The sequence below is a fragment of the Sciurus vulgaris genome, assembly GCF_902686455.1.
Source record: "Sciurus vulgaris genome assembly, chromosome: 16".
In the NCBI taxonomy this organism is placed as follows: Eukaryota; Metazoa; Chordata; class Mammalia; order Rodentia; family Sciuridae; genus Sciurus; species Sciurus vulgaris.
The window spans coordinates 43,382,155-43,504,050 of NC_136477.1; the positions used below are offsets into that span (position 1 = coordinate 43,382,155).

The following is a 121,896-nucleotide window of genomic DNA, read 5'->3' on the forward strand; positions in this document are numbered from 1 at the left end:
CATGCTTTCTACAAAGCACAACTCTTTGTTTTCCCTCTCCCAAACTTATTGTGTGCATCCATCTCCCTCAGTAATTCTTACTCATCTCAGTAAAGTAGCCTACTTACTTGATCAGGCCAGACCCATAAGAGGCTTCCTTCTACTTGTCCTCAGCATCATCCCTATTCAATCCTTGTGCATGATTTTTTATCTGAGACTCTTCCAGTGGGCTTCACTGATAAACTCCTACCTTTGGCCCCTTTTAATCCATTCCTCACACAGTGAACCAGCCTGATGGTTTGGTTTAGTTTGACTTTATTCTCCCCTAGAGGATACCCAGGATTGAACCCAGAGCCTCACACATGCTAGCAAGCACTCTAACACTAAGCTGCATCCCCAGCCTTTTTTTTTTTTTTTTTCTTTTCTTTTCTCCAGTATTAGAGATTATGCATCATTTCTTTCCTCTCCTTGAACTTTGTAATTAAGATCTCTGTATTTTGCTATGTGAAGGAGACTGACATGGAACAGTCAGGAAGGTAAAAAGAAAACTAGGGGACTATAATGCCAAGAAAACAGAGACATGAAAGTTTTCAAGTAAAGAGGAATTTCCTACTTCTAAGCTACATCCCTTTCCCTTTTTATTTCATTTTGGTCCTGAGCCTCACTAAATTGTCCAGCCTGCCTTGAACATGGGATCCTCCTACCTCAGCCTCCCAAGTCACTAGAATTACAGGCATGCACCACTGATCTGTTTAAAGCTTATCATTTTACTTCCCTGCTTAATATTTAAGTGACTTCCTATCACACTTAGACTAAATTTCAAACTCATGGCTCTCAAGGCCCTATTATTATCTGGCTTCCCCATGTACATCTACTGTTCTCAGTGACTATGGTCTAGCCACATTGACCTGTTTTTTTCTAAAACACAAGCAACATCATGACTTTCATATTTGCTATTTCCACTGCTTTTTCTTCTTTCTGTTATTTCAGTGGCTAATCTTTTCCAGTCTTCATATTTTGGGTAAAGTTCACTTTGTCTTAAATTTAATTTTAATTACCGTCACCTCATTCTGGTATTTCCTTCATAGCACTTAGAACTATCTAAAATTATATATGGATCTTATTCTTTTCTTTTCCTCTCCCTACCACAGAATGTAAGCTTTAATAGGGTAGAATCTGATCATTTAGTTGGCCATAGTCTTAGCTACTAAAAGTATATGGCACCATAGTAAACTGTCAATAAGTGTATACTGTTGAATAATGAACACTTTGTTATAAATAACAGTTGTAACTGTTTTCCTTTCTTATAATGCATTAACAGAACCAGGAAATACATCCCTCTGGAATGGACTCCAATAGAGACGACAACACCTGTGATTTATTTGTGAAGTATTTACCGTTAGTATCAACTTTATTATTATGAGTATCAGTACCAGGGAAGATGTAATTCTATGAGCCATTTACAAAAAGAAATTTGTATTATATTGTCTGACATTTGGAGTCTTAATGCTCTCTCTACTGAGAATATATTTAAGAAAAGTTGATATGTTAAAATTCTGTTATTTAAGGGATGGGATTGTGGCTCAGTGGTAGCATGTGTGAAGCATTGCATATAAGTAAATGAATAAAATTTTAAAAAGTTCTATTATATATAGCCAAGTTAGAGTTTTCTTTTTCTTATATGTAGTTATGTCTAGGAATAGAGAAGCTTCACAAAAATTTTTAAACTATTTCCTTCAGTCGTGTTTTTCCCTGTTATCAGGTTTTTATTTTAAGAATATTTAAACCAATATTAAAATGACAATATTTTACCAGTCCTAAAAATAGTCTGGTTTAAGAAAAAAATAAAATACAATAAAATACCACATTTGCCATAGTTGTCACACTATCTCACTGATCCAATTGCTTTTTTTCATCAGATACCATATAGCCTCTTCCCCTTCTCTCGGATCAAGGATACTTTAAGCTTATGAATTATTGAGATTTAATCACATATAGTAAAATACAAAGATCTTAATTACATAATTCGATGAGTTTGACTATGGTATCCACTGTAAAAGATATCTATGGATGATGACAGAATGCAGCATTTTTGGCAGGTTCACATGTCATCAACAACCCCATTCCCCCGTTGTAAAAACCAAAAAATGATTTCAGCTATTGCCAAATATTCCCTGGAAGTATAACTTTTCCCAACTACTTCCACTGACAGCTCCCTTGTATCACTTTCAAGTCTGTCTCATTATGACCCATTGACTATTAATCATTAATAGTTTAGTTTTGATTTTTGGGGTTGTGTGTGTGAGTGTGTGTGTGTGTTGCTGGGGATCTAACCCAGGGCCTTAAGCAAAGTAAACCAGTGCTCTACCACTGAAATCCATCCCCGGCCATTAATAATTTTTAAATTGTTGAACTTTAAAATCTGACAAAATATGGTATAGACAAAAGTAAGATGAGATAATCAAATTTTTATAAGATTTCTAATGTAATTATTGGTTGCCAAAGCATCTAAACTTCTATTTAATTTCTCTACAAAGAATCAAGACAAAATTGCAATTAGAATGAAAAAAGGTTTTGAGCATAAAGAACATTTTTTTGTTTCGCGAACTGAAGTTTTAAATAAAATGAACAGTTTTAAATAACCGTAAGAGTTCAGTAATTGACGTCATAAAAACATACATTACCTCACACCTCATAGCTCTGCTAATGATAAAGCAGTCTTCTAAGTTGAGTGACCAAACTGCATCTTTAAAAACAAGTCAATTTGAATTGGCTTTTTCTTCAGTTAAATGAAATTAAATTATAGCATGTTTTCAGGCAGAGCTATCTAACTTGATGTTAGTTCTTCCAGTGGGAGTTGAATCTCAATCCTAACAAATCAGTCTTCATGTAATCAGCATAAACTTTTTTGATTTCCATTGATATAGAACAGATGCATTGATTTGTAATGGAATTATGAAGTAATACTAAAAGAAAAAAACCCTTATAATTTAGGAAAGTATTAAATTTGTTTCTGTTATGCAATTACTAAATAAATTTCCATTTTTTCATTGGTATTTTCTAAGGCAACTTCCTCTTGAAGAAACTGACCTTCCAGGACATGGAGAATCATTACAAATAGAAGGTAAAAATCTAAAAATATTAAGGGCAAGATCATTGAGAACAAGTAACATAATTAAATTTTTCACTTTTTTTTTACTTTTTAAATCTGTTTACCTGTTATTCTGTTCAAAACAAATGTTTACAGAGAATAGTACAGGTTTTAAGTACATCCATCCACTGTGCCAAATCTGTATTCAAAAACCTCGGCTATAACTATAACTGCAATTTACCAAGCCCTACTATGTGTTAAGCTCTATTAGACATTTTTATATACATTGTCTCAACCCTCAGAACAGCCTGGGAATATAGGTACAGTAGTGCCATTTTACACAGACTCAAATAAAACATCTCACAAGCAGTAATCCTGATGATGACAGGTAGGGTTTAAACTCAAAGCTAAACTCCAAAGCCATACCCTTCTTTCTTCTTTTAAGTTGCTGTGTCCCAGTTTTCAAATACCAATCCCCTCTACTTGTGCTAAGCTTTGAAGAAGGGGCAGTCCTTCTTCGCTTATAAATGTAGAATAAGATTCTTTCACAGATCAGATATAAGCTATTGATCATTGACAAGCAAGTAGATGGTGAAATTAAGTTTTCCAGATTTTTATTTACTTACATTAAATGTAGGAAAACTATAGAATGCCTCTTCATAAACTTAATTCTAAGATTTTTGACAAATTTTGAAAAATAAATGTTTTCTTTTTCTCACTTGTTTTTTAAATTCTCAGAGCAAATATCTACTATTCCTCAAGAAACACTGAGATGTGATTTTGATTCAGATGAAGCCAAATCTACTGATGATGTGTTACCTAGAACTGTGTCTCTCCGTCGCCATTTAAAGAAAGAGTTTAATGATCTAAGTCAGTTCAGTACTTTGAATGACTTTGAAACCAGTCATTTGGCAGGGCAGTCTTCTGAATTGGAAAGAATCAGATATGTAGACCCAGGAATAAACATGCACATACCTGAAAATATAGAACAAAATGTTTTTCATTGGAACAAGGACCAAATTAATTTATCACCAAAGCTTATTCACCCAGGAAAGTTTACTAAAACAAAAGAAGTTCCTTTGGAACCTAAATCTGAACAAACTAAAAGTAAGTATAAATATGCAAAAGGAAGAAAAAGAGAAGAGAAAAGCAAAGCTAACAGGAGAAAATCAAAACCTACATCAAAGCATAAAGGGAATAAAAATGAAACTAAAACAAATATTTCCAAGAGTAAATTGGATGGACCTGTCAGTTCCAGTGATGCTTACAATTTTAATTTGGAAGAGGGTGTTCATCTCACTCCTTTCCGACAGAAAATAAGTGCTGATTCTAATAGAGAAGAAAACAACCATAAGTCTGAAGAGAGCATCTGTGAATCAAGTGGTTCTGGAGATGATTCTGATGACCTCTATCTGCCCCCTGGCAAGTACACTCAAAATCTTGCCACCAGATCAGATGGGAGACCAGTCACCAGGCCTCGATCTAAAAGAACACTGCAGTATACAGATGAAAAAGAGAGAGAGGATTCTAAGCCAACACAAACTCCTCCAAGTAAGTGATCTACTTGTTTGCCTGCATTTTTAATGTTTATGATACATGATCACTCTTGATGCTTATGTACTATACTTGCCATCTGTGTCTCTGGGGGAGGTTACAGACTTACCATCTGTCTCTCTCTGAGGGAAGTAACAGTTGGATTGAATAGGGGGAGAAAGGGAGTAGAAATCACAGTTGTATTGCTCTGACCAACTACTTCAAGTAAAATTTAAATCTTTAACAACAAATATTACTTGTCATGAAGACAGCATTTTTACTTTCAGTGAATGAGGCCACCCAAAGAGGTGAAGGTGACTTTTTGTGGGATTTGAGTGAATGAAAAGATTTTTTATATACTCATGTGAAATATCCCCTTAGAAATAAAATCAAACTTGAATCTAGTGATTTGTCATCTTAATAATTTGGCTTAATATTTAATCCGACAGGAACCATGATTTAAAATAAATTTCTAGTTAGTGAAGATGGGCTAATGAGACCAAGAAACTTTTTTCTCAATTGACAGGCTTTGTATTCTTTTGTAAGACAACTGAAAAACTGGCTCAGAAAATCTTGCTTTTATTAACTCAAATGTAGGCATGGTTTAGATATTGGTATATACAGCCTGCATCTGACCACACATGCTCATCTGTGAATTTTATTGTGGTAAAACTGACATACATACTAGGGTTGTATCATTCTCAAAATATTGGCACATTGTTTCATTTGATTCTCAGAAGAACTGAGTTGCCATGTTTGTTTTGTTTATAAGGAAGCTAAAACCTAAAAAAGAATTAACTTTCCTAGCCAATTAGGCACTGGTAGCTTGTAAGTGTCTTTTAAAAATATGCTGTACTCTCTCGCCTTTTTCGCCCAGACTCACTTTCTTTCTCCTCCTCGCTTTCCACTCTCTAGCGTGCGCCCTTTCTCTCTTCCTCTCATTTTCTCTTACCCTGCAGGGAGACACTCTGTTTGCTTAATAAACTCCCTTATATGATTTCCCATGTCCCGCGTGGTTTCCATGGGATCCCTTACATTGGTGCTGTGACTTGGGATGGGTTCTTCCACTGTCTCTTAAGCAAGTGGAACCCCATCTGAGCCCCAGTGCCCCCCGGACACAGCCCCACCTTCCATTCTGCTCAGATGCTCTGCTCTGCATCCATCACCGGATTTCAGATTGAAGCACCCATCCCCAGATGCCTTTACAACCTGCTCTTCCCCAACCAGACTTCTACCATGGACCCCTCAATTAACCCAATTTCTAAAAAGGGAACTCCAAACTGCTTGCCCCACACTGCCCCCTTCCAGCTCGAAGAAGCCAGAACAGTCATCACCCCCCTTTCCCAACAGCAGTAAAGGAGTTAAGCCAGAATTGGGGACAGGCAGTTAGTGTAGAAATCAGGGATCAGTTAAGTCAAGGAAATGGAAGTCCATGAAAACCATCTGCCTCTGGAAGTCTGGAAGTTGAAGACTGCCCCTGGGAGAATGGACTTTTTACATCTCACCTGCAAAACCAGACCCAGTCACTTAGGCAGGAAGGAGAGAGAAGGCAAGAAGAACTGGAGAACAAAAGATTTTCTTATAAAAACAGAAACTGGGGAATGTAATACAAAGCTGTTCCCCCACCCTTTCCGTTGCAGTCATTTCCCCACCTCCCAACTACTGTCAGTCTGTGAACATCCTAGTTAGCTATTGGTTCATCAGTCAGCTTGCTAGTATCCTTCTCTGTTATTGGTCCCCTGTTAGCCCAATGGGATTCTTAAACATAGCTTCACCGCCATCTTTTTCTCTTGCTTTTCTCTCCCCTACTTTCTCCTCCTCGCTTTCCACTGTCTCTAGCACACGCCCTTTCTCTTTCCTTTCTCTTTTCCCCTCATTTTCTCTCTTACCCTGCAGGGAGACACTCTGTTTGCTTAATAAACTCCCTTATGTGAAAAATAAATAAATAAAATAAAAATATGCTGTAATGGGCTGAGGATATAGCTCAGTTGGTGGAGTGCTTGTCTCACAAACACAAGGCCCTGGGTTCAATCCCCAGCTCCACAAAAAGAAAAAACAAAATGCTGTAATGATAGAATAAATCAACCAGGCACATGGCACATACCAGTAATCCCAGCTATTCAGAGGCTGAGGCAGAAGAATTCTAAGTTAAAAGCCAGCCTGAGCAATTTAGCAAGACCCTGTCTCAAAATAAAAAGTCTTTGTATGTACCTCATAGATGGAGTGTTCTTGGGATCTATCCTTAGTAACACACACACACACAAAAATAGCTCACACGAGATTGGTAAAATGTTAATAACTATTAAAGCCGAGTAAGTTGGGGTTCATTATATTATTGTTGCCATCTTGGTGTACATTTGAAAATATAAATAATGTATTTTGAAAAGAAAAAAAAGGACACAAATTGTTTGGTCCCCAGACTACTAGCATCAGCATTGCCTGGAAACTTTAAAAATGCCAAATCATTCTGATGGACCATGTCTATAATCCACGCCACCCAGGAGGCTACGGCTGTAGGATCACATATATAAGGCACTTCAGCAAATTAGTAAGGCCTAAGCAGTTTAGTGAGATTCTGCCTCAAAATAAAAAGGGCTGGGGATGTGGCTCAATGGTAAAGCACCCCTGAGTTCAATTCCCCAGTATTAAAAGAAAAAAAATAGGCCATACCCCAAATTAGAATTTGCATGTCTTTAACAAGTTCCTCTGTGAATTCATAAATAAAGTTTGAAAAGCATTATATTCTAGAATAGAAAACTCATTAGATATTATTTCTTAGTTAATTTTTCAAACTGAAGGTCAGAGTGATTGATAATACAATGTTTATAGGTTGACAAAAAAAGTTTGAAACCCATAGAACCCTTCAGTATATGGCTGCTTGCTACAAAATCATTTTAGTCACAGTTTCATTGTTCTTGGGATACGGTTTGCTTTTTTTTTTGGTACTGGGGATTGAATGGAATACTTTACCACTGAGCCACATCCACAGCGCTTTTTTTATTTTGAGACAGGGTCTTACTAAATTGCTTAGGGCCTCAGTAATTTACTGAGGTTGGCCTCGAATTTGTGCTTCTCCTGTCTCAGCCTCCCAAGTCACTGGGAGATATGTCCAGCTCCAGTTTGCTTTTTGAAGTTATTTTAAAAGATTGTCTTGCAGTGCCCTCACTGTGTGCTGGGTACCTGCCTCCCAATTCCCAAGTAGAATAACTTGGGTATTTATGACAGAAACACTTTGGTAACTTTTTATTAGCTTTACTAGAGGGAACCTATTTTATCTTTAATTTCACAGAGGCTGTGATTTAGAATTCTCTTTATTCAATAGCATGAGTTTAAGTGACTTTATAGGAAGTTAGTTGATGATAAACTTTGGTACTGGGAAAGGCAAAGACTTTACTGATTCTAAATAGCAAGATGTGACTAAAATGAAGTTTCATAATTAAACTAACTCATTACAACTAAGATATCACAGAAAAATGTTGAATTTTAGTAAAATGTCCTATTATATCAATTCTTCATATCCACCGTATTTAACATTTCAACATTGTCTGGCTTGAAAGGAAAATAATGAAAAAGTTTTTAAAATTCCATATTATAAAACGCCAGATTTTGTGTACACTTAAGATATATAATTGAGTACAATTTTATTCCTGTGATTTTTTTTTTTTTTCTTGGAACTATTTTAACAGTTGTTCTTATAGGTGTGCCACCTGAGACTTACCCGTCACCTCACTCTGGCCTGAAGGATATCACCAATGCCCCCTTGACTCCTGTAGTGAAAATGAGGAGACTTTCTCTTTCTCCAAAAAAGAACACAGAAAGCACAGCAGTGTCTCTGTCACCTCGCTCTGGCCTGAAGGATATCACCAATGCCCCCTTGACTCCTGTAGTGAAAATGAGGAAACTTTCTCTTTCTCCAAAAAAGAACACAGAAAGTACAGCAGTGTCTCTGCCCAAACGTAGGTGCACAACCAGCATTAACTATAAGGAGCCAACACTTGCTTCGTAAGTATTGGTGGGAACCCATTTGTGGTGGTACACATGGGAGGAGTGAAGTTATGAATCTTTGGTTCAAGAATGAGTCTTATTTGAAATATAAAAATGTGATAAAAACTGAAGCAGGAACATTAAAATTGACATTTTTATAATAATTTTGTGCTGAAGATTAAGGGATACTTAAAATTATGCTTAAGATTTCTCTTTATCTTTATAGGAAACTAAGAAGAGGGGACCCTTTTACAGATTTGTATTTTTTGAATTCTCCTATTTTCAAGAAGAAGAAGGACGTGAGACGTTCAAAAAAAAGTATGAAGCAAATGCAATAAATCTCACACTTTTCTATTGTTCCAATAGAGAATCTGTTAACATTGTACACAAATGTATGCAATTATTCCCATAGAATATTCTCTTCATAGTACTCTAGATTATGATTTCAAAACTGCACTTCAGAATTTAGATTTCTTAAGTTACTTAAACCCCTTAATTTTATTCAAAATGTATCTTGCACCAACATTTTGAAATTAATGATTATTTTAATACTTTGGCATCTTTATTCTTCCCATAAGTGGGGAATTCTAAACACTTTTTTAAGGCAAGCAAGACCTTTTGAAAATCCTTATAAAAATTTTGGAGTTAAATAAATCCTTGACATTCACAGTAAAATAAACCCCAGGTTGTTCGTGGGTCCCTTATAACAGAGTTGTATTTAGTTCTTCAAATAAAATGTATATGGGTCATGATTAGAGAATGTGATTTTCAGTCTCAGGGATTAGGTGTCTGGTTGTGAACCCTAAGTGTGTGCTATTCAAAGTGATGCCTTAGGAAACTCAAATTATGTCAGAGACTTTCAGGAGTGCCCCCCCCCCTTGTGATTTAATCAAGAATCTCAAATGTGTGGATACCAAAGGCTTTTTTGATCAACCAGTGAGAGTTCAGAAAGTTTGACATCTACACTTGTGTATAAACTTTGAAATCATTGAAAGTAGTCCATTTTTAAAGAACAATAAAATTTGCATAAGATAGCACATGTGTTTTCCTTCTGTTCTTTAAATATCAGATAGATTAGCCATCTGGTTGTCTTCTTTCTAGCCTTCACTATTCTTATTCTTGGACATTTCCTCTTCTCTCCCACTCAGTATTCTCTAACAGTCAAACGTGACATTCTCTCCTCCACATTTTTATTGTGCTCAAAATTCTATTTGAGCTAGGGATGTAGCTCAGTGGTAGAGCACTTGCCTAGCATGTGTGAGGCCCTGGGTTCAATCCCAAACACTACCAAAAAAAAAAAAAATCTAATTTTACTAGATGACCCAATCTTCATCTCAAATTATTTTCTTGACTACATCTTCCTATCTTTGTGTATACCATATCAGTCACACTCAAAATACTCAACACCAACAGTATTTCTTTCCGTAAAGTCACTGATCTATACATCCCATTGACCCATCAGTCTTATTTTTCCAGTTTTGTCAACCACTCCTTTTGTATCTATTTAAATTCATGGAAACACTCTAGAGTTGTTAACTAAGAATAAATATAATTCAAATTCAGTTTCTCCGACTGGAGATGTATCTCAGTGGTAAGAGTGGTCAAGTGCTCATGGGTGAGATCCTGGGTTTAGTCCCCAACATGATGGAAAACAAAAAGTGCTAAAAATTCAGTTTCTCAGTCTCAGTTGCCACATGTAGTAATAGTTACAGTGCCATAGATTATGCAGATACAGAACATCTCCATCACCACAGGAAGTTTAATCAGACAGTGTTCTTCCAGGCCAACAATAGCTTCACTATGGTCTATGGGCCAAGTCCAGCATACTGCCTGTTTTTGGATAGTCTGGAAGCTAAGAATAGTTTTAATGCTTTAAAATAGCTGAAAAACTCTCATATTTGGAACCAATTTCAATGACAAGATACATTAACTTTAAAACCCAATAAGTCATCCACATAATAATCTCAAATTTTGCCTTTTGTCGTGCAGAGCCTAAAATTTACCTTAGTGACACTGATCAAGAGTTTGCCAATTCCTGCTGTGGACTCTAGGTGATCAACTGTCTTTAATTTTACTTCACACATCATTCTCTTCTGACACTTTGTAATTCTGATCCTTATCACACCCTCCCTTCATACCCCAAATCAGTGTTTATCCCAAAATGGTGTCATAGTTTTGTATTTTTTAATGTTTCTGTATTCTTTCTTGGCTGTTAGCATTTATCCATTGACTGCTTTGTTTTGTGTTTTAACATTTTACATGAACCATGTTGTACATATTGTACATATCTTTTTACAACTAGCTGTTAACACTATTCTTGAGACTTATCCATGGTGGTAGATGTAGATAATTTTCATCACTGTACAGAATTATATAAATAAACCAGACTTTTCAATTCCTCTTGGGAGAGTTTGTTACCACTTTTTCATTATTTATAAATTAGTGCTGCAGTGAATATTCTATAGCTCTCAGGCCAGGATCCTTGGTAAGATATTTCATGACCACATCCAACTTGATCCCCACAACACATCAACCTTCATTCCAGCCTCACATTCATCTTTTACCTCTGAATTCACTAGTGTTGTTTCTTCTCCAGTTGACACGTCCTCTCCAGTAGTGAATTTTAGTCTTAAAAGCTGGCATTTAATTGTCCTAGCTAGAGTGTTGAGAAGTAACTACTGTGCAAGAAGTTACATGTGATAATTTTTTTTAAAAAAAGAGGTATCTAAAACTTAATCCAGCTTCATATTTATAGGAAAGATGGAGAAATTGGGGATTGTTAGATGGATTCACAGACAGCTGCATGATCACTCAGGAGATTTTGATCTTTGGCATCTTGGAAATTGGAATCTTTAGCGTCATCTAGGAAAATTCCAGCCTTAGCCCTTCACTGTTAAGTTTTTTGTCAACAACATGAACAACAGCTGAGAGTGCAGCTTAATGATAAAGCATTTACCTTGCATGCATGAGACCCTGCATTAATAATAACATGGATATAAGAAGACATTTAAAACTTTAAATAAACATAGTTTATAAAACCTAGAAGGAATAGGCAATAGTCAATACTGAAATTGCCATCACGAAAGCTTCACAGGTCAATACAAGTAAGTATACAAGGAATTCCTTATTTAAAAGAAAAAATCCCATGTCTACATTGCAACCTGATAATTTCACTCTTTGGTATTTACACAAAAGCATGTTTACAGAAAGTCCTCCATGAAAATGATTGCAACAGCCTTATTTTAAGAGCTGAAAACTACCCAAATATCCACTGACGTTGAATGGAAAAGTAAATTGCATAGGAATGAAGCAATGATAACATGCCATCATGTGGATGAACCACACCCAAGAATACAAATAGTATGATTCCATTTACATGAAATCAAAGAACAGAACTACTCAAAGGTGATAGAAGTGGTTGCTTGGAATAGGAAAATTCACTGGTAAGAGGCATGAGGGAATTTTTCTTGGGTGATGGAAATATTCTTTTTTAGAGTAGTTGATATATTCTACAACTGTCACAGTCATCTAAACACCTAAGATCTGTGCATTTTGCTGCATATTAATTATGCCTATTTTAAAAATTAAAAATGCTGATTTTAAACTTAGAAAGGAGGTTGACTTGTGCCTAGAGTTTATAAATGCACAAGCGTGCTATGTTGTATTAGGGGTAGGAGCAGTGCTAGCACACTTAATACTGAAAAAAGATGGAATACAACTTGGTCACAAACGGTATGAACTGCACCATCTTTAAAACAACTAAATTCAACCCAACTCAACAGTTTTAACACTTTGCCTATTCCATTGTTGGGCGGTCCTATTGCACAAAAAGGCAAATTCCCTATTCTTAGATGTATTTAAGCTGAAAGTAGATGTCCATGTGTCAAATGCAGAAGATGGGAGATTGACATCAAAGCTTAAACTGGGTTCACCCATGAACTTCAGAAGAGTCAAACCACAAGAACTGATATACAAGAATGTGAAAAGATGTGAACATGTTCATTAATTTGTAAAGGTCCTTAAACCTCCAACAAATCTTCCAAGATTTCTTTTAAAGAACTTGCAACCCTAGATAAGCTGAAACTGGTAAGCCTCAGTTCAACTCAAAATTTTATAAATATGCACATAAATTACTCGTTTCTCACCTTTTCCAGTTTACTCTGCCAAGGTAGCAAGGAGGAACTAAAACCTTAACTTTTGTTTGCTTTGTTGAAATTCTACTGTTTTAATATACCCAGACAAAATGGCCAGCTTTGTCCTTGTTAGTTTCCTTTTCCCACAATGCTGTCAAAGAAACCAAGGCATAAATATATATAAATTACGTTGAAGAAACCTTTTCATGATGCTTATGGTAGTTGTTCTCTCATCTCCTTTGAGCATCTGCTATGTACTTTACTGAAGCTCTTCCTCCAAAGTATACAAGGAAAGTTTCTTCTTGCCATTTTTTTTTCACCCTCTTAAAGTCTATTTTCATTGTTCACCTAACTGGAACAGTAGTAACACTGTATTTGCCCTGATCTTCATCACAACTTACAGCACCATTGCATCCAAAGGAGAAAGTAAATACTAAAGACAACCTTAAAGACCAAGCCCGATTTCAGTCCCTGCCACAACCCTCCCTGCCCACCTTCCCCACCCTCTACACACACACTCACACACATACCTTTTCTGTTTGAAAAAAATCAAATAGAAATCAAAATGTTTCAAAATGAAAAAATGACATAATACTATCTCTTAAAAATTTGCATTATTATGACCTTTGATATTCCTTAGTGAAATGATCTTTTCAGCATTTTTACTTTATTAAAAAGGGTAGCTAAGGACTAATAGCTCAGAACAATATGGAAAAGGTCAAAGACTGCCACCAGTAAACTTGTGCAACACTTAGAATTTCTTAATCACTGAAGGCCAGGTGGTGCCCTCCCTGTCATCCCAGAGACTCAGGAAGATGAAGCAGAAGGATCAAAAAGTTCAAGGCCAGCCTCAGCAACTTAGTGAGATTCTGTCTCAAAATATAAAATCAAAAGGACTGGGGATGTAGTTCAGTGTTAAGAGTGCCCCTGGTACCTAAGTAAAAATAAACATTGAGAGCTAATCTGAAGAACATGAGCTTAAGAATGACAAAATACTAACCTGCTCACAGTCCCTCAATGTAATCTTTTGTTTCTACTTCTAAGTCACCATTAATTATAAATTTTACTTCTGGATAAAACAAAAACATCACAGTCCCCCTTTTATCATTTGCTTCTAATATATATGACCATTTTCAAAGTACTGGTTAAATAATCTAAAAAATATTTTAGAGTTTTAGATTTTACAGAAGATGTCATTTGCAGAAGTTTCATTTGCATGTAGGACATCCATCTTCTGGTTTCCTGCTGCCCCATCATTCATTCCTTACCTGAGACTCACCCTAATTATGTATTAAGCAATAACACACTTATCAAAGTTCTGAACATAGATTCTAAGTCCTGCTCTGACCTGTGCTGCTTTGCAGGTAGCCTGCCTTCAGAGAGCACAACTGCTCTTGGCCATACACTGAGTTAACTAATAGTTAAAGCCCTGCCCATGAACGCAGACGCTGCAGTGGTACAAAACTGAAGATGACAGAGAAGTCAATCACATTCTAGGGTTTTCCTGTTGCAAAAATCATTTTCCTCAGATAAGGAGTAACATTCTCCAGTATTCTTTTTGTTAGTAATAAAAGTGATATTTTGGCCAGTATATGATTTTTTTTTTTTTTTTAAACTTTCAGTAGGGAAGAGGAGGTCTTGTTTTTTATTGGGTCCTCTCAAACCCTAGAAGGATATATTACTTCCTATAGATAGTATTTTTTTGTTAACATTAGAAGCTCATTTTGGAGATGTTTAAAAATCTGTTGTACTTTTATCTCTCCTCATTCCTCTATTTCACAGATGGAAAGTAAAGTAATAAATAAAAACACCCCTTTTTTGGGGTGGGAGAGAGGGTTAGTGAGAACCCAACCCAGTGGCACTCTCACACTGAGCTACATCCCCAGTGTTCTTTTATTATTTTGAGGCAGGGTCTTACAAATGCTTAGGCTGACCTTGAACTTGAACCTTGACCTGGAACTTGCTTGGGATTACAGCTGTGCACCGTGTACCTGGCTAAAACATCTTTTAATTTATAAGGCAATAAGACTCTTCTGTGGATGGATCTCTTCCTGCTGTTTTTCAGTTAGTGACAAGTTTGCAAGATGTACTGGATGACACAAAAGACAGTGTCTCTCCTCTTGAAAATGCCTCACCAAAGAAATACGGGTTTTTAGTGAAATGTCCCACAAGTGCAGCAATTCCAAACACCTTCAGCAAAAGCTGAAGAGTTAAGGATTGAAGATACAGTCAATGGTCATACAAGATCAAACATTTCTCTTATTAACCTCAGGCTGCTAGAAGAAGAAAACACACCACCAGATTGGGAGCTTTTTAAAATATAATTTAAAACTATTTTGTACCAGTACAATATATTAATTTTACAAATGTAAAATTTTATCAGCTGTTAAAGCATTTTGCAAAAACCACACATTCTACTTCAGCTTTATTGCACAATATCTATAAGAAAATATTAATTTTTAAATTAGAAAACATAAAAATGCTTTCAATATAGAAGAGACAATCTGATTTTAAAGACAATACTCTATAAGAATGTCTACCCAGAAAATAACAAACTTTCACAGGATACCAAGCTGGACAGATGCTTCGGCAAATCCGGTACAAAGCTCTGCTTAAAACCAGTCCAAGATACTTAATCCAAACTCTATCGTCATTCTTCATTAAAAATCTAGACACCACTCAAGGTGGTTTCTTATACTTAAAAAAAGTTGAGGAATTTTTCAAATGTGAGCATTCTGAACATCTCTTACACATCAAAAACAATACTTCCAACTTAATAGCCATTTGCAGGATATTTTTTTTTCCTTCATGCAGATTATTTCTGACTGTTTTTAATGACTACTGATGACCCATTTTAATTTATGCTGATAGAAAACATAAGTTAAATACATTTTTAAAACCTCGTCCTTTACAAAATCAGTTTATAAATTTGCATCATAAAAATTAGTGTCGAAACCATCCAGATGGCCTTCATTTATATGGTTGTATATTAGTTGGTTTTCCCAGAGTTGGGGTGGCAGATGTCCCACTTTTCTATGTAGTGTAATCAGTAAATAAAACCGAGCACTAAGCTGGAATCCCAAGACAGGTTAGTTAGTAAGACTGTGTGATGGATTTTAGTGGGCTAGAACCCTGGACCTATACAGCAATGTGGCTGTTAAAATACTGACAGCAAACTTTGGTGTGAACTTAATTCACCTCAAAAAATAAACATAATCTGAAGATCCAAAAGGACAATGATTCACATATTCATTATTTTATGGGACTGTGTGTGTCACAAATGAGGAAAAAATTCTCATTTATTGGAGCAAGGACTCACCAAATAGATGTATCAACTACACATCTTTTCCTATTAAAGCACATTGATTTGATCTCAAGTGTTTTTCAAGTGTATGCTTTTGTGGCCTAGGAAATTACCTTTTGGAACTTATGGCCTGCATAAGCTAAGTCAAACATGATGTTACATTTTTATGTAGAGAAAAGAATTATTAAAATAGTGGTTATGCACTCACAAATTTGTTGTAGGTACACAATTATCAAAACCCCAGATGCTTATAAAAAGTTTGCATTATTTAGAATTTGTTCCTTAGGAATCAAAGCAGTTTGCTTTTGTGAAACTGCATTTTTCAGAACTGCTCAAAGCACCTCATCTAGATGAGTGTTTTAAAAATATATATATAAAAAGTCTTCGACGAGACTTCAAACATCACATATTTCACCTTTTACGGGCTCTTTATCATGTATCCCTTCCTTAAAGTCCTTCAGAATAAAATAAAAATAAACTCTCACATTCCATTAGAAAAAAATGGAAACATTCACGGTCTGAAAATTTTCTAGATTCCCCCAAATCTTGGTACTATGTGCAATTTCCTCACATACAGGTTTTGAGGAAACCCCTGATCATCTATCATGGAATAGTTGGCTAATGGACATGCCATAGAAAATTTACATAATAGTAGTAAAACAGATTAAAATCTATTCCACAAAATAAAAATGTTCTATGACTTCAATTTAAATACATATCTGAAAGCTAAAAGGAGGTTTTCTTGTTTTTCAAAAGTGCTAATTATTACATTTACAAGTCTCTTCAACACATCATCCAATTCTTTAAAAAACTAAACCACCTTGCTTTAGGCACACTGCTCAATGAGTTTCTAAGAAGCAGAGGGAAAAGAAATCACTTGTCAATTAATCCAGCTTCCTTAATTTTACTGAAGAAGAATTTCTCCAGGATATTGGCACATTTGTAGTATTCACTCTCAGGGGGGTTGTACTCTTTGCAATTGGTAAAGACTCGCTGTAAGTCTGCCATGAATAATTTCTTAGACACGTAGTACCTATTCTTGAGGCGTTCACTCATGGTTTTCAGATCTGCACAAGAAAAAAAAAATATTAGCAATCTTTGACTCCTTTTAAACACCACCTGATAAAAGTGACACTGGGAAGGAAATCTTGTTGGTTCAATTACATTTTTATCGTCCTAACACCTTTGTTTGAGAGAAATTCTTATGATTAAGGAAAATAATTCTTAAATCTTATGATCATTCTTTTTTTAAATGTAAAATCACAGCCATTTTAACATTAAAGGAACCATTATCTGGTCCAATCCCCTACTGAGCACAAGGAAGCTAAGTAGATTAGCAACGATAAGTTTGATGAACTGAATACTGTTAGCTATTCATTCAGAATTAAACAGAAGAGGCTCTGTATACATGGCAGAGAGCAGGTGGAGCATTTGTACTGAATCATTTAATTACGTGAAACAATCAGACTGAGTTTGTTTCACTAAATTCACAGTTGTTTTGGTATCCTAAACAGTAGAAAAACTAATCATAAATATATCTGCAAATACACCAGTGACAGGCACATAAAATAGTAAAAAATGAATTTTGTTTCCTGAGTCGTGAATGAAATAAAAATGACAAACTTTACTTCGTAATCTATGTTTCTAAAGCAAGTAAGCCTTGCAAGACTTGTGAAAATATTTTCCCAATATATCTACTTGCTTTAAATTGTATTCATCTATAAGTGAGAACAGGATATAATCTGAATTTGCAAGACTACAATGCAGTTTCCTCAATCCTCGCTCTTGGGACCAATTTAAAGAACTCCATGCAAATTAGAAGATGCTAACATTTGTCTATTTATGGGCCCCTGGTTGTCTTAAAGTCTGGTTCTATCACTAAAAGTTATGATTATAGTAACTATACATGAAAAAAATAAGACAAAATGGTTTTTTAAAAAAATTTCTGACTACCAAAACCCCTAAGGTCCCACTATAATTATCGCATTTTCCAGAGGGAAAGAAATTTATAATCAAATACATTGGCATTATCATTTAATAAGGTGAGTTAATTGATGTACTGCATTCCAAAATGGAAAAAAAAATGATTGGCATTAAAATCCTAATTCTGCCACAAAACACCAAAGGAAAAAAAAGAAAATATCTGGTTCTGTTTATCTCTTGTGATTGAAGCCTATCTCAGAGTGTATGTCATCACTCTGTAAGTTCAACTTTCAATTTTCCTTTCTTGAACTGAAGTAGTTTGGAGAAAGAGAAAATCTGAAAGTGATAAGATAAACAAAGACTTCACAAATCCTCCACTAAATATCTCACCTAAGTGTGACTGAACAGATCAAGATGTTCCTTCACTTAAGGAAAAACAACTAAATGGTGCCTCTTTAAATAAAATTAGGTGTTTACATCCCTACCACCTCACTGCCTGCCACTTAAAATTATGCTGCCCAATATAATATTTTAGAAGGAAAAATCATGTAGCAAAAAAGAAAGAAAATAAAAGTACGCACTCTGGGGGTGGATGAAATTTGATACAAAGAAGCTGGTTCAAAAGCTTTCCAAACTTTTGTTATTGAAGGGGAGTGGGTAAGAAGAAATGGCAGAGCATAAAAGGTAAAAGAAACAAAGCTAGAATTTTAGAGGCTGGATCTTCCTGAATAATTATGGTGGATTTTGAATATTTCCTTTCTATATTTCCCTTCTATTCTAAGACAGCACTTTCTATCTCTAGCTTGCTTAGATTCTCTCAAATGACTAAATAGCATGGATTAAAAAAGAAAGTCACTAAATATAGGTGGTACCAAATATGGTTACACCAATAAATTTTTCTATTTTCATTCCCCTTCCTACCCAACCTGGTAATTGTAGGTAAACAGGAAAACCCCACCTACAGATCCACGGGTAAGAAGAACTCATGCTCAAGTCAGAATGCTGACACTGTCCAGTGTGCAACTTACCACGTGACAGGGGAGACTCCATCACAGGAGATAAAGGAGTTTTTAAAACAGGAGGGGAAAAAGAAGAAATGTTTTTAGAAAAATTCATGAAGGCCAGGTGTAGTGACATACACCTGTAATCCCAGCAACTCGGGAGGTTAACAGGAGGATCACAATTTTGAGACCAGCCCCAGAAAAGTTAACAAGAACCTCAGCAACTTAGAAAGATCCCGTCTCAAAATTTTAAAAATAAATAAATAAATGAAAAGGACTAGGCATGTAGATCAGGGAACAAAGAACCTCTGGGTTCAATCCCCAGTACCAACAAAACAAAATAAGAAAAATCCAAGAAGGAAATAATGGGGTAATGTAAAATTATTCATTCGTCAGTCTTATCTTCAAATACATGACCATCTTAGGGCAGGACTATACATTTTGTTCAGCATCTAAAGGCGTCTCAAGAAAAAAAGTATTACTGCTCCACTAAAGAGCACCATTTACTATTTGAATGAAATCTGCCTGGTCCACATCACATCCATTACTGGCATTGCTCTACAGGATCAATTTTCTCTTCATGAGCACTCAGCTGTGCATATAGGTGGCTCCAATTAGAGAAGCTCACACCTTTCTCAGAATAGAACAAGCAAGAAACTTCCACCCAACAGGCTGTAAGTTATGATAGATGGGAACTGCTAGACCTTCACACTGCATGTGGACGAGAGGAGAGGGAACTACTCCCCATACTCACACTCCCATGAGGGTTCAAAACCGGTTGAGGTGGGGCTAGAAGTATATCTCAGGTGCAGCAAAAAGGAAATTGATATGTCCCAGAGGATAAGGATGCAAAAAACAGTCAACTTAGGGTTGGAAATGGAAACTAAAGAATTCTAACACACTTTTCACATGGAGGAAAGTATTGCTTCCCAAATCACCCTACCATTTAGGGTTCTAGACTAAGCCAACCCTCCCTCTGGTTTTCTTATACTAAAATATATAGTTGCAAGGCAGAGATGAGGGACAGAAAAACACATAGATGTATAATAACTGTAAGTTACTGAAATCATTATAACTACAAATAACATTTATGTAAAAACTAATGCCAGGGCTGGGTCTGTGGCTCAGTGGAAGATCACTTGCCTAGCATGTGTAAGGCGTTGAGTTCGATCCTTAGCACCACATATATATAAATAAAATAAAGGTCTATCCACAACTAAAAAAATGTTTAAAAAAAAAAGTGATGCCATGGGAAACACCTGCAAATAACTCTCAGTCATGGAGGATCTAGGGGGTCCCTTTTCCGTCTTTCATATTTTGACACTTGGAATAGAGTACACAAAGAAAAGGAACTGCCTCTCACTTTAACTTGCTGTCATCTGCACAATGCCAAAATGATTTAAAATTGGAAGTTCTCAGCTGGGCATGGTGGTTCATGCCTGTAAACCCAGCTACTCCAGAGAGTAAAGCAGGAGGATCTCAAGTTGGAGGCTAGCTTCAGCAACTTAGCAAGGCCCTGTCTAAAAATAAAAAATTAAAATGGGTTGAGGACGTAGCTCAGACATAAAGCACCCCTGGGTTTTATCCCCAGTACTGACAAGAAAGAAAAACTGGGGGGGTTCTCAATCGATTCAATTTATCATTCCTTTTACCATAGTAGAAAGCACAACACCAAATTCTACAATTCTTGTTTCTAAGGGGTCTTTTTTTTTTTTTTTCTGCTTTTGGATGAAGCCGAAGCTTAAGATCAACAGTACATTTTGACATCAACAGTAACCATAAACATCATGGACAATCAAGAACTTCGTTATCTAGAGATTCGTGCTCTGAAAGTACAGTAGTCAATCAGTTTAATCTACCTTCTTTCAAATTACCTTGAAAAATTCTTATAAGGAATAGCCAATTATGAGAGACTCAAAGCATATCAAATGGACAAAATGTGCTATTTTTCCATTTGCAACCAAACAAGTAGAATATAACAAGGTTATGTCTAAGCAGCCAGCTTTCCTGTCTAGTACTACCGGCAGTTCAGTTCCCCATTTACATGGTCTGCATCTGGTGTGCTGAGTGTGCGTGGAATCTAGGAGACAGCTGCATACGGTCTCCACCAACAGAACCACTCACTTCTCCCTTGTCCTTCTGCTCTGACGTGACTTCCCCACAACAGGTACATGGAAACCCACCCCCGTCATATACTTCCTACTCCACCACAGAGGACTAAAATTCAATCTCAACCACACTTGTCCCCCACACCGCCATCCAGAGAGTTTTAAATCTATACTTAGAAAATTTTAATGGCATTACCCATGGGGAACCTTATAACTTCATAATATCCCGGAGCTTCTGTTCTCTTCACAGGTTCCATGAAGGGCCAAGCGCTTTGATGGCTCTTGAGTAAAGAAAAAAGTAAGGTATCTAATATGGAAATTCCATGTGGGAAATCATTTCAAAATGCTTGCATAAGGTGAATGAAGAGAACACCCACCTTCACCTGCTGGAGGATGCTCTTGAGTGTGCTGTACAGTTGGTCAGGGTCTTTGGGCTCTTTACTTGAAAGGAAAAGAATGAACAGCGAGGATTAGCTTCTAACCTCTTGCCAGCTGATTATTATTCAGCTCTATCTTATAGAAACCTAAAATTGGAACCATTCCAGAACATTTCATGAAAAGTGAAGCCCACCAACCATGATTCTACTGATTATCATCGGTTTTCCCATTTTCTCTAAATTGCTGGAAGGGGAAAAAAATTACTTTCATTAACATCCTCTGCCCATCTTACTTACCTTTTCTCTTTTCCACTTGGTTTCCAGCCTGTCTCTCCTAAATGTCAACAAAATCAAACACTAAATGAGAACTGCTTTTGGTCAAGAGAATAACATACTTTGTGTATCAAAAGCATAATAAATTATAACCATGCCTCAACAAAAGTCTATTTGGGGAAACAGAGAGAAATTAGCAGCATTTATTTACTTTCTTATATAGCTCATAACATAAAACATTTCCCAGTCTGACAACATCATCCCATGCATTAGTGTTTTTTAAACAACCTCTCATGGAAGAGCAGAAAAAACTACCCAGTACTGTATTTTTTGAACTGGAAGTCAAACAATTTGCTAATCACCATGTCAAAAGGTAAAGCTGTTATATTAGATCAGAACAAACCCTGCTCTGGTTTCTATTGTATTTGCCCAGGACCCTCCTTGTAATGTGCGATGGTTTACTGTAGACATCCTAGGGACCCATAGATCTGGATTTGATTTCCTGCTCTCTCCTTAAACATTCACTTACCCTAAATATGTTGCTTAATGTCTTGCCTCTTGAGTTTATCAAACTATAAATCAGAACTCTAAAAATCAGGAGAAGTTATCCCTTTTGAGATTAGCTGATATAAAAAAGGAAATATGGGCTAGGCTTGTGGCTCAGTGGTAGTGCTCTTGCCTAGCACACATGAGGCCCTGGGTCGATTCCTCAGCACCACATAAAAATAAAATAAAGGTATTATGTCCATCTACAACTAAAAAATTTAAGAAAAGGAAACAGAATTCTTGGAACAAATATGCATTCATGATATAAGTAGCTATTATGCATTAACAGGGGCAATAACAGGAAGTAGAATTTCTGGATTTAACAGTAAAAGTAAGATTTTTCTATAGGGTAGAAGTAATGAAGTAAACTTGCCCAAATACATCCTTAATTTTTCAGGAGCATTCTAGTGTATTTTACTTTATTTATCCCATCTTCAATATATTACATAAACATGGATTTGAACTAAGTAAGAATGCCAAATGATATTCAATAGCTTTTAATCTACAAAAAACCAATACAACTCATCTCTAACACACAGCCAAGAACCCTTAGGAAAACTAATGTAAAATAAGGGACTTGTAACCAATTATATGATTTCCATGACACATGGAAAATAATCTTAAACTTTGAGGAAACTAATGTAGTCAAGCACAGATCTATGCAGGTTTCAATTACCACAGCAATAAGACTTGGTGCAAACAGCAAGATGTCTGAAGGAGATCGGAACTGTCTTGTCTCTAATTCTGACCATCTGACTATGTGCCATTTAATGTTAAATGAAATAATTGTTCTAGGAGTCTGTTTCCTCATGTGTTAAGAGTAGAATTTCCTTCCTTCAATGGTGCATCTGCGTAGTGCCTAGCACTGTGCCACAAACAGCAGGCTCTCAACAAATGGTGGATATGAACGCCTCTAGCAAGAGGGCACTCTGGTTTCTTTGAATTAGGAGAGGAGAAAAGACATGAACAGGAAAGCTTTTGCTGCCTTCAAGGAGACAGAAGGGCAACAAAGTCTTTTCAAATTACTGCACTGTGAAATTCTTTCAAACAATTCATGGTGTTACCAAAAGATGTTGCTTTTAAAAAAGGTCTATACATACTAATTCCAGGAATGCTTTCTATAGGAATCTGTCGAACTCCATCTTTAAAACATGAAAGTCCAGGGTAGACTTTACGAATCTGGGCCTGTTTTCGTTCTATTAGCTTTTTAATTATCTGTAAAGCACAGGAAGAACATGTGGTTAGTGAAAGATGTCTGTGATAATACAGTTCAAGTCAATCAGCCTAAGGAAACATTTTCCTAACAAAGTATTTTTTTATGAAACAAAATGGTAGGAAAGGGTGAATGCTATTAGCAGGTAAGAAATGAAAACATGGTTTTATATCATGGTCCTTTGGTGACATTTACACAACCATCTTTGAATGACTTGTTCCTACCATCTAGAAAAGCCAATATTGAGAGAACATACCACCCTAAGGCCTACTTGTCATCTTTAGCATAACAGCCAATTATTTTGCCTGGCTTCTCTGAGGAGCTCTGTCAGAGTTACAGGAAAGCAGCCCTGGGCATTCACAACCCACTCGAGTGACAGGGCCTCTTCACATCCCTCAGCAAGGAACTACTCTTTTTAGACTGAAGGAGATGAACAGGCCTCAAAAAGTCCCCAAAGCCTGGAACAGTTATAGCTTTACTATTATTTAAACTTCTTGCGGTTGAACCCCAACTATACTGTCTGCTTCCAAAAGACAGCTATAAAATACTGTCTGTAACGCAACACAACCATGACATAAGCCACCATGGCTGATTCCAGAATTCTGAGACATTTTATCCTGTAAAACAATTCTTGACATCCTCAGGTAACTAATTCCAAGGCACTGCAGTCTTCTTTTAAAAAACAAAAACCTCAAAAATCATCACCCTGAACATATCACAAATGAATGTTGGAAAACAGAAAAACAAAACATTAAGAGTCACTAACTGAATTCACAAAGGAAAACAAAAATTCTAGTTTCTAATTGCTTTATTTCAAACATATGGCTGGTAATTACTTGCAGCATGAATATGTAATCTTAACGGTTAAACAAACAACTTCATAAAATGAATGGGGCTAGTAAAATTATATTCCTGGTAAATCAAGATCAGTACTGTCCAATAAGAAACATAATGTGACCAACCATTCCTGTCATTTAAAATCTTCTTGAAAGCCATTTTTAAAAAGGCAAAAAGAAACAAGTTAAAGAATCCAAGGGCACTCTCTTATAAGTGAACACCTTCAGAAAATACCTGGAGGATTATGGTTCAACTTGAAAAATTCTCTTTACTCAAAGAACTCTCAAAAGTAATCATCTACCAAGAGGTTTCCATACACCTCACATGGCACCTGAAAGATGGTGAACTCTTGAAGAGTGACTCTGTGGGAACAGGAGGCTTCTCAACCTCTCTCTGTGCCCCCAAGCAAAACTTAGGAGACAAGAGGCATTTCCCATGTATTCCAATGAAACAAATCCTATCCTATCTCAAATCCTATCTCAGTCCTGCAACCTATGGCTGTCAGTTTCACAACCACACCCAAAGAGAAAACTGGGGAGAGGGTTCCCATCTCTAATATATCACCAAGTCCTAATACGTCTTCCCACCAAAAAAAAAAAGTCATTAATTTTCCCTGTCCTTACTTCGGTTCCTCCAAACCCATTCTTTTGTAGTTTCGTATGTGGATTAAGATTTAAGAATTACCCACACACACCTGCCTGCACACACACACACACACACACACACACACACACACACAGGCCCAGGCACATGCACATGCACACTCCATTCTGCCCATTTACAGACTATTTTTCAAATAGTGCCTTTCTTCACCCACATATCTAATGATCCTTCCCAAGCAGATTGCCTATCAATCTACTGATGGGGAACCCTGAGCCTTTGCTCCTACTGACTCAATTACCAAGATGTCTACTTCAAAATGATCACCCACAAAGCTATCTCACATATGAAAAGAGGTTCCTGTGGATCCCAATTTGCCTTTGGGGTCAGCTCTAATGAAGTAGTACTTAACTCTCCACTCTGGTCCACCTGTCAACTCTGCTAGGTTTTTCTCTCCATCTCCACTAATGACTTCAACTTACTCTGCCCTTGTACTTTCAGAAGCAGCAAAGTTCTCAGCATATACAGTTTGTTTGCTACCACCACCATTTTCTCATAGTAAAAGTTTTGGACTTTAGATCATTTCCGATTTTGGATCTTCAGATTAGGAATGCTCAATGGGTAAAGTCAATGCATATATTCCAACATCTGAAAAAGTCTGAAATCTGAAGCACTTCTAGTCACAAAAATTTTGGATACAGGATAGCTCAATCTGTGTATGCATCCAAATGAATTATTTTATGATGATGACTTCAGATCTCTTTTAAAAGAACTAGGTTAACAGCTCTCAACCTCCAACATCCATTCAACGGTATGTGTGAGAAAAGACTAGAGGCAAAGAGGGGGAGAGAAGGGAGCCAAGAAGAGAGGAGAAAAAGAAGGGGAAGCAGCCTTGGCTTCTAAAAGCTTGAGTGCTTTCTTGGCCATCTAAAATAGCTCTGTGCAGCTGGCTGTCCCTAGGTGGGAAGGGCCAACAGATCATGTACAGTGTGAATGCACAGAAGCTGCCAAGGGAATCCTGCTCTCAGCTGACACTGGGGGGTGAACTGGTGCCACAGGGAAGAGAACTGAGGAAAGCGCAGCTGACAGTGCAGCAAGGGCTGGAGTTGGCCTGCAGCCTCTAAATGCGAACAAAGTGCTGCAGAATCCAGACCTGCTCATTAGGCCCTAAGAGAACAATGAGGAAAGCCAGCTCCTCAGAGGCAGGCGGGAGAGGAGCCTGCCGCACTTTATTAACTCCTCCAAGGGCGCTTTCTAGAAACCTCTATCAGACTGGCACATCTTCGACCAAGCAGCAAAAAATTGTCTTTATTTTCTAATTTTAAAAAAAAAAAAAAGCCTAAGAACAAGTTTGAGCCACCTTAAATAAAATGAGAGTATAATGAATAACTACTAGAATAAGGAACTCTACTGATGTGGGTAATGCCTGACATGTAAGATTTGGAAGTAAGGATGTTAGTAGAAACCTGAAAATGAAGACGGGTTTAAGACAGATGTCTTTGGTGATTTGTTAGAGAAGAGTGTACGCAGAATGGATAACAGAAGTATGGAGTGGAATTGATGTGGGATGACATAGTCACAGTCTCTGTTTTCTAAACTCCAACGAACTGAAGGGAGCAAGGACATGAGCTTAACATACAAAGTTCATACATTTAATAAATGGCCTTTGTGTACTCCCCAATTACACTCCTTTTATGTTGTTGTTGCTGTTTTCATTCTGCCTTAGAGAAACTGAAAATTATTATGTGCTCAAATCTATCAGTCCTTCTCTTTACTGTTCCATTTAATTCATAGAAGATGTCATTCCGATATCATATAACAAATCACTAAATACTTAGAAGGATACACCTTTCAGAACATGCAATGTTGAAGGAGCGTTTAATACAGGCTAAGATAAATGCCTTATGTAAGATGAATAATTAAAATCCAAATAGGTGGATCAAACCAGTGCTGGATAGGTTCAAAGGAGAAACTGGAACAGAAGCAGAAATGGCTTGCTGTATGTGGATGAAGGGCATGAGTGATGGAGGAAGACACCCAGCCAGAGAGCTAGAGTATCAGTAATGGCCTTGAGAGAATTCATCTGGGATGAAAGCAGAGAGTTAAGATTCAAAAGGATGACAGAGGGCAGAACTGACAAGGCTTTGGAAGACAAAATTAAAGTATGCCATCGTATTTTACACCAATTGAACCAGCACTGAGCCTCTCAGGAATGTGGCCTAAAAAGGAGACAAAGACCCATGGCAAGCTGAGATTACAGCATTACAGTACCCCCATACGCACAGAACCCAAGGAAAGGAACCCACCCCAAAGAAGGCTGGCTGGCTGGTTGGAAGGAATACAGTTCAGCCTACTTACCTCCTTCTGCTTTTTAATAATGACAGAAAATTCTGTGTATGGAATTCGGGGATTTAGTTCACATCCCATCAAAGTGGCACCTTCGTAATCCTTGATATAGCCCACATATTTGGTTTTAGGTATTTTAATTTCTTTGGAGAAACCCTACAAAGTAAATAAATTCGTTCATATGAACACTGTGCATTAAATATCTGGTAAGTGCTCACTATGTGCCATGCTCTGTACAAAGAACCAGGACAAGATCTCTTCAAGTTCCCATTGTCCTACCGTGAAGGGGTTTAGCTTGAAAACCACCCGTGAAGTTCAAAAGCATCAGAAACCAAACGGTGCAAATAGGAAGTTAGATAACATGAAAGTTATGGCCCTGATAATAAAACACACATCTAAAATTCTGAAATGAAAATGGGAATTAACTAAAAATTAGGTTTAATTTTGCATTGACTTACAGTATAAATACAACTGTAATAAATTACCCCCAAAGTAGTTGGGGGGGAGGCTAGAATTCTTAAAAAAAAAAAATCAGTAACTAATATTGATCTAAATTTGAAAAGGAAAATTTGTCAAAAACTACTGCAATTGGTGATGCCCACCTGTAATCCCAGCAGCTCAAGGAGCTGAGGCAGGAAAATCGAAAGTTCAAGGCCAGTCCCAGCAACTCTGCAAGGCCCCAAGTAATTTAGTGATACCCTGTCTCAAATAAAAAAGGGATGGGGATGTGGCTTGGTGGTAACTGACCCTGTGTTCAATCTCCAGTACCAAAAAACAAACAAAAGACAACAATTACAACTGGGAGTGTAGCTCAGTGGTAAAGCACCTGTCCAGCATGAGAGAGGTCCTGGGTTCAATCCCCAGCACCATTAAAGGGAAGAAAAAAAAAAAAAAAAAAAAAAGGCAATTAGAAGCTTGATATTAAAGAAATGAAACCTCTTCAGATAAAAAACTTTCAGACCACCACAATATATGGCTGATTCAGTGATATTCATGGTTTGCAATACATGCATTTATATAGTTTAGGCTGTAATAACAAGAGAACTAAGGGTATATATTGAATAGTATACATAATACCTCATAAAGTAAACATAATTTTCCTCAAAGTGTCTATTTTAATAATTTGCATAAAATAACTTGGACTTCAGAACTATCACCCACGATATTCCGTCTCACCTTTCGGCACAGACTTAATTCCAAGTAACTATTGTGATCATCCTCAAAGAGGGTCAAAGACAAGCCATTTTTTTATTTTTTGATACTGGGGATTGAACCCAGGAGCACTTCACCACTGAGCCACCACATCCCCAGCCCATTTTATTTTTTATTTTCAGATAAGATCTCTCTCAGTTGCTTAGGGCCTCACTGAGTTCTGAGGCTGGCTTTTAACTTGCAATCCTCCCACCTCCAGCCTCCTGAGATGGTGGGATTGCAGGTGTACACCACCCTGCTGTTCCCACAGACAAATCACTTAAGAATCATAACTGACTGCTAAGGGAAGCTGAGGCAGGACTGCTAGTTCAAGGCTGGCCTTGGCAACTTGTATGTAGCTCAGGGATAGAGTACCCATGGGTTCAAGCCCCAGTACAGGACAGGGGTTCTAAGATGACACATAAGCTCCTCACTTGCTCCATGCTGAAGAACCAAAACAGTCCTATAATAAATCTTAGGCCTTCCTCTCTGCTGTCACAAATGGAGGCACCTTCCTTAGATTTGAATCCATTTCCTTAATCATGGAAAACTCTACACACCCAGGACTAAGAGTGTCTCCTAGTCTGGGGATACCATACTCTAGAATATCAGGATACAATATGATGCTTCATTTACAGATGACATTTATTCATTCACTCAACAAGTAGTTATGTAGTTTTCTTTCTCTGTTGTACCTTCTAGTTCAGTCTGAAGCTTACTCGTGGCATATGGCTTACAAAATAAAAATCCTTATTATAAATAGGAAACACTGAAGGAAAAAAAAAAAACTTGCTTGGATGAATGTTACCTGAAGCACTTTAAGAAAATGAATGACAGAACAAAATGACAGAACAATATTGGGTAGTGAGAAACACACCTGTTTCTTGAAGTATCCGATTGCATATTCATCTGCATATGTGAGGAAGTTCAGGATGTCATGTTTTATATGATATTCTTTCAAATGATTCATCAGGTGTGTTCCATAGCCCTGTGTGGAAGTTAGTATACAGACAAATATGTTAGGTTCCAGAGAAAAGAAATTCCTACAAGTTTGTCAGGAAATGTTGGCAAATTTAGGAGTTCAAGTTTTGGTATATTTTACCAAATAGGACCTTTCCTTAAAGAAACATATGTTAATATTAATTCTTGCATTTATATACAACTTGGAACTATAAAACATAATTCAAAATTCTTGAGTTGAGATAAAAATCAGCATTTGAAAACACAACTTCTTGTTTTTTTTTAAATAACACACCGAGGGCTGGGGGTGTAGCTCAGTGGCAGACCATGTGCCTAGCATGATGTGTGAAGCCCTGGTATTCAACCCCCAGTATCGAGGGGGAAGGAAGGAGGAACGGGGGAAGGAAGGAAGGAAGGAAGGAAGGAAGGAAGGAAGGAGGGAAGGAGGGAGGGAGGGAGGGAGGGAGGGAGGAGGTAAAATAACACATCAAGGCTGCAAGCTGCTAGTTTATTTCTAAAAATTATTCGAGTAGTAATATAAAAATTTTTGGAATGTTATAAATTTTTGCCTACTCTTCAAAGTGCCTGAGAACCTGAGATGAAAAGAGGTTTATAAATGCAATGTGCTGATCTTCACTAGAATATTTATTAATCCAAGTATATGTAGTATACCATACATCACCAACTCATCTAAAAAATAGTATCATCAAATACACAGAATTTTCAACTTGATCTTATCAGACCTTTCCAAGCAAGTTCTAAGAAGCCCAGAATCTCTGAGTCAGCCAGAGTACATTAGGAAGTAACAAAAAACAGTGAACAATATTGAATAAATAAGTGGTTTAAGTATGAAAAATATAAGCAAGTACAAGTTAAATTTATTGGGATTGTTTTAAAACCTCCTTAAAAACGCTGAAAACATCCACAGATAAATGTCTTCACATGAAAGGACCCAAATGTGCTCACAGGTATAATCTCACAGAACCACAGCACTTCAAGGGCAGAAGGGTCTTTGGAAACCATGGAGTCTAATTCCCCTTCCCATATGAAACTAGAAGAAGGTAGGTAATCTGCTGGAATACCTTCAATGCAGAGATATGCTTTGGTTCTGAGATGGACCAACTTATTTTTAGGCATGAAGACCTTCCTAACATTTTCCTGGGATCTGGCCCCTGGTTATTTCTAATTGACCTTAGATCTTCTCTTTGAGTTACAAAGACTCATTTCTGCTTTAAACAACTAACTCTTCAAGCCCTTGAAGCATATACTCTCCCATTCATGCCAACCTCCATCTCCTGAGCCCCAAGAAAAGCATCATCAAAGTTACAATCATCATTCCTTACATGGCACAATTGAAGACCCCTCATCAACCTAATGACTTTTTCCAGGACTTTCTCCAACAGCAATGCCTTCCTAAAACATGAATCCTTGGGCCAAGCATAATGGTGATTCAGTGATGCTCTGTCCAGCAAACAGGAGGACAGTATCATCCCCCTCTTCTATCACTGATGTTATCCAAATACACTTGAGTTTTTCACAAACACATCACAGTACTAAAACACTATAAGTTTGAATTAAAAAAATGAATGCAACATCTCTGTTTAAGGAGAAGATAGTAAGATAAACATAAACACGTGATTACAGTAGATAGGTGCAATGTTCAATATGGAAGCAACCAGCCCTATGGAGTGATTTAAATGTGACTAATCCAAATTGAGATGCACTTGAAGTATAAAATACACAGGAAGAAAACTGTCATTATTAACACTTTGTTACATGCTGGCATGGCAATATTGGCATTTATGGCGGTTTAAATAGTATAAAAATAATTTTACCGTCTATTTTCACTCTTTATAACATAGCTACTAGAAATTTTAAAATTGTATATGTGACTTGTAGGAGTCTCAACATTATATACCTGTTGTGCAGCTCTGAAAAACGATGATGTACTTTATCTATAAAAGTAAAAAAAGACCATAAAATAATTAAGGGGATAAAGGGAGATGGGCTAGAAGGAGATAAGAGGTTTAAGTGAGGCTTTAAAAGATGTTGTCAAATAAAAGACATAGGAATAAGATAGATTTGAAATCTAATGTAAGGTAAAATACACCTTTACAAAAGTATTACAAAAATACATAGGATACAGCATTGTGGCACATGATAATCCCAGCTGCTTAGAAGACTGATGTTATTAGGATCAGAAGGTCAAATTCATATAGTTTAGACCCTAACTCAAAATAAAAAGGGCTGGGATGTAGAGTGCTTACCCAACATACACAAGATCCGGGTTCAATTCCCAACACACAAAACCATGCTGCTCAGTAGCAGACCATTTGCCTACCAAAGGCCTGGGCTCAATCCGTAGTTACTACAATAAAAGTGTGTGTGTGTGTGTGTGTGTGTGTGTGTGTGTGTGTGTGTGTGTGTGTTTATATGTGTATGAGAAGAAATTATATAACATCAGGGTATAAAAAGGCTTCTTAAAGAAAATATGAAATGCAGAAATATAAAGAAAAAGACTGATATTAAGTAGACTACTGCACATCTTTACACTTCGTTAAGATACCATAAGAAATTTAAGATACCATAAATGAAACACAAATGATAAGACTTAATAACAAGAATATAGAATTATCTTCTACAAGATCAATACAAAAAGCCAGGGGGAGTGCAGTCTAAATGAAACATTGTCAAAGGATAGGAATAAGTAACAAATATTACCAGTAAAGAAATAAATATGTCCAACAGCACAGAAATCAGAGCACTCCACCATAAAATGAAATATTTCAGCAACTGCATATAAATATCTTTAAGGTTGTCAGTAAGGATAAGGGGAAATGATATTCTCCAACATCACTGGTGAAAATGTAGATTCAAAGGCCCACTGAAAGGGCAATCTAGAAATAATTTAGATTGGCCATATTCATTCATACAGTAATTCAATTCTCCATGTCTATAAAGCATTTCAAATAGAGCACTGTTAGTGATAGAAAACTAATGTAAACATAAATGTCTTTAATAGGGAAATCATTACCTAAATTATGATGCATCTGCCTTATGAAATATTATACAGAAAGAATAAAATAGCTCTGTATCATCACTAGTAGAAATTTCTGCAATGATGGAAATGTTCTTTATGAGCTAGGGATGTGGCTCAGTGATAAAGTGCTTGCCTAACACGTATGAAGTCCTGATCTCAATGCCCAGTATGGAAAAAAAATTATTCAGCAAAGGTTCTTTATGCTATCCAATATGGTAGCCATTAGTCACAGGTGGCTACTTGTGTACTTGAGTGACTGAGGAATTAAACTGTAAATTTAACTTAATTAATCTAAGTATACATTTAAATAACCACATGTCTGCAATGAAATAGACCTCTACGATGTAATGTTAAGATTATTTTTTAAGTACAATAATATGTATGTACAGTATAAATTCCTTTTATGTGAACAACAAAACACTCATCTGATATGTGCAGGTACATTCCAATGTATGTAAATCAAAAAAGAAGTACTTGGAAGGATGAATATAAAGTTCACAATCGTGAGATGGGGGTAGGACTTTTGGTTTTATATAAAAATGTATTTTTACATGACATATAACAAAAATTATTATCATCATATTTTTTTGGTTTTGGGGTGGAACACAGGGGTACTTTACCACTTAGAACATCCCAGTCCTTTTCTTTTTGAGACAGGGTTTCACTAAGTTCCTAAGGATCTTCGTAAGTTGCTCTCGAACCTGCCTCAGCCTCCAGTGTCAACTGGGATTACAGGCACGTGCCACTGTGCCCAGCTAAAATTTATTTTTAAAGGTAAAAATTGGAGGAAAGGGAAGGGTTGTTTAGTCATAGGGAAACATGCATAGGTAAAGTAGTGTCTTGAAATTCATTAAAAAAGAAAATTTTGTCCCATGATGAAGCTCAGGTCATTGTAGAGGTAGGTGATGCAAGAGAGCTATGATTTTGTTATAGGTACCAGCTTGTAAAGAGTTTATAGAAGCTGGGTGCAGAATCAAACAACATTACCATATGTAAATTTATGATTATACAAATGGTATGCCTTTAACCCATGTACAAACAACATGTATCCCATTTGTTTACAATAAAAAAAAATTTAAAAAAAATAAATAAAAATAGCTTTCTTCCCACAAAAAAAAAAAAAAAAAAGAAGAAGAAGCAGCTGGGTGCAATGGTGAATGCCTGTAATTCCAGCAGCTTGGGAGGCTGAGGCAGGAGAATTGTGAATCCAAAGTCAGCCTCAGCAACTTAGAGAGGTCCTGTCTCTAAAGTATGAAAAATGGTTGGGGATATGGCTCAGTGGTAAAGCACCCCTAGATTCAATCCCTGGTACAAAAAAAAAGACTAACTAGAACTATAAATCTTCTCTTTACCCCAAAATTCAATTAATTTTACTCCAAAAGAACAATGATGGTTCTCTCGTAGCTTCTCACAACCTGCAAAGGATGTCTGTCATCAGTGTCAACTAGTTTGTCATCTCTACAAAGAAATTTTCTCCATTCCAAGTTGCTTGTGAGTAGGGGCCATGTTTTTTAATTTAAACCTCCTCTGCATCTAGTATCATGATTCACAGGTAAATATCACCTCCATTAGAGAAGACACTGAAAACAAAGCTATTATAAGCAAGTGTTCAGATATTAACCCCAAAACTATTTCCCTTGTTTGTATGCCTGTATTTTTAACTGTCATCAAAAGGATTCCTTTCCAAAATCAGTGCTTGTTTAAACGTATATTGTAGTAAACAATAGTATAAGTGATGCAATTTTTGAGTTACATATAAGAAATCCAAATGATTTTTTTCATGACAAGGTATTCTATACCAGGTGAGAAATTCCAAGTAAATTCTCAAATGTTACCTTGTGTGTGCTTTGGGCAAGATAAATTCACATACAAATGTTACTTACTGTATTCATGGGATTTGGCATATAAGCCTGATTCTCCAAAATGACTGAAGATGACGTTTAAAGTAACATTTTAGGGCTGGGGGAGATAGTTCAGTTGGTAGAGTGCTTGCTTTGCAAGCACAAGGCCCTGGATTCGATCCCCAGCACCACAAAAAAAAAAAAAAAAAAAAAAAAAAAAAAAAAAAAGTAACATTTTGCCAAGATTTTTAATATAGTAAATAAACATTTAAAACCTCAATTTATACAACCACACATGGTGGCACATACCTGTAATCCCAGCCACTTGGGAGGATCCCAAGTGCAAAGTCAATCTCAGTAAGCAAGGCCCTAGTCAACTTAGCAAGACGCTATGTAACTTAGTAACTCAAAATAAAAAATAAAAAGAACTGGGGATATGGCTCAGTAGTTAAGCACTGGGTTTAATCTCCAGTACCACGAGGAAAACAAAAAACAAAAAAAACCCTGTATTTACATATTTGCTGTTTTCACAGATATAGGTTGCTGCATACTGGGACCCCTGCAGTCTTAAGGACAGCACATGTCTCGGGGGTTGCTCAATAACCCATAACTAACAACACAGGACAGTGAAAAAACCAGAAAACGAATGAAACTGTCTCTCTCATTCCTATTCCAACCAAAGAGCAAGTAGTCTCTAATGTTTTTTCATACATATATGTTATATATATAACATATATGTATAAACTTATTTGTTCTAATTTTAAAGAAAACAAAAATTTTAATGAAAATTTTATTCATCCATTCTATTCATTTTTGAAAAACTGATCATTTTCTAAAACTGCACTTCTAAGTCACTTAAGTGGTTCCCCCCCCCACCCCCCACCCCGGTTCTTTCTACTGAGTTTGTGATGTCTGACTACCTTCCTTTAAGTCTTTAGAAAATTACATGGTTTGGGGAAAAAAAAATAAATTGCCCTTCTGGGAAGTAATAAGACAAAGTATCCAATTCACACTAAATACCTTCAGTTTCCCTCTGGTGTCTTCCTAAAAGCGTCCAAATCAACCTTAATCAACCTTTCCAAACAAGAAATAGCTATCTTTGAAGACAAAAATTATGCAATCTTTCTGAAATGGAAAACCAAAGGCATATTTTTCAAGTCTTATCGCTAATGAAAAGTCAGATTTTTCTTTTAAGTAAGGTCCTAAACTCTGGACATTTGGAAATATATGGATTTTTGGACATTTCTCACTTTGTCAAAAGGTAAAAATGATAAAGACAGTGGTAAGGCCATCTAAAGACATGCTGTCAGAATTCCTTGAAAAATCACCGGAGAACAATTTCCAGCACATTTGGGATTTCTCCTTCTCCAGTCAGAATGATGAATGTAAGACCACTGAATCACATTTGCCCTTTGAGGCTTGGTGCTAGGAGTCAAAGACTAAAGGCTCCACTTGAGATTGAATACATCACAAAAACTATAACTGCCACTGTGAGTTGATAGTACTGCTGTTAATAAAAGCAAAAGCACCAACAGCAGTGACTGTAGCCCTCAATCTGAGAATGATTCCTTCTAGTGATTCATTTTTGGTTTTTGCAAATGACATGTCCTTAGACCTGCAGCATCCAATATGTGGAACCCTTCCCCACATGTGCCTACTGAGCACCTGAAATGTGACTACTGAAATGTGACTAAGTCAACCTGAGAGGCATGTGAAACATACACTGGATTCCAAAGACTTAATTCAAGACAAAGAATGTAAATAGTCTCAACAATTATGATATTCAATACTGAGTAAAATAAATTTTAAAATTAATCTCACCTGTTTCCACTTGTATTTTTGTAAATGCAGTCACTAGAAAATCTTAAAGTGTATCTATGGCTTCTATCTGCAGGTTGCATTATGCTTTTGCAGGATAACATTATTGTAGACTTTCTAATAAGTTTTCTTGGCAATTATCTAATTCTGAGCTGCTTATCTTTCCACTATCCATGATATTTTTCCATGATATTCTTTAGGGCTTCCTAAATACCAAATAAATAATCTTCTAAGGATACATTTTCTGATTTCCTTTTCCTAAAAACAACAGAGCAGCAAATGACAGGGTCTAAAAGAGAGCTCTTTCTATCTGCCCAAAGGGAGTCTAATTTATTCCGACCAGACCAACTATGATACCAATAAAATACAGCCAGAGTTTCTAGGGAAGAGGGACCTATGCTCAGAACAATTGGGGAAAAAAACAAAAACAATGCAACACATTCCAAACCCTACACAAATAGGAATACTGTACTCAAATTTTTCATGACTTTCTGTATTAGAATTTCTTTAGTCCTTGTACCCTTTAGGGGAAAGGACATAAGAATTTTTCTCAAGTGTAAGCTGCTTAAATCATCTTTGTAATCCAGATCAACCACATCCTTTCCTGGTGTTTCAGCACTGACAGGTGTTTGTGTGCATGCACGCACATGCATGTGTGTGTTATGTGTAAGTTAATTATAAACACTGAGATTTGCATTCAAACACCTCTTCATTTGCTATAGGCTACACTTAAGTTGATACTGGGTTGTGAAGTGCATTTTGGCCCAAGGTCCAACAAAGCCTTGGATAACCCTACTTGTTGGTACATGGAACAGTTTACTCTCCTCACACATATACCCATACACATACACTCACAGTGAGAGGACTCTTCACAAAAGCCCTGAACTCCACTTTGAACCTTCTCTGGCCATGGCACAGAGAGCTCCTCCCAAGTTCCACAGCTTTAGTGAGAAGCCCCACATTCTGCTTTTCTTCTAAGACCTTGGGTTTCCCTTACCTTGACTTGCTCATTTGAGGTTACAGCACAGAAAACAATCTCTGTGAATCCTTGGGATGGGAACATACGGAAACAGATACCACCGATAACGCGGCCATCTTTAATTAAAGCAAGGGTTTTGTGTTTCCTGAAAGAATAAGATTATGTCAAAGTTTTACCTATCTTGGTAATAAATATACTTTTTGAGGTATTCTTTATTAACTAACCAAGAAGGGGGTTTGCCTGGGGTTTCTATGGAAACTTCCTTCATTTAGCCACTGTCTTCACTAGATCAACCTTTCATCTGGACTTTTTAGAGCAAGCTTGACTGCCCAAGACTTCATCAGAGCTGCTCTCAGAACCAGATGCAAGTCCCCTAAGAAGTGTGTGAGGTCTACAAATGAAAAACAGAGAATGTGTGGAGATGTTCTGAAACTGGTACACCTAATACCCAGGGGACTCACAGTGGAGGGTCAGGAGTCAGCACATGTCATGGCCAAACATGGCATATATTTCTGAAGAGTTTGTTCTTACTTAAAAATATCAGAAACATTCTGGAAAAGTACACAAAATCCACATGTACAATTGGCCAAAACCTGCATACAGAATTTTATCAGACCTTCTCTCTGTAAAGCATCACTCTTTTTTTGTTGTTTTTTATTTTTTTATTTCTTCAAATTTTTATTTTTACAGACTGCATTTTGATTCATTGTACACAAATGGGGAAGCATCCCTCTTAATTATCACATGCATGTATTATAGTCCATATGGATTATGGGGCTATATATACTAAAACACATCCAATTAGAGAAGTTTAATTTGTATTTGTGTGTGTGTGTGTGTGTGTGTGTGTGTGTGTGCGCGCGCGCGCTCTTGAGTGCTTTTAAGCAATGGATTTTCAAAGTTAATCTGTCTTCTATTCCAATAATTTTCCCAGTGTTTATACACTTTGGCAACAATGGAACACACTTAAATCACCAAAACCAAAATGATTGATGGTGAAAAAAGGAAGACGATCTTTTATTGCGTATATTCTCACTACTCTAATGAATGAAGCACAGGATAGTCACCAGCAATTTAAAATATAAAGCTTCATTATTATTAACATTTACATATTGTTGAAAAATTAATCACAGTGCTTTTTGATGTGAAGATTAACTTGATGGAGCCTACGTCCACAGTGTGACAGGCGACAAGAGGATTCAGTGGGTGGCTAGGGCTGACTTTCACTATCTAAGAGGAACTACTCTTTCATTTTAAAAGGAATTGAAGAAGGAGGAAGAGCAAAGCTCAACTTACGGGTCAAAGACGAGCCGTGTGATATATTCTTTTGGCATTCGGGGCAGCTGATGGGAGAACACGTTTTGTAAGCCAACCAGCCACATCAGGATCTTCTTGTTTGGTTTCTGGTTCAAGGAATTGCCAATCACGTGAAATTCAATTACACCCCTCCGTTCTTCCAGCCTTGCTGCCTCGTCCCTGGCTGAATGTGCCGACAGAAAATTGGTCTGGGATGCAAGAGACATGAAAAAAATAAATAACAGAGTTATTGTCATAAGACAGTGAAGCTGGAACATATCAGAGCTTGTCTTAGAACATATCTAAGCTGGGTGCAATGGTGCGCATCTGTAATCCCAGCTACTCGGAGGCCAAGGCAGGAAGATCCCAAGTTTGAGGCCTGATGGGGCAACTTAAAACAGGAAGAACTGGGGTTACACATTGAGTTATAACTCAGCAGGAAAGCACTTGGCTAGTATGTGGAAGGCCATGGTTTCAATCCCCAATACTACACAAAAAAAAAAAAAAAAAAAAAAACAGGGAGAGGGCTGTGTGCTGGGGATACAGCTCAGCTGGTAGAGTGCTTGCCTAGCAAGCAGGAGGGCCTGGGTTCAATCCCTAGCACCGCAAAAACAAACAAACAAAAGTTCCTCTTCTTCCTTCTATTAAGATACACATTTGTAGATTTTCAGGGTCCTAAACACATAAGCACACATACATGCACATGCACATACACACCACAAGTTATAAAGACAGAAAAGTTTGTTAAAGTATTGTATTATAAGAAAGCTGAGTACAAATGTGTACAAGGATGTTATTTGGTATAGAATTAGGTATCAGCAAACTTTTTCTATAAAGGGACATAGAGAAAATATTTTAGACATTCTGAGTTACAGGGTCTCTTCTGTCTTCACTACTCAACTGCTGTTGAAGTATAAAAGCAGGTATAGTTCCCAGGCCCCCCACCAAAAAAAAAAAAAAAAAAAAAAACCAGTTACAGAATATAAGAACAGGTGTAGTAGTGTGCCAATAAGGCTTTAAAAAAACAGATTAGATTTGGTCTCTGGGCTACAGTTTGCCAGTTCCGAAGGAATCTCACCCAGTTGAGCTTTAAAGACTCTCGAGATGACATATCTCAAATTCTCATTATAGGTCAAGCAGCAGTCACACTTATATCCTTGCATCCCTTTTGGGAGGACAGTTTTTCCCAGAGGAATGTTTTGAAACACACTAACCACAGCTGGCAGCACGGCCTCTGCCACACGTATGTTCCCATCTTATATAACCCACCTGATGACATGCACACAAACGTTCAACAAAAAGCTCTTCAGGGGGCTAGGGATATAGCTCAGTTGGTAGAGTGCTTGCCTCAAAAGCACAAAGTCCTGGGTTCAAATCCCCAGCACCACCAAAAAAAAAAAAAAAAAAAAAAAAGCTCTTCAGGGAAGAAAAGTTCTAACTGGCAGCACTTGCTTATTTCATTTGCCTATAGCTGGCTGTCCAGGTACACAGGTGCTACTACAGCTAATTTCAAGCTACTAAGATATTTAACAACCAGCTTACAAAACTCCTGAAAATTTAATAATTTTCTTATTCATGCCAGTATAAGCCAGCTCTGGTATATTACTAAACCCACACAACAAATTTTGAAATGGTTGACAGAATCCCCACTTCGCAGCTGAAAGAAGCTAAACTCAGCTAATCTATGAAGTTACTAAACCCCCAAAAGACAAGTGTAGAAAAGGAACCAGAGTTTTTAGTCCCCACAGACTGAATATCTAGAGGAAAATGGAAGGAGTAATTTTATGAGGAGATCTTTTTATTATGACATTCCAGTTTTCTGAATTATCCTCAACATCATAAAACAAATACCTTGGGAAATATAGCAAAGTAAAAATTAATACTTGAATCTAACAGAGCCACACTAAAAAGCCATAAAATTGTTTATAAAACAATGTCCAAACCATCTCTTCATTTCTTGGAAGCTGTAAAAAAATCTCTTAAGTCACCCTGCCCCTGGGTGCAAAGCAATGAGAAGACAGCAGTACTTTTACCAAAACGGCTCTGCTTGAATCAATCAAACCACTGGTTAACAATCAGACAAATCCAAACAGAGGGACATTATGCAAAGCAATTGACCAAGACTCATCAACAATGTCAACAATGCAAAAGACAAAAAGGCTGAAGAATTGTTTTAGATTAAAGGAAACTAAAGAATGAAGACATAACTAGATGCAATGCATAATCCCTAATTGATCCTGCAACAATAGCAGAATGAAATTTAGATGGATGGAGAACCGGGGTATGGGTTGTACCCTAGGCCAGGGGCCATAAACTTCTCAATAAAGGACTAGAAAATAAATATTTTATGTTCTGTAAGCCATATATCTAGTCCCTTTTTTAATTATTCGAATCTGTTGTATGGCAAAACAACCAAAGATTTTTCCAAAAAAATAAGTGGACCAGATCTGGCTCATAGGTTGTAGTTTACCAGTCCTATGTTAGCCTTATTCTTAGGAAATACAAGCAAAAAAAGTTAGGGGTCAAGTATTACAACATCAGTTTTTAAGTCTGGAGTGGTTCTAAATGATTCACAGAAGAAAGAAAGGGAGAGACAGGAAAGTCAAATGTGGTGTAATGTTAACAAACTCCTGGATCTAAACCAAGGGTTATGGATTTTTATTGCAAAATTTTTGCAACATTTATGGGGGTTTGAAATTCTTCAAGTCAAAACTTTCTCAACTATGTGAAATTATTGGTATGTGGCCCTGGGATATGATATTCATCAAGGAGAACTGAACACCTTTTGTTCAGCAGTTGCTGCCCTCCCCACCATGGCCACCAGCTGAATGCACATTAGGGGCATGTGAACTCTTAAGCACTGCCGCCCCACTTCTGAGAGCTGGAGTGGCCAGGAGATCATAGAAGGTCTATCAGCTGGCTGCCCGGTTTACCCTGCTGACCTCTGGTCCGAGCATTGCTGCAGGGTCTGTGATGGTAGACATGACCTCATTGATCAATTCCATAGGAATATCCCCCATAACTCGGGGTCTCTTGACCTCCTCCAGAATGTGAGAGTCATTCATTTTCCTCTTTTCTCCTATGATAATCAAAATAAAAGACAAACAATGGGTAATTTTAAACAGAAAACAGAAAATACATGCCAACTATCCAACCAATTTTCTAATAGCATTGATGGATATGGAGGTTGACTCTCACTTTATCAGGAGAAAGGGTGGCAGTAGAGGTAGGAAAGAAGGAAGCAGGTCACAATGATTTCCAACCCTGGATCCATTTGGAGTATTTCCTATTTGCTATGACAATTTTTAACTAGACAAATGAGTTATTAAAGCAAATTTTTCCTCATTTGGCAATGCAAAGGGTTGTTCTAGTTATTATTGGTTAGTAATTCTAATATAGTCTCTTCACAGTCAGAAGATATGGTCCATATGACACCAAAATGTCAAAAATGTTGACAGCCACTTTATGGCCTAAAATAAAACCAATTTTTTGAAAATAAATGTGCAGTATCTTTATGAAAAGAATATGCATTTTCCAATTCTGAGCAGTAATGATCTCTAAACTCTCAAGCATGTTAATTGTGTTTTTAGGACTTCTACATCTTTATCGATATACTTATCTCCTTGTTTGATAAATTACTCAGGGTTGTGTATTGAAACTTTAAACTATTATTTCTCCTTGTAGCTTGAGGAGAAATACATACACACATACTCAAGCCTACAAGTCTGTATATGTATGCACATATTATTTATATATATATATACACACATACATATATATATACACACACACATATATACATACATATCTGAAATATATTTGTGAATTGTTTTCTTCTGGATAAATAATTAAAATGATGAATTTAATTTTTCATTATAAAATGACTAACTTTATGATTAATTTTTTCCCAGGGCTTCAGTTTGGACCCAGGGTGGGGGTGGGGATTGTACCATTGAGCATTTTATCTTTTATTTCTTTTTTTTTATTTGAGACAAGGTCTCACTAAGTTACCCAGGCTAGCCTTGAACTTGTGATCCTCCTGCCTCAGACTCCTACATTGCTGGGATTACAGGTTGTGTCACCACACCTGGCTTTTTATTGGGAGGGAGGAGTAAAACAATACCTCAACAGTACCTCCCCTGACCTATGAAGTAAGTGCAATCAACATGCTAGGAATGGCATGAAAAAGCAGAGAGAACATTCTCCCACTTTCCATGAGACTACATAATGGCTATTTTCCTTTATTACGGTCATGTTTTGTTTTTCCAGGTTTTTACTTTCATAAAATATATTCAATTTTTTTTCAGTACTGGGGATCGAACTCAGGACCTTGTGCTTGCAAGGCAAGCACCCTACCAACTGAGCTATCTCTCCAGCCCCTATATTCAATTTTTAAAATTAATTTTTTTCAACTTTTAGATGTTTGAATTTCATTTATTCCTCAGGTGTAAACCCCATCAAGCACACTTTCACATAGCATTTTCACTATCTTTAGTTAAAAAGGAGCAGAGTGATTCCAAGTTCCTTGTCTACAAAAGATGCCTCCATAAATATTATATATTGCTTACTAAAAAGTTGTGTGTAACTCTTACGTTGCTGTTTTTTGGATATAAGTGAGAACATTTTCAGACAACTGACCAATAAATCTTCAAATTCCATGACTGACTCAGGGAAATGCTGCAAGCTATATATTTTTTAGATGAGGTTTATACCTGTCTTGGCTCAAACCTGAAGGACTAACAGTATTATAAGAAAGCACTTCAGCTACATTCTAACTCATTGGTAAAGAGAATGGCATACATGCTAAATATACTTCATATAAGGTCCTCTTCTTTCCCTTTTCCATAGCACTTATTTTATTTCAAAGTTTAAACCTATTCAAGATCTGTTTGATGTCCAGTCTGTGGTCAGAGGCAACCCTTAAAGCATTCTATGTGGCTGAGGATATAGCGCAACGGATATAGCATGCTAGGAAAGCATTAGAAGCCTGGGGTTCAACCCCCCAGTGCAACAAAAATATAGTAAGAATTCTATGATTATAAAATGCTTCCAGGATTAAAAAATGTGCCCATTTGGCAGATTACATTAATGACCAAATTCTTTACCCTGTTATCATCTACATGCTTTGCCATGCAACCGCAGTTTTTCCAACAAAAGAGCATAGGCAACATTTCTCCTTTTCTCTACCCCTTTGACTCTGAATTCAAACAAGTGACTTGCTTTGAATACAGAATGAGGCAGAAGTGATGGAGTAACAGTTCTCAGTCAAGGCTTCAAGAGACCGCATATTTCTGCTTGCTCTCTGGTGCTTCTGCCATTGTCACAAAAAGGACACTTCTGCATAGTCCAAGGTTCCAGGAAGATGACCAGAAATACATGGAACAGAGTTTCTTGCATATAATTGTTGTAGTCAAGTAAAGCCCAGAACACAGGCCCCAATCAATGGATAGACTTTTAAGTCCACCTAGCCAAGATCATGAGACTAGTTAAGCTCTGCCAACTACCAGACAATACAGCAAATGAGTGAGCTATGCTAATTAGTCATTACAGATCTTATGACTGTATTCTGGATTAGTTAGATACACAGCAATAACTAAACAGCACAGTCCAAAACCCAAGTGATTTTCCAGCCATTAAAATCTGGTCATGCACAATTTGTAATTGGTTTTACTTTACTTTTGGTGCTCTGCAGACATGGAGCTCCTAGGGCAAGTCACAGCCCTCTTATCCCCTCTGAAGAGCTTACCTGGGTTTGGCTCAAGCCCAGAAGAGGCTTTGCAAGCAGGACTGGTGCTCCCTCCATTTGGCTGCTCAAGGGAAGATGAGTTTGAATTGTACGAAACTGTCCCAGCCACAGGAGGTGGACTGATAACTGCTCCAACAAAAAGAAGATATTAAATGACTTTTTTTAAGGCAACAAGGAACCAAGACAATAAAAGACCATTCTATTATTACCCAATACCTCACAAAAAAAAGTCAATTTTAAAATAAAAAACATGGGCATCAAAATAATAAAGACAGTATTAGATTATAACTCATTGAATAAAAGTATCTGAATCCATATTGATAAAATAACATGTGAATGAATGAATAACAAGAAAGCAAAGCTCTTCCATACAAAATACCACCAAAAAATAAATAAGGAAAGACTAATGAAAGGTAGTTTAAAAAAAAAAATCACTATTTGGCAGCCATCATACAACAACTCATTCAGGAAAGATCATGTTTATAGACTAAAGTTCATGAGTATAATTTTGATGAAGATAGAATATTTGCATGGTGGTCTAAAGTACCTCACCACAAAAGTGCTTTTAGATTACAAAAGCAGTAATGCTATCATGGAGAAAGCCAGCAGACACTGCCTTCACCAAATGATCAAACCCAGTGCAAGCAACTACGGTACAAGCTGGTGATGAGCTCCTGAGGTGATGAGAAAGGTGCTACAGACTATATTATTGAGATAAAAAAGCGAGTCTATAGATTAGATGACAGTAAAGTAAATATAGCAAAATGTTAATAACTGGTGAATCCAGATTATCTTTATCCTATTCCTGTAACTCTTCTGTAAATCTGAAAGTATTTCTAAACATGTTTTGCTGTTGGTGTATGTTTGTTTCACCATTGTAAAAAGAGGATGCTCCTTTGCTAGTTGTGTTGCTTATCCATAGCTGAAGAGGTGAAAAATGATGAGGGGTAGAGACATTCTCAGTATAGAATGGCAGATCAGATACCCAGGATATTCACTCAACTTCTAACACAGCCCCAGCTCTATCTGCAGAGAACACAACACTCCCAGCAATCAAGGTGATGACAGAATAAGTAAATCAAGCAATAGTGAGCCACTGACACCCAGTACCTCTAACTGAATAGTAATTGATATGCAACAAATCAAAATAAAACCAGGTACAGTGGTATGCACCTGAAGTCCCAGCTACTGGGAAGTCTGAGGTAGGAAAATAGCTTGAGCCCAGGAGTTAGAGGCCAGACTAGGCAACACAAATAGACCCCCATCTCAAAAAAGAATCAGAATACACTGAAGTATCAGGATGTTACAGTTTAGATCTGAAATGTTCCCCAAAGGTTCATGTGGTAAAGGCTTGAGCCTCAATGCAGCAATGTTCCAAGGTGGTATATTTGGGAAGTGACTGGATAATGCAGGTTCTGATCTCATCAGTGGATTAATCCACTGATGGATTTATAATTGAATAAGCCATTGGAAGGTTGTAGAAACTGCAAGTTGAACCTGGTTGGAGGAGGTGGGTCTCTCTCCTCTCCTCTCCCTCTCTCTCTCTCTCTCTCTCTCTCTCTCTCTCTCTCTCTCTCCTCCCTCCTCCCTCCTCCCCCCACTTCTTCCTGGCTGCAGGAAGTGAGCATTATGCCCTTCTACCATAATGTTCTGCCTTGCCTCAGATCCAAAGCAATGGAGCCAGCTGATCATAGACTGAAACCTCTGAAATTGTGGACCAAAATAAATCTTTCCTTTTTTAAGTTGTTTTTCTCAGGTATTTTCTCACAGTAAAAGATTCACTGTGAGTGTTTTTCAGGCTATGTTTCTTCTTCCAGCATACAGGCCATCTGGATTTCAAAGTACACTGCAGTGATTCTAAACAAAGAGGAAGCTCTAATGATTCAGAAGACATCTGAGTGTCTTGCAAAACTTCAGAGCCATCATTACAAATGTCATTTATTATAGGTGCATCGATGTGCAGACATGCCAATTAAGTAAATGATTATACTCCTCTTTCCCCTGAAAAGAACACACTGCAATTACAGCAGTATGCTGCTGACAGCTTCAGGTAATGCTAAAGTGGGACTGTATACTAAAGGGTACTAAAGTGTGCAATCCCACTTAACTGGGGACAACCTCAGCCACAGAATTAAACACAACATTCTCACTGAATCAAAGAACCTCTGCTTTCTCCATCCGGTTCTATGACAGATAACATGTGGTCAGAACTTGAGCAGAATGGGAGAATTTGGGACAGACAAGGGTCAAAGGTACTTTCACAAATGGAAAATCCTCTTCAGAGACCCTTAAAAGAAAGCTAAGTTGATCCAGCTGAATAACTTTGGTGTCCCCCTGCCTAAAGGAGGAAACTACGCTCTTCACTCATTCCCTCTGCAAGCCTGAACTGCTCCGCTCCAGTGCACACCAAGGGAATGCAAAGGGCAGTGCAGAGCTCTGGTCCCTAAGGTAATGCAGGAGGTGAGCATTAGCCCCAGGTGTGAAACCCAGCTCCATCCCTTACAAGCTGTTGTTCCACTCTGAGCTTCCATGTCCTCAACCACGTGAAAGAGATAATAATTCCAGTGTCCCAGGGTCTGTGACAAGGCTTAAAGACATAAAGTAAGCCTCAAGTTTCACAGGCAAGCAATTAATAAAAGTATGATTATTATTATTATTGAAAAACTGGGTCTCTGATCATCAAAGAACTGCATTAGCAGAAGGGAAAAAATACACAGGAAAAAATGGGGTTAGGATTAACATGAGGTAGGTACATAAGACACAGTCGTTCTCAAATGCTGCACATTGGCATCATCAGCTTTTAAAAGTCCCAGTGCCCAGGTCACACACCCCGAGCCAATAATATCCCACCCTCTCTTGGTGTGGCACTCACAATTCAGAACATTTCAAATCTCCATGGGTGGTTTCACCATGCAGACATGTTTGAGAATCAAGAATAGGATATTTAAAAAAAAAAAAAGGATATAGTCAAGGTTCTGCAAAAGTCCAAAAGAAAGGCGATATGGTCCTGGCAAGGGCACCAGGGAGGAATTAGAAGAGTTTATAGGAGAGATGCCATCTAGAAACTAAGTAGGATCAAGACAAAAATAAAATGAGCTGGGTGCCTGCCATACAGTGACTCAGGAAGCTGAAGCAGGAGGAGGAGGAAGGAGTAGGGGGATAAGGAAGAGAAGGGGGAGGAAAAAAGATAAAATAAATAGCGCAGGTTCAGAGAGCAATGGCCAGTAACCACAGAGAAGGTATCCAGTAAACATGACAACTCAAGTCTCCAGAGAGTATGTAACATGAATGGGTAGGCCTTAGAGTACTGCAGGTTTTCAACCAAACATGAAATTATGACCTAAGATGAAACTAAAAGGTCACAAAGGTGTTTTTGACATGTTTTGGTAACAAGAGTTCAAAAAAAAAAAAAAAAAAAAGTTTTTGATCAGCCAGCCTCAGCAAATTGGCAAGACCCTGTCTCAAAATTTAAAAAATAAAATAAAAAGAACTAGGGATGAAGATCAGTAGTAGAGTACCCCTGGGTTCGATCCCCAGTATCCCACCCAAATAAATATTTTTTGAATTTAAATGTAGATTCACATTTAAATTTATATTTGCATTCATGCTTGGGTTCTAGATTTTTAAAAATTATAAATGACTCCTCAAATGCATTTTGCTAATTGGAAGTCATCAGACTCAAAAAAGCATAAAACTATATGATTCCTTCCAGATGACATTCTAGAAGAGGCAAAACTATAGGAACAAAAAAAAAAAACAGAGCAGTGGTTGCCAGGGCTGGAGTTATGACAACGAGTGGACTCTGAAGGTGCTCAAGGGCATCTGTCTGGAGTGATGTGATTTTTCCATCTTTTGATGATAATGATGGTTAACCAACAAAATGTGTTTGTCAAAACTGACAGTACAGTAAAACAGGTGAACATTGCTATATGCAAATTATACCTCAATTTTACCATATGTAAATGAGAACTTTTTTGGGGGGGAGAGGTACTAGGGATTGAATCTAGGAGTGTTTTACCACTGAGTTACATCCCCTATCCCTTTACTTTTTATGTTGAGACAGAATCTCCCTAAGTTGCCCAGGTTGGCCCTGAACTTGGATCCTACTGCCTCAACCTCTCAAGGAGCTAGGATTACAGCTACCATGCCCAGCCTTCTTGCATTTTTTTAAAGCAAGAATAAAATTACCTTTGCTGAAGGTAACACTCACAAGCGCCCATACTAACATGAGCTAGAGCTCATGGTGTGGAAATTCAGCATTGTCTGTCCCCATAGCCAGACAGAAACTGTTGCTTCAGCATTTTTTTTCCCCCAAGCTTCTCTGTCCGTCTTCCTACTGTCAAAAGCAGGAATTTGGATCATTTTTCTGGGATCACTGTGACTAGAAAACACATCTCTCTCCTCACAAAATGCTTACTGATGTCACCAGATGACCTAAGGAAACAGCAAGGATGCCCTGCCCTACTGAAAAAGTATTTCATATCCTGAGATAGATTATTACTCTCTTCCACTCACTAACTCACCATTATCCCTGGTAGTAAGTAGATGTATAAAATAGACACCAAAGAGTAAGAAGCCAGATTGAGACTTGATTCCTGGGCATATTTAGCCATTGACTGAGACTATAAGTACCTTTGAAATAAAGCGAGCATCTGACTACAGAGCTGAGCCATCTGGTATGTTACACCTCCCTTAAAATTGCAATGTGCAAGCGAAGGCTTCCTGCAGTTACTGTTGTTTTAACTACTTGGTGTGCACCTGCCCTCTTCATCAACACAGACACAGTTGCAAGGCTTTCGTTTGTACCTACTTTCTCCTCATTAACAAGATACAGATGCAAGATTTGCCAAAGTGTTTGCTTTCTGGCTGGCTTTAATCTTCAATTTCCTGATGAAAGGCAGAGTGAGCTACAAGGAACATTTCAAGTTGGGCTTCCTGATTGCTAATTTATGTAAAAAGAAATTTTACCTGTTTGGATTCCTAGCTGGCTGGTTCTGGAAGAAGCTGAGAGAAAATCCTGATCCCAGATGGGAGAGTTTTGACTATAAACTTCTTCCTCTAACATGGACAGAAACCTAAACACAAGAGTAACATCAATAGTAAGATAAAAAGAGTGAAAAAAAAAAAAATTAAAGTGTTACTAGAGGGACAAAAGTCCTAATCATCTATGGCAATCACCTTAATCTCTGGGTCTCACCTTCAACTCAGTAATACACTAGGGAATCGAGATTGAAATGACTTATTGGGGCAGCCCTAACATATTTAAATACAGAAAGACATTTCTACAAACTATGCTCTGTTGATCCTATACAGCTTCACACAACATAGAATACACAGAGCACTACACCATGGAAAAGCATTAGTCTTCTCCAATGAGATTCAAGCATACAATTTCAGCTCTCCACGTGGCTGTCACTGTCACTATCGTTAACACCAACGAAGTTGCGAATGTTGACTGAATGTTTGTTTTGGCCTGAACTGCTCCAGAAACTTTTCACTGAATCTTCATGGGACTTAAAAGTTACATTTTTTTATTTATCACACAGTTATATGTAGTTCCTACTATGTGAAAGGTAGTGTTATCAGTGGATGATGCTTCCTAATTCACTTGATTTCATATTGATACCATGAGACAGAATCCCTTTCTATATCTCCTTTACAGATGAAGAAAACTAAGGCACCAAGAGGTTAAATAACTGATTCAAATTCCCACAATTACAAAATGGCAAGCAGGACTGGAACCAGTGATTAATTACTATGCTAACTTCCCATGATGTTATAACCAAATGGATCTCAGGTTCTGGAAGCCTGTAGAAATCACCTGGAGTTTTCTAACATATGGAGAATAGAAATATCTTCTTAAAAAAAAAAAATAGAAATATCTAAAAGCACTAAAAGTAGTTCACCATTGTAAGGCCATGGGTGATCTTTTTCTTCTTTTTAGTTCTCTAAACCAAATTTTCTTCAACATGTGCATTTGTCACTTTTAGAATGAAATATAGATACTAAAATTAAAAAAAAAAACTTGCAAAAAATAGGAAATGAGGGGGAAAAAGGCACAAGTTAAAGCCCAGCAGCAAAAAAAGCAGCAAGTAAGGACAAAAAGATAAGGATATAAGCCCTGACCATGCATCTCAGAGCCAGAGACCTCAATAGGTGCTGGCAAACTGGTCCCAGCTTTCACTCTGAGACAGCCCAAGACTCAAAGAGCACCTCAGACCTCAACATGTGTTGATTCTGCTTCCAAAACTGTAGGTATGAATCCCCAACAGCCTCAAATGTTGTCATATTCAGTGAAAAGGGATTTAAATGCAGAAGTGGGTGGTAGTTTCACCCTACTATTAGTAACAGAGAAGAAAGCAGTGTTGATATTTTAACTCAATAGCATAAGCGTGCTAGAACTAAGGGTTGATGGAACAAAACACTATAATTAGCAAATATCTGCAAGCAGCAAAATGAATTTGCTATGGGGAAAAAAATTGTCACTATGCGAAGTAATTAAAATTTATCTTTTAGCATTTAACAGGTGTGTGTGTGCTGGGGGAGGGTGGTCCCTCTTTGTCCTTTGTCCCTTGGCTAGAGACAGAATGGCAACTATCATCATAAAATATAAGATGCCACTTATGTGGCAAATGTTATAGATAAATAAGTATGAACTGTTTCAATATCCAAGGAAAGTAGCTTAGACCAGTTAATAGGCAGCCACTGAAAGGCATGAGCATGCCCAGAAATTTTATAATCCATATGAGGGATAACATTCAAACTGCAGTTCTAGTGCCTCATCTCATATGCCGGTTTCCTGGTGAAAAATTAGTATGACAATCAGGATGCTAGGCTACATGTGCAAATATCTGGTGTTCAGCTGAAGTCCATCAGAATTATTCAGGACATCCTCCATCTAAGCTTTAGGATTTGGATTAAACTGCCAATGAATTTTCAATTTCTATCAGAGAAACAATTTAATCATTGTTGTTTGAACAAGACTTATTTTTAACAATTAAAACCATCTTTCCTGGGCTAGGGATATAGCTCAGTTGGTAAAGTGCTTGCCTCACAAGCACAAGGCCCTGGGTTCAATCCCCAGCACCAAAAAAAAAAAAAAAAAAAACTTTCCTGAGACACAAATTGGACAATCCAATAATATCTTAGTAATGAAAATCTAGTTCCTCAAAACAGATTTCAATTCAATTACCTTTGGTCAAAAAATAAAGTACCTCCTCTCACATTCTATTCTCTAAATCAGCAGTTCTCAATAGGGTGAGGGAAAAGGTTATATCATATCTAGACAGTCTTTTAAAATTACACCTTCTCCCTCCCTGATCAAGTGTGGATCTGGGTGGAATGACAACCACAAAGTGAACTGCTTCGTTCATGTCTTGCTATCCCTGCTCCACAGTCATCAATTGTGCCTTCTGTCCCTCTCACCAGCAACAAATCTCTCAACTTAAATTTCTGCTTCTTAGCACTGAAAATGCATTTCCAAGACCAATGGTGCAGCACCCCAATCTTCTATTGCTTTGACAACATTCCCTTCACTTAAAAATATTAAAAAGATGATGTACATTTGAGAGCTCTGGTACGGCAAGAGGCACATAAGGATGTATATTCTATAAGAAATTGAGTACAGAGGTACAAAGGTCATGCTGAAGGAGACCTCTCCTGGCCAGTCTTTTTTTTTTTTTTTTTTTTTTTTTTTTTAAAGACAGGGGATGAATGGAACCCAGGGGCACTATACCACTGAGCTACGTCTCTAGTCCTTTTTATTTTTTATTTTGAGGCAGCCTTAATAAGTTGTCCAGGCTAGTCTAGAACTTCTGATCCTCCTGCCTCTGCCTCTCAAGCAGCTGGGATTACAGGTATGTGCCACCACACCCAGTTCTGCTCTTGCAGTCTAGTTTCCAAAGAATGAAGGAGAGATATAGGCAGGTAATTCATCAGTACTTAGAAAGGGTTGGAGATTGGGGATGGAAAAACCAGTCACCTGAGTTCTCTGACACCTCCTGAGTTGATGGAACCTGAGCATATGCACCCTCCCCCACCATCCTTTAGCTTCAACAAAGTGTTTGTTCATAGTGAGAACCACAGACAATGGCCTAGATGGTGGAAGGTGAGGGGGACCTTTACAGGACCTTTACAGGACCATGGTTGCAGTTAACAAGCTAATACATAGGTAAAGACCAAGGGCCTTTCTTCCCTAGGATGCTGTTTATCATTCTCGATTTTGTTACTTATGCAGGCTTTGACATGTATTAGCAACCTTAAGTTCTGCAAGAGCAAGAGCTCTCTCTTACTTTGGGAAATGGGTGAGGATTAGAGTTCGTTTCTCAAGAGGCAGTTTGTCTTTTTCCTGTCTTGCTTGTTCCAGGAGCTGTCGCCTCATGACAGTGAAGACTGAGCGAAGCAATGTTCTCCCGAACACCTGGGTGGTTTCGTACCGAGGTAGACTGTCACAGAACTGTGGCACATTGCAGTAACACAGCCACCTGCAACAAGGAGACAAGCACCATTAGTATCCCATGTGAAATATCCAATTATGGTGGCTCTCGATACAATTACACCCTACCCCCAGAAGAAACTAAGCCTGCAATGATAAGCAACGGAACGACCAGCTAGAGGAACTTGGAAACTAGATTAGCTTGCCCTTACACCACTGTGTGGGTCCAGTTCTGTTAGAATCCTCCTATTCTGCCACATCATGTAATGAGTCATGGAGCCAAACAACCCTGGAATCAAATCCTTGCTTTGCCACATAATTGGCTACAGAACTTGGGAAATTTTATGTTATTCAGTCAATAGTGCCTTACCTATAAAATAGGGACAACAATTACAGCAAATTCATTCCATTCTTTGAATATCAAATGAATTAACATGAATTAATTCAAGTCTCTGGTACATAATAGTAGTTTAAATAAAAGAAAATAGTAAAAGAGAAGCCAAGGAAGTCCTGTTGATGAAAGAATCAGAATTCTATAGCCTAGTCCCAAGTGATGTTTAAGGTTTCTTTAAAATGCCCAAGCCAAACTCAGATATTACTCAATCAATGGTGGGAAGATAGGATCTTCAAAACTGTTTAAAACTCTCTCAGAGTACAGGAAGTAATAAGCTTCCACCATCTGTCACCTAGGTACACTTGACTCAAAGTTGAAAATGCACTTCAGCATTGCAAGAGGCTGCAGGAGAGCTCAGACCAAAGGGGATATCTGGGGTTTTCTTGAGATCTGACTGGAGTTCTAGGTATGCTGGCAATTTATGGTGTCTAATTTAGAAAGCCAGGCAATGAAAGACCTTCCAAAACTTTTTTTTTTTTTTTTTTCTTCCTTTTTGGTCTCCTAGAGATGCAAGGTTTGAAAATCCCAGGACCCAACAAAAGGCACAGAACAGTGGGAGTCAGAGGATGGCACCAAACCAGGGAAATCTCGTCAAAGACTGTCTTTTCATGGATCCTCACTTCTGGGTAGCAGATCCTAATCATCTTCTTCTAGGACAGGGCTGCTTTCCAAAAATTAAAAGCTCTCCTCCCAGAGTGCTTTTCCTGTTCCCCTTTAAATTGGGAGAAGCGGCTATCTTTTCTCCATTGAATATTTTTGGCCCCTTTGTCTACTATGAGAAAATTGTATTTATTTGGGTTTGTGTCCGTGTCCTCTGTTCTGTACCATTGATCTCCCTGTCTATTTTGGTACCAATACCATGCCGATTTTGTTACTATTGCTTTGTAGTAGAGTTGAAGATCTGGTATTGTGATACCCCCTGCTTCGCTCTTTCTACTGAGGATTGCTTTAGCTTTTCTGGGTTTTTTATTCTTCCAGATGAATTTCATAATTGCTTGCTCTATTTCTGTAAGGTACATCATTGGGATTTTAATTGGAATTGCATTGAATCTGTACAGCACTTTTGGTAGTATGGTCATTTTGACAATATTAATTCTGCCTATCCAAGAACATGGGAGATCTTTCCATCTTCTAAGGTTTTCTTTAATGGTGCTGGGAAAACCATATGCAACAGAATGAAATTAAATCCCTATCTCTCACCCTGTACAAAACTCAACTCAACAATGGATCAAGGACTTTGAAATCAGACCAGAGACCCTGCATCTTATAGAAGAAAAAGTAGGTCCAAACCTTCAACTTGTTGGCTTAGGTTCAGACTTCCTTAACAGGACTCCCATAGCACAAGAAATAAAAGCAATAATCAACCACTGGGATAGATTCAAACTAAATAGCTTTCTCTCAGAAAAGGAAACTATCAGTAATGTGAAGAGAGAGCCTACAGAGTGGGAGAATATCTTTGCCACTCACACTTCAGATAGAGTGCTAATTTCCAGAATCTATAAAGAACTCAAAAAACTCTACACCAAGAATACAAATAATCCAATCAACAAATGGTCTAAGGAAATGAACAGACACTTCACAGAAGATGTACAAGCAATCAACAGATATATGAAAAAATGTTCAACATCTCTAGTAATAAGAGAAAGGCAAATCAAAACTACACTAAGATTCCATCTCACCCCAATTAGAATGGCGATTATCAAGAACACAAGCAACAATAGGTGTTGGCGAGGATGTGGGGAAAAAGGTACACTCATACATTGCTGGTGGGGTTGCAAATTAGTGCAGCCACTCTGGAAAGCAGTATGGAGATTCCTCAGAAAGCTTGGAATGGAACCACCATTTGACCCAGCTATCCCACTCCTTGGCCTATACCCAAAGGACTTAAAATCAGCCTACTACAGAGATACAGCCATATCAATGTTCATAGCTGCTCAATTCACAATAGCCAGATCGTGGAACCAACCTAGATGCCCTTCAGTTGATGAATGGATAAAGAAACTGTGGCATATATATATACAATGGACTATTACTCCGCCATGAAGAATGATAAAATTATGGCATTTGCAGGCAAATGGATGAAATTGGAGAATATCATGCTAAGTGAGATAAGCCAATTTCAAAAAACTAAAGGATGAATGATCTCGCTGATAAGCGGATGAGGACATATAATGGGGGGTGGGAGGGGTTAGCGTTAGGGTTAGGTTTAGGTTTAGGGTTAGGGATAAGGAGGGTGGTAAGAATGGAGGAAGGAAGGACTGTATAGAGGGAAAAGAGGGGTGGGAGGGGTGGGGGGAAGGGAAAAAATAACAGAATGAATCAAACATTACCCTATGTAAATTTATGATTACACAAATGGTATGCCTGGACTCCATGTACAAATAAAGAAACAACATGTATCCCATTTGTTTACAATAAAAAATATATATATTTCTTGTTACAAAAGTCAGAAGAGACAAACCTATAGATATGTAGTTATCTATGTGCCCAAATTATATTGCCTTCTTTTCTCATGTTTTCATATTCATATTGAATATCACTTATCTGAAATGCTTGGGGCCAGAAATGTTTTGCATTTCATTTTTTTTTCTTTTTTGAGCTTTGGAATATTTATATATAAATAAATAATTAAATGTCTTGGGGAAGGGACCCAAATATAATCACAAAGCTTTTTATGTTTCACATACATCTTATACACATTGCCTGGAAGTGATTTTATACAATATTTTTAAAATTTTACAAATGAAACTAAGTTTTATGATGTGGGAAAAAAATAAAAATAAAAATAAATTGGGAGAAGCTTTCTAATGTGCCCAAACTGCCACAGGAAGTGCTCCATCAACCCCAAGCTCCTTAGAATGGAATATTATTGATTCACTCATGCCTATGACCTTATTTTATCTTTTTCTGCATATGATATATTTACCACATAAGTTGGTGATGGAGGTGGTAGTGTTGCAACTTTAGAGATGAAACTTTCATCAGTGTTAGTTCATCTGCCTAGATTCACGTTTAATCTTAAAGTGCTGCTATTTCTATTCTCTCAACTTTTCTCTCTATAATCCATACCCAAATGTCATTTTACAACACTGAAATGGGCTCCTGTGTGTTATGTGGTGTCATGTCAAATCTGAAACAGTGACTGTACGAGAAGAAAAAACTAAAAAGAACATTTATTTTGTAATTCATAAGATACTCCACAGAGAAATTCATCACCCTCAAAGCCAACCCTTACTGAATGTTAGTCTGTACACACTTGAAGTGAACAAAATATTTAGGGCAGAGGGGAGACCAGATCCCAAGTAACCAATTATGAAACTACAAAAGTAAGAGGTAAATAGTGACAAACTTAATAACCAGAAGTTCAACTTCATGAGACTTTTGTTAGTTACTCCAAGACTATTTTAAGACATACCAATATAACAAAATGTGTACCATCCTCTTCAATTTAGACTAGTGCTATTCAATAAAGCTTTCAACATGATGAAAATATTCTATATCTGTGCTAATACAGTAGCCACCCACAACTGGAACTATCAAGCATTTGAAATGCAGCCAGTGCAACCAAGGGGGTTAAATATTAATTTTATTTAATTGACTTCAATTTTATTTTTAAATAGAAACTGCAAAATATTTTTCACTAAACACAACTTTATTGTTTCAGTAAGACTGTTTTGCTTGAATTTTTTTTTAATTTAGTGACTGAATTTATATTGTTAAGGACAAAATATATGGCAGATTTATAAACCTTCGTATGAAGAAAGTAATGCATTCTTGATATTTTTCACACGATTACATGGATAGATGATAATATTTTTGATATATTGAGCAAAATGAAACATTAAAATCAATTTCCTGTATATTAATTATTTTTAATATAGCTACTGGGAAATGTAAAAATCACATGTGGCTTGCATTATCTATCTAATGGGCAAAGCTGAGTTAGAGACTCGCGTGCCCTGAGGCCTGTGGCTCAGTGGGAGGCTTGCCTGCCAATTACAAGGCTCTGGGTTCGATCCCAAGCACTGCCAAAAAAGAAAAAAAGAAAAAAACATCTAAGAGCTTTTCCATCTGTGGAGGAAACCTTGTGGCAGAAAGATTTGTCCTAACTCTAAGATTGATAGTATTTCTGCTACAGAGATGACAGGTCATAAATATTATCATAAAATTTTATCCCAAAGTGCTTAACAGGTCATTCAATCTTCCCAGGGTAAAGGAAGACTGTAGAGATTATTATTATCTGGTAAAATTTTTCAAATAATAGATGCCCATTCATTTCCTCCGAGAGTCATTTTGCAGACCTTGATTTATGCTTTCCAGTTTTGTTTTTTAATTCCAAAATTAATATTATTTTATAATCTGTAAAGTGCACAGTAGCCAAGACAAGGATGCTGGGTCAAAGCGTGTGGTGGTAGTGGTGGTGGTGGAAGGATCGATGGTGTTTTAATTAACTGACATGGTCACTGCATGCAGTGAGAAAGGAGGAAAGGGGTTTGCCTGGCCACAAGTCCTCCTTCAAAGACTCAACAGCAGGAAAAGATTTTACCTGAATGGCTGAAATCAGCTCTCCTAAGAAGTAGTAACATATTTCCTTCACTTTCTACACCTAACAGAGGGCATCTAAATACTGTGTACTCATTTTTCTAATAACTGTCAGACTTTTTACATCCTATTGATGCTTTACAACACTATTTTCTTTAAAATGCAAATGGAGGACTGGGGAGATAGCTCAGTTGGCAGAGTGCTTGCCTTGTAAGCACAAGGCCCTGGGTTCAAACCCCAGCACCGCAAAAAAATAATAATAACAGTAATGCAAATGGAATTGGAAAATTTGAACAGGGTGACCATTTTGTTCCAATGGTTGTTGTACTAAAAAAACCAGTTTTCAGGGATTAACTAAACTCGCCTCCTTCACTGGAAATAAAGACTAGTTACTACAGAGTAAGCATCCCAAATCCAAAATGTTTTGAAATCTGAACTTAACTTTCAGATTAAGGATGTTCAATCAGAAAAGTCTATGCAAATATTTCAAAACTTTTAAAATTCCAAAATCTGAAATACTTCTGGTTCCAAGAATTTTGGATAAGGGATACTGAATGTGAATTGCAGTCCAGACTAGGAGCTTAGATCTCCTGAGTTACTGCTCTTCTTACTAATAGTTCCTGTTCTAGATGTACAAGTCCAATCATGAATAGTCAGTATGCATGGTGCTGAGCTCTACTTCACAGAATAATGACGACATAAAACTATTTCCCAAAATCAAGTTAATTGTATCTAACCTGCTCTGTGGTTGGCTGGTTTGTTTGCAGTGCTAGGGATGGAACCCCGGGCCTCATGTATGCTCAGCAAGTGCTCTACCACTGAGCACATTCTAGCCCTAACTTGCTCTGTATTCTCATGAAACTTCTCCCCAATGTCTAACTTCTAGAATTTCTGTACAAATCAAAGTCTAACACCAATTATTTGCCACTTTCCTGTAGCAGATTCTGTTGGTCAGATGTATTTTAAGAAAACACATTCCCCTTACAGTTTCTATTCATGTTATTTCTTCATAGTGGAATTATAAGATTGTACCATCTTGAAATTCAGGCAACTTCAAAACAGTTGCTCAGAATTTTTTCTCTAAAACCACGATTTCTAGGAGTGTATATATTATAGTTGATTTACACTTAAAAAGTAAGATTTACTTGTTGCTTCATTTATAACAGACAGCAAATGATTTAAGCAGCTCTACTTTTCAACCTGCTTTTGATTTTTTAATGGATAAAGCTTGGCAGGTTAGTTCTGTAATGAAAGCAATCGTTTTCCAAGTCTAGTCTTTTCCACAGAGAATCCAATTTCACCCTATTTTCATGCTAATGTTGAGCTCCAGAAGTCTTCAGCCTCTTTGTTCTAATTGCTGTAAATTATAAGCCCCACCAGCATTGAGGTAGAGAGGTTCTCACACACAGAGATGAAACCCGCTGGTGCCTGCAACCTATGATATTACCCATTTCTGTGACGATTAGCATCAGTGAGACACCGTGCTGTGGTCTTGTGTGGGTCTTTAAATCCCCCAAATGTGGTCACAGCAGTGGGGTTTTTTTCTGAACCGCTGCCTGATTCCCTTCATTTTCACAAATTGTTCCTCTCAGTTTCCCTTTCTTCATCAACACCAAGCAACAGCGGGGAAGCTGGGGGAGGTGGGTACTGTCCACCTTCATTTCCTTGTTTATTGTGGGCATGGGCTTCTGGTCTACAATCCACCTACAAATCAGCAGGTTTCAGAACTCATGAGGGCATATTCATTTCAGCTTCTCCCAGCAGGTTTCTGTTCACCATTGTCTGACTCCACTCTTCCGTCTTCAGCTGCTGGCTTAGGAGGCTGCTATAAAGGGCTTTTCTCTGTCTTTCTATTCCCTATTATAAGTGATATGCAAACAATTATACTCTCATTCAACTGTCCATTTCAGGCTCTAGCTTCAGGGCCACATGTTGGCAGAGACTGAGTTTTAAAGAACAAGGTGTGTGGCAGCAAAATGATGACAAGCATCTTCACGGAACCTGTTCTGTGCCAGACACAATGTACAAACCTCCCATAGATGACTCACAACACTTGGGAGACTTGATGGAGGAAGAAACCGAAGGTCAGGGAGGTGAAGAGACTGATCTAAAGCTCACAGAGCAGGGACAGATGGAAGCACAAATGAAACACAGTGCTCCTTCAAACTCCAATTTCTAGTATTTATCAGTGCCACCAGTTTCTTGGTGATTCCCAAACACGATCTCGAGTTTTTATTGTTTTCTAAAATATAGTTATGTCTCCAGTGCTACTTCACATTTAATTCTGCTTTTTCTTGATATACTAATTATTTTCCATTAAGAGCTACAAACACATGTCCAGCATGACGGGGCACACCTGTAATCCCAGCAGCTCGGGAGGCTGAGGCAGGAGGTATACAAGTTCAAAGCTAGCCTCCGCAACTTAGTGAGGCCCTAAGCAATCTAATGAAACCCTGTCTCTAAATAAAAAAAAAAAGGGGCTGGAGACATGGCTCAGAGTCCTGGATTCAATCCCTGTTACCAACAATAACAAAACGAAACAAAAAAAACAAACAAACAAAAAAATAATTCAGCTTTGTCAATTGTTCACAGATGAGGTTGAAAGACATATTTTTGAGAGATTTACTATCTCAACTCTTGTTATAAACAATACTTACAAAAGTAAAGAACTACCATTAATGTAAAATTCTGAAACAGATGGTGCAGAAATGAAGATCTAATAAAAACTGATTTTGAAGAAATCTATAATTCCTATAAATATCAATTACTAAGGGGAAAATATTTAGAGTTCAAATTATATATATGGTAAAAGGAGGAAGAAGGTAAAATAAAATGAGTACTGCTAATTTAAAAAAAACAGGTCAGTGACGGACAGCAATACTTATTTTAAATCACATCCACTCCTCCAAGCTAGCTGCTATTACAGAAAATAACCAGGGTACAGGGAGTCTTGAAAAGCCTATCAGAAGACAGTGCCTACTTTAAATGAGGAAGAAAAAGATACACTGAAGCTCCACAATGGCCCCTGAAACATGCTTAATGTGCCTCTGAAATATAAACGTGGAAAAGTTGTAAAAAAGGCGAACAGACTGGATAATCAAGGTTACTTTTACTTAAATGAAAATAAATGTAAGTTATTATATTTTGAATCGTCCAAGTTTTAGACTGGTAAAGCCAATTCCGTCATCCTGCAGTTCATAAGCAGTAAAAATAAATTACCACTTTAGAAAGGTTTAATCCAAGAATATTTGCAAAATTGGAATGCCCGCCATAGAGAAACAGTTAGGTAAATTACGGTACATCAACTCAATAGGCTATAATGTAATTCATGAAAAGCTTGATATGATGCTAAGCAGGGGAGAAAAAAGGACATAAAATTCTGTATTTTCTTTCATTATAACTAACACATAATGTTTAAAGGAGTAAGTACTGGAGAATAATACCTATAATAATATTAGTTCCATTGTGGTGCTAGGATAAGAGTAATCTTTCCTCCTTTAAAAAACTCCTTTAACTTCATTATATTTGGGCTTTGAGTGAGGGTTCTATATAATTGCAGAGTTACAGTGCAGTTGTCTAATCATGATGTTCAACAGAATTCAAACATAAGCCATATATGTATTTTAAATTTGCTAACAGTCATTTTGAAAACGTCAAAAGAAACAGATGAAATCCTCTTTATTACTTTTATTTAATCCAATATATTCAAAATACTATCATTTCTGCATATTATCAATATTTAAAAAAAAAAAAAAAAAAAGACAACTATTGGGACTGGGGGTATAGCTCAGTGGTACAGTGCTTGCCTAGCATGTGTAAGGCCCTTGTTCAATCCCCAGGACTACCAAATAAACAAACCCAAGAAGGCCACATTTCAAGGGCTCAAAGGCTGCATGAGCTGGGGACTATTAAATTATCACGGGTCTAGATTCTTTGAATCCCTCACCCTCATTCTAAAGCACTGTGATGTTAATGAAAAGTAGAAGCTTGCAGAGGAAATTACAGTCGTTCTCTCGGAATTGATGGAGTCACCATAATAACTGGGCAACTGTATGCCTACAGAAACCAGCAGTAATTTTGTGTCTCTGACCAGCTCAGCGGGGCCCAAAGTGAGGAACTCTCATCTGATTACCTTGTGTAGTTCTCTTTGTAGCCAGAAATATCATCGTTGGGAGATCGCAGTCTTCGCTGAGATGGAGCCTCCAGATGCCAATAGTTGATGCGGTTTAGGAACATTTTGGCCAACTCAACAATTGTTTGTCTTTCTTTTGATGGTAGGTGACTAAATTTGTACTGTACAAAGTTATTCACACCCTTAAAAGGAGAGAAGAAGATTTATTCATGCGACTATGCGATCATACTAATTCTTCACACCCACACAACCAGCACTGTTGGTGATGAGCAAAGGAACAGACACATCTTGAGTCTCAAAGATCTCTTCCCTTTCTTTAAAAGAGCGGTGCCCACAGACAACCCTGCGACAGGTCACAGTGGATCAAAAGTGACAAGACAGGAGGGCTGAGAGCTGTTGCTCTATGCCTGTTTCAATCCTGAAGCATTAGAGAGAAAATCAAAAACATGGACCAAAAAGAACAAAACCCCTTGAATAGTAAAATATGACTGTTTTGCCAAATAATTCTGGCTTCACTATTACCAAACAAGCTCACATAAAATGTGGTTCTTGGATAAACATTGTTTTTCTCTGAAAAAACAATTTGGGCAGGGAGGGGAAGGTGGGGGGGAGGTACTAGGGATTGAACCCAGAGGCACTTAACCACCCAGCCGCATCCCCAGCCTTTTTTTTGTATTTTATTTAGAGATAGGGTCTTGCTGGGTTGCCTAGGGCCTCGCTAAATTGCTGAGGATGGGATTACAGGAGTTCACCACCACACCCAGCTCTGCAAAATTTTTAATTAAAGCACCTGCTAAAACTGAAATAAAATACACAATTCAGTAGCAAAACAAAAACAAAAAACTAGTACTAGCATATCTTCCATATTACTAAACATTACAGAATTTAAGTCTTCCACTGAACTAAATTATCAATTTTTTTTTTTAACTCGTTACTATCATTTTTTTGGCTTTAGCAAACTTATCAGGGGAAAAAAAAAAAACTTAGTCAAAATTATGTGCTTTTTCAAAAAGCTCTGCATTTAACCTTCCTGCATAACATTCCCATCTCATCTAATTTCAATAAAAGAACAATACATTCTTATTTAATGGTTTGGAATCAAAATATAACTTGTTCTCCTGAAAAAAAAAAAAAAAAACATTTGTAAGGTCTCTGGAATTCCATCTTCTGTAGTCAGATTCTCATCAAGAAATTCAGTCCAGAGAGTTTGAATTTGATATAGCCAAACGAAGAAGGGCTAAAAGGTGATGTCCATGAGAGACAATCTTGCAGAAAAAAAATCTATACATTTTAACTGTGTCTCTGAGTAAAACAGCTTCTTCCCAGAAATCATACTGTAGCCAGAAGTCAATTTCTGGATCTCAAATTCTCATTGCTGCTCTTCGCTTGACTTAACAATGTTTTTCACATTACAAGTGAATTCCCTTGCCTCAATAAGTAGGCTTTTCCAGACAGTGCCAATCAAAAGGACAAAGACTTAAGTTTAAAACATCAACAACAGGAAAAAAGTACATTCATGTGTCGGCAGTCCACCCCCCACCCCCCACCCCCGCACCTCCAGGGCACTGGGGGTTGGGTCAGTGCGGGGGCTTGGGGTTTAACCCAGGGTGCTTTACCACCAAGCCACATCTCTAGTCCTTTAGTCCTTTTATTTATTTTTTTTATTGTTATTTTTATTTTTTTTTTTTTTGAGACAGGGTCTCACTAAGTTGCTGGGGCTGGCCTCAAACTTACGATCCAGATAGTTTTTACAGACTTGATGAACATATCTGAGGCAGCGATGGAAGATGGAAGGAAGATGAGAATAGAGATGTGGAAGGGAGACTGAAAAGTGTCCTTGGGCTGAGGATGAAGTTCAGTGGTTTGTGCCAAGCATATATGTTCAAGGTCCCGGGTTCTATTCCCAGAACACCAAGGGAGAGGCAGGGGGGATTTTTTTTCAACCTTAAGCTACTGAACAAAGACCTTGTTTTTATTTTTTTTTACCTGCTCAATACTAGGTTTTTCAAATGGAGGCTTCTTTTCCAAAGAGCCTTCAACCACAGGTTTTCCTCTTTGTAAAATAGATTTTCTCAAGAGCTGCAAAGAAATCATTTAAAAAAATTTTTTAAATTTGTCTCTCTTACACACAGCCTTTAAGAGAAGTTACCATATTCTATTTAACAACATGTAAACAAATCCTTAAATCAAATAGGTAAACTATCAGGTAACAAAAATTTGCCTTCATCTCCATAACCAGGGCTATGAGAAACTACACACCTTTCATGTCTGAGCAGCCTAGACCACCCAGGAGTGACTACCAGACACCACTATCCCTCCCACCTTCTCCTCTCCAGTTCTGGCTACCTACACACCAAGAAGATGAACACTGCACATTCCAATTCAGGCCACTGGAGGTGTCCTGAAGCTCTGGAGCATCTTACTTAAATGCATGAAAGGCCAAGACTCATTCTGCACAAATGAGGTCAGGAAGCGGAGCTGTCTAAGAGGAGCCAGCTGGAGGTCCTATACACAGTCTAGGGCAAGTTCTTCGGGAAAGAATTCTGCAAGGCTCTCCACTGGCAACTTTCACTGTTGCGGTCTTCTTTCACTTCCCTGCCATCTGTAGAACGCAGGCCAAGGGTTCTGGCATCTCAATGCCCACAAAACAAAAATACTGCCCGTAATTCCTGCCTCTGGAATTGAAAACCCTCAAAGAGCAAACAGAGAGAAAAAAACAAAAGCACTTACCAAAAACAAAGTTGAAAATAAATTGAAATTTAAATTCTTTACCCTCAACCTTTGCTTTAATTTTCTGTAAACTTCACATGTGAGCTGAGTATGATATGGTCCTTCATTTATTTAAGTTACATCTTTCCCTCTTTTCTCCATTACTGCCTTTTCAATAGAAATAAAACTAGGCAACCATTCTCCCAGGAGTTACTGGAAATTCACAAACTTCTAAAGCTGAAGATAGCCATGTATCACCAAGGAGCTATATCTTACAAAGACCTCACCTCCTTTTAGGAGTGCCATATGTGTTGAGTATGGAGCATATGTTGATCCATTCAATACATTATGCCCATCTTTACAAAACTAAATTTCCAATACAGGTAAGCATTGTATGTGCTTCTAAGAATACATCAAGACTAATCATAAAATTTAAATACAAATAATTCTAGTTTCCTACTTTTTTTCTCCTTAGACAAAAAAAAGGCCATTTCAGATCTTGGTCCACTGGGGGTTTCCTTTTAGATGTAAACAAGTATTGAGCCTCAGTTTTGTCATTTACAAAGTGATGGGGCTGAGACAGGTAAGCATATAAAAAATTTTATTGGTGCCAGGGGGTGCAGTTGAGTGGCAGAGTGTTTCTCTAGCTAATCCAAGTTCCTGGGTTTGATCCTCAGCACCCAAAAAAAAAAAAAAAAAAAAAAAAAAAAAGTTATTAATACAGTAAGCATTTGCATTCTTCTTTTGCCAGAAACCCTATAGGTTGTTTGGTGTATGGTTTTTGAGACAGGTTTTTCCTTATTACCCAGGTTGGCTGGCCTTAAACTCCTGGAATAAAACAATCCTCCTGCCTCAGCCTCCAGGGTAGCTGAAATTACAGGCACATGCTACTACACTTGATTTCATACCTTTTAAGGCAGGTGCTACTATTATCTGTATTTGTAGATGAGAAAACCAAAGCAAAATAACCCCAAGGTTATTCTATTATTACACTGATAGAGGCAGGTTTTATTCCTGGTCCCCAGAACAACGTCTATGGGCATTAAGACATACTTCACTTGTAGGAAGCAGCTTTACATTGAGCTTATTTTCAGCATTACGACTGAAGTTTTTAAATGCTACAAGAATATGCAATATATTTTAATTGAATTATTGACACATGAAATACAGGAACTGTCTTTCAAAAGTTAAGGGATGGATCATTTCTCACTCCTCTGCCCAAAGGATGACTGGGTAGGGGTGAGGTGCTGATTATTTTGGATTAGATTTCTACAAGCAATTATAGGTGCACTGTTATTTAAAGATGAAGAAGGAAAGAAATGGGTAAAAAACATACTTCAAAGCAGAGCAATGCTTGCTGGCCCGTTCTGTTGGTTATAAACCAAGGAGGCTGACAGAATGGAACCCTGACACCACCTTCTCTTCCAGCAGGGCAGTAGGGAGCTGCCAGGGAGCTCCGTTCCAAGACAAATCCTAAGTACAGTCATGCAGACCTTGCTTTCCTTCAGCTAAGATCTTTTTCCAAAGAAGCTGTAAATACTAAGAACCTGCCAGGGTTCAATCTAGATGACTCAGGCCTCCTGATCATGTCAACAAACTGTCACCTGGAATGGCCGAGTGCCTGCTAAAGCTGTGGGAATTCAGTTCATTCTCTCTCTCACCTTTTTACAGTTAAATCCCAATAATACTCCAAAACCTTAAAATATATTTCTCCTGTCTCCTAACTAACCCCACCCAAAAAAAAAAAAAAAATCCATTAGTACAATAAAAAATTAAAAGTTAACATGAGACAGAAAATTATGGATCAAACAAATTCAAAGAAAAAAAGCTGTAAGAATTAGGTACAGAATTTGTACTGAGATTCCCAGCAGTTAAGGCAAAAGAAAATCATTAGAAAATTTAGTTATCCTTGTCATATAAAAATAGAGGGCTAGGGGCTGGGGATATAGCTCAGTTGGTAGAGTGTTTGCCTTGCAAGCAGAAGGCCCTGAGTTCAATTCCCAGCACCGGGAAAAAAAAAAAAAGAGGGCTGGAGATGAGGCTTACAGAGCTTGCCTGATAAATGGGAGGCTCTGGGTTTGAGTCCCAGCACCACAAAAATGAATAAACAAATAAATAAAGCACAAAGGCTTTTATTAAAGAGGCAAACTTTTCCTGGCTGTAAATTCTGGATGCCGTTTTGTTTTTTAACATTCTTCTAAGGGTGACACGATACCATCTAGTCTATAATGCCCTCAATAGCAGGTGTATTATTTTAATCATCCTTCTGACAACCTCTTTTATAAATCTATTTTTAGCACCCCGACCATTTTTTCTACCCATCTCAGCCACCAGTTTCCCTCCCACACCTGTAAGTCCTGACTGTAAGAAGCAGCCTGAGGAGACCTACATCTGTGGGATGGGAATGGATGTAACCCATGTGGAGCTGAGGCAGGACCATGAAGAGGCAACTATGGGGAGTGGCAGCTGTGACCGGTGACTAGCACCAGCAAGACACAGGTAATGGTGGGCAAGGTGCCAAGACACATTTGTAACGTCTTGATTCCTTCCATTGAAGCACAAGAAACAGGACTTGGAGCGGCCCCTCCCATCTCCCTCTGTTCCTCACACTGGCCCCCCTGCTGATCCGACATCACAACAAGCTCACCCAGGGCACAGACCAGATGTCTATTCTCCTTTCTGCCTGAGGGCTCTCCCTGCAGCCCTGGCATGGGTGGCTCCTCACTTCTCCATTTCGACTCAGATGCTATCTCCTCAGAGAGGCTTTCCTAACTGCCTTCCTCACTGGCTTGGCCCCTGCCCACCCCATTCTTGCCATTCTGATTTCACTTACCCTATACTCTGTTTCTCTTCACAGCACCTAGCACCACCTGCAAATATATTGTTTACTTATTGATAGTCTGCCTCATCTGCTGAAACCTCCATAAGGGGAAGGACCTGTCTCATCCACGGATCTATCCCTCATGCTACACTGGTGCCATGCACAGAGCAGGTGTGCAATCAGTATTTGTTGGGTGGACAGAAAGAAATCTATAAGCATAATTTTGCATACAAGCATGAGAAAGCTCAAGGAGAGTGATGCGTCCAAGGTATGGTCGGTCATTTGAGAGGATCAGTCATGAAGAAAGGCATACCTTGCAAGACCTGAGGGAAAAATGTACCATAAGCTGAGAGTCTTCACACCCACCACCCTGCACGTGGAGACTGAGCATGATGGAAAGGAGAGAGAGAAAAGAAAAGCCTTTTAAAATGTTGAAATCTCACCTTGAAGAGATAGAAATAAACTTGTTTGGTATCTGCATCTTCTTCCTTGTGGACGCAGGTAAAGAGATATTCCACATCCAACACTATTCCCAGGAGTCTGTTCATTTCTTCCTCTGACACATTCTCCAGGTGGGAAACATGAGCAGCTTAAGATGAGATCAAAGGAACGCATATGTGTAAGAAGTCAGTTGGAAATCACAAGCACTCCCCACTATAAAATAGAAGGTTCCCTCTCACAAACCTTCCCCTCGATCCATTAGGTTGCATAATGAATCCACAAAAGGAAATTTCTGAACTCCTATTAGGACTGATGTCTTCTCACAAAACCTAGTAAGTAGCCTTCCTATCCAACACTAAAAGTGGGCCAGGAGTTAATGTATTCAAATAATGTATATTTCAAGAACTGAAACTTTAAAAAAAAAAAAAAAAAAAACACGTTTGTAGCAACAAGTCTGGTCATGATAGGATCAAGTTCTTATGTTTCCATAAAAACAAATTTGGTTCAGAGGTACAGAAAACCAAGTTCCCTCAAGATTTAGTTCTGAGTCCTAAGTCCTATGAATGCTCTGTTGGCAGAGAACATCATTAACAGTTAAAGACTGAAGGCCCTTTCCCTCAGCCTTCCTGACTGAGACACACTAAAATCTCATTTCTGCAGCAGTCCCGAGCCTGCCTTTAACTCAAGATTCGATGTCCTCCATGATTAAGAAAAGTAAACATACTTTTCTACCTTTGTTCTGTTGTCTTACTACAATTTTAGGGAATTACCATTGACCTCACCCTCTCCCACAACCTTGTGATCTTCTCTACCCAAATTTGGTCCATCTTTCAAAATTATCACATTTAATCCTTGAAGAGTCCCATAAAAGTATCAATTAGTAATCCCATTTTAGAGTTAAGGAAACCAAGGCTTGGACAGATTGAATACTGTTTCATCAAACTTCACTCATCCAATAAGGCAGAGTCAATTTTCATTCTGAAAATCAAGAATGATTGACTCAAGTTTTAAAGCATCTACAATTTTTTTTTTTTTTTTTAATACTGGGGATTGAACCTGGGGCACTTAACCACTGAGTCACATCCCCAGCCCTTTTTATTTTGAGATAAAGTCTTGCTAATTTGCTTAGGGCCTCTCTAAGTTACTGATAGGTTAGACTGGAATTTGTGATCCTCCTGTCTTAGCCTCCCAAGTTGCTGGAATTACAGGTGTGCACCACCATGCCTGCTCCTCGCCTTTTTAGAGGGAGATGGAACTAAAGATTGTTTGCTTTGTTGTTTGATTTTTTTGTTGTTGTTGTTGTTTTGTTTTGTTTTTGGTACCAGGGATTAAACCCAGGAGGTTAGGGGGGCTTAACCACTGAGCCACACATCCCCAGCCCATTTTATTTTGAGACAGGGTCTTACTAATTTGCTTAGGAATTCACTAAGTTGCTGAGGCTGGCTCAACTTGAAATCCTTCTCCCTCAGCCTCCTGAGTCAAGTGATTATAGAAATGCACCACCATGCCCCATTGGAACTTAAGATTATTAAGGAATCTCTCCTAGGTGGTAGGCCTGGGTCAATCTATCCTGGAGAACATAGTGCTCTTGTCATCAAACCATGCTCAATAGGAATCCTGGAGTTCAGGGTGCTAATAGTAGCACCTGCATCCTCTATTTACCACAGCTCCTGGTTTTCAACTACCAGTGGCTCCATTTCTCTTCCTAAGGGCTTTTCCTGTCACTGTAACCTACTCTGCCATCTATGTATCCCTCACAAGGAGTCCTCAATTAAAGCCTGAGAAAGTAAGTATCCCCCCCCCCATATAATTAAGTGCCATTGCCCACTGTGAGATCTGGCTTAGTAATTAACCTTTACTGTACATCTTTTCCTCTGTCTTACTTTCCAACTCCTCTGCTTTCAGCTCAAATAAACTATCTGCACTCAAATCCTGTCTCAGAGTTGGCTTTTAAGGAACTCAACCTAAGATACCCAAACAAAATCATTTTCAGAGTTCAGCTACTGGGGCTGCTGAGGCAGGAGGATCGCAAGTCTGAGTCGAGCATGATCACCTTAATGAGAAACTCAGTCTCAAAATTTTTTGAACAGGGGGAACAGGGACCTCAGCTGTAGCTCAGTGATGGAGTGTTTGGCTAGCATGCTCAAGGCTCTGGGCTCAATCCCCAGCACAACATAAAAAGAAAAAAAGAAAAAAAAAAAAAAAGAATTCTCAGGGAAGTAAAAGATTAAATGCCAAAGGATGGGGAGCTTCCAAATGTGCTTGAAGAGCAGGGGTAGCTATACCCATATCCAAGTAGATTTTATAACAGAAACTACAAAAAAGAACCAAAAAGGCATTACATAATGATAAGAAGGGTTAATTCATCAGGATATAATAAGTATAAATATATGTGCACTCAACACTGGAGCATCTAAATATATAAAGCAAACAATAGATCTGAAGGGGTAGAGAGATTGCAGATCACAGCACAATAATAGGGGGTTTCAATACCACACTTTCAGTGATGAATAGATCATCTAGACAGAAAATCAATGAGGAAATACTGGACTTGAACTACATTTTAGACCAAATGGAATGAACAGACACAGCACTATATCCAACAACAGCAGAATTCAGATTGTTCTCAAGCGCACGTAGAATTTTCTCCAGGAGAGAGTACATGTTAGGACACAAAACAAACCTTAACAAATTCAGGAAAGCTGAAATCATTCCAAGGGTCTTTTCCTGCCCCAATGATATGAAACTAGAAATCAATAAATGGAGGAATTTTGGATAATTCACAAATATGTAAAAATTAAACAACATGTCCTTCAATAACCAATGGATAAAAAGAAATAAGAAGGGAAAACTTAGGAGGTGAAAGATATGTTGATGGAAAACTATAAAACATTTATGGAAAATGAAGAAGACATCAATAAATAAAAAGATATCTTGAGTTCAAATATTGGGGAAAAAATCATTAAAATGTCCAAATTACTCTAAGAGAATTATAGATTCAATGTCATAACTATCAAAATTTCAAAGACATTTTTCACACAAATAGAAAAAAAAAAACTCTAAAATTGATACAGAATAAGAGACCCTAAATAGTAGTAACAACTTGAGAGAAAAAAAAATTGAAGGCTTCACCCACTGATTTAAAAATCTACTTTAACTCAAGGACAGAGCTTGTCCCTGAGGTTTCATCTAAGCACCCTAAAAAAGCACCCTAAAAAAGGAAACAACCACAAAGAAATCTACTTCCAAGTTATAGTAATCAAAATACCATGATATTGACATAAAAACAAACACATAGACAAATAGAGTGTAATAGAGCACCTGGAAACGGGAGCTGGGACTGCAGTTCAGTGGTGAGAGCGTTAGCCTAGCATGTGTAAGGCCCCGAGTTAGATCTCCAGCACCACAAAAAAAAGGAAAAGAAGAAGAGAGGGAGGAAGAGGAGAAGGGGGAGGAGAAAGAGGAAGAGGGGGTAGGAGGAGGAAGATGAGGAGGAGGAGGAGGAAGACGAGGAGGAGGAGGAAGACGAGGAGGAGGAGGAAGAAAAAGAGAGAGGGAGGGAGGGAGGGAGAAAGAAAAGAAAGGAAGGAAAGAAAGAGAAAGAGAGAGAGAGAGAGAGAGAGAGAATCTGGAAATAAATCCACACATTTACACTTCATTGATTTTCAACAAAGATGCCAAGAACACACAATGGGGAAAAGACAGTCTCTTCAATAAATGGTGTTGGAACAAATGAATTTCCACATGCAGAAGAATGAAATTAGACATTTATTTCACAGAATGTACAAAATAAAAATCAGCTCAAATGGATTAAAACAAATGAACTGAAATTGTAAAACTTACTAGAAAAAACATAGGGGAAATCTTTTTTTGGGGGGGGCGAGTACTGGGGGTTAAACTCAGAAGTGCTTTACCACTGAACCAAATCTTCAGTTCCTTTTATTTTTTATTTTGAAACAGGGTCTCACTTAGTTGCTGAAGCTGGCCTTGAACTTGCAATCTTCCCACCTCAACCTCCCCAGTCACTGTGGCATATGCCACCGTACGTACCCAGAGAAAAGTTTCTTAACATTGGTCTTGGCAAAATTTTTTTGGATTGAAGCCAAAAGCACAAGCAACAAAACAGAGACAAACGGGATTGCGTGAATCTGAGAAGCTCTGGGCACAGCAAAGGAAAAAATCAACACAGTGAAGACTGGAGAAAACAATCTTGGACAGAATGGGAGAAAACATTTGCAAACTATACATGTGACAAAGAGTTTAAGAAATACAGAAGGAAACCAATAATGACAATAACAAAAAAATTCTACTTGGAAAAAATGGGTAATCAACCTGAATGAACATTTCTCAAAAAGGCCAACAGATACATAAAAAAAATATATGTTCAACATCACTAATCATCAAAATCATCACTAAAATTAGATGCCACCTCACACCTGTTTGGATGGCTATTATAAGTGAAAGAAAAGATTAAGTGTTGTCCAGGACTTGGAGAAAAGGGAAACCTCATCCACTGTTGGTGGAAGTGTAAATTAGCACAGCCATTATGGTAACAAACATGAAGATTTCTCAAAACATGAGAAATGGAATGAACAAAACTTGCACCAACGTGGAATTCTAGCCACTCATTAAGCTTACGTAGGAAGATGGCAAATTCAGGCCAGCCTGAGCATTTTAGAGAGACCCTACCTCAAATTAAACTGTAAACGGGCTGGGGATGCAGCTCAATGACAGAGCACTTGCCTAGCATAAGTGAAGCCCTAGATTCAATCCTCAACATACACACACACACACACACACACACACACACACACACCACCACAGCTGAGCGCTGTGGTGCACACCTGTAATCCCAGCGACTCAGGAGGCTGAAGCAAAAGAATGTCAAATTAAAAGCCAGCCTCAGCTATTTAGATGATTGGGGATGTAGTGGTAAAGCACCCCTGGGTTTAGTCTCCAGGACCAAAAAATAAAACAAAATAGCATCAAAGTGTCAAACTCTCCAAAAAAGCTGAGAACAGAATGATGATAGTTACAAAGGACTTGGGATGGGGGTTGGAAGAATGGATGGTGACATTGGTTGAAGGGTACAAAGTTACACAAGAAAAATGTGTTCTGGAGATCTATCATACAGCATGGAGAGTAACATTTAATAATAATGTATTATATATTTAGAAACTACCAAGAAAGATTTTAAATATTCTCAAAACAATAAATGATAAGCCTGTGAGGTGTTGGATGTGTTAACTAGCTTGATTTGATCTATTTACAATAGGCTTGGTAAGTGTCCCCCAAAGTCTCCTGTGTTAAAGACTTGGTCAACCAGCCTGTATTAGTATTGAGAGGTAATAGAACCTTTAGGAGGTGGGGCTTAGTGAAAGATAGTTAGGTCACTGGAGGCATGCCCTTGAAGGGTACATTGGGACCCTGGTCTCTTCCTATCTCTTTCTCTGACTCCCAGCTGCTATGAAGTGAACAGGCCTATTCCATCATGTGTGACCACCATGATGTACTATGCTGCCACCCAAGGCAACAAGGACCAAGAGATCATGGGTATAAACCCCTGAAAACAGGAGCCAAAATATACTTTTCCCTTATTAAGTTAACCCAGTCACAGTAATAAGCTGACTCACACATACATATGTCAAAACATCATATTGTACAGCATAAACATATACAATTTAAAATAAATTCAAAAAAAAAGTGATAAAAAGAAAAAAAAATGAAGATTCTTCTCCTAAAAAAAAAATATATATATATATACATACACACACACACACACACACACACAATTTGTGTGTCTGTGTGCTGGTAACTGAACCCAGTGCCTCGCTCACACTAGGCAGGTACTCTACCACTGAGCCACTCTCTCACCCCTCACAATTTTTTTTTATAATCCTTCCATTTTACAACAATTTTTAATTGAATAAATAATGGAATTCATAAAAGTATGTACTCCCATCCAGGTAACTTTACCCTAACTGTGTGGGTAACAACTGGGCTGGATAAATATACCCAATCTTCATTTGTCAATCAAGCCCTAATAAAGCTGGAAAAAAAAAAACTAAAGGGTTGAAAATTAGAGGGACAGGGGGCGCCAACCTTTTATTCCTTTCTAATGCAAAAAAGTAAAGGAAAAGCAGAGTGATGGGTCAAGGCAAAGGGACCCCAAAGGGAGCAGCTTCAAAAGGCAAGGGAAGGACTCTTTTTAAGTTGCTCCCTGAATAATCTAATGGATCCATCTAAACTGAAAAACTGACAACACTGTATCATTACATTGTCAATCAGAAAGGGAATTGACTAAATTGTTTCTAAGAACATAAAAAATTTACACCAAAAAAATTTACAAGGAGGTCAAAACAAAAATTAATGTTCAAAAACCCAAAAACAAAACAGAACAAAATAAAACTGAATAAAATTAAATTATAAAAAAATTAATGCTCAAGTCTATGACTTTACTTTTGACTATACAACACTTAGCTTCATCCGTTTCTTAAAAAAAAAAAAAAAAAAAAAAATACCCAGAATTAGAAATCTCACTTTGCCAGGTCATTTTTTTCTGGAGACTATGCAAAATTTTCCTGGAGGTCAGGCTGAACCCTTTGGGGGACAGGCCTCATTCTGAAACAACTAGGTCAAAGATTCTGTGTCAGTTATTTGCAGAAATAATTTTATTTAAGATTATTTTTGCCTTGTAAAGTTGTGATCTCTTTTCCGTGGTAAACTATTAAAGTAATCAGTATACACTATACATTCCCTCAGAGTCTTCACAATATGAAACACTCTAAATGAGGTGCTAACAGACAAGGGAAACTCATGGAAGTTCATGTCACCATTGATTTTAAAGTCAATGACTCAGGGGCCTGGGTTGGGGCTCAGTGGTAGAGTACTTACCTAGCATGTGTGAGTCACTGGGTTCGATTCTCAACACTGCATATAAATATCTATCCATGGACAACTGAAATATATTTTTAGAAAATAAATAAATAAAGCCAATGATGTGTTTTTCTTAGACTACAAAACGTTTTACCCAAATGAATTCTTACTGTGAATTAGAAAGAGCTGCTTTGGTTCAAATGGAGGAGCTGTTCCCTTCCCTTAGGATTCCACAATTTGAAAACTATTGCTTATAACCATCTTCTCACTTATTTTGAAAAGTGGCCTAGGTAAAAATCAAAATGCTTAATGTTAGTTTGGATCTGGAATGTCCCCTAACGGCTCATGTGTTAAAGGCTTGGTCTCCAGCTCCCAGCTATTGGGAGGTAGGGTCTCATGGGAGGAAATAGGTCACTGGTGGCATGCCCTTGAAGGGTATACAGTCACTTCCTTTCTCTCTCTGCTTCCAAGCTGCCATGGGGTAAGCAGCTCCGCTCCACCACACGCTCCCTGCTATGATGTTCTGCCTCACCACAAGCCCAGAAACAAGAGCGCCAAGTGATCATGGACTGAAACCATAAACCAAAATAAACCTCTCCTCATTCAAGTTGATTTCGCTCAGGTATTTTGTCAAAGCAACAGAAAGCTCACTAACACTTCGGAAAATGAGTACTAATTTCCCTCTGACTCTGCCCATGATGAAATCTGTGGCATCTCCTCAAAGTTCAGTTTGCAGCCCAAAGTTGAAAGGAACGGGAAGGTAGAGATAGGGACAGATATACATGAACCAGCGGGAGTTTTCCAGAAGGAAGGAAGGGAGAAGCTTTACAGGACAAATGAATAACTTTTACAACAGAAGAGTGTATTTCTTCCTGTGAAAAAGAAGGAAAGGTAGATATGGGGTGGAAAGAGGCATGCTGAGGCAGGAGAAGGATGAGTGAGAGGGGTTAAGTGTCCTACAATAATAGGGTAGGGGACTAGCCGATGAAGATAGCAGCTGTGGACAAATGACTTGAAAAGGGAAAAAAGAAAGCCTGGACAGGTTACAATGAAAGGGTAGCTTCTCTTAAAAAGAAGGTCACACAAGAAAGGCAGGCACAGTGGTGCACACCTGCAATCCCAGCAACTTGGGAGGCTGGAGGGAGGATTACAAATTCAAGGCCAGCCTCAGCAATTTAGCGAGATGCCGCCTCAAAATAAAAAATAAAAAGGGCTGGAGTATAGCTAAAAAGCCACACAAGAACAATTATAACTATGCCCCATAATACTTAGTTGTCCAGGGGCATAGAGTTCTCAGACTTTCTAATGCACCCCTCTACGAGGCGGCCACTGATGGACCCCTTTTGACCAAGGCTGCTTTTCAGGCCTTACCCAACCAAGTCTCTAAGCATCTAATTCTCAGCTTTTGGCTCTCACCAAATCCACATTACCAGCAAACCACTTCTCAAACACCAATCTTCCCAGAAAGTCACCGTGCAGTCTCACCATTGCAACAACACACACACACACACACACACCATTACCATAGCACACCAGACTCTGAGACCCATCTCCTCACAGCACTCTCAAAATGACAGCTCCCTCCAGCCCTACTTCTGCTACGGAACCCATCATTTACTCCTCCAGTGTCCTTTACCCTCCACACACAGTCACCAGATTCAGCTGAGCTTCCTCATCTTCTCTCAAAGTCATAAGCATTTCTCCTTACTGCCTCTGCAGCCATTGGGATCTCAAGTCTACACTGAGAAAACAGCCTCCACCCTGTTCCTCTTGGTGCCAGGGGACTCTCTAAATAGCACTTTCCCCAAACAATCCCATCTCTACCAAATTCAAAGACTGCTCCTCACCCTTTGGGACTACTGACCAACATTAGACTTGTTCAACTTATTTCTGTACTCAACCCCATGCTGGGTCAAAACTCAGGTGTACCTCTTTCTAACTGCAAAACTAAACAATTATCTGTACTGATAATCAATTCACATTAAACCAAAAAAGGGTCACTCTTTATTAAAACACTCCTTTTAATCTTTTCTAAAGATTTCTTAATGTAAGTAAGTATTCTTCCACTATCTAAAAAGCATGTTTTGATGGTGTTCTGTTTTGTGGTGCTGGGAATCAAATATAGGACTTCATGTATGCTAGGCAAGTGGTCTACCACTGAGCTATATCCTAGCACTAAAATGCATGCTTTCTTAAAAGGACGTGCCCTCCTGTGCATGGTGGTGCAGTATCTCAGGAGGCTAAGGCAGGAGGATCACAAGGTCGGGGTCACCCTGAGCAATTTAGCAAGACCCAGTCCCATAGTAAAATAAAAAGGACTCTCTCTTTGCTTCCTGGTTTCCATGAGGTGAGCACCTTTGCTCTGCCATGACCTTTCTACCATGATGTCCTGCCTCACCACTGGCCCTAAAAACAATGAAGCCAAGTGACCATTCCCTGAAACCTCTGAAACCAGGAGCCCAAACAAGTCTTTCCACCTTTTAAAAATAAATGAGTAAAATAAAATAAAATAAAAAGAGCTGGGGATATAGCTCAATGGTAGAGCTTGCCTAGCACACACAAGGTCCTGAGTTGGATCCCTAGTACTGGGGGTGGGGGGGGTGGGGGGTGGAACTAAAATAAAAATCTCTAAACTATAATGCACAATTCCATAACAACTAACCTGAAACAGAAGTCATGACTTGGAGGTCACTGCTATTTTAAGCTTTGACGTATGCTTCCTAATATAACACTCCCTCATGTACACTGTCTCAGCAAGATGAGAGAATAACCCTTCACCTACACTCTTGCCTACCGTGGAGACTCACTACCAATAATTTAATCAATCTTTTGAAAATTAATGAAGGTCCCCAATGCTTTGATCTGCATTCACTAGAATGGCCTGGGAACTGTTTTTCATATTAGAGACCATTATCATTTGTTCCCTTGAGCACTGTCCAGTTCCTGAATTTGGTCTTTTAGTATGTTGCTCTTTTCATTATTGCCTTAAAAGAATTTTAGATACTAACCTTTGGTCTGTTCTATTCATTGCAAATGCTTATAGATTTTTGTTGAGGTTTGTGTTTCATTGATTTGGTTTGGCTGTATACAAATTTTTAATTTTTTAGAAAGTCAAATCTGTTTGGCATTTAAGGCACTGCAAAGGTTTTTCCTACATAACCAAAAGATAACAAAAATGAATACCACCTAGCATTTTATTTTAATGAGTTTTTTTATTTAAATGTTTCTCCATGAAAATGTCAATATCACAAAAAAATTTTTTTTTAAATTTAAAAGCTGAGAAAGGATTCCAGATTAAAGAAGAATATAGAGACATGACAACGAAATACCTATGTAATTCTAGACTTGATGTTTAATACAGAAAGGAAAATATGCTGTGAAGGACATTTTTGGGTCAACTGATAAAATTAGAATACAAACCATAATTAGACACAAGCATTACATTATTGTTAAATTACTGCAATTGGTAATTGAACTAACATCATATAAAAGAATATCTTTACTTCTAGGAAATGCAGATTAAAATATTGAGAGGAAAAGGGCTATGATATATACGCAATGTATTCTCATGTGGTACAGGAAAAGCAATGGTATTGTGTTTATATCTGCTTATAAATGAGAACAAATGGCAGAGAAAACAAGATAAAATGCTATCAATAGCCAAATCTAAGGAAAGGATATATGGAATATTCTTCATTACTATCCTTGTGATTATTATGGAAGTTTCAAATTATTTCCAAATAAAAATGTTTTTAATAATCTATCTTCCACCCAATTTGATAGTCCAGCTTTTATTTCAAATGGTCTTTCAAAAGCCTGTTACAACCCATCAATATAATTATCCAAGACAGGGCAATCCTCCATGTGGAGATAGGCTCATTCCTCCTGGCAGGACTCAGTTCTCCCAGGGTATATGTGGAAGGCCAGAAGAAGTGAAGGTGTAAATTACAGGAATGGAGGAGGTTTTGCTTATTTTACATCTCTCCAGGAGGGTGTACGTTGGCCCATCTTTGTGCTATGTCAGGCTTGCAAGCACCCAGGGTGCCACAGGGTGACCCACCACACATATGCTGCCAAGAATCACAGTGCAGCTGTTGCCTTGCTGAGAACAGGAAGTGCATTGTCACTGTGTGCTATGACCCTTACTAAGCTCTGGCTCCAAGTATCACTGGCCTGTACTTCTCATGAGGACAGCCTGCCAGTCCTCACATGCCCTGCATTGTGCATGAGCAGCAGTTGAGCAGGAAATGAACATGTCCCTGCTTCTTTGGACCAGAAGCAAATGGCACAGTGTCTACAGGATTTGAAAGCTGCTCAAATACATGTTTTGTTCATGGGAACTTGGGGTCAAGACTAGAAGAGCTAAAATTAATGACTACAATAAAACCTACTGAATGAACTACAAAAGGGTAATCAATTAAAAGTGGTTTCCTTTCTGGGCAGTGGTGCACGCCTGTAATCCCAACAGCTAGGGAGGCTGAAGCAGAAGGATCCCAAGTTCAAAGTCAGCCTCAGCAACTTGGCAAGCTCCTAAGCAATTTAGTGAGACTCTGCTCAAAATTTAAAAAAAAATTTAAAAAGGGGTAGGGATTTGGCTCAGCAGTTAAGCACCCCCTGGATTCATTCTTGATACCAAAAAACAAAAAACAAAAAACAAAAACACAAAAAAAGGTTCCTTTTCATAACATAAATATGGAATGGAAAAAAGAACAGTCTAAAAGTAAGAGCAGCAGTCCAATAGAAATGAGAGGCACATCTAGAAATTTAAAATAATCTACCAGTTATTGAAAAAAAAAAAAAAAAAAAGATAAAAGAAAAACTTGGGAATAGCTCAGGGGCAGAGCATTTCATTTACTTAGCATGTGCAAGGTCCTGGGATTAATTTCCAACACACACACACACACACATACACATACACACATACACACACACATGCACACACACACAAAGTCAAAACAATTAGACCCAAAAAATGCACTTTACTAATATATCATTCTGTCAGGTACTTGTCTAAAAACATTATTAATATGTTACACCTTTTTTTCATACTTAGTCTTCAAAATTGGTGTGCATTTTACACCTGAAGCACATTTGAATTTGAACTAGTCACAATTCAAGTACTCATTAGCCACAAATGGCCTTGTGGCTACCGTGTTGGACAATGCAAGTACAGATGAAACGCCAAGAAAGCTCATCTGCAAATAAATGCAACTAGTGCCCCCTTTTCAGTAATACTGACATCAGTGATTTCTCAATCAGGGAATAAACCAAATTATGTCAAATATATGCTAAATTAGAGAAATCGTCAGCCCTTAAGCACAGTTCAGCACACCAACAACATTATAATTACATCAGATGAAACAGTACAACAGCTCCAAGGACCTTGTTCTCTCTACAAAGACTAGGAGGATAAGGGGATTCCCTCGCCAAAAAAGAAAGAAAGGAATCACAGGGTGTGTGAGCCTCCAGATCCAAAACAGAGATAGAGAAAGTTTAAAAAACCCACGGAGAATGTGGAACAAGCCTGGTAGCCAAAACACAATGCAGATGATTGGGGATAGGCCTAGAGGGTGTAGAGACATGAAGGATCTGCATGCTGAGCTGAAGACTGAACCTTACTAAAGATAATGGGCAACCCAGAGAGGTAAAACAGGAGAACCTGACCAGGTTCAATCAGTACTTCCTGGGAATGCTGAAAATGCTGGGATAGAAATAGGAACTCCAGGAGCTACAGCAGATAGGGCCAAGGAATAATGAGGAAAAGCCTGAATTCAGGAAGGGCTGAAGGGATGTTGGAGGGAGACTTGACCAGGACTACATGACCAGAGGAAGAGAGAAGTAAGATATCAAGTGAGCAGGACAGATGTTCTCTAGATCCTGCTGTCCTGTTCTCACAACTCCCCATGAGGCTGAAACCTGCATCTACAAGGCTGCATTAGCCAGTAGAGGAAAGAGGAAAACGCTGACTTCCTTCAGGTAGCTCTGTCAGTGTGCCAGCTGAGCCCCGAGGAATACCATTTGTCATCTGCACAGCACATGTGTAAAGGGGAACTGAGAGGGATTAAGTGCTAGAGGTCTATGCGAATGTGGTGTGGCCAAAGAAAAAGTGTTCAGTTGTGGGATGAGATGGCTCATGCCTGTAATGCCACCTACTCTGAGACATGAGAAGCAAGGCCGAAGCAGAAAGAGCACAAGTTTGAGGTCAGCCTGGGAATCTTGGCAAGACCCAGTATCAAAATAAAAAAAATTAAAAATGACTAGAGATGTAGCTCAGTGGTACAGTGCCCTGGATTCAATAAGAAAGAAAGGGGGCGGGGGGGAGAAAAGAAGAATAGAAAAGAAAATGTGTTGAGTCGAATAATCTGCCTAAATTACATAAATGTTTGAAATAGTTCATGAGAAAAATACTGACATTCTCTTTATACTGCTCAAGAAATCAGATATATATTTAATCATTAAAGCTAACTCCTTTCTACAGAAAGTTACAACGAAAAACAAGAGATAAACAGATAACTATAATAATAAGAAATTATTAATTCCCACATTGAAGGTAATGAAAAAAGAAGAGTACTACATAAGCCAGGCGCAGTGGCACACGCCTGTCATCCCAGCCACTCAGGAGGCTGAGGAAGGAGGATCCCAAGTTCAAGACTAATCTCAGCAACTGCGTGAGGCCCTGAGGATTTAGCAAGACCATGTCTCAAAAAAAGGAAAAGAAAAAAACGTAAAAAGAGGTGGGGATACTGGGGATGTGGCTCAGTGGTTAAGGGCCCCTGAGTTCAATCACAGGAGCAAAAAAAAAAAAAAAAATAGTAAAAATTATGCATAAAAGCTGTATAAAAGTGGGAAGAGTGTAGCTCAGTGGTAAGCATTTGCCAAGCACACAAGAGGCCCCAGTTTCCATCCCAGCAGCACAAGGGGAAAAAAAAAAAAAAAAAAAAAACCTGTAAAAATTATCACTGGTTGAATTTAATCACCAGTTTGTTCTAGTTCAGTTCATTACAATGGACTCCAAAAATAACAACAGAAATTCCAACGGTGTTTTGATCACATGGTTTGTTTCCTGCTTTCTTGGTCATAAAAACAGGTTCCTATTTAAATAAGCAATTCCAAATAAGGAGGGTTTTGTTTGTTGGTTGGTTTTTAGTACTGGAGACTGAACCCAAGGGCACTTTACCACTGAGTTACATTCTCAGTCATTTTTATTTTTTGAGACAGGGTCTCCCTAAATGCTAGGGCTGACTTCAAACTTGCAATCCTCCTGCCTCAGCCTCCCAAGTCACTAGGATTACAGGAATGCACCACTCTCCCTGGCTTAGAATTTTTATTAATATTAAAAATGAGGAGAAATGTTGGACCCAATTGAAGTGCTGTTAGAATCCTTTGTCAATTTTTTTAAACTGAATTTGTATCAATCTGAAAATATCAAATAATTTCAGAGAACCCCCTAGAATAGTTCATAATGCCAGTAGTTTATTCTAGACTAGCATAGACTGTAATTATTAATCCAGGTAGTTAGAGGCTATTGTATTATACTAGCAAATCTAGACCAACTACTTCATTCAGTAGATGATGATACTAAACTGCAAAAAGGCTGAGTGATATGCAATCTGTGGGGCCAAACCCAGAATTATTTTCTATTTGCCAATCGAAATTGTTTTCCACTTGCTCAGACACAGAGTAGTGTCAAATTATGGCAGGTCAGAGATGCCTGGGACGAAAATAATTGTCCAAAATACTATGTAAAGCTGGGCGCAGTGGAACATGCCTGTAATCCCAGCAACTCTGGAGTCTGAGGCAGGAGGAACACAAGTTCAAAGACAGCCTCAGCAACTTGGCAAGGCCCTAAGCAACTTACTGAGACCCTGTCTCAAAATACAAAATAAAAAGAAAAGTATAAAAATGTAGCTCAGTGGTTAAGCACCCCCACCATTCAATCCTCAGGGGGGAAAAAAAAAAAGACACTATATAAAACCAGAAGTCACTGTCAAAAGAACATGTATGGCTGAGACAAAAGATACCCAAGGCTGGGGATGGGGATATGGCTCAATTGATAAAGTGCTTGCCTCACATGCACAAGGCCCTGGGTTTGATTCCCAGCACCACATTAATTAATTAATTAATTTGTTAAAAAGATGCCCAAGGCCTAATCAGCACACCAGATAAGCTAGAATGTTTTGCTTCGACAAGTCCAAGAGCATTTCGTATTGACACATGTACTATCAGAAGGGTTTTTACTTTGTGGTGTTGTTTTGTTTTGTTTTGCACCAGGGACTGAACTCAGAGGTGCTTTACCACGGACCCACATCCCCAGACCTTTTATTTTATTTCGAGACAGGGTCTCACTAAGTTGCTTAGGGCCTCACTAATTTGCTGAAGCTGGTCTCAAACTTGGCTATCCTCCCACCTCAGCCTTTCAAGCTGCTGGGATTACAGATGTGTACCACCACACCCAGCATGAGTAGTGGTTTCCAAATTAACCATGCTGAAAAGAACAGTGTACACCAACGGAGATGTACTCAGGATTCAGGCTTGCATGATTCCTGACAAGATTCCCCAGACTACAACCTCTACTTTCTTGGCAACAACTAAGAAGTGATCTATAGTTGGGTGTGGTGGTGCACATCTGCAAACCCAGCTGCCCAGGAGGTGGAGGCTGGACGATCACAAGTTCAAGGTCAGCCCCAGCAATTTAGTGAGCCCCTGTCTCAAAAAGGGAGGTGAGGAGAGGGCTGGGGATGTAGCTCAATGGTAGAGGTTCCCTGGGTTCAATCCCCAGTACTGCAAAAGTAAAAATAAAAGAAGTAAGATAAGATAAAATGTCTGAAACGGGGGGGGGGGGGGGGGCCCCCCCTAGCCAAAAATTAATAAATAAAGGAAACAGGGAGGAAGAGTTAGGTAAAACACAGTAGGCAAATGCTAATTATCTTTAAAGCTGGTTGATAAGTAGAGGCAGTTTATTAAACTAGTCATTCTATCTTCATATGTGTTTTAGATTTTTCATAAAAGAGTATTTTTAAAGTAGGAAGTGGGGGGAATAATCTCTGAAAATGTTTCCTTACACTAAGAGTAATGAGTGAACTATGGCATGTCAGCAATAATTCTAAGAGCACTTGAAAATGTGCAGACATTTCAGTGTAAAGAAAGTAGACTGGGGTTGGGGGTGTGGCTCAATGGTAGAGGATGTGCTTGGCATGTGCAAGGGCCTGAGGTTAAATCCCCAGCACATGAGCGCACCCACACACACCCACACACACACTCAAACATTTTAAGAACAGAGGAAACAATGAGGAAGAAGGAAGAAAGTGGGGAAAATATTTTTAATACCTACATCCAGTACCCTAACACCTATATTCAGTACCCCTGTTACCAACTCAACATACACCCTTCCAAACCTTTTCCTGATCATATATATTAAAATACACATTTGTGGTAAAATATGAAAGAGACTTGGCTTTTGTACCCAGTCCCTGTCAGAGAACTAAATCCCTTGCATTTCCTTAGTGAGAGATGTGATCATAAGCCCATTTTAATCACATTGATCTTATCCTAATGAGGTGACTGAGGTGGGCCGAGAAGATAGAACACAATGAAAGACCAGTCATTATCAGGACGCTGAGGCAGGAAGATCCCAAGTTCAAAGCCAAGTTTAGCAACTTAGTGAGACCCTGTCTCATAATTAAAAAAAAAAAAAAAAAAAAAGAAAAGAAAAAAGGACTGGGGATGTGGCTCAGTGGTAGAGTGCTTATTTAGCATATACAAGGCCTTCGGTTCAATTCCCAGCACTAAAAAATAAATAAAAAAAATTAAAAGTTCATTGTTTTCTTTAAAATGCTACGCTTTCTAAACTAATAAAATGAGATTATCCTCATGAAGGATCAGTAGTGTTCTTGAAGCAGCACCCTGCAATTTGAGACAGGATCACCTTCCATGTAGTTAATTCTAAAGGCAGAATTACAGTTGGGTAGATGACAGGCACTATCCCTGAACCAGACAGTAACTGATTTGCTCATTGTTTTCAGTGTCTGGGAGCAACCAGTACCCTGGTTATGAAAACCTTTTTCTAGCCAGGCGCATGCCTATAATCCCAGCAATTTGAGAGGCTGAGATAAGAAGATTGCAAGTTCAAAGCCAGCCTTGGCAATTTAGCAAGGCCCTAAGCAACTCAGTGAGACCCTGTCTCTAAATAAAATATACAAAAGAGCTGGGCTGGGGATGTGGTTCAGTGCTTAAGCGCCACCTGGGTTCAATCCCTGGTACCAAAAAAAAACAAAAAAACAAAACTGTTTTCTTATTAGACAAGTTTACATCTGCCGTTTGAAGTAAAAGAATCCTGATAGTGTTGCAATATTGCAACCTAACAGTCATGTACCTAATGGTCATTAGCTACCTAATAGTAGCTAATAGTCATGTATTTGTGTGCCAGGCACTCTTCTAAAAATTTTACCTGTGGCCATGTACAGTGGCACATGTCTGTAATCCCAGTCACTCAGGAGGCTGAGGCAAGAGGATGACAAATTCAAGGATAGTCTCAGAAACTTAACAAGGTCCTAAGCAACTTGGTGAGATTCTGTCTCAAAAAGGGCTAGAGAGTGGCTCAATGGTTAAGTGTCCCTGGGTTCAAACACTAGCACCAAAAAGTATATAAAAGGTTTCCATCTGTTACATCATTTAATCCACAAGATGATCCTATGAGGTAGGTATGATTATTAACCCATTTCACAGCTGAAAATACTCAGATTCAGACAGACTGAAGTAATGTGCCCTTACAGCTATTGGTTGAACAGCCAGAATTTTCACTCAGGGTGGTACATCCTATAATTTTGTCTTAAATTATAAAACTTGTAATCAAGCAGCCTTATGACTTGTTTTGTTTGCTGTTTGTTTTGTCAATGGTGCTGAGGATTCAACCCAGAGCCTTGCCCATGCTGGGCAAACCCTCTACTGAGCTATATCCCCAGCCCCATGGCCTGAATATATATGCTAATACTGTCTTTCCATGTGGGAAAGTACTTTTTTTAAAAAATTTTTTCATATTAAATTTTATAATAGCAGTTTCCATAATGCAACCAATTATCTTCTACACTGGGATGTTTATGTTGTTCACAGCATTTTAATATCATAAATAAGGCAATAGTAACTGCTTTTCACTTTATTTGAGGGCACATCTTAATTTATACGTAGGATAAATTTCAGGCATGGATTTGCCAAGTCAAAGAACATGTACTTTTTTTCAATTCTTCATCTTGATTATATATTGGCAAATAAGGACGTTTGTTTTCAAAGCTTGTTAAGAATATAAAAGAAAACAAAGTTGGCTGTTTTTTATGACACACTGTTTCTGCCTTCCGGCATTCATGCGTGTTTATAAGCACAGAAGGGAGACAATCTGCTCAGCTACAAAAGAAAGAAGATCTTGTTTTTAAATGTTAATTGATGTGAGATAATAGGATTTCCCAATCAATACCAAATACAGTTCAAGCCCAGGGTTTAAGAATTTCTTGAGCCCAGTTTTTTTATTGCATATTTCCTGAGATGATACCAAATATCATTCACTCATGGACAGATTATAAAATCTGTGAATTATAAGACAGTTCTGTAACTTTTAGATTTTTCTTTTGTACTTGCTATTTAAAAAAAAAAAAAAAAAAAAATCCAGGCTAGAGCTTGGACTAGAGTTACTAGGGGGCAAACAAGGTGGGAGGCTGAGGCAGGAGGATTGCTTGAACTCAGGAGTTTGAAGCGAGCCTGAGCAACATAGCAAGACCCTGCCTCAAAAAAGAGTGAAAGAGAGTGAAAGAGATTTTAAAAAAGAAATTGGGTCTTACCTTCAGGACACTAGTATAATCAACACAATGGTGTAATTATGAGTGTGTTTATTTCTTTTGTGAGCTCTGTGTCCTCTATTTCCTTTTCCAGGAGTTACCCCCAGTGCCATGACTTCCTGAGAAGATCAGGCTACCTACTTTTTAGCTCTGCAAGTATTGAAATACACTCCAACTGAATACAAAATAAAACCTCAGACTCAACATAACACCATGCTATCCTTAGGGGTTGGCGCTGCACCATTTAGATCAGCGGGAAGCTCTCCAGATAATGAGGATAACAAAAGAAGCCACCTACTTATAAATAGCCAGATGGAAGGAGCAAGGACCTTAGTGCACATGTTCTGCCCAGAGCTATGTCCTTGTAATAGCGAACAGGAAGTTGGACTTATAGTATTTGGGAGAATGGATAACTGAAGGTAGAAAAGAAGGAATAATGTCCCAAGAGCCTTTGCAAAGTGGAATTTTAATATCCAGAATAATCTGAGTGCCCACTAACTTTATTCTATTTGGGCTGGGGGTGTACCACCTCAGCGGTAAAGCACGTGCCTAGCATGTGTGAGTAGGCGGGTTCAACTCCCCCACAACTCCAAAAGTTACCTACTCAAACAAAATACAATGTCAAAGCATTTTTTAGCGGCATGGGAGGGAGGCCAAGATGGCAGATGAGATCACCAAGACTCAGGTCACCCGGCCTGGGGACAACACCATCTTCAGGAATATCATCCGCAAGGAAATCTGGGTCAAAATCATTTCTGAAGATGACCAGTGTCTTGCCTTCCATGACATTTCCCCTCAAGCAACAACACATTTTTTGTACTCCAACTGAGTGCAAATTAAAACCTCACATACAGTTCAGATTTCTGCAGCAGAAGATGATGATGAAAGTCTTCACGGACATTTAATGATTGTTGGCAAGAAATGTGCTGCTGATCCAGGCCAAAAGAATGGTTATCAAATGGTGGTAAATGGTGCAGATGGGGGACAGTCTGTCTATCATGTTCATCTCCATGTTCTTAGAGGTCAGCAGATGAACTGGCCTCCCAATTAAGCAGGTATTGGGGATAATTTTTCCCTTCTTTAGGCAATGATTATATTTGCAATTTTCAATATGTTAAACAGCATGCTTATTTTTGACTGTGTCTGGACATATTGAAATAATTTTTTAAAAATATACATAATAGAAGACATTGTTGCATGGTTAAAAAAAAATTTTTTTTTTAAATCCTACTGCTGGGGATGTACTTCAGCAATAAGAGTGTGTGCTTAGCATATGAGAAATGCTGGGTTCAATCCCTAGTAACTCCTCTTCAAAAGAATTATCCTAAAACTAGTATTAGGACACAGAGTAACAGATTATCTCAGTCCCATTGAGTAACTACAGCAAAGCTTATCTTGCCACACTCACAATGATTATCTTACAGAGACAGATAAAAAAGTTGAAAAGGAAAAGACAAGTAAACATTCAACAAGCACAATGAAGGGCAACCCTAATAAAGAAAGTACTAGGAAATACAGGAAACAAAGGTACATGCAGATAAAATGAAGCACCCTCTGAAAGTTCAGAGAATAAGAAAATAACAACAAATTATTTGTTAGCTGAGGTTTCAACCCAGGCCTCACAGATCCTCAGGACCCCCCATCAGAACAAATCAGGACATGTTACACATTATTTATTCTAAATAACTCAGTTGCCATGTTTCACATTATTTGGCAATCCTTCCATGCAACCAGCTCATGCTGAAAGGGAGGAGAAACAAATAAGGAATCGATGCCAACAGTGCAGGGACTGTCTCTCCCAGGAAGCAAGCTCAGGAGACGAGAGAGACTCTTTTATTGTTGGCCTCACAGAAGTCAAGAGCATTCAAGTTTGGTCAATCCACAGAATCCATTAAGTTAGGACTGTCAGGCAACAACAAAATTGCCAGTTTCAAACCTCAAAGATTTCAGAACTCACCTAGGGCATGGCTACAACTCCGGCAGGATTCCGTTAGACTGACAATGATTTGCTGCAGATCGGCTCTGGGGGGAGTGGGAGAGGGGTTGGGGTTTTTCCAGCCATTACATTTACAGGATTCCTCGGCCTAAAAGAGGAATAAAGAGAAAAACAAAACTCTGTCACAGGCAGTCACGGATTGACTGTTTTACATGAGAACAATGCACACTGGTTACATGACAGCTAACCGTTCACACAACTCACCCTCAGCTCTGGTCATTTTCTACCTTTGCAAGAGAAACTCAAACAGAAAAAGGCAAAGGGAGTGCTTACTTTGGGCATTTGGGGTTTGGTTGTGTTTTCTGCTGGCTGGCATCTATATGCTGCAGTTCAGACAGCTGACCCACACACTGTGCCACCCTTGCCTCCAGTGGGTGTCCCTAGAGTGGTCAATTCCAAGAGAATCCATCACTAAAGTTTTACAAAACAGGGCTGGGCGGGGATATAGCTCACTGAAAGAGCATTTGCCTAGCCTGTGTAAGGCCTTGGGTTCAATCGCCAGCCCCTCAAAAAAACAAAAACTTAACAAAATAACAAGCCACACTGCTCAGATAACAAAAGACACAGCTAGGACCTAAGCAAGATTGAGCCTTGCCAGCTCCAAGGTTCCAGCTCCAACTCGGCCCCACAGACCAGAAGAGAAACCCACAGACCTACAGAAATTGTAATCCCAGTGAGAGGTGACGGGGTACACCTAGCTGAAGCCACGAGTGCCCCAAGCCTTTTATAGGCTCCCAGGTGTGGAAATGGAAGAGGTCATCATGGAGATGTGTAACCTGAGATTTCAAATTATGTGGATTTCCCACGTTTCCTGTACTAGAACACGGTATTATCTCAGTAATACTTGATAGAAATCTTCAACTTTGTCCACATACATTTCACACTTCTCTTACAAAACAATGGACATATCTGTGGCTGTGAAACCAGAAAATAAATTGTTAAAATAGATAGATTCATTCTAGGCCAAGGCCTCCTATATACACTATCCAATATGGTAGCCACTAGATGTATGTGGCTACTCAGCACTTGAAATGTGGCTAGTGCAAATTGAAATGTACTGCAGATGCAAAATACATATTACTTCTGAAGAGTAGTGCAAAAAGAAAACTGTAAACAAACCTTTTTTTTCCCCAGTACTGGGAATTGAACTGAGGGACACTATACCACTGAGCTACATCCCAGACTTATGTGTGTTTGTATATATGTATTTATATATGTTCTAGGGATTGAATTCAGGGGCACTTTATCACTGAGCAATATCCAAAGTTTATGTACGTAGGTATGTACCAGGAATTGAACCTAGAAGCACTTTACCACTGAGCTACATCCTCAGCCCTTTTTTTTACTATTTATTTTTAGACAGGGTCTTGCTAAGTTGCTTGAGCCTAGCTAAATTGTTGAGACTAGCCTTGAATTGTGATCCTCCTGCCTTAGCCTCCCAAACAGCTGGGAGTCACCCAGGCTTGGCTTATTTTTTATTTTAAGCCGGGCTCACTAGCGGCCCAGGTTGGCTTTGAATTTATAATCCTCTTGCCTTAGCCTCCCTAGGCTCCTGAGTAGCTGGGAAACAGATTACAGACATGCGCCATTACACCTAGATATTAATTCTCATATAGGTTGCACACTGAAAGGCATTATTTTAGATATACAGGTTAAGTTAAAAAGATCATTAAAGATAATTTAACCTGTTGCTTGTTTTTTTCTTTTTATCTTTTTAAATGTCATTTCAAGACCACTTAAAATTACACTTGTCACATTTATATTCTAGTGCACTATTCTATGGAACCACGTGTATAGATATTTCTGATTGGGCTTTGGATTCAATCTTTGGTTCTCTCAGAGATCTTTGCTCTCCACCTTGATCCCTTGCCCCCAACCCCCACATACCAGGTAGCTGAAGTTAACAAAAATCTTACTTTTATAGAATTCTCTAAGTGTCAGCTGCCTTGATCTTATCCATAATATTTCCCAAGATAGAGACAGTCTCTGAAGTGCGTATAGATACAGAATAGGAAGAGAAGGAATCAGTTATTGGCAAGGTAAGAGGGGTCAGTGTAGAAGAAGGAAAGTTTGCTTTGAAATGTGGGAAGAAAATCTGCTTTGAATATGAATTTTTCCCAGTAGGCCCAGTGGACCCTGCGAATTCAGCAAACCCGACCTGACTGCTTCTTCTGTTTTATCATGATGAGAATGGAAACGGCAGAACCAGAAGGACCTTATATCAGCAAGCCCCAAAGCTACGACCCCCAGCGAGTACCAAGGGCCCCTCTTTTGGTCCGGGATCAAGAAGACCCAACTCTTCTCCCCACTGCTCTTTTACTAAGCTGAGCTCAGCCTTGAAATTCTCTGCAATAAACCACATACCCCCTAAGAGACTACAGGTCTCAGAGTGATGGCTCTTTTTTTTTTTCTTTCTTTTTTAGTTGTCAAGAGACCTTTATTTATTTTTATGTGGTGCTGAGAATCAAACTCAGCACCTCATACATGCCAGGCAAGCACTCTACCACTGAGCCCCAGCCCCAGAGTGTTGGCTCTCGGGGTGCACTCATATGAGTAAAGGGAAGGGTTGCCAGACACGTTGGTGCACACCGGTAATCCCAGCTATTTGGGAGGCTGAAGCAGGAGGATCGCAAGTTTAAGACCAGCCTGGGCAACTTAGCAAGACTCTGTGTCAAAATAAAAAGGGACAGGGGGATATACAGCTCAGTAGTAGAGCAAACCTGGGTTCAATCCCCAGAATAGGGGAAGGGGTGACAGAATATACCATGTTAATATAAAAGTCATACATAACAACAAAAAATAGCTCTCTACCTTCTCCCTATTTCCCCACCAGCAGGACATAAGTAGGAAGGACAGGAAGTTAATCAGAGACAACTCTTATCAGCCCAAAGATGGCACCAGAGAAATTTGCACAACAAATCTTACTAAAGGGGCTGGGGATAGCCCTCATTCACCATTAGACCTAACTGAAATTCTGCCCCACCCAAATCTTGCTTATCTTTGAGGACAGGATGGCTGAAGGCCAGAAGCCCCTCTTCAGGTAGGCTAGCCAAAACTAACTGGATCTAAGATGGTTGCCAGAGCAACTGCCAGCCTCTACCTTCATTATAATCCCATCTACATGCTAAATGGTACACTCCCAGCACCATGACAGTTTACAATTGTCTTGACACCAATGAAAACCATAAAAGGAGCAAAAAGAGATGGCACTCAAGTTCCCAGAAAAATCTCCACCCATTCCAGAAAACACACGAATATTCCTCCCCTTTATTATCCCTCCCCCTCATTTCTTTCAACCTGCACCTATGACCTCTCAATCCCCAAGGATGGAGATGTTGACTTGGTTTATTCTTTGGCCAAGAATAAACCTTCATTCTCTGCTCAGAGTTACAGTTTGCTCAATGGTTCCACAATTCCAAGAGGGAACAAGGACCCAGTTGTGAGGTCAAAATTGGGAACATGCTGGGTGCAATGGGTGCAAGCCTGTGATCCCAGGAGCTGGGGGAGGGGGGGGGAGAGCCTGAGGCAGGAGGATCTCGAGTTCAAGGCCAGCCTGGGCAACTTCATGAGACTAAGCAATTTAGCAAGACCCTATTTCAAAATAGAAAATAAAAAGAGTACCGGGTTCAATCCCTAGTACCAAAAAGAAAAGAAAAAGACGAGTGATGGCTAAACAGTCCCCCCAAAATAATTAAGTATGGCTGGTCAAACCAAGAAGAAAAAATAATAATACTAGTCAAAACCCTTCAGGTTTGAAGAACTGCACTTCTATCCAAAGAATCATGCCAGTTACTGATTCATTCCACAATATTTATTGATGGCCTACTATGAGCCAGGTACTTTTGCTAGATGGTGTGTAAGAAACAGAAAGTTCAATAGACTATTTTCAGAATATGGTATTTCTCCTTAATTGGGATGTAAGAGCCAATCATAGCCATTTTAACTGTAGCCCTTCCCTTTGCCTACCCAATTTTTAAAATTCACCAGTTGAGGTGATTGTAATGCAAGGGGCCGTGCTGCATTCAGGATAAAAACAGGTAGCCTGCCCACCCAATCTGTACCTGTCTGTTTTCCAGGTACGGTAGATTGTCTTGACAAGCTACTTTCAAGCACTGGTTACAGCACCCCAGTATTTTTTTTTTTTTTTTTTTTTTTTTTGGTGGTGCTGGGAATCGAACCCAGGGCCTTGTGCATGCAAGGCAAGAACTCTACTAACTGAGCTATCTCCCCCAGCACCCCAGTCCTTCTAACAATGGGAAACTAAGATCCTTCTCTCATGACACTTATATGGGGGTGGTGGAGGATAGGGCAAGAAAAATAAGTAAATGATAGTGTATTAGAAAATGATAGTGCTCAGTGGTGAAGTGTCCTTGGGTTCAATCCCTACTAAAAAAAAAAAAAAAAAAAAAAAAAAAGATATCCAGTAAAAGATGAAACAGCCAACAAAGATAAAAGAGTATCTGGCTTGCTCAACAAAGAGCAAAGGCCAGGGAGGCTGGAGCGCTATAAGGTACAGAGTTGCAGATGGTGAGATAATGGGGTGGGAGGATTTCTGTGAGGCTGGCTGGGCTTGGTTACTGGATCTACCCTCTCCCTCTCAAACAGGATCCCCAAGGGCTTGAAATGGGGAAGGAAGGAGGACTGGAGAACATAAGGCAGGATGTCTCCAAACCCCTTCCTTCCTTTGCTTTTTCCTTCAGTCACAGAGGTAAGCATCCCCACTTTCTTCTTTTGATAGCAGTCACTGAGATTTTAAAAAGGGGAAAAAAATTCCATTTCCTTTGGGACACTAATAAACATGACAAAATCATCCTATTTTCTTTTTATTAGGACTTCCAGACCAGAATCAACTATGCATTGTTTTACACAGGGAAGCATAACAGGATGAATACAGTCCCAAATTTATAAATCTCTCTGATACTTAGATGAAAAGCACCACCAATACCTTAACCAAGGTCTCAAGAGAACACTGGATTCCCCTAGAATAATCACAAAGATGAACAAGTGAACTAGTCAAGGCTCATTGCTAAGACCAAGGATTTCTGTTTTGGGGTTAGGGATCAGGCAGTAATAACCGAAAGTTCAAAACTCCAACTAATCATGTAATTTGGGAGTTCTTTCCTCATTCACCTAGGTAACCACTTTAACTTATGACAAGCATAATGGATTTTTGCATCTGGGCACATTAGCAACCACAGTCTAAATCATTTTCCATGGAGGGTTATTTAAGGCAGGGAGTAAAACTGGCAGGAAATATGTATGGACCAGAATAAAATCAACCATAGCCAGCATTTGTAATTCCACTTACAGACGGAGGAAGAGAAAAATCCTTATCACACAACCACATTTAAGAATTCAAGGATACAGCTGAGTACAAGGTGCAGTAACTCAAGGTATGCAATTCCAGCTACTTGGGAGACTGAGGCAGGAGGATGACAAGTTCCAGGCCAGCCAGCAATTTAATGAGACACTGTTTCAGAATAAAAAATAAAAGGGCTGGGGATGAAGTTCAGTGGCAAAGCTTCCCTTAATTCCATCCCTAGTACCAAAGGGGGAAAAATTCAAGGGTCCCAAACTTTTCTCCCTGTGAGGTTGTTTATAAAGGACCCTCCTCTCACTGAAATTTAAATTAACAAGTTTTTAATTCTTGGAGAAGACAATACTGACTTTTAGAGATATAGATCATTACTTCATTATTGCAACAGACTTAGTGCAACCTGCCCAGAAAGAAAAATTTAAGCCCCTTCCTGTCTGAACACGACAGAGAATAATAATGTGTGATCATTGGGGGCTCCTAAATGGGTAAGTCACAAATCTCAAGACAGGGAGGTTAATAACAATAAAGTCTTCTATTTCCTGTCCTCAATATAAAAGTGAAATCCAAAATTTTAACCACACTTATTTAAACTACTGTAACAGAATGCTTAATAAATTCTACCACATAATAAACATAGACGCTTAAAAATGGAACTGAATTCCTGGGTTCCATTCCCAGAATTGGGCAGTGGGTGTTGGGGGGAGGGAGTTTCAACGGTCTCTTTTCTTGCAAAACTGGTTAATTTGCTTCCCCTGGCTAATTTGCTTCCCCTACTGAGTCTTAGGACCTCCAGTAATTTTTAGTTGCTTTTTTTTTTTTTTTTTGGCAGTGCTGGGGATTGAATCCAGGGCCTTATGCTTGCAAGGCAAGCACACTACCAACTGAGCTACATCCCCAGCTCCCCTCCAGTAATTTTTACAAAATAAAATTTTATTTCTTTTATTCAGAATGACTAAGACTTTCTCCAAATAAAGAGAAAATTCCCTAAAAACAAAGGAGGTGAGGAGAGGGAAAAAACATGAGGCAAAAGACTGAGAACTCCCCAGCTGTGCTCTCCAGTGAGCTGCAGCCAGCAGTCCTTGCAAGTGTCAGACCAAATGAAGACACTATAAGTACAAAATACACACTGGAATTTAAGGACCTAGTGCAAAACAAAGAATACTAAAATATCTCATCAAGGATTCTTTCTAGGAGAGGCCCTAAGCAACTCAGTAAGACCCTGTCTCTAAAATAGAAAACAGGGCTGAGGATGTGGCTCAGTGGTTGTCCCCGAGTTCAATCCCCAATACCAAAAAATAAAAAATTCTTTCTGCCTAGTGCGGTCGTATACACCTATAAACCCAGCAACTTGGGAGGCTGAGGCAGGAAGATGGTAAGAAGTCTGGGCAACTTAGCAAGACCCTATCTCAAAGTAAAAAATAAAATTAAAATTAAAATAAATAAGGCTAGGAGATATAGCTCAATGCTAAAGCATCCCTGGGTTCAATCCCCAGTACTATGAAAAAAATTTAAAAACTAAGAATTCCTTTATGTTGATTACTTATTATATTTGAGTATTAGGTAAAATAAAACATTAAAGTTAATCAAATTTAATTTGTAGTAGATAGAATTAATCAAATTTAATTTGGATGTGTTCTCTTTTTTGTCATTGTTGTTGTTGGTGGTAATTGTGTTCTAGCCTAATTTGTGGTTTGGTTTTGTTTTTTTGTTTTGCAGAGCTGGACATCAACCCAGGACCTCACAATGCTAGGCAAGTGCTCTGCCACTGGGTCACACCACAGTCCCTCCCACTTTTGTAAGGAACACGGGCAGTGGGTTGAAAAGCATCCCTCAGAGTTCATACATCTGTTACAGAAACACAGACAGAGAAGAAAGCAAAGACAAGACAGAAGCAGAGAGCAGTGACGCATTACCAGCCAGAGGATGCCAAGGATTTCCAAGAGAAGCCAGATGCTAGGAGGAGGCTAGGAAGGACCTTCCCCCAGAGCCTTCAGAAGGAGCATGGCACCAACGATACTTTGATGTCTGACTTCTGGCCTCCAAAACAGTGAACAAAGAAACTTTGTGGTTTTAAGCTACCGATTTTATGGTGTGTTATGGTAGCCCTAACAAGCTAATACATGGACCATGAGAAAATACAAAATTACATGTGACTCACATTATAATTCTATCGGATATTACTGCACTAGCATTTAAAAGGGAATCCACTCCCAAACCCCAAGTCTTCACTATGGGCCCTAACAGTTCAGGCATACAATAGTTTCAATATCCCTAAATGGTTAAGGATATACCCCACTGAGATATCTGGGAGTCCCTTGAGTTTTGTTCTTTTTGTTCAGGATTTTCTTTTCTTTATTTTATTTTATTTTTTATTTTTTTTTCTGGCAGGGGAGTAGGATATGAAAAATACTTCCTACATATGGGCATGCACCTTGGACACCTAGCAACCTAAATACGCAAATTTTTTAATATTGATGGGACGTATTACCCAATTTGCTAAAGAGGGTAAATAAGTCCTTTAAAAAAGCATTCGATGCCATCCTCCTTGACTGCCAGCAAAGCATTTTCTGCCCAGCGTTCTAAGCTGCTGCTACCATGCCCTCCACCTTGGCCTCCATCTGCCCTTTCCCAGTGTTCCAGCTTGGCCACTGTTCTTTGAGATAAGAGGTCTTCCTTCAAAACACCTTTCCCATCTTTCTCCTTAATTAAGCATGACAGCTGCTGTCTAAGGGCACTCCCAAGGGGTAAGTCTTGAGCTTTAACAAAGTACCAGCTGAAGGACAACCTTTTAGGGAGTGCGCTGCCAAGTCAATTACTGCAGCAGCTAGCAACCTGTGCACAAGGAGAAGGCTGCCCAGATGACTTCATCTCCCCCAAGAGCAAGTCTGTGCAGATGTGGCACAAACGAGAAGGAAGAAAAGAACAGAGCACTCTTTTCCACAGGCTAGGAATGAAAATGGTTTTGTCCCAATAGGATCCGGGGTTAGAGGTCAAGAAAATGAAACAGACTTTGTTATAGTATGTAGAAGCTATGATGGATGATAAGAAGGAAACAAAACTGGCTGAACAAGTGGTCACAACCCAGATTACAGACCATCAAGGGGACTCACAAGTGCACTCAGTGTTAAATGTATGAGACGGGTGTGAGGATATTTGGATGACATCCAGAGGAACAGAAGATAGACAGCCAGGTTGTCCACCAGAATTCTGTCATACCTAAAATATTGGTCATGACTGCTGGGAAGAAAAGTCACTGACAGGAATGTCACACAACAAAAACAGGCTGACAGGAAATTAATGGAGTCAAACTGTGACTCCAATATGTAGTAACACACTGAGAAAAGTATTCATATAAGTATTCTTATAGTACTTCTGTGGGAAAGGCATTAATTATTCCCACTATTTAGAGAAAAGACAGAGGCTCTAGGTGATAAGAGACCTTCTTGAGATTATTTAGTCCACCCTGCAGAAGCACAGAGGGTGTACAGGCAGATAACTGACCCTATCTCTCAGTTCCAAGTTAAACAAAGTGCACAATGTTTAAAAGTCAAGAATGAGGGCTGGAGTTGTAGCTTAGTGGTAGAACACTTGCCTAGCACATGTGAGGCACTGGATTCAATTCTCATCACAACATATAAATAAATAAAAGGTCTATCGACAACTGACAAAGTATTTTTTTTTTTAAATCAAGATCCAAACCCATAATTTCACATACAGAAGGATAGCTATGATCAATAGGGCAAACTACACCAGGTACAGTGGTACACACATATAATCCCAGCTACTCAGGAGGCGAAGGCTAAGGTATCACCAAGTTTAAGGCCAGCCTTAAACTCAAACTGCTTCAAAATTTAAAAATATAAAAAGGGCTGGGAATGTAGATCAGTGGTAGAGTACTTCCCTAGTTTGTGCAAGGCCCTGGGTTCAAGCCCCAGTACTAAAAAAAAATTCAATTAAAAATAAATTTTTATTTTTAGATAAGGACTTACTATAAGTTCCCCAGGCTGGCCTTAAACTTTTGATCCTCCTGCCTCAGCCTCCCCCAGTTGCTGGGATTACATGCATGCGACACTATACCCAACCAAAAACAAGTTTCTCAAGGCTGAGGACAGAGCTCAGTGGTAGAGTGCTAGCCTAGCATGCAAACAATCCTGAGTTCAATTCCCAGTATCATGAAAAAAAAAAAAAAAAAAAAAAGAAAGAAAGAATAAAGAAAAATAAAAAGGGCAGACAATAACAAATTGTTAAAGATGTGGAAAATGAGAATCTGTAAAATTGTTGGTGGAGACATAGATGATGAAGCCACACAGGGAAACAGTTTAGAAGTTTCTTAAAAAGTTAAAACATAGGACTGGGAATGTAGGCATTTGACTAGCAGGTGTGAGGTCCTAGGTTCAATCCTCAGTATTGGGCAAAAAAAAAAAAAAAAAAAAAAAAACACAAGCAAATGAAATATAATAAAGAACCCCAAAATAAACATTCAAACATGAAGTCAGATGATTTTGACAAGGTGCCAAGATCATTCAAAGGGGACAGAACAGTGTTTTCAACAGAGTACTGGGTAAAACTAGATAGCAATATGTAAAAAGAATGATCCATTAGGGCTGGGGATATAGATCAGTTGGTAGACTGCTTGCCTAGCATGCACAAGGCCCTGGGTTCAATCCCCAGACACACACACACACACACACACACACACACACACACACACACACACAAGAACGATCCATCAACTAAAATGGATCAAACTCCCAAGACTACCAACTTCAAATCTCTTATAAGAAAACACAGGGGAAAGCTTTATGTCATTAGATTTGACAAGAATGTCCTGGTTATGACACAAAATGCTGAAATGAATCAGATAATATGGAAATTATCAAAAATTTAAAACTGTGTGCATCAAAGGGCACAATCAACAGAGTGAAAAACAACCCACAGAAGAAAATATCTACAAATGACATATTTGCAAAGGAGTTAACATCCAGAGGATACAAAGAAGTCAACGGCAAAAACAAACAACCCAATTAAAACACAGGTGAAGGACCTGAATAGAAATTTCTCAAAAGATACACAAATGGCCAATAAAAAGATGATCATCGATCATTATGGAAATCTAAATCTATGAGAGTCATGTAGTTATGGTGACACATACTTAGAATCCCAGCAACTCAAGAGGCTAAGGCAAGAGGACACTCTTGATTTCAATCATCCCCAGTATCACAAAAAAAAAGTTAATTTTCTAAGCTACGAACCAGCAAGTCCACTCCTAGATGTCTACTCAAGAGAAATGAAAACATTCACCCCAAAAGACTTGACACAGATATTAACATTATTTTCATAACTGCCAACAAGTAGAAAAAAGCTCAAACATCCATCAATTGCTTGATGCATGGACAAAAATGTTCTTTATCCATATAATGGAATATTATTTGGCAATAATAAAGAATGAAGTGCTAATACACACTACAAACTACATGAACCTCTAATGCATTATACTCAGTGTAATAAGCCCATCAGAAAAGAACACTTACTGCAGGGCGCAGTAGCACAGGCCTTAATTTCCAGCTACTCAGAAGACTGAGCAGGAATATTATAAGTTCAAGGCCAGCCTGGGCAATTGCTGGAGACCCAGTCTCAAAATAAAAATGACAGGGGGATGTACCTTAATGGTAGAGTCCTTGTCTAGAATGGTTAAGGTTCAATTTCCAATATCATGTTCAAAAAAAGAAGAAAAAAAAAAAAAAAAAAGACCATATATTATATAATAATTCATTTCTATGAATAGCCAGAAAACCATTTATATGAATAATCAGAAAAGGCAAATTTATATAGACAGAAAGCTCCAGAAAGTCATCTGGAGCTGGAGGAGGAACAGTGTCGACTACAAATGAACACAATGATCTTTTTGAGTTGATAGAAACCTAAAAGTAGCTTATGGTGATGATTTTACAACCTATCTTCCTAAAAAGTATGGAAGTGTACACTTAAAACCGGAGAATTTTATGATATTTAAATCATACAGACCTCAGTAAAGCTGCTTTTAAAAAAACACTAGAACTGCTAGTTTTAGCTAATAAAGGAAGAAGACAATTGGGGGGAAATTCTGACTAAGGCACCTTCAGAGTAGTCCTCTCGGTTCCAGCTAAGACTCTGGAGAAAGTTCCAGAGAACCAGCCAAGGTCACCATCCCCTCTGACTCATTCTTTTAGGTAACAGAGAGTAAACTTGGCACATTATAACACTGAACTAATCATGCCCCTAGGTATCCGTGTCCACCTCTTTACTTTTTGATTATCTACTCTATATCCTTGAACTGAGCCTTAACAAAAATGTATTCACATCTCTCCTTCTTTAACTATGACTTTAACCAAAGCAAGCTCAGAAGGGTGTGTCTTAAACTGAGTATGCTCAGGTAAGTTCCTGCCCACAATGGGCTTTCCTATGTGAATATGCATAGGCTTCCTTTCCTTGAGGGCACTGCTTTGGAAATAACCCCAGTGCTCTCCTTACCTGCTGCAGGTAATAAATCTATCTCCATTCTTTTATCTTCAGATTCTGCTATTTGGCTTTCTTTTCACCAAGATGAGTACACATTTGGCCACACAGGAACAAATTATCACTTCAAAGATGGGTTTTAGCCCACGGGAGATGCGTGTTTGTAATCCCAGTTACTGCAGAGGCTAACACAGGAGCACCATAAATTCCAGGCCAACTGGGGCAATTTAGTGAGACCCAATCTCAAAATGGAAAATAAAAAGGGTTGGAGATGCAGCTCAGTGATATAATGACCCTGGATTCAGCTCCCAGTACCACACGAAGAAACAAAAGAAAAAAAGGTGTCAGGGGTTCTGCAAAGATTTCCCAAAATGCGTCCCAGAATTAGGGATTATTTTCTCTGCATAAACTAAGGAAACTTAAGAAGCTACAATGGGGGCAGCGGGTATACATGGAGGTCTTCTCATGCAAAATCCAGTCCTTTTCTGATCTAAAAAAGCAAAAGAAGCTAGTCTCCTGGTGGCTGCACCTCCATTGTCTGAATCTGTCTGGGCAAAAGAGAAATAGCAAATGACAGGAATAAGTGAGTCATTAAGTAGGCTGCTCTGTTTTTAACATGAGTGGAGAGTTCGAAACAATTAAAACTTGCTAATTATAAAGACCAATATCTCTAGTGTTCATTTTGGCCTCCTATCAAAAGCCTTTGGCTTGCTGACATACAACTTTCTGGTCTTTTCATCATTCAAGACAAATGGGAATATTTGGCTTGAATTTATGAATAGTGAATCTTGTTCCCCTCTCCTGGAACTACAGTATAAAATGTAAGATACAATCTCAAAAGGGTAAGGGAGGGGAGAAAAAGGCCTTGGAAGAGAAATGGTTAAAAAGGAGTGAGGCTGGAGATGAGGACTGTGGTGAGTGGTTTAAATATCATTTCCTACCATGTGAACTGTTTGAATTTTCACCTTAACTGCTTACAAGTATATTATTATTATTGGGGGGCAGGTACTAGGGATTGAACTCAGGGGCACTCAACCCCTGAGCCACATCCCCAGTCCTATTTTGTATTTTATTTAGAGACAGGGTCTCACTGAGTTGCTTAGCACCTCGCTTTTGCTGAGGTTGGCTTTGCACTCATGATCCTTCTGCCTCAGCCTCTCCAGCCACTGGGATCACAGGCATGCCCCACCTTGCCCAGTTATCCCCAACCCTTTTTTTATTTTTTATTCTGAGACAGGGTCTTGCTACATTGCTGACGCTAGTCTTGAACTTACTCCTCCTGCCTCAGCCTCCCCAGCAGCTGGGATTACAGGCACACACCACCACACCCAGCTCTACAAGTATTTTGAAAATGATCTTTTTTTTTTTTTTTTTGGGCGGTGCTGGGGATTGAACTCAGGGCCTTGTGCTTGCGAGGCGAGCACTCTACCAACTGAGTTACCGCCCCAGCCCGAAAATGATCTTTTAATCCTATTTTAAAGCAACAATATTTTAAGTGAACTATATGTAGCTTCAATTGAAGCAAAAACCTTGCTTCAAGATTGGAAGTGAGTGATTTAAAATACGACTGATATGATTTGGAACAGGCTCAAACTTCAGCCTGCTCAGGAATTACCTGGAGGGTCAGTCCCGATGCAGATTCAGAGTCCCTCAGTCTGGGGTGGAACCTGAGATCCTGCATTTCTAAAAAGGTTTCTGGATGAGAACCTACATCTTGGAGAAGCAAAGATTTGAAAGGATACAGATGGTTTGATGGGTGCAACACCTCTCTCCCCCAGGTTTAATTTAAACCTTTCATATGCAAATGAAGTTTAAATGGCTAAGTGATCCTTTCTGAGATATACACATTTTTCTTCAGTGTGACAATCTGCAGTTCACATTGTTTTAGGTGGAAGGTCAACAACACCATAAAACTATTACTTAAAACTGAATTTTTAAAAATCTGGGGACTGGCAGAGCACTGATCAAGCATGAACCAAGCCCTGGTTCAATCCCAGTGCTGCAATAAATAAATAAGTAATCCAGGGACTTGTCTGGCACGGTGATGCACACCTACAGTGCCAGCAATTTGAGAAGCTGAGGCAGAAGGATCAAAAGTTAGAGGCTAGCCTGGGGAACTGAGTGAGACCCTGTCTCAAACTTTAAAAAAAGTGAAAATGGCTGAGGATGTAGCACAGTCGTTGAGCAACCCTGGTTTCAATCTAGTAGCAGACTACAGAAAGCTGGGGGGACTTGTGGTCCTAGTGGAAAGAGCAAAGTATTTGGGAAAAGGGGTCCCCAGGAGAGCAATGTTGCCTGGACTTGAAATCAGAAACAGAACAGGAAGGAAGGAAAAAATCAACAGTGAGCTAATTCATTAGCATCTCTGAAAGCCTTAATTAATAGTGCCATTTTGATCTGAAAAGCCACAGAGAACCACAAAAACAAATATAAGGAACGTGTTCAACATCCAGGAGAGTAGAAATCATATAATGAGAAAATGACCCAGCCGTGGACATTCAAATGGTTTTTTTCATTCATGCTCTCCTACCTGACCTTATTCCAATATCAAACCAAGAGAATATCTTTGTTACATCTGGAAGTTCTTTTGCCTGTGCTGAAGCTGAATAAGAAACCACCTTCCCTATGCTAAATAATTAGGTCTGGGCTGAGGTTATGGGCTCAATGGTAGAAGGCTTGCCTAGTTAAGTGTGATGCCCTGGGTTTGATCTCCAGTATTGAAAGGGGGAAGAAAAAATAATAAAAAAAAGACAAAGAAAGAGAAGTCTGGTAGAATCAAAGGCTCAGAACCCTCAGGCAACATCTCAGGAGTTGGAGTGATGCCAGTAGCTACCAAATGGCCTGGGAGTTGGCCAGATCCTTCATTATGTGGGAGTCAGCTCTCTAAGGCCAAACCCAAGCAAGCACCTCTCCTGGAAGGGCCTCGAGAGGTCCTGAGAGAAACCAGGGCCTAGAAACTGGTGCTCTCAGTTTATTTAACACACCATTCTCAGACTTTGTATCTTTGGAGATGCCAAAGCAGTCAGCTCAGTCTTCAACACAGTGGAAAGATTTATCAAACTGCTCTGTTGGCATCAAGCAGCTCAACCAGCTGACTGACAGAATGTTTCACTCCTCAGCCTGTTGTTTTGGCACCAAGTCAAATGGGATGAGCAAAATGATGCCTTACATGTTGCTTCCTAGGACAGCTCATATTCTCATGGTATCAGTCATTATCTGGGCTGACGACTCTCAAGTCCACCTAACCAGCCCAACCTGCAAAGCAGAACTTGCAGCCCACATTTCCAACAGCCTACTTCTGGCATCTCTGCCCAGAAAGTGTTACACCAAGATTTGCCCTCAACTCCAACATCCCCTTTTCAATCACCCTCTCTGTACCCCCTCCCTGGCATTACACTTCCCCAGCTGCTGAAGCTCAACACATGGGTATTCAGTGCCTTTCCAAAAGCCATCCAATTCTTCCTTCTGAGTTTCAGATTTATACCTTCATTCTCACTGCCAGGGAGGGCCCTCCTTCAGGTCTATCTGCCAGTTTAAAGAAACACTTCCTTTCCTCTCCCCACATTCCCACTTCCAACCATCCACTTAATACCCACTCACACCACTCTACTCAAAATGTCATTTAATCAACAATGTGGAGCATTTGTATTTGATTCAAGGCAACTGCAATCTAAGTCATCTGCTTTTCCCCTCCCAACAGTCCAATAGGAAAAGTAATTCAATACTTAGTGAAGGGGTGTGGCTTACCTGAGTTCACCCTTGCAAAAAGCAAGGGGCCAAGACTAATACCTAGACTCCTGTCTAGCACTCTTAAAATATCGTGTGCTTCCTCCTTCATTAAGTGCAAAGACATTTTTTTTTTTTTTCTTTTTTGGTGTGTGTGGGGGGATGCTATTGGGGATTGAACCCAGGGGTGCTTTACAACTGGGCTAAATCCCCAGCCCTTTTCATTTATTTTGAGATAGGATCATGCTAAATTGCTGAGGCTGGCCTTGAACTTGGAATCACCTGCCTTAGCCTTCAAAGTCACTGGAATTACACTGCACCCAGCCGTAAGAAAGTATTCTTGATTCACACTCATCCCAAATCTGCTTTTCCCATGGTCATCCCCACATTGGTAAATGGAACCACCCTCCTTTCAGTTACTCTGGGTACCTCGTCACACATTATCTCTCATTTCTGTCTTTTCTTTATCCTCTCCTGCCACAACAAATTAAGTCTTGTTCCTTGGGCTGGGGATAAGTGGTAAAGCATTTGCCTAGCAGTGCACCAGGACTTGGGTTCTATTCCCAGTACTTGGGGGAGAGGGAAGTCTTGTTGCACCTATTCACAAAATAGAGCCCCTATGTGACTACTTGTCATCTCTCCACTGTTACTACCCTCCTCCGAGGCACCATCAATACCTAGCCTACAGTAACTTCCATTGGCCCTCTTTCTTCCATACACTTTATTCTTCTGGGAGTAACCAGATGGATGTATTAAAATGCAAACCTGGGGCTGGGGACATAGCTCAGTCGGTAGAGTGCTTGCCTTGCAAGCACAAGGCCCTGGGTTCGATCCCCAGCACCGCAAAAAAAAAAAAAAAAAATGCAAACTTGGAAGCTGGAGCTGACAGCACAGAACTGTAATCCCTGCTATTTAGGAAGCTGAGGCAGAAGGGTCACAAGTTCAAGCCCTGCCGAGGCAATTTAGCAAGCCACTCACTCAAACTTCGAAAAATTTAAAAAGGGCTGGGGGTGTAGCTTAGTGGTTGACTAGCAATGTGTGAGCCACTGAGTTCAATCCCCAATACCAGAAAAAGAAAAAAAAGAAAAAATCTTATCTATATTCAAACTACTGGAAACAGCCCTAATGTCCACTGTAGGCAAAGAGATAACAAACTGTGGTGCTTTTGCACAAAAGAAAACTCCTAATAAAAAGAAAATTAACTGCTGATGCATGCAACAAGGATGAATTTAAACAATATCCACTAAATGAAAGAAGAGTATATATGTGCAAGTACCACATACAAGGAAACTGACCTACACTGACAATGATGAGATCCACGAGTTTTCTGAAGGAGAAGGGGTGTGGCTCGGTGGTAGAGTGGCTATCTGGCACGCATGACGCCCTGGGTTCGATCCCCAGAACAAGAGGGAGAAAAAGCTGAAGTGCAAGGAGCAGCAGGTAATTTTCTACTGTAACAGAGATGTTCTACGTCTCAACACATATTTATCAAAACTGATTATACTGAAGATCTGGATGTTTCACTGTGTGAAAATCATACTTCGGCAACCTGGTCTGCAGTTGGCTTCCCCACCTCCACTCCTACGCTCACCCCTCCGCCCTCCTCCATCCAGCCACACAGGCCTCCTGGCAACCCTTCAACATGCCAAGCTCTTTCTGGCCCCAGGGACTTTGCATTCCCCACCTGGCATCCTTGTCCCTCACTGTGATGTCATCCAGGCCTCACTGTGTCCCCTCTGCAGAGAGGCCTTTCTGGGCACGTGTCTGAAGGAATTCCCCCAGCACTCTCATTTAATTCTCTGTTTTCATTCTCTGTGTGGCACTTACCACATTCTGTCATTTTGTTTATTGTCTGCTTCTGCTACCAGAAAGCAAACTCGGCAAGAGTAAGGGCCCATCTGTCACTACATTCCCAGTGCCTAAATCAACGCCTGGTACACTGAATAACAATTTGTTGAAAGAACAGAAAAAGTTGATATCATCACCATTTCCAATGTACAGCTATGAAACCTGGGCCTCATAATGGTCACACAGCCAGAACGAAGTTTTATGTTCTTTTTTGGGGGAAGGGGGTTACTGGGGATTTAACCCATGGGAACTTTACCACTGAGTCACATCCCCAACTTTTTTTTTTTTTTCTTTTTTTTTTTTTTTTTTTTTTTTTTTTTTTTAAGAATTTAACCTTTATTTTTTATGTGGTGCTGAGGATCAAACCCAGTACCTCACCAGTGCTAGGCAACCACTTCTACCACTGAGCTACAACCCCAGTTCCCCAGCCCTTTTTATTATTTATTTTGAGACAGAGTCTCACTAAATTGCTTAGGCCCTCTTTAAGTTGCTGAGGCTGAACTTCAACTGGCAATCTTCCTGCCTCAGGCTCCAGAGCACTGGGATTATAGGCATGTGTCACCACGCCCAACTCAAACCTATGTTCCAAACCACTCTGAAGTCTTCCTTCTCTTTGGTTTTGCTTCTTAGCTTGGTTTTATTCTGTTCACTCCACCTGAGCTGGGCCTATCTCTACACTTCCACCCATACCTAGCTTGTGATGGTTTCTGTCTCACAGATTTTATGCTTAGTTATTTAGTTTTTCTTTTCTTGCACATCTGTCTTCCCAGCAACATAGGGGGCTCCTTGTGGCTTTCATTTTCTTCTGCACACGTACCACAGAGCTGGACCCAGGCACCTAACCCAGATGTATGTGTTCCCTTGGAGGTGAGGTGACTCGGGTAGTCCTGTGGGTATGTGCAAATCCTCAGTTACATGACTCACTTTGTTATTTCAAAGTATGCTGACCTTGACTTTCTTGGCATTCTGCCATCCAGTTTCAACACTAACTTGCTAAAGCTGATGCAAATTAGCCCTGCCACCTTCAGTCACTGTAATATTACTTGGTTCTTGTCCCTGTACTTCTGGAATCTGCTGCATACCACACAAGCTTCCCAGACGGCTCCACAAGATGAGAGCATGCAGTGAATGAGTACTGATTAGGGAGGTGTAGAATTTAATAGATGCATCCCTACACATCTTGCCCTGAGGTCACTGAAGAAATTAAATGTCCTCCTGAGATTAGGTAGTGTACCATCCAAGTGGATCATTAGCGATATTATGCATACTTTTCCCAAAAATAATTAAATTCATCTCCTGATGTAAAACAGTAATCCCAAAGAGAAGAACAAATTAAAGAAAGTCTATTGTAGACTTTGGTTAAAATGAACAGAAAATAACAAAAAAATAAAAATAAACAATAGTTAGAAAACACACTTTTATACACAATTGACTTTTTTTTTTCCTAGTTCACTAATAAAATACAAACTTAGAATAAAGGATAGATAAAGCTGTCTATCCCTCTGGAGAGGGTCTGCATTATCCCTTGAATGTGCATGTCTTACTTAACCTTCTAAAACAACTCTCTCTGAAAAATAGCCTGTATCTACCCTTGAATGTATATCTGCTTTCCTAAATAAATCTGTATCTCTGAGGAAAGGAAAAAAAAAAAAAAAACATAGGATAAGAACTTTTCTCACTTTGTGGGTTTCAACTTGCGGGTCTCACAATACCTTTGTGTGAATTCTATTCTAATTTACAGAAGAGAAAGCAGTGGTCACAGAAGTTCACATAATGCAAACAGAGAATGATTAAAATGTAGGCCTGATTTCTCTTCACTTGGTCTTACAGCAGAAATCCAGGCAGTCAGACAAGTGTGGATGTCATCAGCTCTTCATGAGCTACTGAGAACCACAGTTAGCTACGAGTCGATGTGGTGCCAGCCCCAACTGGCAACTCCTCTGCTCTGGACGACACGGCCAGTTTCTAAACCTCTCTGAGCCTGTTTCCTCATCTTTAAGACAAGGTTTCCTTTTCTCCAGTCTCACAAAGCCTCTGAATGTAAAATTAACCTTTTATCCAATGAATGCTGAGTACCTACTATGTGCAAAGTGTAGATCACCTAGAATATGAAGTAAACCCAAGACCCTACATCGTGGGAGGCTTCTATTGTCATAAGCGAAGGAGAAAAGAAATTATTTTAAAAGATGATTCCCAAGTATTGATAGATGCCGTAAAGGAAAATAAAACGATTACAGATTTATGGACAGGGTACTGCTATTAAGACAAAGGTGGGGACTATGGCTTAGTGGAAGAGCACTTGCTGAACACCTGTGAGGCACTAGGTTCAATTCTCAACACCACATAAAACATTGTATCCATCTACAACTAAAAATATTAAAAAAAAAAAAAAAAAGAAAGAAAAGAAAAAAAGACAGAGGTGGGAGAGGGAACAGGAGAGATTCTCTGAGAAGTTGGCATTTGAAAATAGACCAGAGAAAGGTGTGACAAGAGGACACAGAGGCACTCAGAGGAGAAAAATGTGCAAAGCAGGTAACACAGAAAAAAGCCAGTTCCAAATGATAAAGGATTCAATTCTATTTCAATTAAATCTAAGTGATAAATTGTCCTAAGAAGTTTAAAAGAGCTGGGCATACCTGAAATCCCAGTGACTTGGGAGACTGAGGCAGGATGACTGTAATTTCCAGCCAGCCTGGGCAAGTTAGAGACCCTGCCTTAAAATGAAAAATAAAAAGGGCTGGAGATATTGTTCAGTGATAGAGGTTCCCTGGGTTCAATCCCCAGTACTGAAAAACAGAAGTCTGAATAGGAACTACCTGAGCAGAAATCTTCTACAGTGGCCTGTAGAAAGAAATGTTAAATAAATAAATAAATAAATGGCAATAGGTATAATATCCCATGCATATGCATGCCCTCAATTCAAAGATGAAAATTCCATTTGGTTAAATATATCAATTACAGAGAAGATTGATTTATAGGTGGATGATCCACAGGAACTCTTAAATAAGCTCATCTTCAATACTAGTTTTCTAAGATGTGGATGCTATCAAAAACACTGTGAGGAGGAGCTGAACAATAATCTGTTTCTCACCACCATTTCTGGGGGTAAGGTGGCATTAAGTGGCCTTCCAGGTAGTTCTGGAGAATAAGGAGATGACTGTTCTCTTTCCCTCATCTCCATCCACTAGGACAACATCACAGAAGTGGTAGTGGCTCTGGACCTCCATGTACTAGGTTCTGGCCAACCTTTTAAGAAAGATGCCATCATTCCTAACAAATGGTTCCACATAGCTTGCAGACTACAATGTGTAACAATCCTAGTCATCTTCCAGAACGAGGGCAGTGGTAGCAGGACTTCACATAATATTTACCATTTGGGGACTCACCAATACAGACTCCAGGGAGAAGGAACTGTGCAGGCTGGACATTCCACCAGCTATGACATCATCACCGCCTTCACCCACCTCCCATTCTTCTGCCTGGCCATCATTCCATTCCTTATCTACATCTACTCGACCAACTACACACACTGATTTCTTGTCCACATTCCTGCCCATGTGGGTTCTTCCAGCATACCTAAGTCCCAAATTCCCATCCTTTCTTTCAAAAGTTCAACTAAATTCCATTGTATTACATTGTCCACATCCGTGGACTCCATCTTCACAACAATTTTAACTTGTTTTTTAATTTGAAAACATGTGTCTCTGCAAACCACTGCCACACACAACATCATGGATGCATCTCACAGGCATAAGGTTGAAAGAAACCAGCACAATGCATTCATACCATATGATTCCATTTATGTGACACATAATAACAAACAAAACAAGTCAGAATAAGGGTTACCAGGGATAGGGAGGGGACACAAAGAAGCCCTCTGAGGTTCTGAAAATGTCCTATAAATATGGCTTTATCTGGCTGCCAGTTGTGCAGGTGTACCCATTTGTAAAAATTCCATGAGCTATTAGCCTAGGACTTGAGTACTTTATTGTATGCATAATAAACTTAAAAGTTTTGTTTTCAATGACTTTCCTTTTGATGCTGCTATCCTAAATAGAGCTGTTTGGGAATCTCAAAAGCTTCAGGACAGTCAATTCTTTACCTTCCTGACACAATTGACACCTTCTGCAGCCTGAGTAGGTATCTCTTTCATCTTCCCTCAACAGTGAATCCTATTGGGCCAGCCCAGTGATCAGTCCTGATTGTCAGCTTTAAAACAATCAAGGGCATGCATATGACTATCCTGGGCTGGTACTACAGAATGCTTACTTTACTTACTTTATGGCCTGCACAGTATCAGTGGAGTAGAAAAGCCTTTGAACATACTTCAACAGAAGGACAATAAACATTTAAGAAGAGCAGAATGACTGAAGCAAATGAAATTCTCTCCGGAAACCATTAGGAACAAACCTCCACCCCATTAGGTGGTTTTGAAGGAGGAGGAAAAATGGAGCACTAGAAAGAGAATCTATGTGGGTCAGTGCTCTCCTGAGCAAACACTGAAGCCTAAGGAAGTCACTAACCTCTCTGGGTGTCGGTTCCCTGCTAGTAAAATGAACCGTCTTACCTTCCTCTTACCCCAGGTGGAAGAATCAAATGACCTGAGATATAACACTTTGGCAAAACATGAACTGCTGATACTAATGGAACACTTTGAAAAATAAAAGAGATGTTTGTGGAATGCTCAGGTTCCAAGAACTTTCATATATGCGAGACTATTTAATCTTCAAAATAGCTGATGAAGATTGTTCCTTGACTCCACTTCGCCAAGGAAAGTGGAATAAGGCCATTAGTGACTGCCCAAGGTGCCCAGTATGGGGAGCAGGGGCATTGGCAGAAGGATTCCCTGGAGTCTTCCACCAGGTTCTTCTGACCGTTCGAATTAGACGACCATAGCAAAAAGGCACAGAGTTCCAAGAGCAGGGAACTTGAAGCCTTTCTCTCAGGAGAAACCAACTGAATCAGAATCCACAGAGCACTGGAAATCCAAATTTTATCAGCACTGCAGTGAGTGTTCAGATCTTTCTCCGAGAAGCAAATGTGAAGACTCTTCCAAGACCACTCACTTAAAAGCGTGCACCTTTCCAGGCACGGTGGTACACACCTATATAATCCCAGAAGAGGCAGGAGGATCACAAGTTCGAAAATCAGCCTCAGCAACTTAGCAAAAGCCTGTCTCAAAAAAAAAAAATTTTTTATTTTTTTTTTTTGTACCAGGGATTGAACTCAGTGGCAGCATTGAGCCACATCCCCAGTCCTATTTTCTATTTTATTTAGAGACAGGGTCTCACCGAGTTGCTTAGTGCTTCACTTTTGCTGAGGCTAGCTTTGAACTCATGGTCCTCCTGCCTCAACCTCCCAAGCTGCTGGGATTACAAGTGTGCACCATAGCGCCTGGCTCAAAATAATTTTTTCAAAAGGGCTCGAGATTCAGCTCAGTGGTTAGAGTACTCCTGAGTTCAGTGAAGAAGGAGAAGAGGGCGGGAGGAAGGAATGAAGGAAGGAAGAAGTCCTATGACAGGTCAGACTATTAATTTACCTGAATTACATCTGGCCAATATAAACAGGCAACTGAGTTTAAATCTGCCAGGTACTTTTAAAAACAAACAAAAAACCTTAAATGGTGCTACATCACAAATTGCAATTTGCAAGCACTCGCTTCCTAAAATGTAACAGTCCTCAGCAGATTCTGTTCTGCCATGCCCTGTAAACTAATTTCTCAGGTACATAAAACTACAAACTGCAACCTGAAAGCTTTTCAGGCTTGAATTTCAATCTTCCTTGAAAATTTACAAGAAGATACAATTAATTATAGCTATCTTTCTCTCAGGCCTCCCGATCCCCTATCCTTACCTCCCCACTCCTACTAGGAATTAAACCAGGAATTGAACCCAGGGGCACGCTACCATTGAACTACATTCCCCCCCCCCCTTTTTTTTTTCTTAAATTGTAGATGGACAAAATACCTTTATTTTATTTATTTTTATGTCATGCTGAGGATTGAATCCAGTGCCTCACACGGGCTAATAAGCAAGTGTTCTACCATTGAGCTACAACTCAAGCACCTCCGACCATTTTTTATTTTGAGTCAGGGTCTTGCTAAGTTGCCCAGGCTGGCCTCAAACTTGCCATCCTCCTGCCTCAGGTTCCACACAATCCAGATATTTTTGCTTTATTTTCAGTATCTTACCCACATTATAAGGGCTGTCACATTAGCAATTCTTTTCATAATAGTTTATATCTCAGGCTTTTTGTATTGTGCCTGTTCAATGAAACATTTTTCTGTGCATGCTGGGCTCTATGATACTTAGAGTCTTTTAGAGAAGTCACAGCATGAAATAATTGTATGCCATAGATTTATGTAACCACACACTGATCTTTTAAGACAACATTTTATCTACCTTACTCTGTTTTATATATTGCTGTAACAATACTAGCTATCTGAAGAGTCTCCAAAAAGATATTTTTAATTTGCTTTCTGTTTGCAAACCAACAATCAACTGATAGAATATATTACCTTAAAAAGCTGGAAGAGGCTAGAATGTAACTCAGTGGTAGAGTGCCTCATCCCCAGCACTGGAAAGAGAAAAGAAAGAAAGAGGGATAAAGTCGGTCAGTCATAGAAGGGGGAAGGAAGGCTAAGGCAGGAGGATCACAAGTTCAAAGCCAGCCTCTGCACACTGGCGAGACCCCAAGCAACTTAGCAAGACCCTGTCTCAAAATAAAAAATAAAAAGAGCTGGGGATGTGGCTTAGTGGTTAATAGCCCCTGGGTTCAATCCCCAGTACCAAAAATAAGGGGTGCGGGTAGAGAAAGAGGTCCAATCCCCAGTACCAAAAATAAGGCGGGGGGAGAAGTAGAGAAAGAGGAGGGAGGAGAGAGGGGAGGAGGAAAGAGGAAAGGAAAGGAAAGGGGGAAATGTTAACAGGAGGATAATTTTAAGGCAAACAGAGGAGTTTTAATACTGGACTGGGTGCCAGGCATGGAGGCTCATACCCATAATTTTAGCTACTCAGGAGGCTGAGGCTTGAGGATCACAAGTTTAAGGCTACTGTGGACCTCTGCCTTCACTCTGCCTATTCTATAGTCCACATTACTTTTTTAGATTAAAACCTTTACTGGGATTGAACCCAGGCAAGCACTCTATCACTGAGCTACATCCCAGCCCAAATCATTATTTTTTAAGTGAAGACTAATTTTATAGTTCTGTGCCCCTGTGACTCTCTAAGTGTGTGGTACTCAACCCAATATCTAAGCAAGCAGGTTCCACAAATGCTTGGTGACCACCGACTGATATACAGTAAGTAAGGCACCAAGCAGTTCAGTTCAGTCACCATGAACCCAGCATCTTTATGTTCTGGGAACTTTGGAAGCCTTGTTCTTTGCTAACTTCGAGGCTGAAGGTATGGTCACCACTTTAAAGATGCAGTAATAAAGGCTACCAGAAAAAGTAAGTGACTTGTGTCCTACATCATGCCAAGTGGCAGAACTGGGATTCAAGACTAAGTCCCGTGTTTTCTCAACTTCCCAGTTAACAGTGCCCCGCTCCTGTGAGCCGCTGTTAAAGTTCACTAGGGACTAGACACTGCAATGCCTAGAACGGCCTTTATTTACTTATTTTATTTTTTGTTACCAGGGATTGAACTCAGAGGTCCAGAGGCACTTAACCACTGGGTCACATCCCCAGCCCTCTGTATTTTTTATTTTGAGATAGGGTCTTGCTAAATTGCTTAATACCTTACTAAATGGCTGAGACTGGCCTTGAACTTGTGATCCTCCTGCCACAGCCTCCCAAATCGCTGGGATTATAGGTGTGTGCCATTGCATCCAGCTCTGGACAGCCCTCTTTTAAATTCTCAGTTATGTCATGAGAGGCACAGTATCATTCCTACTTCACAGATGAGAAAATGCTTGCTGAGGTAAAGTCCTTGTCCAAGGTCACACTGCTGGGTATACTAAAATTAAACTCAGATTAGTCTGAACTAATTCTGAACCCATATTTTTAGCTATATACCTGGTTGCCTCCCCCATGTATGAATGCCCTATTCCTTTAGGAAAGGTCAATCAATGGGTTTGTTTTTAAGTTAATAGGTAAATTACATTTAATTCAAGGAGATTTGGATTTGGGCTTCTCATACATTCACCTGAACTTTCTTTAAATTTTTTGTTTTGTTTTGTTTGTTAGTGGGTATTGAACCCAGAGGTGCTTTACTACTTTGCCAAACCCACAGTCCCATTTTTTTTTTTTTATCTTTGAGACAGGATCTCCTTAAACTGCTTAGGCCCTAAGTTATTAAGGCTGGCCTCAAACTTGTGATCCTCCTGCCTCAACCTCCTGAGTCACTGGCTCGCCTTGCCCAGTGAGGTTTCTTCTATCACATTAAAAACATAATTCCAAACTACACCTGTAATCCCAGAGATGGGAGGTTGAGATAGGAAGACTACAAGTTTGAGGTCAGCCTGGACAACTTGGCAAGACCCGGGCTCCAAAAAAAAGAAAAAAGCTGGTGATATAGCTCAGTAGTAAAGTGGCCCTGGGTTCGATCCTCTGTAATAATAATAACAACAGGTTGGATATGTAGCTTAGTGGTACAGTGTGCCTGGGTTCAATCCCCAGTACAAAAAAAAATAAAAAAGTTCCACCAACACCTGTGGGATACCTAGAATTACCCTACATGAAAAATCTCCTTCAATCAATTGTCATCAAGTAGTCACACTAAGATTCCACAATGTCTATTCCTAATAGCTAAGCATTTCCTCCATTTTCTCTTCTCTAGTGCAGTCACTTGGTCCATAACCACATCACATAGAATCTATTCAGAGATTCTAAACACATATCAAATAATCAGACTTAATTACAAATCACAATAAAACCAGCAGGAAGAAAGAGTACAGAGCAGTCTGGGTAATTTCTAATGGAAAGGCTGACCAGGGGGGTAAAAGGAAGACAAGGAATCTGAGATCCGCAGAAGAGATGGGAGTTAACTCTGGTTTGGATTTGGGGGTTTGGCTGTTGTTGTTTTGATGGAGACTGAACCCCCAGGGGCTTTGCACATGCTAAGCACTATCACCGAGCCACACTCCTAGCCCCAGGAGTTCACTTTAAAGTGAGGCGAGAAGAGTTTGCAGCACCAGTGAATGATGTGCAAAGGCCCTGTAGTGAAAGGGAACCATGCGCCCCAAGCCCTGAGAAAGGCCAGGGAGAGCAGTGGCCATGCAGGGCCTTGTGAACCCCAGGAAACAACCTCAAGGATCTGAAGTAGGGACACAACATGGTCAGACCTGCATTTTTATTATCATTTGGCTGTGTCACACACAAGCAAAAATGACCCTCTGAAGCAACCTTTGCCAGGACACAGTTCAAAGAACTCTACCCTGGATCCTGCAAAACAAGTTTGTTGTTTTTTTTTTTTTTTTTTTTTTTTCATTTCTTTCTTTTTTGTCCCCATCCCCCTCTTTCTGGGGCGTGGCGTGGCATTCCACCCGGGCCATGCACTAGCGCCCTTCTTTTTTGTTTTGTCTGTGAAGTTTAAAGGCCATATCTTGGATTAGGTCTGGTGCTTGTTTTCCTTTCAATAACCCCCAGTAAATTATATCTCTTTCCAGATCCCACCTCTGACCTCTCTTTCCAACTTGCCAAAGGGCTCTGGCAAATTGTATAGCAGTCTGTCATTTGGGGCTTGCTTATGGCAAGTGCATTACAAGCCGAGGAAGAACCACGGATTCTATACTTTCCCGGATTCTATACTCTCCCAGACTCATCATACCCAATCAAGCCCAGTTTAAAAAAAAAAAAAAAAAGTTGGGAACGTTGGCATGCACCTGTAATCCCAGCATGTCCAGAGATAGGAGGATCACAAGTTCAAGACCAGGCTGGGCAACTCAGTAGGACTGTCTAAAAATAAATTGTAAAAGAGGTGGAGTGTAGCTCCATGGATGGTAGAGCATCCCTGGGCTCAACACCCAGTACCACAAAAAAAAAAAAAAAAATCTGAGATGTTACTCCTCAAATTAAGAGTCTAGAATTCCCCAGCAACCACTTGGTCACACACAGCCCTCCCAAACCAGTGGCTCCTGGCAATGGAGGCCTGGCTTGGGTTGGCCCAGCTCCAAGCTGACAGATCTGCTTTCAGTTTCTTCACTTCAAGAAGCTTTACCCCACCCACCCTGCACTGCCAAGAGTCCTCAGCAGCAAATGATACTTTGTCCAGTAAGTCATTCCTACCCTACCCTTGCCTCCAATGTATGAGCTGTCCTGCTCAGGTTCCTTACACCACTTAAGAAAGTTTTTCTAAACTTCATTGTAATCGTTCCACTGTCTTCCTCCCTAGGACTCCAACACAAGCATCAGTTAACTCCAAACAGATCCTGAGTGTCATAGGTCCACCACACCAAGCAAATACCTAGCACCCAATTGAGACCCCTCAAAATATTTGCTGAATAAATCAGCTAATAAAAATTGACACATTCAATTTCCCAGTAGCAGAGAGGCCATTAATAAGAGAGGTTTTCCCTTCTGAGTTCAGCTGAGAATGTGAACAGGAAACTCAAGTCAAAAACTTTAGAAGAGATGCTTCATCTCATTCATGGAAATCTTAATACATGAGAGGTGTGTGAATGTGTGTGCCTATTGCCTGCCTCAATGAAGGTCATGTATGTGCATTGTTTTAGATACAACCAAAACTTCAGGAAAGTTCTCAGACATTAAGACAACAACAGCAGGCAGCAGGAAGAAGAGGTGCAGGTGATAAGAAAGTAAAAAATAAAGCCAGGACAGAAACACTGAGCTGACTCAGTTCTTACACTAACCCACTGAGCTCATCAAGTAATTGAACTCACTGGATTCTAGGCACAGTTCTCCCTTCTGCCTGTTACACTTAAGGTTCTCTTTTCATTAATCTAACGCCCTTCATTACCAACTCCTGGTCTTCCACCTTCCTTGACAAGCATACTCCCCACTTGAGTTTTTTTGCAATCCTTCTTCAGAAATAACATTTATTTCAGTTCCAAATTTCTCAGTTGAATTCAAAAGGAACTAGTAGTATACAATCCAGGTATGAATAAGGGTCTTACTCCACAGAAGGCAGTCCGTGAAGCAGCACAGTTTCACCTGGAAGTTTGTTAGAAATGCAGATTCTCAGCCCCACCCCAGACTTACTGATTCAAAGTCAGCATTCTGACCAGCTTCCCAGCTGATTCTCATGCATATTAGTTTGAAAAGCTAGATCCTCTATTCACTCAACAAATGTTAACTGAGCAAAGATAGGACACACAGAAAATGCTCAACATCAACATTAGGCAACACTGTGGAAAAAGGGTGAGCACGGGCATTCCGCTACCATTAAGAGTTCCAGTAAACACCAGAAGCATCACCACCAGGGAGGCGTTCTAGCAGGACTAATAATCGGCACACCAAAATTCCTAAGTGCCTCTGCAGCACGGTTTTGGGAATCTGGAATCTAGGAACTTGACCCTGTTTGCAGCAGGCGGGAAGAATACATGGGAGGTGTATTGAGTGTGTCTCTTCCCTGCCTCAGCCACAGGCCGCAGGAGCTGACAAGGCCAAGTCCCCGCCCCCCTCAGCTGTCACCCTGTCAAAACAAAGCCGCTGCTGACAGCGCAGGGACAGTCCACCCCGCGGCCTCAGGCAATCCTCCCATCACAAGAGCAAAGCCCCCACATCTGGACCTGCAGCTGGGGGCCACAGGGTGCCTAGAACTGGCATGAAGAAGGGATGGCAAAAAATGTGTCCTCAAACTGAGCAGTAGCGCCCGCCGCGCGGGGCTGTCACCTTGCCAAATCCTGTTTACACCTCGAGCAGCTGGGACGGCGCTTTAACTAAACAAGTAATAATACAATAATGACAGGGCTGTCACCACACGCCGAGGCCTCCAGGCGCCACAGGACCCTCGCCTCGGGCTATGCCCACCTACCCACCAGCACTTTCCTCCCTTTCGCTTTCCCAAAGCGCCAGAAGTCCAAGACCTTCTCCGCCCTCACTCTTTGAACCCAGTTCCTGGCAGTAAAAGTAAGGCAAGAGGTAGAGTGTAAAAGGGACCGTTCAGATCCCCCAAAAGATTTTATTCCAGCCTTGGTTAGTCCGCCACACCGAATACGGCTCCACTCCCATGAAAGTGGCTCTAGCGAGCTCCTACAAAGCAACAAAGCCCCAGGATAGCTCGGTAACTCGGACCCCGAGGCTACCCTTTCCAAGGGGGTGAAATGAAGGTCCTTCTGTCTTGGTGAATCCCCTTCTTCCAACCCAACAAGACTCTTATCCGAGAAGCAGCTAATTGCGCGCGGGCGACAGCAGCACTTCCGCGGTGCAGCGGCCCCAGGCGGGAGGCGGGAGACTGGAGGCGGGAGGCAGAGGTGGGGGCGGGGGGAGGGGCGGGGGTCCCGCGGGCCGAGCCCCCGGCCCCCAGCAGCGGTCTGGAAGCGCCGAGCGCGTACCTTGCAGGCGGAGTACACTCCGAGTTTCTCCAGTTTCTTGGCCCGCGGGGCGGAGCGCAGCTGAGCCTTCTTCACCGCGATTCGGGCCGAGCCACCGCCTCCCGGTCCTTCGGCCGTGCCCGCCGCAGCCACTGCCGTCGCCGGACCGCAGGCGCCCGAGCCCCCGGCGGCGGCGGCAGCGGCACACGGGGAGCCCTGCGGCGGCGCGGGCGGCAGCGCTGCGGGCGGAGGGGGCAGCGCCCCGGGCCCGGCCCCTGCCCCGGCTCCCGCCCCGCAGCCGCCCGGCCCGGCCCCGCCAGCCTCGGACATGCCGCCCCAGAGCACGGCAGGAGGCGCGAGTGTCAGGCGCCACCGCCGCCAGGGTCTCCCGCTCGGGCTCTGGTCGTCGGGAGCGCGAGACCCTCCCCCACGCCCTCCCGCCCCCTGCGCCCACCCCCCTCCCCGTCCCCGCCCGCCCCCGCGCGCCGCTCGCCCGCCCGCCCGCTCCGGCCGCGGCCCGCGCGCTGAGGGTGGCGGCGGCGGCGGCGGCGGCGGCAGCTGCTCCCCGAGGAGGGAGGGGACTAGCGGCTCCGCGGCCGCCGCCGCCGCCACTGCACACGCCCTCCCCCGGTCCTCCTCCCCGGGGCTCTGCTCCGCGCCCTGGCCGCGGACATGTTCCTCGGGGCTGCGGACCGGCGGTGCGCGCGGGCGGGTGCCGGCCTCCGGGTGCGCGTCGGGCCGGGAGGCCCCCGCCGCCTCTTTTCCGCCGCCCGCGGCTGTGCGCCCCCTGCCCGGGAGTCCCTACACCTAGTGCTCGCCCGCCAGGGGGCGAGGCCAATCCCCGGGTGTGGGTGAGAGTGAGGATGAGGGTGGGGGTAGGGGCTGGAGCCCAGGCACCTGCTGGCCTCCTCCCCGCTCTGCGCCCCCTCCCGCTGCCGACCCGCACTCCCGAGCGCGGGGGAGGGAGGACCTCCCAGTCACTAGTCCTTCCACTCGGTTCCACCCTCTCTCCGAGCGGAGACAACTTCCTCCGCCCTAGCGGGAGACCGAGGAAAAAAAATATTTTTGAAAAGTACTCGTCCATCCTTATCCTTTTCTTTGTTGCTAATTCACCAAAATAAAGGCGTGATGTTTTCCTTTTCTCTTTAAAATACTTTTCTGTCCAACTTTTTTTTTTTTTTTTTTAATTAAGAACGCTTTCTTTCCGTAACAATTTCTGGATCAAATCTGTCAAAAGAGGGGAAAGACGCAGAATGTGTTCTGTAATTTTTGTTTGAAAGTGTCGGTTGCTAAAAGAACGGTTGTGTAAAAGCATTGTCAAAAACTACGCGCAGTGGAAAGTTTGAATGCAAGGAGTTTAACAGGGTTCATCTCGGGTTGGTAGGATTCTAATCTGCTCTTTTCTTTAAGTGTTAAATAGTTTCAAAATTGATACCACAATGCATATTGACCAGGAAAAAAAAAGGCAACATCCAAGAGAATGAATATTGATTTTGGCTTCAAACTTAACCACCAGCACACACACACACACAAAAAAAAAGTGTTTCAACAGTTGCTGAAACTTGAAAACTGTTGTGTTCATTGTTGCTGATGACAATAAGGACGGTGCTCAGTACTGTGGAGCACACATTTCACTTTTGTGTTCGAAAATTGTGCACCATTGGTCGACTTTGCTAAAGCAGGTTTTAAAAGCCCAGCACTATTTCTTAGGACTTTTTACAACTGCCCTACTTTTGGAGAGCAAGTGTTATCAAAAGTAATATGGGTCAAAATGTGCTTATGATTAGATTCTTTGCATACTTTATAATTCTTGCCCAGTTCTAGCCACAGATTGTGGTTTTCCTTGGACGCATTCCCCTTCCCATCCTGTTTATTATAGTTAATTTCCTCTATCCTTTTTCCAGATTCTTTGTTCTTTTATCTTCTAATGCAAAGCGATGTGTTATAAGGGTTAGAAAAGTTTGTAGATCTGAACAGTGATGTTATACAGGGCAAAGGAAAATATCCCTTCCCAGCTTTGAGTCTGGAATGGCAGACTCTTAATCAGGTTCCAAGAGAATGATCAGGACAATTAACTTCATGTTTCCTTTCTCAGCTTAAAGTGTTTTGTCTTACCACGGTTTCTTTCTCTCCCTCCCTCTCTCTCTCTCTCTTTCTCTCTCTCCTGAAATGTTCTGCAGATTTTTTTTTTTTTTTTTTTTTTTTGTCTTTTCATTTTTTGTTTGTGTGTGTGTGTGTGTTACTGGGGATTAAACTTCATCCCCAGCCCTTTTTCTTATTTTTTATTTTGAGACAGGTTCTTCCTGAATTTCCCAGTGAGAGCCCCAACTGTCTTAGGGGCTGTGATTGTTGGATCAAATTTTATTCCTTTTTTTTTTTTTTTTAAGAAATGGTAATTGAACCCAGGGCCTAACACACATGCTAGGCAAGTGCTCTACACAGAGATACATCCTCAGTCATTTTCATTTTATTTTGAGACAGAGTCTCAAAAGTTGTCTAGGCTGGCTAGACATGGTGGGGCACACACTTGTAATCCCAGCAACTCAGCAGATTGAGGAAGGAGGATTACAAATTCAAAGCTAGCCTCAGCAATTTAGCAAGGCCCTAAGCAATGTAGTGAGATCCTGTCTCAAAACAAAAAGGGCTGGGGATATGATTCAGTGGTTAAAATCCTGGGTTCAATCCCTAATACCAAAAAACAAAAAAAAGTTGTCCAGGCTAACCTCAAACTTACAATTCTCCTGCCTGGGTCTCCAGAGTTGCTGGGATCCTGGCCATGCCATACCTGGCTAAACTTTTTACACCATGATGTTAACAGATACTGATATAGGGATTTGGGTGCCATGCTATAGACTTTTTTCAAGCTGGTAGAATGGTGCACCTGATATTTTGTACATTTCACTGGATGTAAATGTTACCTCGAAAAAAAATTTTTTAAAGCCAGACATGGTGGCACAGGCCTATAATCCTGAGGCAGGAGGATCACAAGTACAAGGCCAGCATGGGCAATTTAGCCAGATCCTGTCTTGAAATTAAAAAATAAAATGGACTAGAGGTGTAGCTTAGTTGTAGAGCACCCCTGGGATCAATCCCTAGTGCTAAAGGGGCCCAAACCCTCGTCAGTGGTGCTCATGCTGAAAATTTAGAGATGCAATGTTGTACAGTTTAGATATGAGTTGTCCCCTAAAAACTCATATGTAAGACAATGCAAGAACATTCAGAGATGAAATGATCATGAGTTGTATGATCATGAGAGATTGATCCACTGATAGGGTGGTAACTGCAGGCAGGTGAGGTGTGGTTTATATTTTGTCCCTGGTGAGCAGACCTCTCTGCTTCCTTGTTGCCACACGTGAGCTGCTTTCATCTGCCATGACCTTCTGCCTTAATGTTCTGCCTCATCTTGGGCCCAGAGCAATGGAGTAGGTAGGCCGTCTAAGGACAGATCTCTGAAACCATGAAGGCCAAATGAACTTTTCATCCTCTAAAATTGTTCTTGTCAGATATATTTTGGTCACAGTGACAAAAAAAAAAAAAAAAAAAAAAAAAAAAAAAAGCCTACTAAAACAAATGTCTTCCTGTGCAATGTCTTAATGATACGTGATATAGCAAGTAGAACAAAATGTAATACTAAAATTGAGGTAGTTAGTTCACTGTAGTGAGACCCTGTCTCAAACTTCTCTATATGTTTGAAAATGTTGGGAAAACTCGGATTTAATATTTGCCCCCCCCATAAGCGGGAACCCCCTCCTAAATTGTAACAGTCACAGGAATTATCCTTTGCTTCTC

At 39.4% G+C, this 121,896-nt stretch overlaps 2 protein-coding genes, 1 long non-coding RNA gene and 1 pseudogene across 17 annotated transcripts in view; 2 read left to right on the forward strand and 2 right to left on the reverse strand.

The window, feature by feature from the left end:
* Nucleotides 1-9,004, forward strand: part of SGO1 (shugoshin 1) — a 14,601-nt gene extending 5,597 nt beyond the window's left edge. Inside the window, exons 4-8 of the mRNA XM_079116089.1 lie at nucleotides 1,301-1,377; nucleotides 3,045-3,103; nucleotides 3,809-4,621; nucleotides 8,290-8,605; nucleotides 8,814-9,004. Coding sequence (XP_078972215.1) covers nucleotides 1,301-1,377; nucleotides 3,045-3,103; nucleotides 3,809-4,621; nucleotides 8,290-8,605; nucleotides 8,814-8,925 — 1,377 coding nt within the window. The 3' untranslated portion in view covers nucleotides 8,926-9,004. The remainder of the gene's footprint in view (nucleotides 1-1,300; nucleotides 1,378-3,044; nucleotides 3,104-3,808; nucleotides 4,622-8,289; nucleotides 8,606-8,813) is intronic.
* Nucleotides 9,005-15,545: 6,541 nt separating this feature from the next.
* On the reverse strand, nucleotides 15,546-118,546 carry KAT2B (lysine acetyltransferase 2B). Of its 14 annotated transcripts, none has more exons than XM_079115150.1 (18): nucleotides 118,129-118,546; nucleotides 88,251-88,377; nucleotides 67,595-67,740; nucleotides 63,608-63,700; nucleotides 61,622-61,803; nucleotides 52,411-52,602; nucleotides 49,088-49,194; nucleotides 44,120-44,245; nucleotides 41,316-41,452; nucleotides 38,374-38,582; nucleotides 37,096-37,222; nucleotides 29,317-29,427; nucleotides 27,261-27,404; nucleotides 23,353-23,467; nucleotides 21,731-21,767; nucleotides 21,434-21,497; nucleotides 21,253-21,337; nucleotides 15,546-17,091 (listed from the first exon to the last, which is right to left on the reverse strand). In XM_079115150.1, the coding sequence occupies exons 1-18, from the start codon at nucleotides 118,435-118,437 to the stop codon at nucleotides 16,898-16,900; spliced, it is 2,505 nt and encodes an 834-aa protein (XP_078971276.1). In that variant the 5' UTR covers nucleotides 118,438-118,546; the 3' UTR covers nucleotides 15,546-16,897. The 14 variants fall into 14 exon arrangements, 11 of the variants coding, with proteins under 11 accessions (XP_078971276.1, XP_078971271.1, XP_078971279.1 ...); XM_079115145.1 differs by having other exon boundaries at nucleotides 44,120-44,248; XM_079115153.1 differs by lacking the exon at nucleotides 118,129-118,546 and adding an exon at nucleotides 116,834-117,797 and having other exon boundaries at nucleotides 44,120-44,248.
* On the reverse strand, nucleotides 24,092-27,254 carry LOC306646540. The gene is made up of 2 exons (XR_013759869.1): nucleotides 25,033-27,254; nucleotides 24,092-25,000 (listed from the first exon to the last, which is right to left on the reverse strand). It is a non-coding gene; the product is annotated as an uncharacterized lncRNA (long non-coding RNA).
* LOC306646538 (adenosine 5'-monophosphoramidase HINT1-like) lies at nucleotides 84,189-88,244 on the forward strand (annotated as a pseudogene). The gene has a single exon. The product of its transcript is annotated as an adenosine 5'-monophosphoramidase HINT1-like (transcript).
* Nucleotides 118,547-121,896: the final 3,350 nt, after the last annotated feature.

What these genes read in the sequence shown, in the direction of transcription:
- KAT2B (XM_079115145.1), bottom strand. Translation starts at nt 118,437, where the DNA reads ATGTCCGAGGCTGGCGGGGCCGGGCCGGGCGGCTGCGGGGCGGGAGCC. An exon ending in ATCCTCACCCATTTCCCAAA is followed by an intron (nt 49,195 to 52,410) that starts GTAAGAGAGAGC and finishes TCTTGTGTTTAG; the next exon opens with GTTTCTGTCCATGTTAGAGG. An exon ending in CCAGCTAGGAATCCAAACAG is followed by an intron (nt 44,249 to 49,087) that starts GTAAAATTTCTT and finishes TTTTTGTTGGAG; the next exon opens with CAGTTATCAGTCCACCTCCT.